The sequence below is a fragment of the Equus przewalskii genome, chromosome 24 (genome assembly GCF_037783145.1).
Source record: "Equus przewalskii isolate Varuska chromosome 24, EquPr2, whole genome shotgun sequence".
Taxonomy (NCBI): domain Eukaryota; kingdom Metazoa; phylum Chordata; class Mammalia; order Perissodactyla; family Equidae; genus Equus; species Equus przewalskii.
Window position 1 is genome coordinate 26,526,047 of NC_091854.1, and position 108,010 is coordinate 26,634,056.

At 36.3% G+C, this 108,010-nt stretch overlaps 1 protein-coding gene across 4 annotated transcripts; it reads left to right on the forward strand.

The window, feature by feature from the left end:
* Positions 1–15,884: 15,884 nt before the first annotated feature.
* ANKRD13C (ankyrin repeat domain 13C) lies at positions 15,885–103,574 on the forward strand. 4 transcript variants are annotated; one of them, XM_070592310.1, is made up of 15 exons: positions 16,187–16,974; positions 40,649–40,690; positions 48,708–48,812; positions 58,452–58,537; positions 59,734–59,779; positions 64,275–64,341; positions 68,620–68,764; positions 74,157–74,288; positions 76,117–76,170; positions 76,648–76,809; positions 89,522–89,601; positions 90,834–90,932; positions 93,378–93,478; positions 100,273–100,334; positions 101,311–103,574. In XM_070592310.1, exons 1-15 carry the CDS (start codon positions 16,527–16,529, stop codon positions 101,344–101,346), a joined length of 1,665 nt encoding a protein of 554 aa, XP_070448411.1. In that variant the 5' UTR covers positions 16,187–16,526; the 3' UTR covers positions 101,347–103,574. The 4 variants fall into 4 exon arrangements, with proteins under 4 accessions (XP_070448412.1, XP_008533807.2, XP_070448411.1 ...); XM_008535585.2 differs by lacking the exon at positions 100,273–100,334 and having other exon boundaries at positions 15,920–16,974; XM_070592312.1 differs by lacking the exon at positions 76,117–76,170.
* The last annotated feature ends 4,436 nt before the right edge of the window (positions 103,575–108,010 follow it).

The window sequence follows — 108,010 nt, forward strand, 5'->3', positions numbered from 1 at the left end:
TAAGCACAGTGCGCTGGTGAGGAGTGGGCCGGTCCGCTTCAGCTTTTGTGAGTCTCCATCTGCCTCACAGATAGAAATTTCACTCCTGTGGAACGGAGCACATCAGCCTCTTAAAACGCAATACCGTTAAACGTTAGAATCAAATAACTTGACCCCTCTTATTCTTTTCCATGCTCACCAAGAAGCCTTCTGCTTATTTGGCTTTGTTATGCAGTTTGCTGACAGGGGAATATCCTGATGAATAATCTAGTCCACTTCATCATTAATTTTAGATCGCAATTCAGACACGTTAGTCTTTTATCCTTGGTCATCTCAAGTTCATCCCTGGAAAATGGATTCATTCTCAGGGAGCTGACAAAATTAGATTTCTTTATTTGGCATGGACCAGCTCACCCACTATGGTGAATCCATCGTAGTAATTCCCACTACAGAAGGCACTTAACTGTCGCCAACATTCTCTCAACAATAAGTCTTTGCATTCCCTGGGCCAAATGTTCATAAGAGTTAAGGAACCACAGTAAGTTTAGATTTTAGCAATAGGAGGTCCTCAATAATTATATGATTGTTTGACTTATTTTTCTCTTGATATTGCCTCAAAATGACACAGATGATACTATTTTGGAAGCTGCAAAAGTAGAATGCAAGGTTAAGAATTACCTGAGAACTGGAATTAGAAAGTTTGGGAAGTGGAAATAAATAAAGAGATGCAGTTGGAGTAAAGACGGCATGCTCATAATGCCTGTTTCACATACTGTTTGTCTCCATGCCAACTGCTCTAGCCCACACTTTTCCGCATTATCTGTGTTTTCTTCTGTTAATGAGAATGAGGAAACACTGCGGAGCAAAGAGTCTAAGAATCGTCTTAAAATCACATAGAGGGGCCAGCCCCGTGACCGAGTGATTAAGTTCGCCTGCTCTGCTTCAGTGGCCCAGGGTTTCGCCGGTTCGGATCCTGGGCACAGACATGGCACTGCTCATCAGGCCATGCTGAGGCAGCATCCCACGTGCCACAACTAGAAGGACCCACAACTAAAAATACACAACTATGTACCGGGGGGCTTTGGGGAGAAAAAGCAAAAATAAAATCTTTAAAATTAACAATGGTGTCTAGAAATGGATAAATAGGAGAGCGAAAACTCAAGGAGGCAAACCTGGAGTAAAGGACAGTTGCATTCTTTTATGAAGGCAATAATGCATTGGTTTTTACATGTGAGATTAGGAGCTGTTTGTAAATCACAGTCTTTAGTTAGCAGTGCATGCACTTTAAGAGAAATGAAGGAAAAGGGCAGACTGAGAAAAATATATAGGTAACAATGAAATTTTTACTAGATTCCATAAATGCAAGTGGTAAGTAACAATGCATAATACCTACCACATAATAGAATAATACTTATTATATTTATCAAGATTGAATTCATAGATATACAAAGCAGTTTTCAGAAACTTACTACATATGCCTAAACGTGGTTTGCACAAGCTGAGGAACACTTACGATGTTCTGATCCTAAACGACAAAAGCAAGACCTAGTTTGGATGATGGATGATATTGAAACCAAACTTTGCAATATGAATGACAGAAAACAACTGTATTTCAAGTAATGGATTCTAATCCACATACTATGAGATGGTAACATTTGTGATTCTATCTAAACACTGATTATGAAACAAGGTTCATATTAAAAATAAAATCATATTAAAAGTAAATTCATAGTAAAATCAAAAAGATTAAATAAACCAGCCCATCATTAATTAACTAATTAATTCCTACAGCAAATATTTATTGAGGGTCCATTAGTGCCAAGCACTGGGCAGGGAACATGGATGTTAGGGTGAATACAACACAGTCTCTATACTTTTAGAGTTTATATTGCAATGGGAGATACAGAAAAGTAAGTTCACAATTACATTATAGTGCGAATCATTGATAAGTGATGGTGAAAGTGCTGAATGCTCTGGAAGTACATGGGAGACTACTTAACCCAGGCCTAGATAAAGCGCCAGAGAAGTTCTCCTGAAGATATTGATAACTGATTTGAGACTTAAGGACAAGAGGAAGGAGGGTGGGGGTAGGTTCTTGAGACAAGGAGTAGTATGGACAAAGGCTTGGAGATCTTTTGAGGACAATTGCTCAGCATGACCAGACTGTTGTATACAAACTGGAAATGTCAAGATTAGAGAGGTAGACAGGGTCACTGAAACCTTGAAGATGTTTGTAATCCATGTTTGGCTCTTTGGACTTTATCTAGAGGACTATCAAAGATTTTTAAATATTATAAATATTTGAGACACACAAAAAACATAGTAACATAAAAAAATCTGTGTATACACCACTAAGTTTAAGAAAGGAAACATAAATACCCTTTAAAAAAGGGAAAAACCCAAAAAGCAAAAATTAAAAATATGTGCTTAATACAAGCACACATACGATGGAATTTCCTGATGTGTCCCTAACTGATGGCACTTTTCTCCATCATGCTCCATAGAAACCACTATCCTGAACTTGGTACTATTCCTATACGTTTAGCTTTGTACTTTAACTACACATGTAACTCTAAATAACACAAGCAAATGGTTGAGGAGTAAGATTGCCAGATAAAATACAAGATGACTAGTTAACTTTGAATTTCAGATTAAAAATAAGTAGTTTTTTGTGTGTAAGTATGTCTCAAATATTGAGTGGATATTTACAAATACTTGCAAAATTGTCCCATGCAATATTTGGGACGTACTTATATTCAAAAATTGCTTATTTGAAATTCAAATTTAACTGGATGTCCTGTAATTTCATTTGAAAAATATGGCAATTCAAGAGGTGAATGGATATGGAGTTCTGCGTATGCACGCACAAGTGGGAAATGGGAGCCAGAGACACAGCAATTTGGAGGCGGTTTCAAGTGATAGTAGCCTGAATGTAAGTACAGTCAGTGTAAATGGCTCAATTTTAGACCTATTATGGGAGGTAGAAAGGTTAATATTTGGTGACTGGTTGAATGTGGGGCTAAGGGAGAAGAAGGAGATAAGGGTAATGAAAGTGATATACAGGTTTGGTCACTGGGATTGCTGATGGAGATAATTTCCATATTGGTCATGTTGAGTTGGATGTTTTCTTGAGGAATATTTAGGCTAATCAATACAGCAGATAGTTGGATGTATTCTGGGCAATAAAGTAGTTTAAAATAAAATAGAACCAGGAAGCTATGAACACAAGTACTGACCCTTATCCATCTATTCCATTTAATCTCTTACATATCTACCTATTGTGTCTTAACCTCTTCTGCTGCTGAAAAATCCATTCATATTCCTGTTCTACTTCTTGTTCTAAGCCTTTGTTGGTGATCTAAAAATAATTTCATTTATAAATGTTTCACTTGATCTTTTCCTTTTCATCTCACACTGCCTTGTCCTCTCATTATGCTCTTGGCATCTTTCTTCCCTCTCCCCCACATAAGTCTGTGTATTTTATGTGCCTCAGAGGAATTGCTTCCTTCTGGAACTTTCACAGCTATTGGCTCTGGTTTCCATGGCAACTCCTGCCACTCTGATTTTTTCTGATTACTGTAGAGAACTAAATCACTCATAATACTGATCAGAAATAGTAGAAGGGAAGGAAAGTGCCTAGCATTGCCTCTGGGAAAGGAAGTCATCAGATTTGGAGGAAACAGAAAACTACTGAGACCTAGAGAGATGCATGTAAAATGTGTAAAGAAGGAATTGATTTATATCATTTTTTATTCTCATTTGTCAGTCCACTGTTAGGAGTGTTGTCAGGGGATGTTCAAGGCAGTATCCTCACTAGCCAGGCAGCTGTGTAATCTATCCAACCAAAATTCTCTAGCCTATCTCAACCAATATGGAGTGTAGGAAATCATATTCTAGATTATTATGAGATATAAAATACAAACCTTCAGAGAAGGAGAAAAAAAGGTGTAGACTAAACTTGCTCTAATGTTTACATTAGAAATATATATAATGTAAGGAGTATTGAGTAAGATTACTAACTGCCAATCTTAATTGTAGGTCTGTTGATGCATTTATAAAATATAACCAGTGAGATTTTATTATTTTGTACAGTACAGTCTATATTTTATACTCTGTTACTATTGCTTTTATTAAACAAAGACCCCAGGAGGGGGATTAGGTGCTTTGTCTAAAACTAATACAGGTACATACATTTCTGCTAAAATTCAGAAATATTCATTCTTAGAATGAGGCTTAATCCTCTTGTCATTGTTGGATATTAGTGAACAATAAGGCATTTAATAAATTCCTCATTAGAAAAAGTTGAAAGACACCCACTTATCAGAAGGTACTTCTTTCTGCTATTCAAGGCAAATCCACCATTATTTGGATTCCTAGCTATGCTAGGAGGAAATTAAGAAGTGCTAGTCTGTAGGACCAGAGTATTATCTAGTAAATTCAATAGTTGAGTTATATAGTTGAGCTGTCAGATTGAATTCTATCTCAGTAACATTTGAATAAAAAGTAAATACATCATTTGATGGTGAAGTTATTCACTCATTACATGTTGACACAACTGATAATCACAACATATTTCATCATATTTAGTCCAAGACACTGTGATAACAGGTGTTAAAATTAATAAAGGAAACCTCAACTAAAATTGGAGTCAGTAAGACCTATAGAGGGAGCTCTCACGCCCTGCCCCTTGTCAATTACCCCCAACAGGAAGTCCTCAATTACAGACCCCAACAGGAAAAAGTCAGTTGCTGACTCCAACAGGAAGAGACATACTTTGCACTCCCAGACAAGAAGTGCAACTACTTTACTACTCCAGTAAGAGAAAGGAAGATTTCCTTCTTGCCTAGCAAGAAGCCCAGTCAGAAAATGCTGCAGCTCAGCCAATGAGAAGCCACCCTGATCTGAACTTTTGATTTCCTCCAATGAACTTTCATTTTTTTCCTTGCTATTGACTTCCTTTCCTTGTCTCACCCTCCTTAATTTAGAGGCTTCCATGTTGTGTAATACCTTGGAGTATCTCTCTGCTTACCAGAAGACATGCTGCTTGATTCATGAATCAATTAATAAAAACAATTAGATCTTCAAATTTACTCTGTTGAATTTTGTTTTTTAAGAGATTGGTGGCAGCGGTGTGATCCAAAGCGAACTTCCGACGACATTCAGGGACAAGAAGAAACACAGATATAGTGCCCGCAAACCCTTTGGAGTTCAGTGTCTTTTTCATTATTTCTGGATGCTGTTGATAAGTTCCTCTCTATTAGGGCTCTGCTCTCTCTTTGAGTTTGAACTCCAATCTAATTGGCTTTCCTTTATATGGCTTTCCCTTCAGATGGTACTTCCCAGTATGCAGTAAAATCTCCTGGTTACTTCTAACTTTTTTAATAGAAAACCCTGCCCATAATTATTTCCTCAGATTCTGTTTGGAATCAGCCCCCAGATTCCACACCAGGAACTGTTGGTAGCAGCTACAGTTCTCCATTTTGTTTAGAATAAATCTGCAGTCCCCATTCCTTGGGGTTGCTGGTTTAATCCTTATCTCCAGCCCAGGGTTCCACAGGAATTGTTGGTGGTATGCATAGGGCCTTCTTTTGGCCAGGATAGAGTAACATCTCTTGGTTACTGTTGATATATTAAGGTGCCAGGACATGGTAACATCTCTTGGTTACTGTCGATTTGTTAAGGTACCAGGGCATAGTAACATCTCTTGGTTAATGCCTATATATTAAGAAGCACAAGTTTGTTTGTCTTTTTTTTTGTGTGGATGAAGACTAGCTGAAGAAATGGGGTCCCTCATGTCCAAGGAATTGAACACACCATCTTCCTGCATACCTGCTTATTTTATGTTTCAGAACTATAGTCCCAGAAGCTGTAGGTATCTAGAAAGCTGGTAAAATTTTACTCAAACTGACCTAGAATTACAATGGCCATTATGGGGAATGTTCCAATTAGATAAAATTGCTCATTTAAGAAATGCATTTGAGGGGCCTGCCCGGTGGCGCAGTGGTTAAGTTTGCACGTTTTGCTTCTTGGAGGCCCGGGGTTCACCGGTTTGGATCCCGGGTGTGGACATGGCACCGCTTGGCATGCCATGCTGTGGCAGGCGTCCCACATATAAAGTAGAGGAAGATGGGCATGGATGTTAGCTCAGGGCCAGCCTTCCTCAGCAAAAAGAGGAGGATTGGCAGAAAGCAGTTAGCTCAGGGCTAATCTTCCTCAAAAAAATAGAAAAGAAAAGAAAAGAAATGCACTTGACAGTAAGGGATCCCAAGTAGAACAGACATAATGGAATCTTTAATTGGTAGGCAGAAGCTTACAAAAGCCTTCAAGATTCCAAAATAACTTCATGAAAAGACCCTTTACAAAAGGCTAATGAAAAATTAAAGAGACAAAAGTTACCTAATGATGCAGGGTCGGTGAGCCGAGGAGTCGAAAGAAAGATTTCTTGGACTCTCAAGGTCCGGCAGTAGTGCTCTTTTATTTAGAGAATAGTATGGAATAGCATGGGGACAGGACCCATGGGCAGTAAAGAGCTACTGCTGCTGCATGGGGACAGGACCCATGGGCAGACAGAGCTGCTGCGTGGGGACAGGACCCACCGACAGGAGGAGGTGCTGCTGCCTGGCCGCTGCTGCTGCAAACATGGGTGGAGAGCAAGGCTAAATTTAAGGCATAGGTATGGGAGTTATCTCTTTACAAGACAAAGGAAAGAATATGTAAAAAAGTTAAAATGGTATCAGTGCCGGTAGGGTCCAGCCATTGGGCTGTCCCACAACTTTTAGATAAGAATCAAACCGGATTGAGTAAATGGCAGAAGTCACCGCTTAAATATTATCCTCAGCTAAAGACAAAGGAGGATTTGAGGGGGGAGGTCAGTTACATGAGGTTGCCAGACAGTAAACAACTTAAGTTCTTGCCTTCCCCATTAAGAGTTTCCAGAGATAAGGCCATCCCCACTTCCTCCTGGCACAGAGAGGGAGGCATGGAGATTTCCTTCACAAATGCAACTGTCTCTCATCAAAGGGCAAGCAAATTCCACTCCTAGGAGCCTGCTTCTCATCGGCAGTTTTAAAATTAACCAGCCTAAAATCCTCATCACCTAACACAAAAGACAATAGGACAGACCTGACTACAGACATGATCCTACTGCTCCCCCTTGTCCTTTTTCACCAGAGTACTTATGTTTTACTAATTCTCTGCCTGAACTGCTTTTCTATTCTGAATAGACTGTTAAAGAATTACCATTTAAATTCTTTAGATGAGCCCCCTCAGGTGTCCTTCACCCCTTGGTCAAAGTCTGAACTAAGAGCTATAGTCAAAGAATTTCCTAAACCCAGGGAGGCCACAGGCCTGACTGAACTCATCATTATAGCTGAGTATTTTGAAAGAAACTTGGAGCAAGATCACAAACAGAAACCCACCAGTCTAATAGCTATATAGCTACAGCAGCTCCAAGGCCAAAGACCCAAAACAGCACCAAGGCCTCCCAAACTGAACCCCTCTAGGGGTCCATCTTCAAGAAGATGCTGGTGCAAAGACTGATGTCTCAACTGTGATCAACTGGGACAGTGGAAAAGACATTGCCCTCAAAGGTCCTTTGCAAATCCTTCTCCAATGCCCTCACGTCTACCTGTAGGAGACGGTTCCCACATGGGCTCCTCCAGAAGTTGGCAGACTCTGAGGGATTCCCTGGTAATTGCTACATTACTCCCTTAAACAGCCAAGAGGAAACTAGAATTAAAATTTATAGGGTTAGTTCATCAACCAGAAATATTTACCTATGGTCCTGGCTGAAACCTGACAAGATTTAAAAAGATTTAATAACTTTTGTGATCAGAAATTTGGCCAAATTGGAAACTAATATTCAGAGGAATTTTTTTTTTTTTTTTTGGCCTTCTCCCTTTGCTAAAATAAAACTATGTTCCCAGAGGGAAAGAAGCAAATTGGAGATAAGGTCATTGGAAGAGCAGACCAGCCACTTTATCATTCAGGCTGCCATCCAGTTCTTTGGGGAACCTGAAACAACTGTCTTTGTCTTGAAAATCTCTGCAGGGCCAAAAGGTGTGGTTCTAGAAGTTCAAAGTTTGCTCACTCTTTTGCATTTCCCATACCTCATCTCTTCCACTCAAAATGCTAAGGATCAGGACATTGGAAGTAGAATTGCCCTGCATTTAATCTGTGCCCTTGTGATGTAAATTTTATCTCTTCTCTAGGACCTAAAAACCATTCTTTGAAATGCAAATATTTCTCATCAGAAAGGGAGGAAGTATTTGGAAATTGGGCTAATAAAAAAAGTCTTAAATGTCCTCTCCATAAATACTAGCAAAAACAAAAGCTATGAGATCTCTGTTTGCATTTGTTCGTGTGTTTGTTCACATATATATGTGTGTGTTTGTGTGTGTGTGTGTGTGTTGTAAATATGAGATATTTTTATACCTCTGAATGGTATTGCTAAAATTGCTTTGTAAAAGGGTTTTATTTACTTGGTTTGAAGGCAAGCACTTGTAAGGACTGGGCATTCTAAACTTCTCAGGAATGTATATGTCAATGCAAATAACCAATAAGCATTGTGTTGATGAGACAGATAAGGTGAGTTTTACTTGAACCAGGCTGAGGACTACAATCCAGGAAGGCAGTCTCCACAAAGGAAGAAAGTGTCCTGGAGAAACATGATTTTCAGTACAGTTATATATCTTTTTAGAACAAAGAACATACATCAAACACGCCCAGGGTACATGTTCATCAAAGTTTCAAAGAGATATCCAGTGGCAGTTTAGCAGGTCAATATGACCCTGATACCTGGGAAAGGAAACTTATTTTCAGCTATCTTCAGGAGTACTGATACTGTCATAACCAACACTGGCATTGTAGGAAAGAAAGTATGCATCTTTATCTTCAAGGAGTGTATTTTTTTACTTTGAAATAATGTTTAATAAATTCTTCAATTTAATGGTTAAAGCAGATGTACAATGTATGTTTGACAGGCCATAAGTCAGACTCTTTTAGTTCAGGCCAAATAAAGTTTAAATGAGAATAGCTACCATATATACCTTAATACGTGAAAATTTTTATTATATATAAAAAAAATTAACCCAAATGTTCTCTCAAATTCACAGATTTAAGATAACCTTTTGTCATTTATAGTCACTCTGTGGTCTTTACAAAGATCTTCATCCTCAAGAAGACTCATAGAAAGGAAACTCATAAAATTGAACTGGGTCTCTGTCATCAAAATTGAGACTCACATGAAAAGGACTGATATCTGAGTATCAGGAAAATACCCTGGCTGACTTTCATGCAAAGACAGCAGCAATTGAACCTATAAAGATTGGAGCACATGTGGATGACGTCCTTTCTACTTTTGCAAAAAATGACCCCTTGTTGCCAGACTTTCACCATCTTGATCTCCTTGTAACATGGCAACAGTCTTCCCCTGAGTCAAAGAAATTAAGGTGAATAAACAATGGCTGTAAATTAAATAAACAGACGAGACCATAGGAAACCCAAGACAGCCACTTGGTTCTTCCCAGCTCCCTGGAAAACCCTATTTTTCAATTTTTGCATTCCTTCAACCCCTATAAAGCATTTAAGATGACTGAGATTATGAATTGACATTGGTAGGGAGATTTCTACAAAACTGAAAATACAGTCTGCCAGCAATATCTGACCTACGAGGTCCATAATCCAGGAAAAACTATTTTTGTCCCCAGAGGCCTCAGACCTACTCTTTTTGGGCCTTTTGAACATCTGCAACTGGACTTCATTCAACTGCCACTTAGCATAGGTTATCATTATGTTCTTGTTACTGTATGTACGTTTTCTGGATGGGTTGCAACCTATTGCAAGGCTGATGCCTACATGTTGGCAAAGGAACTGTTAGAAAATGTGTTTCCTCCTTGAGGTATACTTTCCACAATCTCCAGTGATCAAGGCACTCACTTCACCGGGCAAATTATACAAGCCTTAATGAAAGCTTTGCAAACTTTTTGGAATTATCACTGTTCTATCATCCTCAATCATCAGGCAAGGTTGAGGGAACTAATGGGATCCTCAAACTGAAAATTTCCAAACTTGTTGAAACCATGGGATTCCCCTGGCCTACGGTATTGCCTTTGGTTGTCTTGACTGTTTATAGTACCCTCCCTTGGGAAATATAAACTCACTCCACATGAGATAGTCACTGGCAGACCATTGTCTATGGGTATACAACCTTATGCTGATCCTTTGTTGTGTCATGCTAGTATTACCAGTTACTGAGGGTCTTAAATGTCCTATGGTCAAGCCTATTATCAACAGGTCAAAGAAGCTTTCCCAGATACCAGTTCAAAGGATCCTGTTGGTCACAGTTTAGTTCCTGGTGCCTGGGTATTTTTTTTTTTTTTGAGAAGGATTACCCCTGAGCTAATATCTGTTGCCAGTCCTCCTCTTTTTGCTGAGGAAGACTGGCCCTGAGCTAAAACCTGTGCCCATCTTCCTCCACTTTATATGTTGGATGCCTACGACAGCATGGCTTGATAAGCAGTACGTAGGTCCGCACCCCGGATCCGAACAGGTGAACCCTGGGCCGCCGAAGCAGAACATGCAAACTTACTTCATCGCTGCACCACTGGGCTGGCCCCTGGTGACTGGGTACTTTGGACACGTCATCAGAGAAAGAGAGCCCTTAAGCCCAATTGCAAGGGACCTCATCAAGTACTCCTGACCACTGACACTGCTGCAAAACTAGAAGGTTTTGAGCTTTGGATATACATCTCACAACAAAAGAAGGTTCCACCTGACATCTGGTCCTCTACAGACACTGGAAATCTCCAAATCAAATCAACAGGGATTAGAAGTAGCCAACATTGAGACAGATTGTTTCCACCCAAGACTAACTGAACATGGAACACTTTCTTCTTTTTTTTCTTTTCTGTACTCTGACTTTGGTCTGGAAAGATAATGCCCCCTCTTCACCCCTACATTTCATGGGTATGTAGATTGTAATAAGTTAATGCTATCTTGACACTTCAAGATAATCTCCAATGCTTACAACCTTGACAAAATACAGACTTTGAATAAGAGAAGCCTGCGAATTCATCCTACTATCCTTGTCACTCAAATGTGGCCTCAAGTGGTTCATGCACTTGCCCTCTGATGTGGGATGTGACATCGAGGAAAGATCCTTCCTGGCACTAAGGGAGAAAGGCTACTGAATTAAAAAAACCTGACTCTTGATCAGTGATCCTTTCAGAGAAAAATCTTGATCAAAAGGGGAGAACTGTTAAAATTAATAGAGGAAGGAGCTCTCATGCCCCACCATTTGTGGTCAATTACCCCAAACAGGAAGACATCAATTACAGACCCAAACAGGAAGATGTCAGTTAATGACCCCAAAAGGAAGAGACTGTCCCTTGTATTCCCAAACAGGAAGTGCAACTACTTTACGACTCCAACAGGAGAAAGGAGGATTTCCTTCCTCCCCAGCAACAAGTCCAGCCAATGGAAAGTGCTACAGCTCAGTCAATGAGAAGCAGTCATCACCCGAATGTTTACTTTCCTCCAATGAACTCTCACCTTTTCCTTGCTGATGATTTCCTTCCCCTCCTTAATATAAAAGCCTTCCATATTGTGTAACACCTCAGAGTATCTCTCTGCTTGCCAGAAGAGATGTTGCTTGATTCATGAATCATTTAATAAAGCAAATTAGATCTTCACATTTACTCAGTTGAATTTTAACACAGGAAAGTTTTTTTTCATGTAAAATTCCATTTTAAGTCTGGGTGTAGTACTTTTGCTAACTGCTTTTGTGTTTGTCTCCCTGTCATATTTATCATCTCATTCCCATTATGAAATAGTTTTGCAGTTTAGAGGGCTTGGCCCCAACTAGACAGGCTCAGAGATGAGTGCTGATGGGGCAAAATTGATCAGGGTAATCTCCTCTGCCGCAGGGATGAGTTCAGGTAGCCCAGGCCTGAGCCAATCAACATTCTCCTCCACACAGAGGTGGGACAGGGTCATTGTATGAATGTCAACCAGCAGAATTTCGTGGTCCCAAGCTCTCCTTCTGGACCTGAAGGAGGAAGCATATGGTCTCTATTACTGCTGGCAGCCATCTTGTGTCCTTGAGGGAAGCTGGTCTTCAAAGGATGCTCCAAAGAGGGAGAGGCAGGCTAAGAGTCTTGAGAAACTGACATGCAGTTTAGAGGGGGCCACTCTTGAAGATGTATCTCTGCACCTTTACATTATGTAAGTCAATAAATGCCTTTAATTCAAGCCAATTTCAATTGACTTTACCGTTATTTGTAAGTGAAAAATAATCCAAAATGATATATTTACTTTTGGACCTCACATAAGAATCCAAATTAATAGTAGTCAATGTTAGTGTAGTCAGATTGGGATTATTCAAGAAGTTTATTTAGCATCTCATCACTTAGTTTACAATTGACTTGATACACTGTAGATACTTTGGGTTTTATGTTCTAATTAATTGACTAATTCAACAACTGTTTATTAATATTAAGCATTCACTATTTCACTATCTGAAAGTCACTGTGCATATAGTAGTGATAAACATAGTTTCAGTACTCAGAGAGCTCAAAGGACTAGTTGAGGAGGCAGACAAGAATATCAAAGAGGCATGCAAAAGTTAAAATGCGAAATCAGAAAGAAGGCAAAGGAGGGATATCTAATTCAGTATGGTAGAGTGTTGGATAAGAGGGAAGGGGAGGGAAGGACAGGTGTCATTAAAGACTCCTAAGAAGGAGTTACTAGCTTTTGTTTTTGCGCCATGGACCTCTTGGCAGTATGGTGAAACCTAGGGGCCCAATTTCAGAACAAAGTTTTTAAATATATAAAATACTTGGCATTGTAAAGGAAATTTAGTATATTGAAATAGCTATCAAAATATTTTTTAAAACAAATCTGTGCTCTGGTAATATATGTGCTTCTTTATTAACTCATTGAAGAACAAGATCTAATAGTAGGTGTAATTACTAACTTAATTTTGAGGTAGTGATGAATGTAAATGATATTTTGAGTTATCTGCAGCAACTGCTATAGCTATTATTATTGTAATTATTATTATTACCTATAATATCTTTTTTCCTTTGCCTAATTGGCCAACTCCCACACATTCTTTAAAACCTAGTCCGGATATTACTTCCTCCAGAAAGATTTCCCGATCACTAGACTTTCATTTCCTCCAGACAGAATTAACTTCCTCTTGTATCTTATATTGGGATCGCATATAATTTCAATTCTTGTTTTTTTCACAATGTATTGTAATCTTATATTTCTAAATCATTTTTCCCTATTATCCTGTGGAGCCCTTAAAAAGTAAGGGTCGAATATTATTTTTGATGTCTATAGTGTTTGATTTTACTGGGGGGACACTTTGGAGTTTCCACATCTGTCTGTGGGTGGCAGCTACTAATCAGGGACTTTTAAACTCTGGATCCAGTAATAAGACACTTCACAGATACAATGGTAGACTATTTGGTGTAGGGTTTTTTTTTTTTTTTTTTTAAGGAAGAGGTGAACTCATGCCTCTATCTTTTTTATTTTTAGGGAAGATTAGCCCTAGGATAACATCTGTTGCCAACCTTCCTCTTTTTTTTTTTTCCCCTCCCCAAAGGCCCAGTGCATGGTTACTCTAGTCATAAGTCCTTCTAGTTCTTCTACATGAGCCATGCCACAGCATGGTAACTGACAGAGAGGTGGTGTGATTTGGCAACTGGTAAGTGAATGTGGGTCACCAAACCAGTGACGCGCCGAACTTTAACCACTAGGCCATCAAGGCTGGCTCTGGTGTAGGTTTTTGATAATAACAGAATGCTGGAAACTCTCCCTATACCCATCTTTTACATATGAGTGTTTTCAAAGTTTTGTTCCAGACTGCATCTTAATTTCTCACGCTATACACTCTTCCTTGAGGAACTCAACGACTTCTGTGGCATCAGTTACTGTGCAATGATAACTCCTGAATCTTGACCCAGATCTCTGTCTCCTAAGGTTCGCTTCCAAATATCCAAAACGTATACCATCTAACTCCTTCTGGCTGTGCAAAAAGAACATTTAGTATGCCAAAATTGAACTCCTTTTTTTTTTTTAACTCTTCAACCTTCCCCAAACTCACTCTTTTAACTTGGTTCATGCTCTCATAATCTCTCATCACCTGAATTACTGCATACTTCTTTTAAAAATTAATTCATTTTTTCTGATTAATAAAAAGTAATACTCTGTCTTTGTAAAGAGAAATTCAAATAATGCAGGGAATATATGATTTAGCAATCCCATCTTCCAGAGATAACCACTGTTCACCCCGAGTGATGTGTATACTCTACCAGAATTGCACATGCATGTATTAACATGCTATTATTTGATTTATGCAGTTGTTTCTCAGTTTTCTTATGTCTGGAGTTGCCCCCTTATAATCTTTTTGTTTGTTTGTTTGTTTTTGTGAGGAAGATTGGCCCTGAGCTAACATCTGTTGCCAATCTTCCTCTTTTTTGCTTCAGAAAAACTGTCCCTGAGCTAACATCTGTGCCAGTCTTCCTCCATTTTATGTGGGATGCTGCCACAGCATGGCTTGCTGATTGGTGCTAGGTCTGCACCTGGGATCCAAACCTGTCAACCTGGGCTGAACTCGGGGCTGCCAAAGCAGAGAGTATGAACCTAACCACTATGCCACTTGGCCAGCCCCTGTAATCTATTCTTGATACACACTTTTCTAAAGTATGAGTGAGTGAGGGACTTTTCTAAAAGGCAGATCTCATCACACTATTCCCCTGTTCAACATCCCTAAAAGGCTACCCATTTCTTGTAGGATAAAGTCAATTCGTGGAGCATGACATACAAAGGCCTTCACAATCTGGTCTCTTCCTATTTCTTTAGCTCTGGAGTCAGACCTGACTGTGCTACATTCCAGCTTTGAGGCATTGGGCAAAAACCCAATGTTTTTTTCAACTGTCAAATGATGATTAAAAATAATTCTTATCACAAGTAGATAATAGCATATAAAGTGCCAAGCATACGGCCTGGTTTAGAGTTAACAATAAATATTGGCTATTGTGAAAGAACAAAATGTTTTTGTATACACGTGTTCAGTCTCTCTTGCTTTCTGAGTAGGATCCTTGGAGGTGCTAATTGGGTAATGCTTGAACATAGCTGGAACCACCCCCACTCCCACAAAAACAGAAAGAAAAGGAAGAAGGGAAGAAAGGGATTGATTTGAATAAATTTGAAAGAAGATGGGAGGTGAAAACCTGAGTGGCAGGGGAGGGTAGAGAGAGGCCAGTTCCCACAGCTATTTTCTTGCTGGGGGATGGAGGTGGTAATAAAGTTTGTTTGAGAAAGAAGAGATTTGAGAGAAGCAGCTGTCAGAGTAAATGGAGAGATAAATGGATTAAGATCTTTAGGACGTTTTGCCATCTCCCCTCCCCTTTAGCTCCCCATAGGTTTAGTTATTTTGTCAAGGCTTTATGGATGTCAGATGTACATTTCTTTAGAATTTGACGCTGGGTCGAGGTTGGCCATGAACTAGTCCAGTTACACAATTATTTGCCATCCTTCCGCGTCCATTGCCACACTTTGACGCCTGCCCGAAATTAATTTATCCAACAAATATTTGACGGACCTGTGCTCTCCCAGTCTACTGAAGAGCTTGTTTTCCAAGGTCAGCCCCTAAACTTTTCTACGGTGACTTTTCCGACGCTCCAACACTAAAATTTGCTTCTTTTTTGTGCCACCAGCTCTCCGCATCCACTTCATTGTCGCAGTTAAATATTGTACCCAACTGTTTGACTCTCTTTCCTCCTCTACTGAGCTCCTTGGAGCCAAGAGTGGCGTTTCATAAACCTACCAGCTCGGCGTACGGCACGAAGTAGATGCTTAGTAAATGTTTATTGCACAAGCGTCCCGTGCATCTCAGTGACATCACATCCTGCGCGCGGCGGCGCTGGTCTGCACTCCTCTGCGGGGGGCCCAGAGGTCGGAGTGTTTAAGTCATTGTTTATACCGTGCATCGAATATCTCAAACGCAGGCTAAGGTTTCAGACCGCCCACAAGACGCGCGGTCACTGGCAGGCAGGATCTCGGTCTCCCAGCTCAGGGGCCGCCGCTTGGGGCGGACACACACAGCCTGCCTGGGAGGCGCCGGCCCTCGGCTTCTCTCCGGAACAGAAGGTGCGAGGGAGGGAGCGGGCAGCTCACTTATCGCGGTGTTTCCTTCCTCCTCCCTCCCGGGGCAGCTCTCGCGAGAGAAGCCAGGGGAAGATGGCCGTGCCCTGTTTTTCGGTGTGAGGTAGTGGGGGCTGCGGCGGCGGGCCAGGCATCCTGGTGTCGTGGGCGCCTGAGCTCTAGCTCCCCCAAGCGAGCGCGCGTCCCTTCGTGCCTAGGCGAGAGCCGGCTCCTCTTCCTCCGGGAGATGCGTTTGTCCCGGGCTCGGGGGCGCTCTGGGAGTTCATGCTGCGCCGGAGGCTCCCGGCCGCCGCTCTAATCGCCTTGTGCCGCCGCAGCGCCCGCTCCGTCGCCGGCGGTGAGCCTCCCGGACCCCGTCTCTGCCCCTGGCGGCGATGACCGGGGAGAAGATCCGCTCCCTGCGGAGGGACCACAAGCCCAGCAAAGAAGAAGGGGACCTGCTGGAGCCGGGGGATGAGGAAGCGGCGGCCACCCTCGGCGGCACCTTTACCGGAGGCAGGATCGGCACCGGCGGCGGCGGCGGCAAGGGCGGCAGAGCCTGTCATAAGATCTTCAGTAACCATCACCACCGGCTGCAGCTGAAGACAGCTCCGGCCGCCTCCCCTGCCCCCGGCGCCCCGGCCCTGCCGCTGCACAATTCCGCCCTGACTGCCGCCTCCCCGTCCCCGGCCCTCCTAGCGGGCACCGGCCCCCTCGCTGTCGTCGCAGATGGAGGCACTTGCCCCGCTCACTACCCGGTGCACGAGTGCGTCTTCAAGGGGGATGTGAGGAGACTGTCCTCTCTCATCCGTACGCACAATATCGGGCAGAAAGATAATCACGGTGAGGAGTGCTCGCCCCTCTCCGCCTCTCCTTCCCCGAGCCCAGGGTGTGCCTCCCGGGGCCTCGGGAATCCAACCTCCTTTCCAGCAGACCCTTCTTTCCCCTCCTTTGCCCATCATCCGGGCCAAGTGCCCGTAAATCATGACCAGCTCAGTAATAGCATGCCAGTGGTCAGGGGATTGGTGCTTGTGGGTGCAAAGGAATGTTTCTTCCTTGCCCACTTCAAAGTTTCCTTGAGGAGCTGTTTTGTTTATCTTTGAGACAGGCCTTCCATGTGTTGATTCTCGACTATAGGAAATTTTAGGTTGCCTCTCATCCAATCTGGGCTTCTGTCTTTGTTTATGGAACTATATTTGTTTTCTTTCTCTCCCCCTCTCTCACCTTAGGATCTTGAATTTTGAACGTATAAACTGCCCATCTCCCTTCATTAATTACCCAGGTATCGATCCCAACTTGACTGCAACTCGTTGTGATGTATCCCCGCGAGCGGGTTGTCTGTTTCTTTTTTTCTGCTTTGAGGAAACTTAGTTTGATACAAAGTGTCTACACTTTGCGTTTAAAATAGAATGTAGAAAGCTTTGATTTCTGAAAGCCACGCAGTACGAATTTGTTGGCATTTGGTACCTAGAGCAAGTAAAGTGACTTCTGAGTAGCTAAAATTTTGTTAGAGTTTTGAGTTTTTCGCTTGTTTTACATGGATAATTGCTAATGGTAATGTTTCATCTTGATGACTGTTACTAAAAATAGTACTATGATTTTTTCAAACGTCATTATAGCCTTATAACAAAATATTTATTGTTCAAGTACTGTATTTCTACTTTTTGCTTTATCAACTCATCAGCTGAATTTTTTTTCTGTCTTTAGTTCTCAAACGTAATGTGATTGAGTTGACTTTTAAGCAACAGTAAATTTATTAATGAAAACTAATGTAAACATTGACATTTTCAACATTTAATAGATTGGACACTTTAAACTGAATAGTTGGCACATGCTGTTGATAGCTCTGCTTTTAACCGAAAGTGACTATCGTATACCTTCAGTTAGGACACACTCAACTCTGTGCTCAAAATAATACGATGCATTAATGAAATACCTGTGGAATAAGCTCCCTTGACTTCCATTGGACTCTAGGCTTCTTATCTAAAATTAGGGCAAAAATTGATATAAAAAAAGAGTAAGATTTCTATTGATTGTATAATTATCCAACGACTGCACTTGTATTCTGAATTTACAATATTCTAACAATAACGCTACATGTCTTTTATCATAAATCCCCAAAAAAGTACCTGAAAGCTGCAACCAGTTTTTATTTCTACATCTAATTTATTTAATCATTTTACTGTTGTTGCAACAAGCATAATATTATATATTGATAGTAATTATATTCTAACCCTTTGGGAAATAGTTTTTAGTGGGAGATGTGTTGTAGCTTTGGGTTGTTAATCAATTATTAGGAGTTTTTCAGATTTGGCATTCATAGTAGCAATATATATGTTTCACTAATGGCCATTACCTTTAAAAATATAGTTACATTACCTTGAAATATCCCTGAAAAGAGATAAAAGATTCCTTTTGATGATTAATCCCCTTTGAAAGAAGAGAGAGATGAGTATGACTGACAAAGTGCCACAGTATAGTCTGTTAGAACTAATTTTCTTGGTTGATCACAGACGGTACTGAACTGTAGGATTATTGGGCTTCTGTGTTCTGTAATCCAACATTTAGGAGTTGGTTTGTTAAGTACAAATTCTGTTCAAAGTAATTAGAATCCTGAATACCATTAAACTCTTCTTTTTAGCCCACTGAAATTCACTTTTTAAATTGCCTTGATATAGCAAATGTTTTCATGTGCTTAGCTGCCCTTTTATTGTTGATATTTCTGATGAATGTAACCGGTGGTTCCCATACCTGTGGAAAATGTAGTTGCTTTTTCCCCTGAAATTTACATTCTCATCTCCTGCAGGGACATCTCCTGGGAAGAGTAGTGTCTGTTTAATGTGTTACTTCTTTAATCACTCCCCCCCCCCCCCCCCCCCCGTGTAGTTGTATAATTTCCCTGTTATATTACATTACTTTTACTCTTGATATTTTACTAACCTGGATACTTTGTTTACATTTTAAGAATATTTTTCCTTTCAAGTTAGAAAAAATAAGTGCTTTTTAAGTCACCCAAACTAAAACAGGCTATTACGTTTGGATTGTTATGACATAAGTGCATAGCAGAATTGTATACTCATACAGATGCATAGCAGAGCCATACAGTCATATAACATCATGTCCCATGGCTAGTTTTATATTCACTGTGGGGATTCCTTCCACACCTGTATGATTATGATGATGATCATCATAGATACAGTTTATTGAGGGTGTCAGTAATATGTTACGTGTTGACATACATTATCACATTTAATTCTCACAATAATCCTGCAAAGCAGTTAGTTTATCCTTATTTTAAAGATGAGAAAAATGAAGCCTAGAGACATAAGGAAACTTTTCTAAAGTTGCATACTTAGTATAAGTTCCAAACTGGGAATTTAGCTAATAGCTCGGATTCCAAAGCTCGTGATTAGCCTCTTTGTAAATATTTCTATTGATCAGGACCCACTACAGGCAAAGAAGTCAATTCTAATAATGCGTATGTGGCAGTTTACAGCAAAGTTCTTTAGAATATATTTTTTTATTTGGTCCTTCCAATACCCCTGTGGAGAGATTCTGCCATTGGACAGGTCTCAGAGTTTTCCTGTAGACCCCAAATCTCTGACTCGTTTGTGCTGTTCCCTTTTTATGTAATGACACAGATAAATGGGCTGCCTCATTCACATGATAGCCCTTTAGATACTTGACAAGAGCTGCCATGTTCTCCTTGCCTTCAGGTTAAACCTTCCTAACTTCTGTATCCATGCTTCAGATGACATGGTTTATGAAGTGCTTAGAATGGTCCCTGAAACATAGTAAATACTATGTAAGTGTATTAAATGAGTAAATGAAAATCTTCATCATCTTTTAGTGAAACTCTGGTTTGTTAATTCTTCCCTCTGAGGATGATGCCCAGAAACTTAGTGCTGGAGCTGTAGTAGCCTCATAAGCAAAGACAAAAAGGAGACTATTGCTCTAAGCAATACACATTTAGTAATGTGTCTTACTAAAAAACGCACGTTAAGTAATGCATTGCAAAAGTATGTTAATTTTTCAGTACTGTTTTTCTCAAGTGATTGGCTGGCTTTCTGTTCTGTCCCTTCTTCGGTTTATTTTCTTAACCTCAAAATGGGACTTTACATTTATTGAATTTTATCGTGTTAGATTTGATCCTTTATTCTACCCATCTGGAAAGTATTGAATCCTGATTTGGTCACTGTTTAGCTCACTATTCATTAGCTCTTTCAGTTTTCAGTGGTCTTTGATTTGATAAGCTTTTTTTGGTGTTGTGTGTGTGTGTATATATATATATGTATGTATTTACAAGTTATTGTCAAATTGAGTAGGAGCAAGGATAGAGCTTTTTGTTTTGTGGTAAAATGATGGTTGAGTGTGAATTGCTTTTTCTTGCCATCAATTATTTTAAGGAATATTGTATTTGGATCCAAACATATCTCTTGAAATATACGTTAAATACAGTAACAGCCATAACATCATATATATACTGTTTTCAAATATGCCAAATGACTGTGGCTCTTTGGATATTTTGGGTGAGGAAAAAGATACCCTAACCCTAACCCTAACCCTAATCAAACTTTATATCTTTAGTGTATCTCTGGTTATATAGTACCACTATTTTCTTTAGTATAGAGTTAAAGTTTAAGTCTAAGCCTTTGTTTTACGTTTAAAGTAAAGGATTTTTTTGAATTACTTTTTGCCATTGGTAGTTAAAGTATCATGGTGACATACTATTTTTTATAATTGATGCTGTTGATTTTTAGTTCTTCACCTTTAGAATTGAGAGTACTTATGAAGCATAGTGAAGACTTTCTTGATTTTTGACTTCACTTCCTATTTGTTAAACTTATAATTGAGTTAAATATCCTTAGAAGTTAAGTACCTTCTCTCGGATGTTAGTCAGAAGCTTTTAGGTGGCAGAATGATGAAAGTCCTTGATATATGAATTGCTCAAACCAGCCTTTCCTAGATGTGAAAAATTTCTGATCTATTCTGAGAGTTTTGGCAGTTTCTTCTGCCTTTAATTATTTTGCCTGGCATGTGACAAGCCATCTTGTCTATAGACAATTTTCATTTTTACTGAGTTGTAGTGTAATCTTGAAGCCTTTTCATACGGTGATTAGAGATTTCAAATTTAAGTTAAAATTCAATTGAGAGTATTCCTGCCAATGCAGGTAACTCAGCGAAGTGATAATGAAATGGTTAACATGTGTAACATCTCTGCTTGGTGGCTGGCAGATTTCTTTAGACAGGGATTTTAAAACATCTTAATTTCAGAAAGATTAAAAATGTATGTTTGAGAATTGAGGCAATAGCGTAATCTTTTTGTGCCCATTCTGTATGTTTATTTTGGCTTATTCTATATAAATCTTTGAACTTCCTTTTGATGTTATTTTCTCTGCTTTGTTTCTGTCACTAAAATCTTCATAATCAGTGATGTAAGAGAATAATGCATAATATGTCTCTGAGAAAAGGCAACTATAAAGCTAAACTTTGCATGGCAAAGAGTATCTTGAACTAAGCCTCAGGTGGACAGTTTTAGCCTGAAGTGTTAAAATGATGGCATGCCTTTAAAAGAACGTTAGTAGTTTTGTATCTGTTATCCTCATGTTTTGTAGTCTTTTCTGGACTTTATTTTTGAAGGGCAGGCCTCATTTTTCCTTAGGAAAAAAGTGGTTTCTGGAAACCCAAGGTAATCCATTAAAGTGTTAGGCACCTTCCCCAGGTGTGAGGGTGATTTGGTGGTAAAATCTGTCACTCCACTGATTTATTGGGTTGGTTCAGTTGATTTTCATGACTATATTCATATGACCTTCATCCTTTCACCTCTTACCCTGTGTGCACCTCCAACACAGTAGGACTGTCCTTGGGTTACGTGGCTGTGTTTCCTGATGGCATCATCGTTAGCACTATAGAATGTGACGTACCACTTACAATTGTATACGAACACATCTGCAGAGCTACTTCATAAGAGGGAGGGGGGAATCCTCTTCTCCCATTTCCTGCACTGAGCTATAGTAGGAGTAGGAATTTTGATCTTCCAACTGTGGCAAAAAGGAAGTGGAAATGAGGAGTTACTGATGATGTTGTGTCCTGGGCTTCCTAAGTGAGGCAGGAAAATTCTGGAGGACTCATTGGAGAACTGAGTTGTAGGCTTCCCCAAGGTTAATGCCATTCTTAAGTCATAGAAATCTAATGCAGAGTCCAAGCTAATTGTCAGGATGCTTTAAGTTTTAGAAAATGAGTGTACTTCCTCAAAAATCGCTTGGGGGCTGGGCAAACAAACTATATATGCCAGTTCATATACCATTTATTTCATTGGGGGAGAGAGGGAAGATCACTTTCAGAACAAGACTGAAGTGTGTAAAATGGGGGTAGGAAAAAGGGAAAAGGTCTTTTTTTCTAACTCTTTGAAGATTATGAATGATGTCAGTTATCAGGATATGTGAAGTTTAACTGTGTGATTTAGTTTGAATTTCATCTGTTCTTGAGCTGTTACTCTTGTTGAAATCCCAAACATTATCTGCAAAACTAGAAGGCCATCTCCATATTTGGAATTAGATCTGAGTTTGTGACCATGCTTCTCTACAGACTGGTTTTTATGAAATTATGCTACTTACTTAACTGCTGAAATAAGTAGATATAATAATATCTACCTCTTTAGGCTTTATATTCTCAAATGGGAGACTGCACTTGAAAATATTTTAACTCTGAAGGCTCATTTAAAAGTAATACCCATTAATATCAGTATCTTGCTGTCACTTTTGGTGGTAAGTACCTTTCAGCAGAAGACGTTCTTGTTTTTGAGGTTTAGATAGGACTTAATTGAGATTTTATCTGATACTCGAGTTTATGCTGCCTGTCAGTCTGCTAAAGGATTAGGTTTATTTGACTCTCCCAGAAGTCATCTTTAGTCTACTGCTGGTGTAAAGTGGTTTAGTGCGTTGGATTCTTGACTGTAAGTATGTATCAGACATGTTAATGCACGCTCTCTCTTACTCAGCACTGTACTGAATTCTGTAAAACCACCTGTGCTGTGTTGCATATCCTCTTGTGCAAAAAATCCTTTGGTTGGCTTTCATAGAGAATCATGTGGAGACCTGCATTGTCCTGGAGTAAAATGCCTTTTTGGAGAATAAAAACAGACTTTCACACTATTCTAATGGTTTTTTATCCCTTTTTTTTGTTCATTCACTCCTTCATTTAACAGAGCACCTAACGTGGTAGATAGTTTTAGGTGCTGGGAGTACAGCAGTGAGCAAAATGGACAGAGTTTCCTGCCCCATGGAGCTTACGTTCCAATGGGGGAAGGTAAATAATAAACAAACTAATAAATATGTGGTATGACTGATAATGATAAATATAGAGTAAACAGAGCAAGGTAAGGAGGATAGAGAGTGCTAGGAGTACAGGGGAGGGGAGGTAGTAATTATTTCACTGAGATCAGGGTCAGGGGAGACATCAGTGATAAGAGAAATTTAAGCAGTTACCTAAAAATCTAAAGAAAATTAGGGAACAGGTATCTGGCAAAACAGAATCTCAGGCAGAGAATAACAAATGCTAGGTACCACGTTGAAGGAATAGGAAGAAGGCCAGTGTGGCTGGAAAAAGGGAGAGAGTAGCACGAGATAGGACATTTGAGAGGTAGCAGGGGGTTTAAGCAGGAACTTTTGCAGACTATTGTTAAGGATTTCGGTTTTTACTCTGAGCAACATAGGAAGCAATTAAGGGTTTTGAGCAGAGGAGTAACATGATCTGATTTTAAAAGGCTCATTCTGGCTGCCATATGAAGCAGAAACTTGGGTGGGCAAGGGTCAGTTTAACGTGCTATTACAGTAAGTGGGGTGGCTGTGGAAATAATGAGAAGGGAGAGCTGGTTAGGAGTCGACAGTGGATTGGATAATATAGTATGTGTGTGTGTGAATTTTGATGGAATAGTACATTTATGAGAGAAAATACAAAAACTCTCCCTTTTTACTGCTTGCTGGGACTTGAAGGTGTCTGTAAAAGCTGGAGCTGTGTTGGTTCTAGTACTTGTGATTTCCTGCTTTGCTCCCTAGTTAGGGAGCACATGAAGTCAAAACTGTTTTTGTAATACAAAGTCATTACTTGCCTTTTTCACTGCGTTAACATTTGCACCAACGTACAAAAGCAGTGGTGGGTAAAATTGTTGAAACCTTAGCATGAATCAAGGCACCAGACTGCTAGTAGTCATTGTATTCTTCTCTGCCATGTACTTGCAGTAAAAAAAAAAAAAAAGCCAATTTCACTTGTCTTTGATGAAGCTTAGAAATGATTAATTTTATTAAGTCAATCTTGAGTAAATATCTTTTTGATATTCTTTGTGATGTAATACAGATTATGCATGGTGCTCTCCTGTTGCATACTGAAGGGATATATATATCTTTGTATATTTCAAACCAAAGGGAAACATTTGTGCACTTGTTGGAGTTGTAAGCCAGACTAGCTGCTTTTATCATGGAACACCATTTTTACTTGAAAGGGCAGCTTACAGACAAACTATAGTTATTCTGATTTGGATATTTGGCAGGCATTTTCTGGGAAATGAATGAAGAGACCCTGTGACTTAAAGGAAAACAATTGAAAGTACTTGTTGCCAATGAAAAAATTCAAGCTTTGAAATGAAAATTAAAATTTGTAAAACCTGTCTCTCTCTTTCTAAGCTTCCCAGTATTTAAAGACTATTCTGGTCATATTGGTGATATTACCAAATGTGATTTTTAAAATTTTGTATAGGAAAATGTGTTGACATTTGGAATGTCTGCATTACTCAGTCAACCAATATTTTCCAGATGATTAAATGCATGTTAGAAAATCATGCACCCATAAAAGATCCCTTCAAAGTGCAAGAGAAACCAATGGATTTCAGTGTAACACAGTACAGAAAGTTTATTGATAGAGTTTTAGATTTCAGCTTCCAACTCAACCTTTAAGAAATGACTATTTGTTGAGTTTTGGTGTAGTATCAAAGAATAGCCCAAATTATTTGAAAAGCCTATTAAAATATTCCTCTTTTTTCAACTGAGTATCTTCTGAATGTGGATTTTCTTCATATATTTCAAACCAAAACATTTACACTTGATTGAATGTAGAAACAGTTATAAAAATCCAGCTGTCTTCTATTAAGCCGGACATTAAAGATGTTTAATTTACTTTAATTTTTAATTAAAGAATTTAAAATAGCACTACTCTTGTTATTCATTTTTGTTTTGGAAAATGCAATTTTTTTCATGAATTTTATATTAACATTTAATGAGTTTATTGTAATTTTAAAATTAACATTTTAAAGCATTTAATTTTAACTTCTAATAAGATAAGTATCAATTTATCCATTTAAAAGAGTTTTGGAATCTTCAAGTTGGGATCTTCAGTAGTTCTTAAGAGTATAAAGGTGTCTTGACACCAAAAAGTTTGAAAACTTTTGGTATAATAAAAAGAATATGGATTTTAGACTCTTAACTCCCACAATTTCTAAATATGTAATTTTAGAAAACTTATTAACTTTACTTTTCCTGTGAAAGAGGAAGAATATTTATCTCACAGGGTTATGGAGTAAATTAAGTAAGATAAGATATATAAAGTATGCAGCATAGTGCTGGGCACATATAATAGATGCCCCGTAAATGCCACCCATTTGGTTGGTAATTTGTGTCCTTTAATGCTGTAGTGGTCTTAATGTTACTGGAATGTTTTTTACTCATTTGAAAAACAGAACTCACTTTTGTTTACCAAGGTAGAACCAAGGCATCCAACTTCAGATTTGAAAACTATGCTGTGAAAAGTTGACAGAGAAGGTTAAGTTTATAGTATCTTTTGTGTAACGTTAGCTTGAGCAGCAGGTTGAGAACTTAGAAAACTGAGGAGGTAGTAGATGAAGGTGACTGGGACGTTTGAACACTTAGTTTCGTGATACACTTGGTCAGTAAAGTAAATCCAGTCTTGGCTACATGATGATGATGATGATGATGTTGATGTTGATGAAGATTATTTTGCATTTAAAATATTGAAATCACAGCATGGTATTTGGCTTCCTTGATAGTAGTATGTGTTTCTGATTGTGTTCTTACTTGTAAAATGAGAAGGATTGGATTATTGAACTCAAAGTCATTTTTAGGTCATAAATCTTTTGAAAATGTGCTTAATTTGGACTTGTAATAGGAAGTTTCATTTGTGACTTCAGGAGTTACTGATACTTTTGCTCTTTCACCTATGTATTCTTGGAGGGTTTAAGAAAACAAAGAGTAATTGTCTAGGGGCATAAATGCCTTGATTTCTTCATCTATGTGCTCTGTCTAGACTCTGCTGGGTTCTCTTTGTGTATTTTTTTTAATAGTTATTACATTCACATGCTACAAAATTATAAGAAGATAGAAAAGGATACATTGTAACAGTAAAGTTTCCCTCCCACTCGTCTTTACCCATGCATTTACCTTCTTTGGCAGCAACTAGTGCTATCAGTTCCTTGTTTTCTTCTTCTGTTGCCATTTAGAGAACTGTACTTTTTTTTCATCCTCAAAGTTACAGAAGTGAAGAAAGAGAACTCTTACTATCTTTTCTATTATTAGGACAAAAAAATGGATATTCAGAAATTTATGTTTGATTTTAAATGTCTTTCTCGTTTTTTTACTGTCAAAGTTACATCTCCAGCTTAGACTTCTCCTTGGAGTTCCAGATTTTTGTCTCCATTTGAGACTCTCCATTTGGGAATCTCAGAGATATTTCAAAATTTATTTGTCCAAAATGGAGTTCTTATTTTCTACCTCGTTCCCTCCCACCTGGCCACCCAGTCTCTTAGTAAATCACATCCTTAACTATCCAGTTGCTCAAGTCTTAATCATTGGGATCATTCTTTGTGTCACCCCCTCCTCCTACCCATACACATCCATCAAGTTATTTTGAATATCAATCTACTTTCTGTCTCCACTGCCATCAATTTGAGACCAACCAATTTTTATCATCTTTTCCCTGGAATACTGTTCCAGACTCACAGCTAGTCTCCCTTTGTCTCCCTCCATTCCCTTCTTTGTATGGTCACAAAAGTGATCTTAATATGTACTTTTGTATCATGTCATGTCCCTGCTCAAGGTCCTTTAATGCCTTCTCCACTTAAAAGTAAGTTCATGTTTCTTACCATAGTTACAGAGCCGCACATGATCTGGCCCTTGCCTACAACTCTGATATCTTGTACAAGTCTCGCCCTTTTTCTATATTCTGGCTGTACTTGTTTTCTTTCAGTTCCTTGAATCTACCAGGTTATTTCTAGCCCCTGTCTGGAATGCTTTTCTTCTCATTCTTTGATTTCTTCTTTCCTGTTCATCTTTTAGATCTCATTTTGAACCTCATCTCTTTAGACATATGTTCCTGACTGAAGTATCAAAAAGTACATCTCCTTTTATTATTTTCAATATTAGCCTTTTATTATTCTTTTTAACACCTATCACAACCTATTTTGTTTCCTTTTATATTTCTTTTACTCTTTTTTATGAATATAAGATCCACGATGGCAGAAATTATTTCTGGTTTGCTAATGGTTGAATCTCTAGTGTCCAGTACTATGCCTGGTAATTCCGTGGTAAATATTTGTTGAGTGAAAATGAATAGATTTTACTTCTGGGTAAAATGTTGGAGAAATAACAGAATCTATGAACTTCTAACTTTACATTAAAATACAGTAATGACACTATGATCAAGTAGACTAGATTATGAAAGAAACTTTTAATAACTAATATGATGTGATTATATGTAGAAATTATATTGGTGGTTGACAGGTGTTCTATCCTGGAACCAATGCAATATGACATGATTAGACCCCTTACTGATTAGAGCAGGGGTCTACAAACATTTAATTAAAGGACAAGGTAGTAAATATTATAGCTTATGAGCCATACCATCTGTTGCATGAAAATAGCCATAAACAGTTCATAAACAATCAGCATGTGGCTGTGTTCCAGTAAAACTTTATGTCACGTCCCTGAATTAGAGGATGAGAAAGTTTCTAATATGAGAAACGTAGCAGGAGTAAGTTTGTGCCCTTCAGCAAGCCTACCCCTTCCTTTTGTCTTCATTTATTGCTATCAAAAAAGATAAAGCTATTTCTAGTACCTTGTTTTGAATAGAGAAATTCACACCAAAGAAGGAAGTGGGCAAGAAAACTTATTTTAGTCCAGAGCTGGACTACCCTGGGTGGTGGTGGTTAAGGCAAAATAAGAAGTCCAGTAAAAAGGCTTTATAAGGAAGACTTTTTGCTCTTAAAATTGCTAGGAGCATGAATAAATTTTTACTGCAATCCTAACAAGCTTACTTATCCCCCACTTCTCTTATCTTTTATTTATTTATTTTTTAAACAGCTTTATTGCAGTATAATTCATACGCCATACAACTGAACCATTTAAAGTATACGATTAAGTGGTTTTTGGTATATTCACAGTTGTGCAACCATCACCACAATCTATTTGAGAACATTTTCATCACTCTAAAAATAAACCCTCCACCCTTTAGCTTTCATTCCCTAGTCCCCCTATTTCCCCCAGCCCTAGACAACGACTACTCTATTTGCTCTCTTAGTAGATTTGATTATTCTAGGCATTTCATATAAATGGAATCATACAGTCTGTGTTTTTGTGCCTGGCTTCTTTCACTTAGCATTGTTTTCAAGGTGCATTCGTGTTGTAGCATGTATCAGTACTTCATTGTGTTTTGTTGCCAAATAATATTCCATGCGTGCGTGGGCTTACCTCATTTTATTTGTACATTCATCAATTAATGGGCATATGAGTTGTTTCTACTTTTTGGCTATTATGAATAATGCTGCTATGAACACTTGTATGTAAGTTTTTGTGTGGACATGTTTTCATTTTCTTGGGTATATATCTTTTGCTGGGTCATGTGGTACCTCTGTTTACCATTTTGAGGAACTGCTGAACTGTTTTCAGAGTGGCTGCACTATTTTACTTTCCCAACAGCAATGTTTGGGGATTCCAGTTTCTCCTTCTTGTCAATACTTGTTATTATCTGTTTTTTTGATTATACCAGTCCTAGTGAGTATAAAGTGGTGTCTCATTGTGGTGTTGATTTGTATTTCCTTTATGGCTAATGATTTTGAGCATCTTTTCATGTGCTTATTGGCCATTTGTATATCTTCATTGGAGAAATGGCTATTCAGATCCTTTCCATTTTTAAATTGGGTTGTCTTTTTAATATTTAATTGTATATTCTGGATACAAGACCCTTATCAAATATATGACTTGCAAAATATTTTCTTTCTCTGTGGGTTGTCTTTTCACTTTCTTGACGCCATCCTTTGCAGCACAAAATATTTTAATTTTGATGAAGTCCAATTTACTTTTGCTTTTTTTGCTGTGATGTTGGTATATCTGAGAAACCATTACCTAATCCAAGTTTGCAAAGATTTACTCCTTTGGTTTTTTTCTAAGAGTTTTCTAGTTTTAGCTCTTACGTTTAGGTCTATGATCTATTTTGAATTAATTTTTGTGTATGGTGTGTTTGGTCCATTGATAGATATGTCTATCCTGATGCAAATACATAGTGTATTGATTAATGTGGTTTTGTAGTAAGTTTTGAAATTGCGAAGTGTGAATCATCCAACTTTGTTCTTTTTCAAGATTGTTTTGGATATTCTGGGGCCTTTGAATTTTTACGTGAATTTTAGGATCACCTTGTCAATTTCTGTAAAAAAGCCAGCTGGGATTTTGATGGAGGTTGCATTGACTTTATAGACTAATTTGGGGAGTATTGTCATCTTAACAATATTTAATCCATAAATTTGGGATTTTTTTAGGTATTGTTTAATTTCTTTCAATAATGGTTTGTAGTTTTCAGAGTGTACGTCTTGCAGTGTTCTTCTTATCTTTGATTTCTCTGCAGCAACTCCTCAGTCCCTCAGCTCTTTGATTCTCTTTGTATTATCTAGAATATTAGAATAGAGTTTCATAGGAAAGTGCTTGAGTATCAGCTTGTTTGTTTAGCTTCAGAGTTTAGATAAGGTTTCTTTTATTCATCCTCTTTAATGAACTGAGAGGAAACTAAGGGCAATCTGCTTGTCCTTTCCCATACCAGATTGGAAAAAAATCTTCATTCCAGGATGAATGAGGAGGGAAAAAAAGTCCATCTGAGGATCTTTGAAAAAATTCATTATAAAAGAATCATAAGTATCTTGAAGATACCATTAAGAATACTGTAAAAAAGTAGAAGGAAAGTTTAGAAAATAATTGCTTTGTTTTTCAGTAAGAGATCAAAACAGTTTGCTCTCCAAACAACGGTTTTCTAAAACTGTTATATGATGATGTGAAGAAAACAGGCCAAAATAAGAAGATCCTATGGAATTTTAAAAAATGTAGTCAATTCATTGAAAATCTAAATTAAATGCAGTAAAGTCTTGGTATTATAGAAAATTGAATGCATGATGACAAAATTCATTTGAAAACCAAGACCGTAGAGGAAAAGGAGAAAAATTAAAAGAATTAAGGACAAGCTATAAGTATAGAGAATACCTCTATATATTTCATTTTATGAATAATATGTATTTACAGAGAATAAAACAAAATAAGTGGATCAGAGACAATACTCAAAGCTGTAAATGAAGAAGAAAATATTTTTGATCTAGAATTAGTTCTGATTCCAAAGTTAGAGAGAACTCATAATGTGTTCCAGGGAAAATTAATGGAAAGAGATTCTGCATATCTTGGTCATATTTTAAAATTTAATGAGGAATCCTACACATACACAAGTGAAAAGCACAGGTTACTATTGAACAAATGAATATCACTTTGGCTTCAGACCTCTCAAATGTTAGAACGTACTTGTTACACCGTCTTCCAACTGTAGACTTCCTTCTGGCCTGATAGTCATTTTTGAAAGCAATAGTCATTTTCTAGAAAATAGAACAATTGCCATGATATCATTCCTGAAAAATATTATTCAAAGAAGTATCACAGATCATAAGAGATGAATTTAAATGGCCAACCCAAGAAAGGAGAATTTATGTCAGAAAAGGACTGATAATGAACATTGAAACCAGTTAAATTTACCATTGATAAGTCTAATAATTATAGGAAATATGATTATGATCTTGTGAGCAAATTTCCAGAAAAACCTTTTGTTTCAAATTTTGAAAGACATGTGTTCTATAAAGGATGAGAAAAAGGTTAATAACTACTAATTAAATCAGTGAAACAAAAATGGAGATAGAGGAGAAATGTAAGTACAGGCTTCCTCATTTTTCGTAAAAGGGAATCAAAAGTGTGGTTTATTTTTTTACTTTGTTAGGTATATATGATTTTAAAAATGCTTTCTAAAAAGTGTTAGTTTGCTACAAATAGAATTTAAAATATATCTTTTTACAGTCTATGTTATTGCAGAAGATAAATTTTAAAAGACCAAATAAAAAAGACAGACTAGAAAAGCAAAGCAAAAGCACTTAAAAAATAGAAATCTCCCAAAGTATGATTATGGCAAATAAAGCTTTATATTCCCATATTGTATTGGTAGTGATTCTTGCAGTTATAATTGATAGAAACTCACTGCAAACTAACTTAAGCTGACAGGTATTTATTGTTTCATATAACTGAAAATGGTAGCCTGGGAGCCAATATTGGGCATGAGTGTATCTGGACCTCCTACAGTATTGTCAGAATATTTTTTTTCCTACAATCTCTTAGCTCTGCTGTTATGTAGAATTTCATTCTTTCTTATTGCAATTGGGCTTTATCTGTGTCAGAGTTTTTCAAACTCTGCACTTGACATTTTGTGTTGGATAATTCTTTCTGGTGGGAACCTGTCCTGTGCATTGTGAGATATTTAGCAGCATCCATGGGCTCTATCCTCTAGATGCCATTAGTACCCCTACCCCCAATTTTGACAACCAAATGGCCAAATCTTCCCTAGGGGATAAAATTGCCCCTGATTGAGAACTACTGATCTATGTGGTAGAGAATATACAGCCCCTTACTCAAAACCTTAAAGCATTGTGGTTCTAATGGCAATAAACAGTGTTTCCCACCAGCTCAAGTACAAAAAAAAAAAAAAAGAAAATTGCAGAAAAGAACCTTGACCAAAGTGGGAATTGTGCTCTTCCCTGAAGCAGTATTCTAGTTAGGTATCAGACTGGTTGGGGTTGGAGTCATGTGCCCTCCCTGGTTCATGTACTTAAGTTATGGGATTTGTTGCTAAGAGAAAGGAGCATGGAAAAAAATTCCAAAAATAACTATGACATCTACTAAAAGGGAAGGAAAGGACTTTCACAGACATACCTGAAAGAGAATGGTAAAAAATGGAAATTTTATTGTTGAGTTAATGGTAAAGAAAAATATGAATAGTAAGATTAATTGCTGATAAAATTGAATTGAGATAAAAATGATTTAAAAATGCTAAGAGAATAATTATATTTTGATAGGAGTTATGATCATTAGTGCTAATAAAATTTTTGCATCTTTTGCCTTAACAGTATCAAAGAATAAAAAGCAAAGTATTACAAATGTGGAGAAATTTAACAATAAAAATTGAAGTAGAATTTCTGCATCTAATAATGATGGACTAGATAATTAGGACTAATCTTCTTTAGTAACAAGCAAGAATAAAATACCTTAAGGGCATTGGAGATCTAACAAGGTAGGAAGGAATTACTGGGCCAAGATCTGGCAGAAGATGGAAATCCAAAGATATGAGCCTAACACTTTAGGTTGTTTTGCCCCAGTAGCTTTTGTGAACCCAGAAGAAGTAGTTAAGATGATGAGCTTTTGACAGCCTCACTGAACTAAGAGAACAAAAGATGGCAGTTTGGTCCTGCTGAGTATGGGCTATCTCTTAAACATGCTGCTTTTGGGGCTGAGATCTTTATGAGCTGCACCTTAGGAATAGGGTGAACCGAAAGTTAGTCAGCTCTGATACAGGCTGAAGCATAAGCTGTGAGTCATTTGTGAGGGCCAGAAGAAAATGTCATTCCCTGGATTAGTTGATCTTGGAGTCTAGTACTCTCAGACACATGTCAGAAGCACTTGAAAGTCTCTGGAGGATTTGTTTCTTAGGCTTCAAAATTTTTATGTAAAGAGTTAATTAAAGGGGCTGGCCCTGTGGCTGAGTGGTTAAGTTCATGTGCTCCACTTCAGCATCCCAGGGTTTCGCTGGTTTGGATCCTGGGTGCTGACATGGCATCGCTCATCAGGCCATGCTGAGGCAGTGTCCCACATGCCACAACTGGAGGGCCCCACAACTAAAAATACACAACTATGTACCAGGTGGCTTTGGGGAGAAAAAAGGAAAAGTAAAATCTTAAAAAAAAAAAATTAATTAAATACCATGTCCATGTCCATCATATAATTGAAGATGGACCAGCCTTATAAGGAAACTGGACAACATGAATGAGAATCAGGGAGAAATAATAAGAAAAACAGACCCATCAGAGGGTCATTTATTATAATTATTAGACAAAAACTTTAAATAACAATGTTTATTGTGTTCTTGGGGGATAAGAGACAAGGTTGAATATTTTAGCAGAGAACTGGAAACTATAAAAATTGAAATCACATATTTGAAAAAGAACTAAATAGAATTCTCAAGTGGAAAAATATAATAACATTAAAAACTAAATAAATGGGTTTAGTAACAATTGAAACTCCAAAGAAGACAGAACTCATGATCTTGGAAATAGATCAGAAGAAAATATACTGAAAAATGGAAACAGAAAGAAATAAAAAGTGTAAGAGAAGTTCTACATTAGTTGAACCCCAGAGAGAGGGCTAAAGCAATATTTGGAGAGAGAATTGCTGAGAGTTTTCCAAAATCGATGAAAAACACCAATTCAGAGATTTAAGAAGTCCAACCCAAGGAGAATAAAAAAAGGAACCTGCATTGGAGTGAATTGGCTGAAAAATAAAATCAAAAAAACTTAAATGCAGCCAGAAAAGAAAAGTCACATTACTTTCAAAGGAGCAGTAGAAAGTCCTATAGCTGACTTCTCAACAAAAAAGGAAACCATAAGACCACATAGAATGCTGAAGAAAATAACAGCCAATCAAGCATTATATACCCAGTACAATATCCTTCAAGACTGAAGTTGAATAGATATTTATAAACAAAAACCTGAGAGAATTCATTTATCAGATTGTCATTAAAAAATACTGAAGGATATGCTTCAGATAGAAGAAAAATGATTCTGATGGAAGGTTAGAAATGAAGACAGGGATGAAGAGCAACAAAAATGGTAAATAAACCTAAATGAATATTGACTCTGTAAGGTGAAAATAAAAAACTTACAGGACTAGATAACAGTAGCATGTAAGTCTGGATGAAGGGAGTGAAGTTAGTTTTCCAAGGTCATTGCATTTCTCTGAAGAGGGGTAGTGTACCATTTAACATTAGACTTTGATAAATCAAATATGTACATTGTGAACTCTAGAGCAGTGCTGTCTAATAGAAATAAAATGCAAGCCACAAATGTAACTGCAAATCTTCTAAGCCAAATAAAGAAAATAAAAAGAAGTAATTTAATTTTAATAATACATTTTATTTATACCTTCTATCCCACAAATGAAAAAACAAAATAGAATAATGAAAATAATTAGTCTAGAAGAAGGTAAGAAAGATGAGAAAAAGGAGCATAGAACCAGCAGGACAAATAGAAAACACAAAGCAGGATGGTAGCTTTAAACTCCAATATATCAGGAAGTATAACATATGAAACTAAATTAAGTGCTCCAGGGAAAAAACAAATACTGGTGTATTGTATGAAGTCACAGTCAGCTACATGCAGTTAGAAACACATCTAAAATGCAAAAATGTCTAAAAGTTGAAAGTGAAAGGATTGAAAAATATATTCCATGCAAATATCAATCCAAAAAAAGTTGGTATAGTTGTATGAACATCATAATAAGTTCTAAACCAGTAAACATTATCTGAGATAAAGAGAGATGCCTCATAATGAAAAATTCAATGAATCAAGAAAATATAAAGATTTGATTTGTTACCACCTCTTTTATAATTTTTCCTGAGTTACAACATTCCATCAGAATTCATTTTCTCCCCTCTGAGCTTCTGTAGAATTGTGTGACTTTATAATGAAACTTAATAATGTACCCTAGTCATCTGCATCTGTTATACAGAGTTGTAGGCCCCTAAAGAGCAAAGATAGTTTTATTCATTTTTGTATTACTCCTGGTGCATAAAAAATTCTTCAATAGGGGTCTAATGAATAGCTGAATTACATTGAACCAGTTCCTCAATAAAAGTTTATACATTAAAAAAAAATTTGATTTGTACTTAATATCACAGCCAGAAAATATGTCAAGGAAAAACTGCTAGACCTACAAGAAGATATTAAAAAAACTCCAATTATAGTGGTAAATTTTGCAATTCCTCTTTCTGTAACAAGAATCTGACCAAAAAACCCAGTAAGGATATAAAAGACAGGAACAGCACAACAAACCAGATCTAGTAAATTTATGTGAAATGGTACATACAACAACTTCAGGATACATGCTCTTTCAAAGATATGGAAAGCATTTACAAAAACTGACCAGACTTGATCATAAGGCAAATGAATCTGAACATATTTCAGAGGATTGAAATTATGCTGAGTTTGTTCTCAGATCACAATGTAATTAAGCTAGAAATTATTAATAAAGAGATAAAGATTGTGGTCGGCCCCATGGCATAGTGGTTAAAGTTCAGTGCACTCCACTTTGGTGACCCAGGTTCGCAGTTTCGGATCCAGGGTGCAGACCTACACCACTCATCACTCATGCTGTGGTGGCGACCCACATACAAAATAGAGGAAGATTGGCACAGATGTTAGCTCAGGGCCAGTCCTCCTCAGCAAAATAAATAATAAATAAATAAATAAATAAAGATGTATCAGGAAAAAGATTGAAAAATCATCTAACAATCCATTTCAAGAAATTAGAAAAAGAACAACTTAATTTGCTTAATTTCCCAATTTGAGTGTATTTTATCCAAATAAATATAAGGAGATAATGAAAGAGCAAGAGTTACCGAATTGGAAAAACAAACGTTAAGTAGCAACATGCGAAAACTTTGTTCTTTAAAAAGATGCATAAGATTAATAAACCTCTGACTGATAAAAAGAAAAAGAGGAAACATAGATAATAAATATGGATGAAAAGCGGGGCATCTCTGTAAATTCTAATATCATTAATAAATTATTAAAGGCTATTGTGAACAAAATGTATGCCAATAAATGACAATTTATATAATGACAGAGTCCTAGAAAAATTCAGTTTGTCAAAATGAACACAAAAAGGAATTAGAAAACATAACTGTTCTTGGCATTATTTAAAGGCAGTATATCCATAATGAAAATGTTCACTCAAAAGAAACTCCAGGGTTAGATAGTTTTACAAGTGTATTATTCGAAATGTTTAGGAACAGTAACACCAAAACCTTTCCAATTGCATTTACCTGATGATAAAACATTTGAGTTTGCAACCCTTGCCTAAGGTAATTCCTGTTGCATTTTAATTATCAGGTTTTGGTAACTGTTGATATTATTAAGGTTTTGAATCTCTCCGCCCATTTCATCCATCCCCCACCTATCATCTCTGGCAACCACCAGTGTGTTCCCTTATCTCTGACCTTGGTTTTGGTTTTTTTTTTGGGATTCCTCATGTTAGCAAGATCCTATGGTATTTGTCTTTGTCTGTCTGACTTATTTTACTTAGTGCAGTGCTCTCAAAGTCCATCCATGTTGTTGCAAATGGCAAGATTTCATTTTTTTATGGCCGTATAATTTTCCATTGTATATATACTACATTTTCTTTATCCATTCATCCATTGATGGACATTTGGGTGGTGTTCCTATCTTGGCTATTGTAACACTGTAGTGAACATGGGGGTGCATATATCTTTTCTAGTTAGTATTTTTGTTTTCTTTGGATAAATACCCAGAAGTGGAATTGCTGGATCATATGGCAGTTTTATTTTTAATTATTTTTGTTGTGTGTGGGGAAGCTTGGCCCTAAGCTAACATCTGTGCCAATCTTCCTGTATTTTATGTGCGATGCCGCCACAGCGTGGCTTGGCCAGTGGTGCTAGGTCTGAGCCCTGGATCTGAGCCTGCAAACCTGGGCTGCGGAAGCAAAGTGCGCGAATTTAACCGCTCCACCACCATGCCGGCCCCCTATTTTTAACTTTTTGAGTAACCTCCATACTGTTTTCCATAGTGGCTGCATCACTTTGCATTCCCACCAACAGTGCGCAAGGGTTCCCTTTTCTCCACATCCTCACCAGCATTTGTTATCGCATGTCCTTTTGATAATAGCCATTCTAACAGGTGTGAGGTGATATCTCATTGTCGTTTTAGTTTGCATTTGTCTGATGATTAGTGATGTCGAGCATCTTTGGATGTACCTCTTGGCCATCTGTATGTCTTCTTTGGAAATAGATCTATTCTGATCCTCTGCCCATCTTTTAATTGGATTGCTTGTTTTTTTTCTATTTAGTTATGTGAGTTCTTTATATATTTTGGATATTAAGCTTTTGTAAGATATATTATTTGCAAATACTTTCTCCCGTTCTGTAGGTTGCCTTTTCATTTTGTTGATGGTTTCCTTTGCTGTGCAGAAGCTTTTAGTTTGATGTAGTCCCACTTGTTTATTTTTGCTTTTGGTGTCAGATTCAAAAATCATTGACAAGACTGATATCTAGGAGCCTATGTTTTCTTCTAAGACTTTTATGGTTTCTGGTCTTATGTTCAAGTCTTTAATCCATTTTGAGTTAATTTTTGTGTATAGTGTAAGAGACTGGTCCAGTTTCATTCTTTTTTGTGTGGCTGTCCGTTTTCCCAACACCATTTAGTGAAGAGACTGTCATTTCCCTGTTGTATATTCTTGGCTCCGTTTTCATAAATTAATTGATGATATATACATGGGTTTATTTCTGAGCTCTCTATTCTATTCCATTTATTTATATTTTTATGCCAATACCGTACTGTTCTGATTACTATAGCTTTGTAATACAATTTGAAATCAGGAAGTGTGATGCCTCCGTCTTTGTTCTTTCTCAAGATTGCTTTGGCTACTTGAGGTCTTACAAGTGGATTTCTTTTACCTTGTATTAAGCTGAAGACTTTGAAGGCACTGAATAGTGTATTAACCTGACCCACAGATGGTTCCAAATCTGATATCAGTGGATGACTAAGTTTAAAATTGTTCTTAAGCATTTTCATGTAGTGTTTGACCTAAACATGGTGTTAGTCAATAGTAGAAAAATTGTGCCTTACTGAGATTTCCTTATCCAGAAAAGTCAGTTGAAAGTCCCTAACCTTATAGTATTTTTTTGTGTGTGTATGTTGGGGGGGAAATAGAAAAATCACTGATGTAGTTTTGTTTTTTAGAGTTTTTCTTTTGTTTCTTTATGAAGTAGGTTTATGATCTCAACATGAGAAGATAGAGAAATCAGTTTTACTAACTTCATATTTTTATATATTTGCAGTGAAAAATACTTTCCTTCACTGCATGTTCCGTATTGAACTAGCAGTCAACAATGCTTTTCTAAAACCAAAATACTTTTTTCATTTGCCTTGTCATTTTTATTCTTACCCATGTAAATTTTTTTTAACATTATGACATAATATTTTGAGAAGATAGCTCACTGAAAGGTGTGAAATTTGGGGAAGATCGAAGTCTGTCTTTTTGGAAAATAGCTTATACTGATAACTTGGCAACTATTGAAACTTCTTAAGTAGTATTGTGAGCATAGCCTCTTTTCTGGGGACATGCTTCAATGTATGATTATTATCAGTGTATTATAGTGGTTTCCGTATTTTAATTAGGATGAGTTCTGAGGTGTGAAAACCAGGGAGTATATTGCTTAGTCACTAATGGAAATTTGTCCTTCAAATTGTTATTTCTGAAAAACATAATGTGAATTATGTCCGCAAATCTGTTTTTTTTTTTTGATTCCTAATGGTTAACACCAAGAGATTTACTGTAATCCAGGATTTTTTTGGTAAAATTACTTACAGAGAAAATTTAAACTTAGTGAATTTATTTGTCTTCAAAATTTTGCACAAAATATCATTTTGCTCTCTGCCAACAATTCCGGTTCTATTCTGCCTATTGAGCAAAAGATGTGTGCATGTATGTTTTAATCATCTTGGCAGGTTTTGTCAAACTAAGAGTTTGGGGTAGATCTTACACAAATTTCTTAGAAAAAGTAATCATCTTATTTTATCCTGTATATTATTTCTTGATAAGTGTGTAGCTCATTTTATTGGCAAAAATTGTTCATATGGTGACTTCTGTAAAAATGCTAATATCTGAAAAACAGTATACATAAATTTTATTTAGTAATTTTACTTTCAAATAGTACTATAGGTTTGCTTTCTTTTCTAATAAGAGGTTTATAGGCTATAAATGTGGCTTGGGGTATCATTTTGAAGTTAAATTAATCCTTCTATAACATTAGCTGTAGGATATAGTCCAAACTCATTAGCACAGCCTACAGATCCTCGTTAATTTGTCTTTTGCTCATCTGTCCAATTTCATTATTTGCTGTTGTCCTACAAGCTAAACTTTACCCCCACTAGTCATAAGCATTTTTGTTTGTTTGTTTCCCAAGTATAAATTGTTCTTACATTTGATGTAATTCGGGGGAGTTTTTTTTTTTTTAATAATATATATATTTTTTTAAAGATTTAACTTTTTCCTTTTTTCTCCCCAAACCCCCTGGTACATAGTTGTGTATTCTTCCTTGTGGGTCCTTCTAGTTGTGGCATGTGGGATGCTGCCTCACCGTGGTTTGATGAGTGGTGCCATGTCCGTGCCCAGGATTCGAACCAATGAAACCCTGGGCCGCCTGCAGCGGAGCGTGTGAACTTAACCACTTGGCCACGGGGCCAGCCCCGGGGGGGAGTTTTTTTTTTAACATGAAATACTAGTCAGCTTTACTTTGTTTGACTACAGATTTCTAACCCATTCTTCAAGACTCATTTCAGTGTGATCTGTCTTCAATATTTAACTCTCTGCACAGGCAAAATGAGGTGTTCTGCCTTGTGTGCCCTTCTGTACTATCTGTACTCCCTGCTATTCTGATAAATAATAATAACAATTATTTATTTTCACCTCAGTCTCCAGCAGAAGACTTCTGAACAATTTGAGGACTGGTATTGAGTCTTATTGATATTTATCCTTAAGGATCAGTCCATAGTAGGTGTTTAAATTGTTTGTTGAATGAATGAAGAATGATATGATAGAGAAGTTAACAGCACAGGAATCTGTGAAGTCTGTTTGGAGAAGAAATCCCAAAAGCAAACTGGGTATCTTTTTCTTTGCGGGGGTGGGGAGGCGTAGGATACATTGTGTTTAGAAACCATGGCATCCTCTGACTTTGAATTTGCTGTATAAGCAGGATCATTTGCATTCACGTTATTTTTGCTTAAAATCTATCAGTGAAATTTCTAAAGGAGCTAAAACCACTTTTGAATAAGTTTTCCTATGTTTTCCACTAATTTAATTTTTTTCTATTTTAGGAAACACTCCTTTACATCTTGCTGTGATGTTAGGAAATAAAGGTTAGTAAATTTTTTTTTGTTGTTTAACTTCACGAATGTATTGTCTGCTTAAAAATTTTAAGATGAATTTTGTCTTTTGAGTTTTTAAAAATTGACCTTTTTTTTAATTTTCTAACTGAGCTTAGGATTCAGTATATTAAAAATAACAAATATTTTCTGATTTCCATAGCACTTTTTTCAAAGAGATAATGGAAATCCTGTACTAACCTTTGTGTCTTTTGAAACTGTTTCTTTTCCTCACTTGGTTATTTTATCAGGCAAGTATTTATAATTTCAGGAGACTCTTATTTCCAAATATTAAAGTTTATTAATTATTGTAATACTTTTAATATTCAAAGAATTTTATAAGATTCTTTAATATGGGCTATTTTGAATATCTAAACTCATAAGTCTAGCTTTTTGTATGGTAGATTGTAACAATGTGGTACTTTTTTTTCCTTTAATTTAAAAAGAAGCAACTCATAGACAGGTGATGTAAAGGATCTACTTTTTAAGGCTATCCCTAGATGCAATAAAATCTTAGTTATGTGGATTCCTGGTAATCCTGGAAGTGAAGATTCCAGACAGCTGATTGGCAACTTTTTAAGCCTCTAGACTTTAAATTTTAGATGTGTTTGATAAAAATATTTTAAAAACGTATACTCCTGAATTTTTAAACAGGCTAATGAATTTTTGTTAATACTTTTCTTTCTGATCATCTGGAAGTATGATTATGTACATCCGTTATTGTCATATAGTGTAATGTAGCTGTTTGTATAAACATTTGATCTGAATGGTTAAGTGAAGCATATGATCTGCATGATAATTTAATTTTGATTTTAATTCTGTATAAATTGGTGACTCAAATCTTTCTTTGTTTAGTTATGCTATTTTTTTCCTTCTTGTAAGGAACACACTCAAATAACCTCTAAATAAAGAGAGATTTATTAAGAACCTACACTGTAGAAACTCAAGATATGGGGACAAACTGCATCTCAGGAAGAGCAGTAACCAAGACAATTTGGGGGATCAGCCATTCTCCTTCTTTCCTTCCCTTCTCCTTCCCACTTTCCCTCCCTCCGTCTATCTGTCTGTCTGTCTATCTATCTATCTATCTATCTGTCATCTGTTTATCTCTTATGGTGTGTCTGCTGTTCTTTATATATATGTAATGTTCTCCCATTTCTTGATTGATTTTTCTCTGTTTACTGAAATTGAGCATGACCCCAAATAACTGTTCTAGGGTCCTAAATCTTCATGACTTTTGGTTTGAGTCATCACCACCAGCTAGTTGAGTTTCTTAGGTTCCTAGATTTCTGAGCAAAAAGTTTGATTGGTCTAGTTCGTCTCAAGCCAAGCCACAGTGATGAGTGACTGGCGAGCTCATGAATTATCTTTGGGATGCGTATTTACTTCTGTGAAATTATCTTTAGCCAGGGTGGCTTGGGGTGAGAGCTGGCAGTAGGAGAGGGAATCAGGTATACAGAGGAAGAATGTTTAGTTCAGCAGGACTATGGATAGGGCAAGCCATGATAGTTGTCTCTAGTTTAGTTACCTTGGTGAAAATATATCAGATGTAGCTGGCTAAATTTGACCAATAAAAACTTATGCTTTTTGTCAAAGAACATTGGATCAGAACTTTAGAAAATAACTGAAATGTATCGATCATTTACAATGTGCTAGATGCTTTTTTTAGTGCTTTATACATATATACTCATTTAACACAGCAACCATGTAATGAAGATATGATTATCCCCATTTTACAGATGAAAAAGGCTCTGAGAAGTTAAGCAATTTTCCTAGAGTACAGTAGCAGAGTTTTACTTGAGTTTAGAGTATCTGGCTCTGTCGCCTGGATTCCTAACCATTATGCTGAACTGCCTTGCTCTCTTTTCACTGAGAACCATTCAAAAAGGATATGGTCTATATCAAAGTTAGCTATCATGCAGTATGGTTCCCTCCTGTTTTCATGGCAGACATTGTTAATTTGATGCCAAGTCTGATTGCTGTTTTAAATTTAGCACTTTAATAGTAAATATGGATTTACAGGATTTGAATATGAGATGAAATATATCTACCATCCCAAGTCTAGGTGTTCTAATTTTAATTGGAGGTGTTGTGTATTGTTATGCTTCATCACAGGCTTATATCAGCTTGTCCAAAATGTGTTTCACAGAACATTAGTTTCATGGGACATTGATAAGTATTTAGAGGAAAATAGTTTCCTTTTTCCAGGTCACATAGATTTGGAGAATAGGGAGTTAATACATATTAAGCAGTTTTCTTTATTGTGCACCTTCTTAGAACTTCCATATGCTAATATGCATGGTGACCTTCTGAGCTGGGACAAGGGTTGGATATAGAGTTACTGTTCCCCACAGTTATTTGGTGTTTGCTCTTTTTTCACAAGTATCTTGAGAGACTAGAGTTCTGTGGAACATATTTTGGGAAACACTTGGTTAGATGATTCAGAATCTGCAAATAATGTCAATATTTGCTCTTTCTGAGTCTTTTTCATGTAGAGTAGGTACAGCCATTAATATACTGATGCATTTCCATTTTTCCAGTTGTTTACTCTGTTTTGCTTTTTTCTTTATGGCCTTTTAATATTTTTGATGTTTGGTTGCACAAGAGTGAGATTAAAATGTGTAGTGGAATATAAAACATCTACTTTATACTTAATTCTGTAAATTAATTTTACATTATACCATTGTTCAGTCCGTGCCTCTCTATTCTCTTTTATCTCCTCCTTTAGAGACATACTATACCTTTAGTAATTTTATTGTAGAAGTGCACTTTCTGTGTGTATACTTGTTTGTAAACATAGTAAAAATTCCCAGGGCATTCAAATAATATTTGTAGATTGAGTTAAAGAGAGATACCCTAGGACTTTCACACTTTTATTTACTTCTTTTCTCTAACTCATCTTAACCTACTGAATAACCTTATTTTTTTACTTTTGAAGTCTGATTTTTTTCTGAATTTCTGGATCCATTGACCATCTTGGCCATGTTGGCTGGGAAGTTTTTGGACTATGGATTTGAGTTGAAATGGAAAAGAAGATTATACTTAAAAAACGTTCAGGAATCTTTAGGAGATGAAATGGAAAACTAGTCTTTAATTCTTATCCTTTTAGTAAGACATCAGAGAAAGGTTCTTCAGACCAGTTGCTGAACCTTTTAATTTATTCTTGGTCTTTTCTAGATCTACAAGTTTTTATTTTTCCCACGAAATAACTCTAGGATTAGTAAGATTTTTCACTTTCATAAAGGTCTCTCTGGATGTTCTGTTTTGTTCCCAACTGTCCTGTTTATCCCATCCACTCTCTTTACCTTTTATCACTTTTATAGCTCTTGCTTATTTGTATGTGATTTCTGTTTCTCATGATTTCATTTTGTCCAGACTCTTCAAGTCCTAACTTCTTTGTGGCACATTTATACATTCTTTAAGCCTTCGTGCCTGGTTGTTAACTCCGTGGTTTTTTTATTATTCATTATTGAAATCACTGAGAGAAGGCCTTTGATTGATCTGGTTCTTTTTTTTTTTTTTAACACATATGAAAATATGTCATAGGTCATTGGCATATCTATGATAATCTGACTTTTTGTTGGTTGCTCATTTCTACATCAGTTGAGTTGTGATTGGTGAGTGAAAGATTCAGCAGAGTCTGTGGATTAGAAAACAGTTGACATGTCTAGCATGTATATAAATTATACCAATCCTATACCTTAGTTTACACAATTGTGATATTGCTTTTGATACTGTTGTGCAATGTGTTTTTTATTTTTGTTTTTTTGGGTTTTTTGCTGAAGAAGATTCACCCTGAGCTAAGATCTGTTGCCAGTCTTGCTCTTCTTTTTGTTTGAGGAAGAGTAACACTGAACTAACGTCTGTGCCAGTCTTCCTCTATTTTGTATTTGGGTTGCCACCAAAGCATGGCTGCCGATGAGTCCTGTAGGTCTGTGCCCTGGAACTGAACCTGGGCCAGTGAAGCAGAACACACCAAACTTAACCACTACACCATGGGACTGGCACTGCAACTTGCTTTTTAACATTTTAAATTAAAATGTTTTCTTTAATGATTTTTAGATTATTAATGCATGCTTGTTGAAACAATTGAAATAACACAGTACAAACATGTATAAAAGCGTCATCTGTCCTACTTCTTTTTCTGATATAATTAACATTAATAGCCTAGTGGGTATCCTTGGACACCTTCCTCCTTACTTATAACACAGGGCCTTAGTTTGTTTTTACTGATGTTGAGGACTACGTACAGTACTTTGCCATATTTTTCTTTTCACCTGAAAGTTTATCGTGAAATACTTTTGCAAGTCTGTAGATACATATCCATGTTTATGTTACCCTAACTTCTTTCTGTATGTATACATACACACATATTTACATAAAACCCCATGGTAGGTTTCTTGAGGGGAGGGTGCAATATGTTTTTCTTTCTTTCTTTCATTCTTTTTTTAAGATTTTATTCTTTTCCTTTTTCTCCCCCAAAGCCCCCCGGTACATAGTTGTATATTCTTCGTTGTGGGTCCTTCTAGTTGTGGCATGTGGGACGCTGCCTCAGCGTGGTTTGATGAGCAGTGCATGTTCGCGCCCAGGATTTGAACCAACGAAACAACTGGGCTGCCTGCAGTGGAGTGCACGAACTTAACCACTCGGTCACGGGGTCAGCCCCTTTCTTTTTTTTTTAAATTCTTTTTAGCTGATCTCTCTGTCATCTTCTCTCCTTATTAACCCCTTCTCCCGATAAACATGGTAACCCATGTTAATAACCTCCTGGATATTCTTCCATACTTTTCTCCATGCTTATTATTATAGTATACAGATATGTGTATATGTATCTAAACACACACTCATCTATGTAGTTTTTTAGTTCTTCTTAAAAAATGAGATCATAATACACTTCTATGTTGAGCAGATATATTATATCATTTTGCAGTACAATGTGGACATCCATTAAGTCTATTGAGATGGCTTAAATTCATTCCTTTTTTTTTAAATTGATTTTTTCATTCTTTTTTTTCTTTCAGCACTTTATTATGAAAAGTTTGAAAGTTTCAAATATAGGAAAACTGAAAGATTGTCACAATCAATATTCAAAAACTCTCCACCTAGGTTCAATAATTGTTAACATTTTATCATATTTGCTTTATCTTTATCTTAGCGTTTTACATATATTTTTTATGTACCATTTGAAAATTAGAAATAGATGTTGTGACATTTTACCACCAAATACTTCAGCATGCATCTCCAAGAATAAGGACATTCTCCTTCTTAACCACAATATGATTATCACACCTAAGAAAATTAATAATATTGTTATAATAGCTGATATCTAATCCATATTTAATTTTTTCCAGGTGTTCCAAAAATATTTTTTATATGTCTTTCATATATAACCAAGACCCAATTGAGGTTCACTGATTTATTTTGGTTGTCATGTCTCTTTATTATAACTTAGAAAAGTTTGCCCACCTTTTTTTCGTTCCTTTGTACCTGACTTTTTTTATTTTTATTGTTATTTTTTTTTTTTTGAGGAAGATTAGCCCTGAGCTAACTCCTGCCAATCCTCCTCTTTTTGCTGAGGAAGACTGGCCCTAAGCTAACATCCATGCCCATCTTCCTCTACTTTATATGTGGGATGCCTACCACAGCATGGCGTACCAAGTTGTGCCATGTCTGCACCCGGGATCCGAACCGGCGAACCCCAGGCTGCCAAAGCAGAACGTGCGAACTTAACTGCTGCGCCACCAGGCTGGCCCCTGTACCTGACTTTTTGAAGAGTCTTGCCCAGTTAACTTGTAGAATGTCCCTCATCTTGGATTTGCCTGATTATTTTCTCATGATGTCATTTAACTTGTTCCTTATCCTCTGTCTTTTCTGTGAGTTGAAAATTACCTATAGATGCTTGATCAGATTCAGGTTAAACATTTCTGGAAAGAATACTGCATAGGTGATGTTATGAACTTTATATTGCATTACATTAGGAAGTACAATGTTAAGTTACCCCAGTATTAATGCTGCTAAGTTTGATGACTTGTTTAAGATGATGATCTCCATGTATCTCCACTGTAAAGGAACATTTTTCTCTTTATAATTAGTAAGTAATCTTGGGATGATCCTTTGCGTTCATGTGAATATTCTCTTTTGCAGCACATAGCCTTTTACCTGTCGGCTTTAGCATTCATTGAGGACCTTTGCCTAAATCAGTTATTACATTGGGGTGGTACTATGCTGATTTTCTAATTTTATCCTTCTATATTTCTTCTGTCATTCTTCTACGTCTACATTCTTCTCCATTTCTTAACTGGTTTTCTTCTGTAAAAAAGAAATCATTGCCCTCTTTTATTTTTGGATTGTCATCATGGGCGTATCTATTATTTTTTGTTTAATGTGTTATAGCTAGTCATTATTCTTTCTGATGCTCAGTTTCCCATGTTTGGCCATGGCTGACCATTTAAACTGGCTCCTTTATCTTTTTAATATGACTCTTTTCTTAAAAAATGGTTGCATATTACTCCAGTGATGTAGATGTATCATTCTTTAGTCAGTCATTCCCTTATGAAGGATATCCGCGTAGTTTCCAGTATATTTGCCATTATTAAACAATGCTAAAATAAACATTCTTGTACATATATTTTTATATGCTGCCAGCAGACTTTCTTAAACACCTCTGTGAAACTTCTTCTGTATTTATTTTACTTTATTCTGAAAATTTCCTGCTAGTGTAGGTAGATATTCCTTCTATTACTAGAAATAGTGCTAAAGAAGGGCCATCCTTCCTCGACCTCAGCTCACCTGCATTACACTGTCATAACACCCTTATTTCCTTCAGAGCACTTACCAGCATTATCTGATTTTTTTTTACTTATTAGTTTACTTATTATCTTCTAACAAAGGATGTAAGCTCTCTGATAGCAATACCTTAACTTTCTTCTTACTGCTTATTTCTAAGTACTACATAGTATAAACGTAGTAAGATTATATCTTATTACATTTCTAAGTACCAGGATCTAGTACTTAGAAATGGCATATAATAAGCACTTGGTCAATATTTGGTGAATGATTGAATGAATGATGAGTCTCAGTTTTGAATATTTTTTGCCTGTTAATATATTTTTTATTTTGAATTTAAAAAAAAATTTCCTTAAGGGGCCAGCCCAGTGGTGCAGAGGTTAAGTTCGCATGTTCTGCTTCGGCAGCCCAGGGTTCACTGTTTTGGATCTTGGGGGCAGACCCAGGCACTGCTTGTCAAGCCATGCTGTAGCAGGCGTCCCACATATAAAGAAGAGGAAGATGGGCACAGATGTTAGCTCAGGGCCAGTCTTCCTCAGCAAAAAAGAAGAAGATTGGCAGCAGCTCAGGGCTAATCTTCCTTAAAAAAAAAAAGAAAAAAGAAAAAATATTTCCTCAACTTATAGAAGGGTCTATACCTTAGACTTCTTTCAGTTACTAGAAAGACTGTCCAGATTTTTCCTTGTAATCGTAAACAGGTTTTTGACCCTTTTGGGTGTTTTTCTGAACTAAAGGAGTTGTAAAATTTGAAAAATAAGGGTTTATGGAACCCTTACTGATACTTTTTGGAAACGCATTTTTTTTTTCTGAAATAAATAATGAACTCTCCATTTGCCATTACAGACATACAAATCTTCTTTTGGGTCTTATTAGACAGTAGATATTTTGATGTAAACTACCCTTGAGGTTTTGGGTTATCTTTTAGAATATGGAGACATTCTCAAAATCCTCTTAGGGTGGATTATTAGGGAAGATGATGCTTTCTTTGCAGAGAGACCCAGTTTATTCTTTGGTAATAGAATGTATACTTCTTGAATCTGAGGATCTGAAATAACATGGCTTAGATACATAGGAATTTAAAAAATTATTTAATTCTCCATAGTACAGTATTTATTTCATAGATCTGTTTACATTAATTTGGTTTTTTGAATTTCTACATGATTTTTATATTTAGAGATTCTAAAAACTGCATGATGTTTCATATTATTACCACTTTATGTTTCAGAATGTGCCCATTTACTTTTGGCTCACAATGCTCCAGTAAAGGTGAAAAATGCTCAGGGATGGAGCCCGCTGGCGGAAGCCATCAGCTATGGAGATAGACAGATGAGTAAGCAATATAAACACTGTTGTTGAGATATATTCTAAAAGTATGAAATGATGCATTTGAAATATTTTTCATTTAGTGTAACTTTCCGTACTTTGAAGTTTGCAGCTATTTATAAATTTATGAATTACTCATGACATAGGAACTTGAATATTGGGTAGTACGCAAAAAGAATTGAGGTATCATGTTTAAAAGTGTGTTGTTTATTATTTTTTCTCCTTTTACAGCATTCTGCCCTGCTGATGTTCTTCAATTGTTTTAAACATTCAGAATGAAGGACTTTCTAAACATGTTGAGACCTAACTGTCCTTTCTGACAACTGCTTAATTATTTGGCACATTAATTGAAACTGAAAATAATCAGTGTTATAAGTTATCTATCTGATTTAATTGCTAGATATAGGCTTTGCTGGAAGCGAGGAACAAGTCTGTCTCTATTTTGTTTTAGTCTTTAAATGAGAATTTCCAAAAGATGTCACATGCTTTTTCACAATATCAGAGTGTTCAGTTATTCCAGTCTCCCTCCTCCTACCCTGAATTTTTCTTTTTCAACTTCATATACGGGTCTTATTTTTGTTAAGCACATCTCAATAGTTAAAAAATTTATAAAACTTAAATCTGGATGAATGAGAATATTATCTTTCTGGTAATAGTATCTTTTTAAAATTTGAAACTGAAAGTTATCAATTAAATCTAGTTTTGTAGAAGGAACAATAAAAATTTTTGGCAGTTTTATTAAAGAAATGTATAATGTTGAAGACTGCCAGGATGTTACATGGATTTAGTCTTACTTGTTTGTTAATTTTTTGGTGAGGAAGGTTGTCCCTGAGCTAACATCTGTTGCCAGTCTTCCTCTTTTTGCTTGAGGAAGATTGTCACTGAGCTAATGTCTGTGCCCGTCTTCCTTTAGTTTGTATGTGGGATGCCACCACAGCATGGCTTGATGAGTCCACACCAGGATCTGAACTGGAGAACCCTGGGCTGCTGAAGCGTAGCGTGTGAACTTAACCACTATGCTACTGGGCTGGCCCCAGATTTAGTCTTATTTTGATGCTAAGTTTTGGGCTCTTATGGGCTCTTTCTTATGTTTTAGCTTTGTATGTAATCTACATGTTACATCTTTGTGGACTTTCTGAATACCTTGGGTAACTTTTAATGGTGAAGTTACATTTGAGCTTAAGTTTAATGTGAGATGAAATTGTGATATTTTCACAACTATATGAGTAGTTATAGTTTTTGTTATTGAGAGTTGTTCCTAACGGACAAACATCAAGAGACCCTTATGAGAAAAGAAACCATACTTTCTAGAATTATTTCAAGGAAAAGATAAAAATATACAGATCTAGGAAACTGAGAAAGGATTAAAATTTAGTTTCAGCAACTGGTCTGAAGGAACTTTCTCTGATGTTTCTAACCTATTAGTAGAGTGGAGAGATCAGGTGGGCTGCTCGGTTTCTGACCCACACTAAAATTTATATGACTTTCAAGTATTATTTTATTTAGAATTGGTGAATATTTACTGTGTCCTTACTATAAAGCATATGTATATAGTAAGATGTGGAGAATGAAGACATGGGCTCTGCCATTTAGGAATTCATAATGTATTGGAAAGACCAAGAAACAGAGTTTTCTTGAAAAATCCATTACTGGATATTTAGCAATAAATTTTAATGTACAAGAGTGAGGCCCATAGTAGTTGAGATCTGTTTTTAAAGTGATTTTCTTCTATAGAGTGATGTCTTAAATGCACATTCTGAATAGTATCCCATTGCCAATCGTTACATAATTATTTATCATAATTGCTCAGTGCTTATATTTTTACTACTTCGTATCACATGAAACAGAAATATTTAACTACTAACTTAAAGGATAATTATTTCAACAACTCTTATGGTATATACTTAGAAATATTAATGTGAATGTATTTATAATGGTGTTAAACATGTCTACACTTTGAAATTATTTTCAGTACTATGATTTAAGTTTTTGATTGTTTAACTCGTGTTACATTACAATTTTCTGGGCGTAGAAAATTACTTTTTTTGAAAACTCAGAGATAATCTAATATTATAAATTATTAGTGAAAACTTTGACCTGTTTCTCATCTTTGGTCTGATTTCTGCTGATGTTTTTGTGCTACAGAACCACGAGAGTCTGCTAAACTACTTGTCAGACTATTTAGAATTATTTCACTTTAAAATTAATAGATTTCAAGATTATGTTGCTTCTCTGCCTTACAGTGATCACCTGGTGAACAGTGATCAGTCTATGCCAGTATCGGGGGAGATATGGGTATAACATAAAAGCTTTTCCCAACTCATCCCTCTCACCCTGGTCCCCAGCTTTCCTCTGATCTGGATGGCTCTAGTTTCTTATCCACACTGAGACCTAGCTCTCTTTTGTCTTTCCAGCAGTTGCTCATAGTTTGTAGAGATTTACGTTAAGAATATTTACATTATGCTAGTTCTAGAAATTCTATCAGCCTCTATCTAATTTTTGTAGCATATCAAAAGTTAGTTTGGTGGGAAAGAGATGGCAGTCCATGTTGGTATGCAGTGTTATCAGGAGCTGGCAGTCTTCTTCATTTGGGTTTCAACTTTCTATTTCTTTCTGAGAGAAGCCTTTCCTCAACTCCTGGAGTTGATTAAATTTCCTTCTTATGCATTTTCAAAGCAGTCCACTTGTTTCCTTTGCAGTACTCAGCACACTTCTAATTAATTGTTCAATGTCTGTTCCCTACTCTGTATCCTGATGATATAAGCTTTGTGAGAACTCAAGTCATGTACAGGTTATCTTATTCATCCTTTTATCTCTGGCTCCTACAACAGTGCCTGGTACATACGTTTGCTCGATGAATTAATGAAGATATGAATAAAACTGCAAAGAAAATTTGAGACTAAGCAAGAACTAAAATTTTTCTGAGAAGTATTGTATTAGGATTTTTATTTATCATAGCTCTTTTGAGTTGCTGAAAACTTAGAATATTTTTTCTTATAAAAAAGTATGACTGGGGCCGGCCCGGTGGTCTAGTGGTTAAGTTCACGTACTCCACTTTGGTGGTCTGGGGTTCACTGGTTCGGATCCTGGATGTGGACCTACACACTGCTCATTAAGCCGTGCTGAGGTGGCGTCCCACATAGAGGAACTCAAAGGACCTGCAACTAGGATATACAACTATGTACTGGGGCTTTGGGGAGAAAAAAAAAAGAGGAAGATTTGCAACAGATGTTAGCTCAGGGCCAGCCTTCCTCACACACATACACACAAAAAGAATTAAAAAAAAAAAGAAGAAAGTATGACATTCATTGTAGAAAATTGGGAAATTATTGAGAAAAAATAAGAAAATAATTTCACTTAGAGATAGTCACTGTTAATATTTTGTTATATTTTCTTTTAGTTTCCTTTTTGGTTATATTACTGTCCTATTTAAACCCTTTAAAAAATTCCTATTCTTCGAATGAAGACCAAAATCTTTAGCTTGGTTTATAAAGACCCAGTATGATATTGTAACTTTTTCCATCTCCATTCTTACCTTGTTCTTTCCACGTCTTTCTGTGTGTCACTCTGCCTGCCTCTCAGTTTCTCATACTCACACACCCTACCCCTTCTGCTCCAGCTCCTAATAATTCTTCAGCTCAAGGACGAGAAGGCCTTCTCTGCCCATATGCTATGTCAGAACTCTACCTGTTACTCCCTTTAGGCAGGAAGCTTCTTTAGGACAGGGATTGTCTGTTTGTCTTCTAAATACTTACCAGATGCATCAGAAACATAGTAGGGAATGTGCCATTAGCTCTGACATTGAGGAACTCAACCTGGTTTGGGGAGAGAGACCAATGAATTCTGCAGCATTCCAGAGTGTTTACAAAATACTTGAATGAAACAGATGAGGGAGAAAATAATTCTGTTTTTGGTGAGGTGTTTGGTTTTTTGAGCTGAGTCTCAAAGGATTTTAGGAGTTAATAAAGTAGGTAAAAACATTCTAGCTTATGGGAGCAGGATGTGTGGAAATGTGAAAAACAACAAAGCATATTTTAGAGAAGAATGTACATTTCATTGTGCTCCCTAAATGCGACTATGTGGCAAACATGTGCGAAGGTGTGAAGAGTAGTTTTGGGAGATGAAATTGTAATGGTAAAGGGGCCACACTGAGATCTGCTTTATGTGCTATTCAAGGTTTTAATCTCAATCTCCAGTCATTGCAAAACCCCAGAAGACTTCAAAGCAGGGATTGACATTATTAGGTAAGCCTGAAGACTTAATTGAATAGGTAGGCAAGAAATTTTTAGGAAAAAAATCTTTAGAACAAATGTGGTAAGCTTGACTTACCGAAAAGATAATGTGTTTAGAGAAGTAAGGGATAGATTAGAAAGATAAAGAATTGACGGTGGTTGATTATCTTTTAGATATGGGTACTCATAGAAGGATTCAGAGTAACTCCAAGGTCTCTATCCTGGATTGATGGTGATCTCATTAATTAATTTATGGACAGACTGTAGGCAGAAGAACAGTACAAGATTTAATTAATTTGGTGTTACACATTTGAGTTTATCTGTGGTATATTCAGGGAGAACTGTCCAAGGAAAAAGGGGGAAATAATTAGACTGAAGCATGGGAAGGAAGTGGAGGGCAGAAGATACAGATTAAGTAATATTTGGAGCAATAGAGTGTGGTTCCAAAAGCTTTAGGCACGACACACTGAAAACTTTAAAAGTACTTTATATGGGGGCGGGCCCAGTAGCGTAGTAATTAAGTTTGTGTGCTCTGCTTCAGTGGCCTAGAGTTTGCAGGTTCGGATCCAGGGTGTGGACCGATGCACCACTCATCAAGCCATGTTGTGGGGGCATCCCACATACAAACTAGAGGAAGATTGCCACAGATGTTAGCTCAGGGCCAAACTTCCTCACCAGAAAAAAAAAAAACATGCTTTATATGGGAGAAGAAGGAAAGAGAAAGTTTAAATGAGTTGTGGTTAATTGGAGTTCTTCGTTTGAGTTTTTGTATGAATTCTAATAGCATCCAAATCCTCTAAAGCTAATTTTATCTTCATTATCAATCAGTGTTAATGAGATTCTTATGACATGGGAGTACAAATACTGATCCCCCCAAAACATACTTGTAATTTTGTATAATTGCATTCTGAATGTTTGTTTCTACTTCCATAAGAAAGTTTGAGTTGATGTTATTTTTAGTGTGACATCTCATAGAACAAGAATCTCTTTGCATATATTACTATACTATATATATAGTTGTTGTCACTACCCATTTAATAATGTTTGGTCATTTTAACATAATTTTCTGTTATTTACTGAATGCCTTCCATCAGTTACAGAATATTTAGTTGGTGAAAAAATGTATGGCTTCTACTTTTTATTAAGATACTTTTTTTATCTAGGAAATGAGTTCTTTCTATTCTTTATATTCAGCAGAGGTCTGTTTCAATTTGAAGGCAAGGTAGATTAAATAAAGATTTATTAAAGTATTTGAGCTTGGAGTGGAGAAGAATTATAAAAAGAATTCTACTACATTTGGGTAAAGTAGCTTTGATATTAAAGTTAAATTATAACAAACATGAAGGTAAGCTAGATTCATATAAATTTGAATCCATAAAGAACCTTAATGATTATTGGTTATTGATTCTCAGACTGTTTGAATTTCACAGACCAGAAAAATATTTTATTTGAGGATTGATGTAGAGTAGCTAACTTTTTCATTTTAACATATAAGAACTTCAAAAAAAGATAACTGCTTTCTTCTGCACTCACCATTTCATTAAAAAAAGACATTTTCAACCCAAAATAGTAGGAAGAGTAGTCCTTAAATTGAAAAAAAAGTATATAATTTAAAAGAAAAAACCTGGAGCCAGCCCAGTGGCGCAGCGGTTAAGTGCGCACGTTCCGCTTCGGTGGCCCGGGGTTCACTGGCTCGGGTCCTGGGTGCGGACATGGCACAGCTTGGCACACCATGCTGTGGTAGGCGTCCCACATATAAAGTAGAGGAAGGTGGGCATGGATGTTAGCTCAGGGCCAGGCTTCCTCAACAAAAAGAGGAGGATTGGTGGCAGCAGTTAGCTCAGGGCTAATCTTCCTCAAAAAAAAAAAAAAAAGAAAGAAAGAAAAGAAAAAACTTCACCCTAGTTCCCAGTTTTTTTATTTTGCTGCATATCACCGGACTTGAACAATTGAGCACTGAAATGTAGACTTTTATATTTGGGAACTACTGACCTGGGTCACAGAGCTAGAGTGTAATTGAGACTAGGTCCCGTGTTCCCTGACTTCTGTGTCCCAGCCTCTTCTATTCCAAAAGACTTCTAGTAATTTAAACACTGCTCTTTGACTTTTGGCTTTTTAAAATATATTGGGGCTTTAGTTAGACCTGTGGTTAAAACTAAGAATAGGTCCTGCTGTTTTTCATATTCTTCCCTGGGCTTTTCCTAATTTGGCCTATGTGGACAAAACAAATCTGATCCAAGCTTTTGCTACTGTCGTCTTTTCTGTCTTTTTTTCACTTTCTGCTTCTGTATTCCACGTAAGGCTTTAAGTAGTTTATAAGAATGCATACTGTAAAATAGTAAAAATAATAGTACTTTTATGTATATGTACATGAAGCGTGTCAGGACCAGGAGGAAATCAGTGTGTATTGATATATGCATTTTTTCCCTTAATGCACATTTTTCCATTTTCTTATCTTTTGCTAGGTTAATTTCATTCAGTTCTAATATTTTCCCTTATTTCAATAAATGTTAGGCATTGACTGATTTTTGCTAGTCCGTTTTAAACCTTCATTCTAATAAAGAACAATTACATTTACCTAATTGCAGGCATAGTAGTAAGCAATTTATATTGAGCTTTTACAGTAGCTCTCTCTATATAAAACTCTGTAGATAGTAGATTTTTCTTTATTCTTACTTGAAAAATGAAAAAAAGAGACTGAAGTTTAGGGAAATAAAGTGACTTGTCCACACTTACACACAGCTAATAAACAGTAAAGTTGGGGTTTACACTTAGGCCATGTGTGTAACTTGAGAAAACGCTGCAAGGGCTTCAGGTTTTCTTAGATTCAGAAGTTCTTTTCATAGACAATAGGATTCATTTTTGTATTTCTCATGCGATGTTGGTGGTATGTGAGAGTACAACCTCTACTGAAAAAAGAACAGACACACCTGGTAAGAATTGCAGATAATTACATTTTTAGTACAGTAGTATCCAATGGGATTTTTGAGATCTGCTGTCTTTGGGATCTTGTAGGTCAGTGTTAAAGCATCTGACTGAGGTTCATAGATCTCGGCTCAGTCAGGTAAATCCTTACTGATAATTAAAAAGCAGCAAAACCAGTGTGAATATGTTATAAGCTGATGTTGAGGTATCTCTTCCCAGTTTTCCTTGGGGATCATAGCAGTTTTACTAAAAATTTTTACTAACTTATTCACAATACCTATATCTATATATATCACTGTATCATAAGCCAGTGGTGTTTTCTAAGGGTGGTGAAATACAATAATAGGGAATTATTGGGAATATAATAATTAAAATAACAATGAGTAGGCCCATTATTGTTGGGGTAGTGAAAGAGTGGAACAGATTTTTGTTCACTTTTTATTCTCAAGGGGTGGTGTGTTTTGATGATTTGTTTTTTATTTCTGGGTTTGATGGGTAGGAGTGTTTTGAAATTTTTAATTGAAATACAATGAATAGTGTTATGATTATTGATTTAATATTAATAAATCATGTTGATGCATCCAATTGTGGCATATCACTAAGGAGAGATTCAGACTCTCAGTCTTTAACTTAAAAGGTTAATGCTGTTTAGCTTCTTAGTGATTTTATAGCACTGATGCAGATCATTTTTCGAAACATTTTGGTGGGACTAATTCAGTGACAATGGGCATAAAGCTATGTTTGACCCACAAATTTCTGAGCATTGACCAGAGTACAGTCCTGGTTGTGAGGCTACGATGGTTGTTTGGTTTAGGTGCCCTAAGATGGCATCTGTTTTTAGGCCTAAGGAGGGAACATCTCATGAGTGTAGGACGTCTTCAGATGAGACTAACATTCGGATAGTTATTTCTATAGGCAGGACTACTCGGTTGTCGACTTCTAGAAGTCAAAGTTCTCCTGGTTTTAGGTCTGACGTAGGGATTATGTAAGAGTCAAAGCTTAGGTCTCCGTAGTCTGCATACTCATAGTTTCAGTATCATTGGTGGCCTATTGTTTTAATGGTTAAAGTTGGATTATTGATTTCATCTATTATGTAGAGGATTCCTAATGATGGCAGGGCAATTAGAATTAGAATAGCTGGCAGGATAGTTCAAGTGGTTTCTACTTTTTGGGCCTCCATAGTGCTTGTATGGGTTAATTTAGTTGTTAGTATTGATGAAATAATGTACAATACTAGAGAGCTAATTAAGAATACAATTATTAGTGTATGGTCGTGGAAGTGGAGGAGTTCTTCTATGATAGGGGATGTTGCGTCTTGAAATCCTAGTTGGAAGGGGTAAGCCATAGAGGTATATAGGGGTTTAACCTATAACTTAACTTTGACAAAGTTGTGTAATTTTTACTAGTACCTAGTTTTATTGAAAAGACATAATGGTTATGATATTGGCTTGAAACCAGTTAGAGGGGATTCGATTCCTTCCTTTCTTACTTTAGATTCACATAGGTAGGTTCTTTGAATGTATGCTATGGTGGAGGGCATCCGTGTAATCATTCGAGGTTAGTAGTAGTTAATTCTACTGTTGACACCTCTTGTTTAGATGCAAATGCTTCTCAAATTATGAAGAGTGTTAGTATCGCTGCTGTGGGTGAGATGAAAGATCCTGTAGATGAGATAGTATTTCCTGTTGTGTATGCGTCTGGATAGTCCGAGTAGCGTCGTGGTATTCCTGAGAGACCGAGAAAGTGTTGTGGGAAGAAAGTTTTGTTGACGCCTATGAATATAATTGTGAAATGAATTTTTGCTCAGTTTGGGTTGAGTGTATAACCTGAGAATAAAGGGAATCAGTGGACAAATCCCCCTATGATAGCGAAGTCTGCTCCTATCGATAAAACCTAGTGAAAATGTGCTGTACTACATAGTAAATATCGTGAAGTACAATATCTAGGGATGAATTGGCGATATGATTCCTGTTAGGCCTCCTACTGTGAATAAGAAAATGAAGCCCAGGGCTCATAATATTGCTGGTGATCATTTAATATTTCCTCCATGAAGAGTTGCTAGTCAGCTGAATACTTTTACGCCAGAGGGGATAGCAATAATTATAGTGGCTGATGTAAAATATGCTAAAGAATAGGATCCCCTCCTCCTGCAGGGTCAAAGAAAGCAGTGTTTAGGTTACGATCTGTAAGTAGCATGGTAATATCTGCTGCTAAGACTGGGATTGCCAGTAGGAGAAGTACTTCTGTGATAAGAACAGATCAAACGAACAATGGTGTTTGCTATTGGGACTGGCGGTTTCACGTTAATGATTGTGGTAATGAAATTGATGGCGCCTGAGATTGAAGCTACACCAGCTAGATGGAGAGAGAAAATGGTTAAGTCAACAGAAGCTCCTTAGTTCTTATATACATTTTTTATTGAGGTGTAATGGACAATTAGCACAGTGAAATTTATTTTAAATTAAAATTTTTTTTTATTTAAACTTTAGTTACAGCTCTTTTAAGGAAGCTTAAGCAGCAGTCCAGGGAAAGTGTTGAAGAAAAACGACCTCGATTATTAAAAGCCCTGAAAGAGGTAAGCCATATTTCCTTGCTGATTTTGCAACTAAAGAGTAATTGTATGTGTACTTTTAAGAATTTTTTTAATAGAGTATAATTTCTTACTGATTATTAAGAGTCAAGAAATGATAAAATTTCTGCTTGAATTAAGCAATAATGACCTAAGAAAATTCTCTGATTATAATGTATAAATGTAATCTTATGGGAAGTGCCATTTAGTTTGAACTAGGAAGGTAGATAAAGAATTATTGCTTTCAATCAGTAAGAGCTCTAAGAAAAAAGGAGATAAATCATAATTAATGGCAATAGTTTTCCTTTGTCCTTTGGATTGGATGGAAGATTCTCTAAGAGCTGAAGCCGCTGCTGCTAGCAGGAACGGTTTGCATTTTCTTTATATAACAAAACTCTTTTTGTCTGTCTTGCTTCATAATGGTAAGAACTGGGTGTGCTGGTACAGAAAGGGAGAGAGGTTTGTTTTTGTTATTTCTTCCTCTGTACTTTTGATGCCTGAAAGAACTGTGGGAGAAAAACAGACCTATCATGACGAATATGTCTTCTTTTAGATGTGCTTTTGTTTTTCACTTGTGAGATCTCAAGAGATAAATTTTTTTTGAGAATATTTGATCGTAATTCCCTTAACAGTTACAGTCTTTGGTGTGTAGCTTCTAATTTATGAAATAAAAATTTTCTCTATAGATCTCATATGATAGCATATTATTCCAGATTTAGTAAATTTATGTTATCACTTTATAGAAAAAAAGTTTTTATTGCAGTGGGTGATTTTTTTAGACCATTATGAGACTACACAAATAATTATTTTGGATGTCATTTTTTATGACACTTCTAAAGTTAACTATTTTTACAAGAATACTTATTTTGGTTATGGTGAGAAATGGAATATTTATTGATGCAAATCTAAAGATTGTCAGTTTCAGATATGTTCCTGTGTGATTAAAATGTTCTTATAAAATATATAGTGGTGTGTTTTTTCCCTTGGAGACAAGTGTAGTAATGTGTGCTACTGTAATGTTTTATTTTAAGTAATAACCATATTTTTTTCTTTCTCCAACTCCAAACATTGAATTATTCCCTATTCCTGGCATTAGACCTTTAATGATAACAGATTCTTTTTTTAAAAAAGCAAAATATTACGTAGATATAAGAGCTGTTAACGAGGGTGCATTCAGTAATTATTTATATTTCATTTCTCAGCTAGGTGACTTTTATCTAGAACTTCACTGGGATTTTCAAAGCTGGGGTAAGAATGTGCTATGTTTTGCTATAAAATATGTGTGCATACAGAAATACCAGTGCAAAAATTACTGTTATCCAGAAGTGTTATCCCAAATTTGATACTTGCCCTCAGCAAAATTAAATAGTTTTCATCATGTTGTACATAAGGGTTATAAAGCTCTGTAGTAATACTTAATTATCCTAACGTGATTAGTAACTTTCATAATTCTTATTTTTAAGATTGAAAATTGTCTTAAGGTTTTTTAAAACATAATGCAGGTTTAAATATGATTACAATTTAATATAAGGAATTTTCAGAGAGAAGAGAAGAATAATTATGGAATTATTAGATTAGTGAATTTAAGGAACTTCAAAATACAGTGCTTAGAACCCTGAATGTGAAGAATTTTGTTAACATTATTTACTTTTGTATATTTTATCTTCTTTCAATCATTTTTGCCAATTTTATTGCATACTTTATAGCCACTGTCTTAACATACTGTTTGGTTGCACACTGTTCCAGTTATTTATGAAGCACCTTAATTGCTAGATATTTTACAGTCATTTATTGATTTACCTTAGCAAGCTAAGTTTTTTCCCTCCCCGTTTTAAACATGAGTCCACTTAAGGAGAAAACCTTCATGTCCAAATTGGAAGTTTGATCCTAATGACCTTTGCTTTACTAACTAAACAACTACAAAAACAACCAAATTTTGTTTTTTTTTAAAAAAATTTTTGTTCAAATATAATCTATATCTAGGTTTGCATATAATGAGTTTACATGTGTTTTTCAAAGCATCTGAATTATTTCTTACGATGTAATGATATTTGAATGCTAAGTGATATTTATCCCCCAAATAATCATAAAAATAAATCATAAAATAATTATAAAAATAAATCAGATATTTACAACTATAGAAACTATTGTATATGTTTCATGTGAATACTTTCAAACCCTTTTGAGTGCTTACAAAAGTGTGTGTGTGTATGTACACACAAATACATATATATAGCCTCAGCATTAGTTTTTTTTTTTAAATGGGATCATACTATTATGTAATTATACAGTTTGTCATTATTACTTTGTGTATCTTAAGTATCTTACCATATTTGTTCATGAGGAAATACTTTATTTTTTTAACAGCTGCAGAATACTGTACAGCATGGATGATTAAGATTTTCTGAATATAAAGTTTTAATCCCTAAATGTAATCAGTTCTTTCCAACATTGTTACAGCTCTAACTCATAAGGCTAGTTTTGGCTCCATCAAAATCACACATGAGTTTGTTACTCTGATAGGCCTACTTTGCCTTTATGTTTTATATATCTTTCAGAAGTCCCGGGGTCCTAGAACACTGAGAGAAAAAGAGTTTTGTAGTAGCTTTGTGTAATAAAATAGCTCCAACTCAGATTGGTCTGAAGCCTGAATACTAGTTTTTCATCTCATTTTTTTCCATCTGTAGAGACACCAAGTCCTACTTGGTGATCTTAAACTGAGGTTGTCCCTTGAGTATATTGGCTCTTTAACTGATTCTCTTAGTAATTGTTAGTGGTTTGAATTCTAAAATAGTCAATTTATCTTGCTGAGCAAAATGTTTTAAAATATTTTAAAAGTGACATTTCAGTAATATGAAGTAATAGAAATGGACATTAATCACTCCTGAAATTGTGCATATGTCTATAAACACATTATAAATGTTGCATAATCAAATTTGTGATGCAACCACTCAGGTACTTGTTGAAAGTATCGCTTCTTTGAAAACTTGACTTTGATACAAAACGTAAGCCATGTGTTTTATTGTTGATAAAGGATTTTACTGATTTCATGTCAAAACTATTAACATCTCATGGTTAGAAGTCATGCAATTCTAAAAACTAAAACTCATTGACTAGATTTAGCTTAGACACTTTGGATTTAAAAACACTGGATAATCTCTATTATTAGATTCGATTATCAAGGTTTTTTTCTAGAGTAGGCATGTTTCTTTCCCTTGTCAAAACCCCTAATTTAAAAACAAAAAAAGCAACCCAGAAATAAGGGGAGGCTAAGAAATATTGAGAATCCAGGGTTCAGTTTAATCTAGGAGTAGTGGAGCATGCACACTCTTCTCTTCCCTATTCTGCTTCATTCAGCGTTTGGCTGAAAGTAGCCTCAGACCTGGTTAATGGCAAGTCTGAAGGCAACTAACCTATTCCTGCTTGGGTTTTTATGTATCAAAAAGCTTTGAGTTGGAATCAGAAGTCCTGGTTCATAACTATTAGACATGGCAAATCACACAACTTTTCAGAGCTTCAATATATTCGTTTTTAAAATGGGGACGATAATAACTGCTCTGTCTGTTGCAGACTTTGGTTTTGGTGTGGATGAAGTGAAATGTTTTTTAAGGAAGCCCTTTATACACTGTAAAGTGTTAAATAATTTATAGTATCATACTGACTACTTCAAATTTAGTGTTGTGCATATGACACATTTCAGCAGAAAAACTAATTGCTTTTTATTTCTTTATCTCATAATCTACAGAATATCCATCCTGTATTTGGGACTGTTATTTGCATATCATAGATGCAAAACATTAGGCCTAGAAACTCTTCTTAAAATCAGGGAGTAAGTGATAGCAAACCCAAAATTAAAATTGAGAAACTCTTCATTTTTAAGCTCAGTGAATTATGCTATCTTTGGAGTACTGTGTTAGACTCTCAGATTATGCTGAGATAAGATATAGAGAGCTTAATTGTTCAATTTACATGGGGGAGGTAAAAGTCGTCACAGAATTGGGACAATGCAAATTGCTCTATTTTTGGAATGCATTAGAATCTAGCAGAAATCTTTTTTTGCTCGATACTTCTTCTTTCTTTTTTTTCTTAACTTTTGCTTCTCAATCTCCAAGCTTCTTTTTTTTCATATCCTGTTTATTGTTTTACATAGACAAGGTTAACATCTTTAAATGTTCTTCAGAAACATTATTTTCAATTACTACAAACATATTCTACAATTCTCCTTGTTTTATTTCTAAGTGGCTTTTTTTTCTACTGCATTCGATTATTTTCTTGGGATTTATTTGTGAAATAATTTTTGAAATGATTTATGAAAAATTACTTCCAAGCTTCTTATTTTCTCTCTGCTTTCCTCTCTTCCTCCTTTTCTGATTTTTGATAATCAGATTCAGATTTTGATATGATTCTAAATTTTGTTTTTGTAGGTTACCATAGTAATTCAAAAGATGTAATAAATTAAGCTAAATGAAATTAACTTAGAGTTCTGTCTTCTTCTGATCATCTTTTTCATGGTATACCAAATATTTCAGGACAGGAAAACTCGGTCTCAATTAATGAGCATGAAAGAAGAGCTTTGATCATTTACATCTATACTATTACTGTTCCTCTCAACTTCCAGTGTTTCATATAAGGAAACATTTTATCAGAAAATGATTTTTTTATATTTTTTGACTAGGGTTAACTCTTAGTTGGTATTCCCTCTGTGCAGTAAAATTTCTTATTTTTGTGCAATAAAATGTCTAGAAAACTATCTTCAATGCTAGAAATCATTTTGAATTAAATGACCTTGAAGGAGTTAAAAAAGGCATTGATATAGTAGGTGTACCTTTAATGTTACATAGAAAATATTGATGCTTTTGAAAAAGTTAACTGAAAAACTAGGCTTTAATTTTCTCAAAAGTCTTTGTTTCTTTCTAACCTAGTTTGATTTATCACCTATTTTTAAAACACTGGATATTGTAAAATATACATGTAATATATCTTATACACACACACACTTATCATACGCATGTACATGTGATATGATCTTAATTTCAAGAATTTTGAGTTTGACATTTTTTTGTGTGTGTGGTAGTTTATTATAGCCTGTTATACAGATTTATTCATCCATAAGATGACTTGTATTTCCCTAAAATATAGCAGATAGTAAATAATAAAAAACAATCAGAATATAGCTTATGATATGAATAAGAGCAACACTGGAATGTAGAAAACTATAGGTAAATAGTATGATTCCATTTTATAGATTTTGAAACTGAGGTTCAGTGAGCTTAAGTAGCCAAAGTTACATATTTGGGATTTAAACTCATATTCAACTGCTTAGCTTTAAAGTGCCTCTTTCTACTATACACATTACTTTCCTGCTATTTAATCATATTATATTTAAAGGATCAGATGGGATCCAGGTCCATCTGGTTACCACCATAGGGCACTGTTTTCTTATCTGTAATAATATCCTGCAACATGTACCTAAGAGTGGCATCATATCAACTCTGCTACTCTTGTATGTGTTTATGGGTGGGTGGGTAGGGGTCCAGTGTGGTGGGTGATTACAATTAAATAGTAGACATTTGAAGTTGCTCAGAATTGCTTTATATATTAAGTGGAAAAGTACAATTTTAAAGGAAATTATTACAATTTTCGTGAATTAGTAAAATGTTTACATTATTCTTCTAATTTAAAAATTTGTAACACCTTAGAACTTTAGGTGGTTATTTTTTACCTTTTCTTTTTAAAAATACAGTGCCTTTGCTTTCCCGAATTCTGCCTTCTGATGCATGTAAAATATACAAACAAGGTATCAATATCAGGTAAGGTGATTTGATTTTTTTCTGAGTAACAGAAAATTGAGATTTAGAGGAAGCTTTTCTTTCTGTAGTAATATCCTACATTTAGATGTAGTATTTTATAACTTAAACATGCTTTAAAATATTCACAATATTTTATCTCATTTGAGACCTACTACAGATCAGCAACCAAAGGCATATTGTTTTGACAAAAACAAAGGTATTATTCTTATTCAACTACAGACGATCTAGAAGGCAGACTGTGAAGGTCATGATATAATGCTGAGAAGATTTAGGATGGTCATCTGCCTAATCCTGGCTTTTTAAGGAATAATGGACACATAAGGAAGACCCAACTCTTGTCCTTTTCTTCTCCATCCCCCTTCTACCCTTCCCCATCTAATTACCCATCCATGCCTCTGTCCATTCGTCTATTCACTTATCTATCCATTCTAGTGGAACACTTTAAGGCTAATTTTAATTTTCTTCTATTCCCTTTTAAAACTAAGATTGATGTTTGGGTCTGATGGAAAATCTGTTTTTACTGATTTCAGAATTTTACTTCTATCATTCCTTAGATCTTTAGCTTTATATTAATATAGGTATGTTTATAAGTTAAATGTATGAAGGCCATATATAATGCTAGTAAATATGCCAACTAACATAGATATACGTATGTATTACTACATTTATAAATTATATATCTATAAAATTTTTTATATCTATGTCTTTATATATTTCCAGAATATTAATTTGGATATGTAAGGGTCTAGAACTAGAAATAATCTTGAGAGATTATCTCATATAATCTCTTCATTTTATAGATGATAAAGTTCAGAGAAGTGAAGTGATTTTTACAAGAGCATATTGCAAATTAGTGGCTGAGCCAGGACCTCTGACTTCCAGTCAGTTCTTACCATGTCACAAGGCAGGAATTTAAAAAAATCAACCTCTTTATGAGATTTATTATGCAATATGTTGAATTACAGTGAAGAGGTAACCTTTAGTTGGAAGTGAGTTCTAGGGTAGTTATTCTCAAGCAATAGAATTTGATTAAGATAGAAGTTTCTGGGTTTTGTTTTTAAAAAATAACCACCTCAGATGTTTCTAATTGTGAAAGTGCTCATGCACATTAAATTCATGATCATTATAGAAACGTTGGAAAATATAGAAAAATGTAGAAGAAAAACTAGGAAAGGATTTAATAATGGTGTAGATTTAATTTAGCAGCCTATTGTTAGCAATATACTACGGTTTCATCAAAGAATTATCAACTTAAAAATGTTTAATGTGAGTGCTTGCCAAAGGTGGTAGTTAATGTAGGAGAATAGTATTATCTTCCATGTGCTACTTTAAAAAATGGTTGGTTTTAGTTCTGTTTGATTCTTAGATTTAGGAAAAAAGGAACTTCTTTCTTTTAAAAAATTGTTTCACATTAATATATGACTTTTAAAAGTAAATGATATGATGCATATTTCATAACAAATATAGATAATAAAACCACAAAATGGTTAAAATAGAGACATGAGAATAAAAGCCTGAAGGAGAATAGTTGTGTCAGAGAATGTAGGTTGAGGGGAAGCTACTGTAATTTAGCAAGACACTCAGACCTGGGGCTTACCAGCAGCTGAAGATGAGGAGAAAGGTGATAGGTTCTAAAGCTCTCTTCCCAAGGAGGCTTTACCAGATTAATGGAGAGGCTAGCTTTTAGGATGGATGGCAAAGGTTTTTTTACATAGATGACAAGAATCTATTTAAGGAAAAAAAACCTGTTAACATTAAATAAAAACTTTCAAATTTGAACATCATGAGATGATTAGTTTTTTTAAAAATCACTTCAAATGAAGTTGAATTTTAAATTATGTCCAAGGAAATCTTTAAAGTTTGCTTGTATCTCGTGACAGCCATGTGATCATTTAAAATATCTTCTCTGATCTCAAGGAGAAATTAATACTTTAGTAGAAATTGGAAAATATGAGCAACTTTATTGTTGAGAATACTAACAAATACTTTCACTATTAATATTAGTAATGATGAGGTAATGTGTAACTACTGAGTGAAATGATCATGCAAACTTTGCCTCGTTTCAGGCTTTTGTCTCAAGGGAAGGCTCTGTTTCCTTTTTCTGTGTTACTTGGCATTTTTCAAGTTTTTATCTCAAAAAGAATATTTTTCTATTCAAATTTTTGCATTGGTATAAAGAAGTTTTTGTTCTTCTTGGATAACTACATAGCAAAAATAGAAAATATTACATGGAAAATAAAAAATATTTAGGCTCATAGGCTTAAAGTCAAGGACTAGTTAATACCTTAAAAAAGCATCATGATAAATTATATCATTATAAGTATTGTGATACAGCTTAGTAGGCCATCTAATATGTCAGGGATATTGCAGAAGATGTATTAGATAGTTCTCTTTCAGCTGCAAATTATAAAAACACAAGTGAAATAAAAATTGACTTTATTACAGATTTTAGGTGTGACTAGATCTAAGAACTCAAATGTCACCATGTCAGTCTGTCTTTGTCTCTCTGTCTCTTTGTGCATCTCTTCCCTCACTATTCCCACCCCCACCCCTTGCAGCCCACTACCATCCACCCAGAATGGGCAAGAAGGGAAGGAGGCAGAAGACTGTACTGGCCCATTTCTTCTTTTATGTGGGGTGTAGAGTTCCTTGGTAGCTGAAGCTTGGAGTCCAAATAGGCCACTTATATCAAATGATCTGTTCCTTTTTGACACTGTCAGTAGCCTGCACTTTATAGAGGTAAGGGACGAGCCCCTTTTATTAGCATTATTTTCTCTTATCCCACATGTACAAGCAATAGCAGGATGTGTTTAGTGTATAGTAGTAGGCACTAGAATTGGACCAGGAGCTAGAATTCAGCTATAAGGTAGCAGGCAGGGTTCTCTCCTATGGGAGTTGGTGACTTGCTCTTTTTGGCACTTCTTGATTTCATTCTGAGGGATGTGTATATTTTACATGGCTCAGCAAAGAGCCCCTTATATGTCAGGTAACGTACTTCCCTGTTTGCTCTGGGTCATTTCTGTTGTCCTGGTAAAACTATTAATAGTATCACCTTCACTTTTAAAAGTTATTAGTTTTGGTGATAAATTATATGTAACCCTAGTTATTCTTTTGATAACAGCATGTGAGATATGTTTCATTTCTCAGCTTTTTCTGTGTAGGAAAACCAAGAATGCCCACTTACTTTGCCTTGTCTGGTATGAGAACTGAAAAACCTACAAAGTAATGAATACGTATAGTTGTCTTAGAAACTCAGTAGCCAGGGTGGGTCTCTCACAAAGAGTTAAAGCACTTCCCTTTGGTGTGATCAGCATTTCTTAACAGCTGGGTCAACCCATTTCTTAGATTAAGGACTGTGTTTTCAGCTGCCAGTCAGAGAGATCCCGATGTGGTGATCTCCTATGAAGCCTTGTGCGAGATTGAAGCACTTCAGGGTACTTGGAAACTTTTCCATTCCAGTATTCTTCCTAATTTCAGCAAGTAGTGATTTGTGGAATTTATGTGAGACCAACACATTGGGCTAGACCATGACAGATCTTGGTTACCAAAGAGCACAATAAACCCAAAAGTGTATGAATCCGTGAGTATTTGACATAGGAATGATCCATAATCCACAATGATCTCAGGCTGCGGGGATCTTGGAAAGGAGAATTCTGGGAAAGAGAATGCTAATCGGAATCTGGGAAGTAAAACAGAAAGGCCAAGAATTTGGATTAAGTTAAATGGTTTGTCAAGTTGAAGGATGAAGTGAGTTTTGGTACTGGATGGCATAGATGTAGATCAAAAAGGCGAGACTGTAGACACATAGTCCTTAGTTCAATAATGTGGTCCACCCTTTGCTGTACCCCTCTTAGGCACTCTGCTGAGCTAGCAACATGGTCTTAAGGGATTGAAGAATGTTAGACAGGTCTGCTTTCCTTGTCTGCCCTTACCAGTTGAAGTAACTTTTATGCAGTTGGTACAGTAAGGGAAATGGTAGGGAATAAGGGTACAGTTAGGTAAATGCTTCAACGATGAGGAAGCAGGCTTTTTCTTGCTGGATTAATGAAGTATGTATTCAGAAAAATGAAATATAGGTAAAATGGAATATATATTTAAATATTCTTTTGATGTTTTTTAATAAGATATTTTAAATTTAGCTTTTATCTCTAAATTTGACTTTGAAATATGGTATTATTATCTTGGTTTGAGTTTAGAAGGAATAAAGCTTGTTTAATTATTGTAGAGTTTTATCGAAATTGTATTTGTCAGAATTTCTCATCTACCCATCTTTCACAGGCTTGACACTACTCTCATAGACTTTACTGACATGAAGTGCCAACGAGGGGATTTAAGCTTCATTTTCAATGGGGATGCGGCACCCTCTGAATCTTTTGTAGTATTAGACAATGAACAAAAAGTTTATCAGCGAATACATCATGAGGTGAGCATGTTGTCTTATCAGTATTCCTCTAAGTGGTTTTAAAAAAAGCCTACGTATGCAACCAAGCCTCAGTGTAATTGTTTTAAAAGGCAAGTATAATTGAGGTGGTTCATTACCAAAGCTTTCATTTCCTTACCACTGGCTTTTTAAAAAAATTTTATCGTCTGGTCTCAATCCTGACCAATCCATTGAGTCTGTTTGCTTAAAATTCACTCTAGTTAAATGAACTCCAACTTCTCTTAGTTCTTGTTTATTGAACCTGTGCTGGCCCTTTCACCATTTGTTACCTTGCGACCTTAGTTTCTTTTAATGTTGCTGACCATCTCTATCTCAGTAATATGAACAACTTTGTTAGCTCTCTCTGTACTCTTCTGCTTTTCCTAACTCTATGGGTACCTTTCTTTTTTCTGTCTTCTCCCTCTTAGAGTACAAAATATTCTTCTTTCTGTCACATCGTATCTGCATGTTGGTGTTGCCTCGACAAACACCATTGAAAAACCATATGCACCATTATCGTTATCCTTTGTTCCCTGAATGTCCTTTCCCTGCTATAAACCAAAGAAAAAGCTTTTCCAGAATCTATATATTGATAGTCCTACAAAGTCAGCGTTTTGTTTTGTCACTGTTGCATTTATTTTGTTTTTATTATTTCCCCACCTTGTCATTCACCGCGTCTTGTGGCTCCTTCCTCAACATCTCTTAGATTAGACCTTCCTGCTATCATATCTGTTGATGAGATGTATGTGTACTATTGAAGTAAATAGTTTTCTAACTGGCACTGAGCAACGAAGATTTAGATTGGAGGAGGAAAAGAATCAAAGTCATTCCTTGTGGAGGAAACAGGATGAATAAAATGAGGGAAGTAGGAATGAGAATGGTTGGTTTAGGAAACAGAAAAGAGGCCTGACTGCAGTGAAGGTTTCTCTTATTGAGCCTGGGAACATGGTTTCTGGAAGGCCTTAAAAGCCAGATAGGGGCCAGCCCACTGGTGTAGCGGTTAAGTTCGCATGTTCCGCTTTGGTGGCTTGGGGTTTGCCGGTTTGAATCCCGGGTACAGACCTACCCACTGCTTGTCATGCCATGCTGTGGTAGGTGTTCCACATATAAAGTAGAGAAAGATGGGCATGGATGTTAGCTCAGGGCCAGTCTTCCTCAGCAAAAAGAGGAGGATTGGTGGCAGATGCTAGCTCGGGGCTAATCTTCCTCAAAAAAAAAAAAAAAAAGCCAGCTAACATAACTTATGGTCTGCTGTAGGTGGCAACAGAGAGTCATAGATTCTTAAACAAGGTATTGATATGATCCAAAAGTAATTTAAGTGAATTAATCTTATATATTTCTTGCACTTTCCCTCCTTCCCTCCCTTCCTCTCTCAAACATTTATCAAGGATGTAATAAACGCTAGACACTGCTAGGTTCTATAGACAGTGATATTGTATTAATAGTGTATATCAATTACTATCATAGTTAAGCATTAATTGCCAGCATTTTGGGACTAGAATTTAAGTGCTTTACAGCTCTTCTCATTAACTCCTTAAAATAACCTGTCAAAGTAAGTAGTTTTATTGTCTCTGTTTTACAGATGAGAAAATTGAGGCTTAATAGATGTTAAATGACGTCTCCAAGATCGCACAGTTAGTGTGCAAGATGGACTGGGAAAGGGACAGGTCGGAGGCGGGGAAATTATGTGAGAAGTTTTCACAGTTCTACAGTTGAGAGGTGATGAGGATCTTTACGAGGATGATGTAGTGAATAATTAAGAAAGAGAACGTATGATTTACATTCCCAAGAATGAAATAAAAGGACTTGCTAATAGTTTGTAGTGAATTAGGAATTGGAAAGATTTAAGGATGAGTGTAGTGGAGTGATGGTGGCACCACTGATAGAATTGGGACATTGGAAGATGGAATAGGTTTGGGTTTTCGATGACGTTCATTTTGAGTCCAGTGCTAAAATCAATATACTTGTTTCAACCCTCTGTTTATTAGACTTCTCTGAAGTATTTGCTATTGTTGGTAACTCAGTTTTTAACATTTCGTTCCTTTGTGATTTGACCTTGGTCAGTTGTTCTTTTCTCCTCTCTCCTTCTTATTCTCCTTTGCCTTTTTCTTTTTCTCTGCTCACCTCTTGAATATTCATATGCCCTTGATGTGGTTCTCATTTTTACAAACTGTCAGAATAATCCCTTCCTTTCCCACAGCTCTACCTCTCTCCTATAGATTGGTGATTCACAAGCAGGTATTTGTATCCCAGACAGATTTTCTGAGTAGAGACCTATATATTTGCCTAATAGATAGCATATATGTCTTCCAGGTACCTCAAAATTCAGCTCATCTAAGACTAACTCATATTTTCCCTCCAAAATTGCCCTTTTCCCCATCTTTTCTTGTACTCCGTGCTTCCTAATTAGAGAACACATGTGGTCATTTCTGTCCCCCTAATGTCTTATCATTATCCCTTTTTTATTCATGGTTACTGCCATAATTTAAATATTCATTTTCTCTCAACTGGACTATTGCAAAAAGCCTCATAAATGATCTTCCTGGCCCCCTTCTTGTCTGCTTCTAAATTATCCTGCATATTGGAGATTGAACATTAGAAACAAATTTATGAAATCTACCTTCGTTAAAGACACTTTAAAAGATCTCTGTTCCTTAAAGAGTGAAATCCAAACTTCTTAGCACAGCGTGGTTCCTTCTGTGACCTGGCTTTTGCTTGCTTTTCCAGCCTTTTTATTACCTTGCTATCTTTGATACTGATATCTTAGATACTTAGAGCTTAGATCATATTGAGCTCTTTGCAATTTTTCAGATGAGTCACGGTATTTAGTGTTTTGTTTCTTTGTTCATGTTGTTTCTGCTTCTGGAATACCCTTCTTGTACCCTCATACCCCTGGGGCACCTGCTTAGTGTTACTTCCTCCCCTGTGAGATGACTATTGTTTTATGTTCCCACTAAATCTGGTACCATGGAGCCTCTAATGCTGTGTTTGTTTATAATCACTTTCTTCCTCTATTGGGCTAAACTCCTGATGGTTATGGGGTTTTTTAGTTGTATTCTCTGGTACCTAATAAAGCATCAGTACATTCTAGGCCAGAGTTTAGCAAACTCTTTCTGTAAAGGGAGAGAGAGTCAATATTTTAGATATTTAGATATGTTTGTGGGCCATATGGTCTCTGTCACAACTGCTCAACTCCTCTGTTACTAGCATAAAATCTATTTATAAAAACAGTGGATGGACTGGATTTGTCCTGCTGGCTATAGTTTGCCGACCTTTATTCCAGACACTTGGATATTTATTAAATAATTTGACCCCTTGCGTATTAAATGACAACAGGATAGCTAACTAGGCAACAGATGTCTTGGAAATATGGTACTTAAAGAGAAGACAGAGATTAAGGCTAGTGGTGTATTAACTGATGTTATAGTATTGATGAAATCACCAAAGGACTGGTATTTAGGGTATATGGGTGTGTATATTTTATGTCTAAGAAAATACGTAAAAGCTAGATTTTGAGCAATAATCCTCAAGGCAGGGAATACTTGTTACTTATGCTAATATGCATATATAAGTAGTAACTGTTCAATAAATGTTTGTTGAATGAATGTAATTAACAATAGGTCTTTTACAATGATGTCTGTAGGAGATGGGCCGACTATGATTTGTAGAAGATTTCTGTTCCAAAAGTTTATTTGGAAATATGGTGTTTGAGACTTAAGGCAAATTTCTTTCTCTTTTTTTTTGAGGAAGATTAGCCCTGAGCTAACATCTGCCACCAATCCTCCTCTTTTTTTGCTGAGGAAGACTGGCCCTGAGCTAATGTCCATGCCCATCTCCCTCTACTTTATATGTGGGTCACCTGCCGCAGCATGGCTTGACAGGTGGTGCATAGGTCCATGCCTGGGATCCTAACCAGCGAACCCCTGGCCGCCAAAGCGGAACATGCGAACTTAAGTGCTGTGCCACTGGGCTCATCCCAAAGCAAATTTCTTCATAGACAGTGTTATATATAATGTTGTTCTCAGCTAATACATAAAATCCTAGTTGATTTGTATGTTTGAAGCATAATCTTTAACAATTCTGTATAATCCTTTTATATCCCTTTTTTCTTAGGACCTTGTGGTCCTAAGTATCAGAGAATCTCTCATGGTCTGTTACAGAATAGAATCTCATATGCCTACTCCCCTGCTCTCTGTACCTGATCACTTAGACTTCTGTCCTTGAAGCAAGCACAGAGCTTTCTTTTTTTCTCATTTAAAAAACAATTATTATTGGGACCAGCCTAGTGGCATAGCAGTTAAGTTTATGCACTCCACTTTGGCAGCCTGGGGTTCACTGATTTGGATCCCGGGCGCAGAACTATGCACTGCTTATCAAGCCATGCTGTGGCAGGCATCCCATATATAAAATAGAGGAAGATGGCCATGGATATTAGCTCGGGGTTGATCTTCGTCAAACAAAACCAAAAGCAAAAAACCAACAACAACAAAATTAATAATTATTGGAGGCTGACCCCATGGCGTAGTGGTTCAGTGGACTCTGCTTCAGTGGCCTAGGTTCATGGGTTTGGATTCTGGGTGTGGACCTACACCACTCATCAGCCATGCTGTGGCAGTGACCCACATATAAAGTGGAGGAAGATTGGCAAAGATGTTAGCTCAGGGCTAATCTTCCTCAAGCAAAAAATATTATAATAATTATTGGTCAAGTTTTATATGCCAGCACTGGGAAATATGTAGAGAATAAAACCTGAACCAAGGGTACTTACTTAGTTTGGAAATCATGGGTTGATATTTGTGGATTCCTTTTCTTTCTTTAAGGAATATAGAGAAGATCCCTTCTGGCCTCCTTTCCTTTCTTTCCTCCTTCCTCTTTTCCTTCCCTCATTCGCTCTTTCCTTCTCTCCCTTCCTTCCTTCCTTCCACTTAGAACTACTGGGAAGCAAAGGCTCAAATGGTAGCTGTGGGTCTTTGGATTAAAAATAACTAAAGTAAGAGTCATCTGAATGTAAAGAAAACAGACGTTCCTGTGGGCGTTTTGTCTCAGACCTGTTAACTTAATTCTTAAAGTAATCTTTACCATTGCTCTGCGTATTCTGTCTTTCTGTAATGGGTGGTCTAGCATTGTTTCCATTACACGTCTGTAGCAGTGTAAGAGTACTGTATTTCATGTGTCCTGTATTTGTAGGTTCATAGTTAATCATAGTTGTAACTTATTTAGATATATGAAGTTTAAAATCTGTATTTGTTTTTAGAATAAGTAGCACTTCACATTTTTTAGAATCTTTTTTGTTTTTTTAAAATTCATAACATTTTAATTGTTGATATTTTCATATATAGTACTAATAACCTTTGAAAACCTAGACTCTTATATTTAACTTTTGCCCCCACGCCAGGAATCAGAAATGGAAACGGAAGAAGAGGTTGATATTTTGATGAGTAGTGATATTTACTCTGCAACTTTATCAACCAAATCGATTTCTTTTACACGTGCCCAAACAGGATGGCTTTTTCGGGAAGATAAAACAGTATGTGAAATCTAGATTTTTCAACTTTAAAAATTGTTTAGTATTTAATGTTGCAAAATAATGTGATGGAAATTCAGGAAGAAGTAGCTTACTGAATTGTTTTCAAGTGGTTTATTCTCTCCTCCTTGAATTCAGACAGGGAATTATAATGGATGGTTACAGAGTTGGAAGATATTCTTACGGAAGCCGGGAGAGAAAGTTCAGTTCGTTTGAATTCTTTGTTGGGAAAGATTCTTGTTGTCAGCTGCCTTCTTATTATACAGGGAGCAGTGTCTTCACTTGATTCCATTACATTTCTAATGTTTTGTTCCTTCAGAAGAGCACAAAGAGGGATACACTTTTGAATTTATTTCCCTGGACAGTTTTTCCTTTCTGCTTTTAGACTTCTAAACTATTTACTTACCAGTATCTGTTTCTTAGTATTCCATATATGTGACTAAAATTAAATAAGCTTACATTTCTACAACACTGTCATTAAATCTCAATGGAGGTTTCCCCATTAGTGAATTGTAAATTCTTTCCGTAATTTCCATTTCATCTGTAAGCAAAAGTTTATGTAAGGCTGTTCAAAATATATTAAAAAAAATTCAATTAGATGTATAAAGAAGCATTTTAAACAACTGTAAAGTTAAGAATAAGTAACCAGGGGCCCGCCTGGTGGCGCAGTGGTTAAGTTTGTGTGCTCTGCTTTGGGGGCCCGGGGTTTACCAATTCGGATCCTGGGTGCAGACCTATGCACTGCTTATCAAGCCATGCTGTGGCAGGTGACCCACATATAAAATAGAGGAAGATGGGCATAGATGTTAGCTCAGGGCCAATCTTCCTCAGAAAAAAAAAAAGAATAAGTAACCCTATCAGATAAGGGCCAGAATTTATTGATTTTAAAAATTATATTTATCTTTTATTACACGCAGTAGAAATGACTATATTTTCACTGGAAAAACAAAAACAGCCTGGATTAGTCAGGGTTCTCTGAGAAACAAAATCAATAGGAGATCTCTCTCTCTTTCTCTTTGTATGTATCTACATATAGATATGTCCACACATATAGATATAGCTATGTAGATAAGATTTCAAGAACTGATAAATCACCTGAGTATTTCCCAACCACAGAAAAATTCTCACTATGAAATCTAGGCTCATCAACTTTGTTCTCTAACCCTATTTGGCAACAAATAGCATTATAGAATTCCCAATTGTAAGATCCTACACAGTAATCCATTTGTTGCTTCAAAGTCTTATTTGTTTGTACTCTGTTCTTCTGGACAGCATTAGAAGGATCACTTCAAGAGAAGATAAAAATTGAAGCTGCTTTTCATCTATTGCTACTGCTAAGCAGCTCAAAGCTCTTGAACAGTGTCTAGGTGATCTTCTTAAATCTTTGACAGGTAAGGAGGGAGTCAGTAATGCTTATGGTTCCCATTTTGTAGGTAGAAACAGGTACAAAATGCTTTGCTTTCTGGTGACCGGTAAGGAGGCCATGGAAAGCGAGGTGGACATGGTCACAACTCTATACGCATAGTTTTGGAATGCCAGAAAACAGCAACAAGATGGAGACCAAGTGATTTGCATACAGTAGAAATGGGAAGCTTGTTTTCAGTAAGTTGTTGATCGTTTTTTTTGAAGTAAAGTATTTCAAACTCTGACCATCTGTGAGTGAAAAAGGTGAAGGTTAGTGTTGAAGGAGGACTTCACTGAAAGGAAATAGCTCTTTTCTTGCTGTCCTGTATACCACTTGAGTTTCCCTCTCCCCAGTCTATAATGTAAACACTTCATTGTATTGGTGAGCAAGACTACTCTGTTGTTCTCTCTTCTTTATTGAAAGCAGCAAGCAACTGTAACTGGAAGTTTGATCCTGTTAGAGAATAGAGTATTGGAACAGGTAATTAATTCTAGTTGTACTAGAGATTATTATGTGACTTAGACTATTTCTTTTACTCCACTTTTTTTTCTATCTATAAAATGGGAACAGTAATTATCCCTGACCCCTCCTTGTTACTCATGATGTTTGACTATCAGCTAAATAAAGTTTTCAGATAGCTTTGTGCTCCTTGGGAGTAGATTCTAAAGTAATACTATGTGGTATTTTCATTAGGTTTAATTCGTTTGCAGATTAACTACCATACATCTTGTGTGTTTTAAATTTTCCTTTACAAATTTGAAATATGTAATTTTATATATTTTTTAACTTAATAGAATGTATAAGATATTTTGATTATTTCAAGTACTAAAGGAATATTTATTATCACCTAAATGTTACATTTATGGAAAAAACTTGTATATTACTTCAAAACTTTTCTTTTAATATAAGGCAAACTTAATTTGTTTTATTATTTTGAAATATTTGATTTTGTTTTAGGAAAGAGTAGGAAACTTTCTGGCAGACTTTTATCTGGTGAATGGACTTGTTTTAGAATCAAGAAAAAGAAGAGAACATCTCAGTGAAGAAGATATTCTTCGAAATAAGGCCATTATGGAGAGTTTGAGTAAAGGTGGAAACATAATGGAACAGAATTTTGAGGTATAATTTTTACTTCTCTTAATTTATAATGTTCTAAGGAGAGAGGGGTAGCCTTCATTCCTGGCATTCAGTGAGTTTATGTAAGTATACTTAACAGACTTTTCTTTTTTTACTATGTATCACCTTTTATTTTTTTGTGTTATGGTCTTTGGTGATTTTTTGTGAATCTGTTCTTGGTCTTTGAATCTTCATGAACACATAGATTAAAATCATTTTATAAACATGAAACCCAGTGTTAATTTTTAATCCATGTCCCTTTACGTAGATTCTTTTTCCTGCTTCACCAACTGAAATCTGCTGCTGCTTTGCAGGCCCAGCTAAAGATCCATCTACTTTCTGAAGTCATTTCTAGCCTGTACCATCCTATAAATTTTTTATTCAGCAAGTGTTTATTGAAAGCATACTATATGCAAAGAATTGTATGACAGGAGGGAGAGGGGAGGGGAAATTAGGAAATAGAAAGGGATACGAAAAATCATATGATGCATCACCCATGTTCTGCCAGTAAGATTTGTCTTAAATATAAACCTGATTGTGATGCTCTGTTTCTAACCTCCTTCCATGACTTCTTCAGACCTTCAGGGTAAGGTCTGGCATCGAGCATGGCATGTGAGGACATTCATGTTCTTCCAAGCCCTTCCCACCCTTGTCTCTTACCACTTGTATGCACACCAGCCATGACACACTTGTGCCTTTCAGTACGCCATGTTGTATCTTACTTCCATGCTTTTAAACTTTTTATTCCTTCTGTCCGAAATGCTCTCCCTCTCCTTGTCTATTTGACTCCTGCTCATCCTTCAAAACCTGTCTCAAGTATGCATGGCCACCTTTCCAGATAAACTCAGAGTTAACCTTCTTCTGTGTCGTCATACCTGATATATGCTTTTATTGTTGCACCTCTTAGAGTCATGTTATTGTTTATTTACGTTTGTTTTCTCCACTAGACTATGAGCTCCCCAAATAGTACAGTATGTCTATTCTTCACCCCTTGATGTCTCTTTATAGCACAAGATCACTCTCCTCTTTTCTGCCTGACTTTTAAGAGAGAAAGTCCCCATTTTAGTATTTAACCCATTTCCTCCTCTCCAGAGTACATATATTCACTTTTCCTCTTTGAAGGCATTGAAGATTGCAGGAGAATACTCATTCACCTATCCTACCTACTCCTCCAGTTAATTCTATAAAAAGGGAAAAATAAGCAGAAGTTGTTCAGTAGGGATCATAATAGTGTTATGAGTGGCAAAACTGAATTGGAATCTAGAGAAGAGCCTTCTGTCTCTCACTTTGTTTCATATTTACTCATATCCAGTCATAAGCAGTTGGAGGGTGCGGGCCCCCCCCCCCCCCCACGTAGGGGACTTCCCCCAATGGGTGTAATACAAAGAAGAGGACGTGGAGGAGGCTGAGGTGCTCTGCAATCTTAGTCCCTGGTAAGATGAATTGGATGGATTCTTAAATTTATTTTTTATTTTGACAATTTTAGACTTAGGAAAAGGTGCTAAAGTAGTACAAAGAATTCCTGGATACCCTTCATCAAGATTCCCCAAATGTTAACATTCCAGATGTTAACTATCCAGAATAGTATGCCAGGTTCCAACTAAATCATGGTAATACCGGATGTGCCAGGAAAATATTTTAATGTTTAGAAAGTTCAGGTATTGAGTGAATCAGCCATAGTTTAGTTAAATAAGTACAGGATGTAAAGTGTTTAGAATCCCCATTAAATGTTTAAGTTAAAATTGTGATTATGCCAGTTTAGTATGATCTTATCCCCTTCCTGCCAGATCCTCTCTGCACCCCTCATTTTTCTTCTGGCCTTGGGATAGAGCCTCACTAGACTTCACTGTCTGCGTAGGCCTCCTGGCATTTACTGATCTCTTGATCAGTGGGAGACAGAGGGCGTGCTGTGCTCGGGAAATGGAAATGGAGATGATGAGACAGGGAGTGCTGGTCTTCCTCTTTGATAAAAGCTGCTCTCCTCTCCATTGTTGAACAGACAAAAAGCCCGTTTCTTTGGACTTGTATTGTGATTTAAATTTTATTAGAGTTCTTTTTAAAACATGATTTTGTTGTGGTGGTAGATATTGCTACCTTTGTTTAATTTTGGCAGCAAACTATTTTGGGATGAGTACATAGAAACAAAACTTTACAGAATAGCCTTTCATGGACCATTTGCCAGTTGTCTCCGATTGTCTGAATAATCTATATTTAAACTTACAGTATACAACTTGGTTTGCTTTAGGGCACAGACTGTAACCCGATTCACTTGAACTGTTAGTGGGATGTTTAAATGGCATTTTAATCAGCTATAGTTTTGCATATTGCAATTAAAACATAGAAAAATCGTAGATAGCTATATAATAGAACAAGATAATATGAATTAAATTAAATAATTAAGCTTTAGACTTCTGATCAGAAATCAGAGGAAACAGTTCCTGTGTGAATCATGGCCCTTTGAACTTTATAGTCCTTGATGAATGTTTAAATTCAACTTGTCGATTTCTATGAAAGATAAAAACTTGGTAGGATTTTGATTAGAATGGTATTGAATCTATAGATCAGATAATTACTGCGTAAAAGCCTGCTTGATCTTTTTTTAATTCACCTTTTTATTTTGAGATAATTGTAGGTTCACATACAAGTTGTGAGAAATAATACATAGAGATTCCATGTACGCCTCACCCACTTTCCTCAAATGGAAACATCTTGTAAAACGGTGGTGTAATATTACAATCAGAATATTGACATTTATAGTCAAGCTATAGAACATCACCATCACTGTTCCCCTTTTATGAGCACAACTATTGCCCTTTTGTCCTCTCCCTGTCCCTTAACCCTAGCAACCACTAATATGTTCCTGTTTCTTTAATTTTGTCATTTTGAGGATATTGTATGCAACCTTTTAGCTTGACTTTTTTTCACTCAGCTTAATTCCATGGTAATTTATCCAAGTTGTTGTATACATCAATAGTTTGTTCTTTTTATTGCTGAGTAGTATTCCGTGGTAAGAATGTACCATAGTTTGCTTAACCATTCACCTGTTGAAGGACCTTTGGATTATTTCCAGTTTGGGGCCATTATGAATAAAGCTGCCATAAACATTCATGTTAAGTTTTTTTTTGGAAAATAAGTCTTTATTCTTTGGGATAAATGCTGTCTTTGGAAATGCGTGAAGCTGGCTGCTTGAGGGGGTGCATGGGCAGGGGGCACTTTCTGGGGCTGGGTCCTGGGACTGTGTGTGTTCCACCACTCTGGTGATTGGGGAGGATAGCCCATGTCCCCTCTGTGTACTTACTGTCCATAGTTGTCTCTGGAAGGCTCACCCCCAGATCCTGGTGCATTCAGAGCTCCCTCCCTAATAAAGATTTCACATCCTCAAGAAAAAAAAAAGATGTTGCACTTGGCTGGGTCTGAGTGCAACTAAGAGTGCAGTTGCTGGGTTGAATAGTAGTTAAATGTTTAGTTTTATAAGAAACTGCCAAAATATTGTCCATTTTACATTCCCAGCAGTGTATGAGTGTTTCTCTGCATCCTTGCCAGCACTTGGTATGGTCACAATTTTTTATTTTACCCATTCTGGTAGTATGTTAGTCAGCCCAGAATGCTGTAACAAAATACCATAGATTGGATGGCTTAAACAGTAGGAGATTTATTTCTTACGGTTCTGGAGGCTGGGAAGCTGAAGGTCATTGTGTCAGCCTGTTGCTTCCCAGATGAGGGCTTTCTTACTGCCTTGCACATGGCTGTCTTTTTGTTCTGCCCTCATGTAGGGGAGAGCGTTCTGGTGTCTCTTTCTCTTCTTATAAGGACACTGACCCTATCAAGGGTACCCCACCTTAATGACTTCTTCTAAACCTAATTACCTCCCAAAGGCCCCTCCTCCAAATACCATCACACTGGGGGGGTTAGGGCTTCGACACATTAATTTTGGAGGGACACAAACATTCAGTCCATAAACAGATAGTGTATAGTGCTGTATCATTGTGGTTTTGTTGCATTTTCCTAATGTCTCTTGGTTTCTTTTGCCCATTTTCTAATTGGATTAGTTTTTGCTATTGAGTTCAAAGGTCTTTATATATTCTAGATACTAGTTCTTTGTCACATATATGTTTTGCAAAAATTTTTCTCCCACTCTGTAGCTTGTCTTTTCAACCTATTAAACAGGTCTTTGGCAGAGAAAAGTTTTTGTTTTTGATTAGGTTTAATTTATTGATCTTTGTTTTATGGCTCATGCCAAGTCTAAGAACTCTTTGCTAGCTCCAGTCCCTAAGATTTTCTCCTATGTTTTTTTCCTAAAAGTCTTATACCTTTACATTTTACATTTAATTCTATGAACCAGTTAATTTTGTATAAGATGTGATTTTAAGTCAAGGTTTATTTTTTTGCCTTGGATGTCCAGTTGATCTAGCACCATTTTTTTGAAAGGGCCATCATTCCTCCATGGCACTGCCTGCGGGAATTTTTTTGAGATAGTGTTGAATGTATAGATTAATGTGGGGAGAATTGATATCTTAAAAGTATTGAATCTTCTGTTTTGTGAACATGGTCTATCTCTCCATTTATTTAGATCTTTTACAATTTCTCTCAGAGTGTTTTGTAGTTTTCAGTGTACAAGTCTTACACATATTTTGTTAAATTTATCTCAAGTATTTTGCATTTTTTAATGCTATCATAAATGAGAATATTTTGAAATTTTATTTTCTAATCATTTCTTGCTAACATATAGAAATACATATGATTTTTTCATATTGCTAAATTTATATATTAGTTATATAATTTCTTGTAGATTCATTAGGATTTTCTATAGATGATCATGTCATCAGGTAATAAAGATAGTTTTTACTTTTCCTTGCCAATCTCTGTGCCTTTTATTTGTTTTTCTTGCCTTATTGCACTGGGAAGTAACCAGTGTAATGTTGACTAAAAGTGCTAAGAGCAGGTACTGGATCTTAGAAGGGATTTTTTAACACCAGGGTTAATTTTTTAAAATCATTATATTATCTTTTAGTCTGGCATAAGTAATTTATTAAGAATTACTAAAAGAGCCAGCCCTGATGGCCTAGTGGTTAAAGTTCAGCACTCTTACTGCTTTGGCAGCCCGGGTTCATTTCCGGGTGTGGAACACACCACCCATCCGTCAGTTGCCATGCTGTGGCAGCAGCTCACATAGAAGAGCTAGAAGGACTTACAGCTAGGATATACAACCATGCACTGGGGCATTGGGGAGAAAAGGAAAAAAAAGAGGAAGAGTGGCATCAGATGTTAGCTCAGGGCAAATCTTTCCCTGCAAAGAAAAAAAAAAGACTTACTAAGAGCCATGGCTGTATTGCTATTTGTTAGCTCTGTCATTCTTTTAAGATTATGTTTTTAACTGTTTTAGAATAAAGAAAATATGTATCTCATTATATATTGTTTGGACTTTTGATAGGGAAGCATTGAAGAATTACATTCGAGAATCTTTTTGGTGTTCAATTATAAAGCTTTAGAAGAAATTTAAAGAAAATAGTAATTCTATCAGATATTCATCTATACATATAATTTGACTTGGTTGAATCAAATAAAGGCAGCATATGAACATAGTAGAATTGATAAGTCTAATTATAAAAAAGATAGAAATAGGGGCCGGCCCCATGGCCGAGTGGTTAAGTTCGCGCACTCCACTTCAGCGGCCCAGGGTTTCTCTGGTTCAGTTCCTGGGCGCGGACATGGCACTGCTCATCAGGTCACACTGAGGCGGCATCCCACATGCCACAACTAGAAGGACCCACAACTAAAAATACACAACTATGTACCGGGGGGGCTTCGGGGAGAAAAAGGGAAAAATAAAATCTTAAAAAAAAAAAAAAGATAGAAATAGCTGCCTATTGTTTGTTTTTTTTCCTCCTAGACACAGAATTTACTAACACATGGAACTGATACCTGTTTAGTTATATTCAACAGTGGTCATTAAAGGAGAAAAGAAATATTGGTATGCATTTTGTAGATAATTTTAGGAATAGTTCTTTTAAACCTACATAATAAGCTTTTGAGGAAAGGTATTATAAATTAGCATGCAAAGTTGAGAAACAGGAGGTCAAAAAGAGTAAAGGGAGGGATCTATCAAATTCAAGAAGTTTCCCATATTAATGGTGAGCTGTATTTAAAATCTTAACAGAGTTTTAAGAAACATATGATATACTAGTATTGAAAATTAGTAGCTACTAGGTTATAGCTGATAATATAAAAACGAATCAAGTGTGGAAATTGATATACGCTATGTTAACTTTCAAGTCAGGGTGAAATATAGGTTGCTTACTCAAATGTATGTATTCTAATCAGTGACCACTATATATAAAGCATTATATTATATTGGGGAATAACAAAGGACTCTCCAGTGGCCTAATCTGAATGGAGTGCCATAACCTTAAATTCAGCTTCTACAGGTTAAAAACTGAATCCATATTCACCTCAATGAATTTTTCTTTCTTATTTATGTTGGCGTAAAACATTGAAGTTGTTGTTAGCATAGGCACTGTATTAAGTATTTCCCATATATTATCTCTTTTATTCCAATGACCTAATAAGACAAGTATTATTGCCCCACTTATAGAGAAATTGAGGTTTAAAGAAATGAATCTCCCTGCAATCACAAAGCTAGAAGGAGCAAAGGTAGTCCTGATTCTGGGACTCTGACCCCGAGCTGTTCTTGCTCTAAGTGTATTGCCTCCCAGTCTGCCTTTGTGATAGTCTCTCCTTTCTGTAGATCCAGATGTTTAACATGTCTTAGCAACTCTTCCAAAATGTTGCAAAGTTGAAGCTAGAAAAGGAGTGGGGGAATCTTAAGATACAATCCTGGAAAGATGCTATTGGTAAATGTAGTAAAAATCAGTATTGTCGTGTTTTTTCGATGATGTGCATAGAATACATATTAGTAAAAAATACATTTTTGGCTTTAGAGCATTATTGAAAATTTCAAGAACCTAGAAAATACACATGAGTATTCTGATTGTTTTCAAAAGACATGAAAATATTGTATTTTTAAGCCACATTTTGATAGAATTTCAGTCTTTAAAAATAAATGTCTAGGGGCCGGCCCAGTGGTGCAGCAGTTAAGTGCTCACGTCCGGCTTTGGTGGCCAAGGGTTCGCTGGTTCGGATCCCAGGTGCATACATGGCACCGCTTGGCAAGCCATGCTGTGGTAGATGTCCCACATATAAAGGAGAGGAAGATGGGCATGTGTGTTAGCTCAGGGCTGGTCTTCTTCAGCAAAAAAGAGGAGGACTGGCAGCAGTTAGTACAGGGCCAATCTTACTCAAAAAAAAAAAAAAGTCTAGTCCTTTTCAGAATGAATTTATATCATTTATTGTAACTGAGTAGCTTTTTGAGTTTCTTTTCTTTTTTTCTAGTCAAATATTTGTTTTAATTTCTGTAAGAAATAACTTACAAGTAGCATTTAGGAGGAATTATTTGCCATTTAATAGTTTTGCCATGCCTCCTCTTCTTTTTTCCCCCTCTGTTCCAGACATGTTTCTAATAATTAAGTATTTATTTTTGACAATATTTTTATAGTAAAATTTATGTGCTCAGAAATTTTTAAGTCATGAGTACTTGCTCCTATATTTTTGGTACTTTTTTCCTCTTTGTTTTAACCAATTATTGTTGGAAGAGGGAGCAATGCCTCATTTATACCTTCAACATAGAGTCGTTCATAAAAGCATTTATTGTGTGCCAACTATGTATACAGAATATTGAGTTAAGCTCTCTTAGTGATTATGTATGTTATTTCTAATATATAAAAATCTAAATAGGAATACACAGATGTAAAATACATGAATATCTTAAACTTCCAGAAACCTTGCATATAAAATATTAGAATAGTAGCAAATCTAGAAATAAATAAAAAATATTTCTTATATGTTTCAAGGAAAACAGGCATTAGAAGTTTTGCATTTAATTATGAAGGAAAAGTTTGATGGCATTTCAGTTACGGAGCCTATGACTTGGGGAAATAACTTTAGAAAGCCATCTGGTATCCCGTGGCAGCCTTCGTGTCTTCCTGTTTCATTAGATAGCTAAGGCAGCAGCACAGAGAGAGAAGGAGTCAGCTACAAGGGTCGGTATATAACAAAGGGTCCGTTAGAATACACATAAACTAGGAAAGACTTTATTGAAATATAATGATCGACATGTATAACAATGAGGTAAAGTCCTCAAAAAAAGGTTAAATTAGAGTCATTACAGTCTCTTTACTAAGATGGGGAATGCATAATGTACAGTTTAGAAAGATTCTATTGGAAACAGTAGAAACTGCTTAGGGATGTTTATTCCCTGAAAAAATATACTTATGTGACATACCACATTATCTAATCATGCCTGGCAAATGAGTCTTTACTATGAGAATATATATGTATACATATATATACATATGTGTGTGTATATATACACACACGTGTATGTATACACACACACACACACACACACCAGCAGTGATAGCCAAATATATGCCAGTATCAGACTGGAAGCACGAGTAGACAAATTTTCGGAAGCGTTCTGAAAGAGAAGTTGATCATGGTCTGCTCAGTCAGATAGAGACTTGGGTGGAGACGTGGTTAGCCTTTGCTACGGTTCTGGGTTGGAGCAGCAGTCTTAAATTTTTCCACCCGTTTCCCTTAAAATTACAGCTTCTGTTAGCATGTATCTCTCCGCCTTCTGCAGTATCACAAGATACTGTTCTACCTGATGTTTTGCCACAATATTTATAAGGACCTCTAACTACCTTTTAAGTGCCTTTGTCATTCTACTGATAAGCCATTGCCACATGCCATGGTATTATGTATAGTATTCCACTTTATGTATTAAATTGGGTATTGGTTATGATAGAAATTTGGCTGCTTATAAGAGATTCCAAAATAACAGTAACATAAACAAGAGAAGTTTACTTTTCTCATGTAAAAGTCTGAGTGTGTGTGCTTTCTCTGCTCCATGGGTTAATCTCAGACCTGGCCTTTTTTGTCTGTTTCTCTGCCATTCCTAGGATATGGCCCTCATCCACATGGTATAAGATTGTTGATTACCTGTTTAGTATTCCAGCCAGCATGAATAGTAATTCCTAATAGTAATTAGGAAGGAGAGGACGTGCCTGTTCTGTTTAAGAACCCGATCAGCAGTTTGACACATCACTCTGCTCACATCCCATTGGTTAGAATTTCATCACATGTTAATACTTAGCTAGCTGCAAGGATAGCTAGAAAAGAAGTCTTTAATCTATGAAGTCATGTGTCCAGCCAAAAATTTGTAAGGGAGCTTCTTTCACAACAAAGAACAGGAGAATACACATTGGGTAGACAACTAGCAGTCCCTAACGTCTCGGGGGTGGATACATACCTGAGGCTTCAGTTACCACGTAAGTACTGTAACTCTCCCTCAGTATACACCCTCAAGTCTGACCTTTCTCCTCATCTCCAGAGCTATAGTGCTTTTGCCTACTCCACTTGGATAAACATAGGTATCTAAAATTTAGTATATTTAAATCTGATCAAACAATTTCTTTCCTTCTTCTTCTGTCTTCTCTGTCTTGAGTGGTAGCACCATTCTCTACTACCATTACCTAAGCCAGCAACCTGAAATTTGTTCTTAGGCTTCTTAGCTTTCCTTACGTCTATGTCTGATCAATCACAAAATCCTAAAGATCTCTTGAATCTGTTTCTCTCCTTCCATTTTGAAGCAGCATGCCCTCATCATGTCTCATTTGGATTAGTGAGATAGCTTCTGTCAATTTAGGGAAAGGAAGCAACTGCAAAACAAAAGGAAAGCAGTTATTTGGGTCTTAAAATTGCAACTTGGGGGCTTGGGGGACGCAGCTTCCTGCAGCAACCTGGAAAGTGTCCCCCCGAGGAGTGAAAGTCAGGAGTTTTTATTAGCAACAAGGAGAGCGGATGCAGTCACCTCAGTTGTTTGTAAGGGAGGGTAAACTTATGTTACAGTTTATTGGCTTACTCAAGGACATCTTCTTGCTACCAGAAAAAGTATACTTTTGCAGTCTTTCAGAAAGTCCTTTCTCAGCAAATAACTCCCTTTTAGCAGGTCAGTAAGGTCAGTACAGTTTCTTTTGTGTGTGTGAGAGAGGAAGATTGGCCCTCGCTAACACCTGTTGCCAATCTTCCTCTTTTTGCTTGAAGAAGATTGTCGCTGAGCTAATGTCTGTGCCAGTCTTCCTCTATTTTATATGGGACGCCCCATAATGTGGCTTGATGAGTGGTGCTAGGTCTGCGCCCTGCACCTGAACCCGCGAACCCTGGGCTGCCGAAGCACAGCATGCGAACTGAACCACTGTGCCAGCAGGCCAGCCCACAGTTTCGTATTTTTAACACGATGGACTCCTGGGTACAAATGGAGTCACTGTTGTCAACTCATTTTACACTTCCTAACTTACACGTTGCTGCCAGAATGATCTCCCAGAAATAGATTGAACTATGTGATACCTATGCTCAATAACTACAATGTATAGAGTATTTACTGTGTGTGAGGCTCTGTTTAGGTACTTTATATTTAACAAACTATTTTTATCCTCACGACAACCCTGTGAGGTTATAGAGTTGACTAAACTGAGACAAAAGAGGTTGAATAATTTGTCCAAAGTTAGCTAGTAATTGGCGAAGCCAGGGTTTGGTCAGTCTGGCTCCAAAGTTTGTGTTTTATAAACTATATTATATTGCTCAAAATATTTATGCCTTGCTTCCTGAGTAAAATATAATCTGTTTAGTGCACAAAACCCTTTCAAACTACTTTTTCTCTTCTGTGTCTTGCCCACTTACTCTCAGGTCTTGCTACTTTCTCTTCACGTATTCTCCTCATACGATCTAGTCACGCTACACTTGGCGCTTGCCCAGGGCAGCATGCTTTTTCTCATCATTGTGCCTTCCTCAGTCTCGCTCAGCTGGTTCTTTTGTTCTCTTTCTTTTAGACTCCTCCACTCAGGAACCACCACTGCTGGCACGTCTTTTTGGCTACCCTAGTCTGGGTCAGAAACCCCTTTCCTATACTTTTCTGTCACCCTCTAGATTCCTCTGTCATGGTCCCCATCAATCTGGATTATAGTTATTTTCCTTCTGTGTCTCTTTGAAAGCTTCTCAAGGACAGAACATCATCTTTCGTATTGCCTGATGCTCAAAAGCTTAGTTTCCTTTCTTCTCACATTCTTCTGCTGCTACTCAAAGATGATCAATGACTTCTAACCAACAAAATCTATGGCCTTTTTTCATGCTTCTTTCTTTTTAAAGTTTTTGTATTATGATATTGAAACAATCTTTTCTTTTGTCCTCCATGACACTTTGATACTCTGATTTTTCCTTTTTCCCTTCTTGATTAATAGCTGGCTCCTTTCTGTCCTCTTTTTTTCCCCCTAATGTATGTGGTTTTTAGGACTCAGTCGCCAGCACTCTGCTGTCTTTCTTATTTGACATCTAGTCAGAGAATTCCTGAGTTTTTATCTCTAACTCTGATTTCCTTCCTTTTCTTTTGGTAACTGCCCTCTAGAAACTTCTTAGTACGTAATAGTTACTGTTATTTATTGAATCCTTTATTCTGTGCCAACCAGTGTTCCCTTTCCTTATGTTATCTCCTTGAATTCTTAACTATGAGGTAGGTGGTGAGATTCCCATTTTGCAGGTGAGTTAAATTGACATAATGGAAGTAACTTGCCCAAATTCACGCATCTACCCAACCAACCAAATCCAAGGTAGTGGAACTGGGATTCCAACTCAGTTTTGTATCTTCGAAATCCTTGATTTTAGCAGCTCTAATATAGTACCTGTTAACGTCTTATACTCGTTATATCCAAAAATGTACTTCTCTGAATGGGACCCTTTCCCAGTGTTATTATTTATCTTGTTATTTGTATCCTTTCATGTATTGCCCCTTTGCTCCACAGTTTGTCTTATTAGTTTTTCCTTAGCACTTTTCAGTTCCTACTGCCGCTCCCTTAGTTCCTTATTGCCACTTCATTCTAGGGTGATCCAGATTCGTAGTTAACAAGGACAAGGTGTAAGTTTTAAAATCTGACATGACCTTTACCACTATCGTTGGTCTCCCTTTTGAACTTCCTTCCCTAGTTCAAATAAATCACTCTACTTATGTTTTTCACCATTAATTTTTCCTGTCTCAAATGCTCTTTTTATTTTGTTTTCATTTAAATCTGAGCCCCAATCCCCTTGTCTCAGTTTATTCCCCATAGAAGATTGCTCTCTTTTCTGAACTCCTATACTACTCATTTTTTTGTAAGCTCATTTGGCCTTTAATCATATAATATTTTGTAATTCTGGTTAACTGTTCATGTCTGTGTGTTATTTTTCTTTCCAACTCTGAATTGTAAATTCCTTGAAATCAGGGTTCGTTGTTCTCTTTCTCTGTAGTCCCCATGTTCAGCATCAAAGCATAGTGCCAGGAGCATTTTAGATGATTAGAAGGTTGAATGAATAGATTTTATTACTTTGATACTTGTCTTATTTGAGATTTAGAAAGAAATTGATAATAAATATTACCGACAAAGCTTAAATCGCTGTAGAACTATCTCGCAAGTAACTCTTAAAGCATTATATTAAGTAGATTAGTAGTTTGAATAGTTTATTGTAAATTTTTATTTTATATTTTAAAAAACACGACATTTTTCCTTCCTTCCTACCTGTCTGTCTTTCTCTCTCTCTCCCTCTTTATATCTGTTTTATGTTTTGGCAGCCGGTTCGAAGACAGTCCCTTACCCCTCCTCCTCAGAACACTATTACGTGGGAAGAGTATATATCTGCTGAAAATGGAAAGTAAGTGTTTTTGTGTTTTATTTTGTTTGGTTTATGTATTCTTTGGTTTTTAGATAGAACGATTTCTAAAAATACCTGCAAATATTTAGGTGTTAAATTATTTTAACAGAATTACTAGTATAGTTTTATCTGAAGCAGTTCTGTTACCTTTTAAAAAATGTGGATTAAGCATGATGAGAGAGTAGTAGTCCCAACTACATGCACTCTTTGAATAAGTTTTAGAGCCTTCTTTTCACATCCCTGCTGCCAGTTTACACACACCAAAAATCCTATAGGACCTTGTTCTAAGGAAATAGAATGGGGGGAATTGCCCAATTGCTTATTTGAGTTTTTCCAATGTGTGAATAACTTGTGTATGCTGTTACTATCCTGAGTCTTCAGCATGGCATGCAGGGCCATTCACTCACTATCTGCTTTTTGTCTTTCCAAGCTCATTTCCTGTCATTTTCCCTTTGTTTCAGCCTATACTCAATGACTTCTCACCATTCTTACACAAGACATTTGCTTAATGTTGTGTTATTAATACTTAGTAGAGTTCCTAGCACATAACTTGCATTCAGTAAATATTTATTGAATAAAAGCATGATGAATGAATAAATAATTTATTTTTAATGAGTAAATAAAAAGTTTTTTTCTGCCCAGTGGTGTCAGAGAAAGTACAGTCCTTTGTAGAAAATAGTATTTTCTTTTGGTGGAGAATAAAATATTACCTACCCCCATGCTTAGGAAGAAGTTATCATTTTTTATTTTTCTATTGAAAGGTTTATGATACTTTTCTAACTTCTCCAAAATGTTTCCCTCTTATAATATTCTATAGTTAATATAGAATTCTTTATTCTTCATGTCTTTTTATTGCTCAGTGCTGAGAACTGTAGATAGTAAAATCAAAATGAATGAGGAAGTTTGAAGGTATATAATGATATTTTTAAAATGTGGTTTTTTTAGTGATTTGTTTTGTTCCTAAAAATAGTGATCATTAAAATTATATTCAGTGTGAAATTTGTTGTTTCGATCATTTTTTCTGAACTTTTACACTTTGCTATTTTCTTTTGTTTATTACCCTTGGCTCATTCTTTATATATATCTTATTCCTTTTTAGCATAATTTTAATTTATATACTCAAAGTAAGAAAAATTGAAATATTAATGAATGTCTTTGGAAGATGGCAGATTCTTAGGAAGATCACAGCATATGGAAAAAATTGCCTAATTTTTTTTTTTCCCCCATTTTAGAGCTCCTCATCTGGGTAGAGAACTGGTGTGCAAAGAGAGTAAGAAAACATTTAAAGCCACGATAGCCATGAGTCAGGAATTTCCCTTGGGAATTGAGTCGTAAGTTTGTTACTAACTATACAAGTTTATGAAAGAAGTTATTAAACCCTAAAGGCTGTAATAATATTTGCATCTGAGTGGTGCAATTGAGGCCTTTCAAATGTAAAAGCAAATAGCTTTTGCTTTGACAGTGTGTGCACCTTTCTAGAAATTTTCCGGTTCACAAAATATTAACATTTTTATTTTAACCAGGTAAATTTTTGAATATTTTCTTTTTAATTATAAAAGTAATACATGAATACAAGCTCATTATAAAAAAATCTAACAGTATGGAAGTTTATAGAATAAAATGACAGTTTACTTTCACCTCACTAATAGTTAATAATAACTGGTGTATTTTTGTCTAGATTTTTCTCTGTGTTTTTGCATTTTTTTATAAAAATGGCAGAATGGTTTACATTTTGTTCTGAGTTCCTTCTTTTTCTTTTAAAAGTGAGTATAGGGGGCCCACCCCATGGCTGAGTGGTTGAGTTCATGCGCTCTGCTTCCACAACCCAGGGTTTCACTGGTTCAGATCCTGGGCACAGACATGGCACCTCTTATCAGGCCATGCTTAGGCGGCATCCCACATAGCACAACCAGAAGGACCTACAACCAGAATATACAACTGTGAACTGAGGGGCTTTGGGGAGAAGAAGAAGAAGGAGAAAAAAAAAGATTGGCCACATGTTAGCTCAGGTGCCAATCTTTAAAAAAAAAATTCTCGTACAAGAGAGTAGGATCAATATTTTTCGACAAAGTTTATACATGTCTCATACTCCCCAATAGCCAAACTTTAGAAAATAGATAGAATACACTATAGAGCCCTCAAGCTATAGATCAGAGAGGGAGCGAGATAGACAGTTCTCAGAAGATGTAAGAAGGGAGTTAGCCATACATACAAATATGCATAGTTCATCATATCTTGGATCCAATTGACTCAAAGATGTGGCAGTTTTATATTCTAATAAAGAAAAACAATGTGGCTAATTACAAGATGCTATCAATTTTAGGAGTTATCCCAATTTCAGAGATGCTATACGAAAAAACAGGTATACTGGAATTTATAAAATGTGCCAATTATAACCATCCTGCCTGAAAAAACAGTAAAATAAGGAACATAGCATGTAAAAGCCAGATAAAGACTTCATTCCCGAATAAAACAAAGGTCAAAGAACAGAAGAAATTTCTTTGTAAATATTATAGAAAAACATAAAAAGAACTTGAAATCAGTAAACTAGATCACTCTAAGATGAGATAAGACAATAGACTGAAAAGGAGATTGTGAAGCTAAGGAAATAAATTAAGCACTAAATAGCACTACTGCAAAACAAATACATTACAAAGCATAATTAACGGAATAGATGTGGCTAACATTTAAATTTTGATAGCTCATGGTGAATTCAGTGAAAGAAGAAGTTAAAAGAATTAGAGAAGTAATGTTTATGGAGGACAAAGATGGTTCAACATAAGGATCATTGGTGTTCCACTCTTAAAGAAAGCCTGCAAAATGTAATCAAAATAGTATTCAAAATATAATAGAAGAAAATTCCTTGTAGGGAAGAACTGAATCTGTAGTATAACATTAGGCTCCAAGAAAAATTGATAGAGAATGATTAGTAACAATGATTATGTTGATTTAAACTAATTGGACTTCAGTTGTTAATAAGGAAATCTAAAGGAATTTGGGCAGAAAAGGGGTGAAAAACAGCTTGGTCTTATATTTTTTCACATCTTGACATTTCTGAGGCAAAGAAAGTGTGATCTGATAGTATGTCTAGCTAAGATGTCATTTATATATCAAGGCAATTGAAGAGGACATAGAAGAATTCAAGAAATATAGCAGCCATGGGCCCTTTTTGAAAGAAAAATACTACTACTTGCAAATGAAATCCATCCAACCAAAGGACGAAAGGAGAAGTTATAGTGTAGTGACTAGTGTAATACCGAATGCTAGGAGACGTTATGAAATTGTGGCTCAGAGGTAAGGAGTATAAACTGAAATTTTACGCCAGCCAAATTTTCCTTTAAGTATGCAAAAAAGAAACACTTCATTTATCAAATCTGCGGGAAATCAAGGACTATTAAGCACGTTAAGAGCCCTTCCCACACAAAAAAATTGACAGTGAAATTCAGTCACCCAAACAGTGAGGCTAAAGAACTCAGGAACGTGTACACTTTAGGAAGAAGATGGTGTCAGTCTTGGATCCATTTAAATATAGACCTAAAATCAAAGAACTGTGGAAATTATGGCTGCCCAATCAAATGTAAAAGTTACAGACTTTGACACAGTAGAAAGAACAGTAAAAAAATCAGGAGGAAGAAGGACGGGCGATTTCCTCATCTTTGCTATTTAGAAGTTAGTGCTGCTGTCTAAGTGTGAAGTGAGTAGTTATGAAACAACATAGGGACACAAAGAAATCGATCTGAAAAATGAAAACATTTTTTTCTCCTTCCGTTTTTCAGATTATTGAATGTTTTGGAAGTAATAGCTCCCTTTAAGCACTTTAACAAGCTTAGAGAGTTTGTCCAGATGAAGCTCCCTCCAGGCTTTCCTGTAAAACTAGGTAAGAGAAAACTTACTAATTTCAGGGTCTGTTAGAAATACGGAGCTGTTTATTAACATTTAATGAGAAATCTGCTTTGAAGGAAAATGAGTTTCCTAGCTGCTTACATTTTTATAAAGTTTTTCGGTAATTATATGCATTGATGTTCAAGTTTATCAAATATATAAAGTGCCTGATGAGAGTTCTAGTTCTACTTGATTTAAATTAAATGTAAAGCTTCTGCAAGTATTTCATACAAGAGGGTGTGGGTGTACTTGTGATGCACTGTGATAATGTTTTTAATGTGAAAAATGGAGACTGAATTTTAGCCCAAATTTTCAGCAGACTTTGAGTTTCTGGATAGTGGGAATGTTTCTGGAGTAACAGTCACTATTCATGGAGAAAGTTATACTCATACATTTTATTTTTCAGTCTTAAATGTTTAAGCTTAAGCAATTATCTTTAGAAACAGTACACTCTCATTTTTATACATACTTAAACTCCTAACTATATCAGAAAATTGGGAACAAGAGACTATTAAAAGGTTCTTTAGGAGTTTAGGTAGATTTAGCATTAAGTTTCAAGACAGCCTTCAATGCTTTCCATTGATCCAGCCACCCAGTATTTAATCAGTGCTTGCTCTGTGCTAGAAGCTTTTCTAGGGGTGAATGACAGCAAAAGTTCCTGCCGTCTTGGTGTTTACATTCTAGTGGGGTAGAAAAATAAATAAATGGTAAATATAACCTTTATATAATTCCTCAGATATGTTTTATCTTGTTTCATTCAATATTACTGAAACCACATCTTAGAATAATTAGGCCAAAATGATTTACTCCCAGAAATAATACTTTCATTGCTAAAAATTAAACCTGACCTTCTCAATTTTCCAAACTTAGAAATAAGCGTTTCGCACTTTAAGATGGATTTTAAAACATCTTTTCAGAATGTCACTCTCAATTTCCTTTGTGATGAAAAATCAGTGGAAACCCAGTGTCTACTTGAAGAAACCAGTGATGAGATCTTAGGCAGAAATGGTTGGAAAACGAAAGCAATCAAGAGCTGTGTGTTTGAGATATGGATAGAGATCATTATGTGAGCATTTTTGCAGAATCTTCTATAGCCAGAAAATAGATCAAGCATTGGACTCTCTTCTAGGTACTGTATTTAAGAGGCACAGGGACAAACTAGATCAGAGGGCAGGGATTGAATACGTGAGAATTCCGAACCAACTGTATTTACATCTAAGTCCCAAATCCAAATCAAATCCCACAATATAAATAGATTTTTATGTAAAAGAAATATTTTGATTATATGTAGAAAGGAAAAAAGTCTACAGTACTTCTGTGCAGGCTTTTCTCTAATGTAGAACCACATTCTTAGCAGGGGATTAATAGTTTCTTGCTTGTATGCTTACAGTTATTGGGCATTTGCTTACCTATCCAGCTCTTGTCTCTTATCCTGCTTTCAGACTGATCCTACAGAACTCCAGTCCTGGGTCAGTTTAATCTTCCACCATTTCCATTGCTGTATTCAGGCTGAAAGATACAACTGAGGGGAAAAATTATAAAAATTTAGAAATTCTTGTTAAGGTAATGACATATTTTTAAAATCAACCAGAGCTCTAAATGCCGATTGTGAATGATCTTTTCTCTAATTTGCTTCTCCCATTCTGCTCAAAGGCCTATTTGAACCTCTTTCACCAATCCCCATCCTCCCCTTAACTTTCTTCCACAATCTAAGCAGACGATTTTTGCTCTCTGAGTTACAAAAAAGACTATCAGAAGTGAGACCTCCCTCATTACTCCCAACCCCCCATACAGACTTTTCTGCCCCAAGCCCTGTCTTTTACTCCATCTTTCCTATCTCAGTGGAAGTGGTGCCCTCTTTTTACCTTGACTAATCTCTCCATTTGTACTGTGGATCTGTTCTCCTCCCAGCTCCTTGAAAAAGCTCGCTCTGTCAGTTTCCCCATATTTCTCCTCTACCTTCCAACTCCATTCTCTGTTGCCTTTTTCCTCTTAGCTCTTAGGCTTTGTTCAGGTTTGTTGCCTTTTAAAATTCAACTAACTAAATAAAATAATTCCTTTAACTCCATCCTACCGAGGCTTGCCTTTAATCTTTGTTTTTCTTAGCCAAGCTACGTGAAAGTCTACTTTTATCTCTCCATTCTTACTTTCTTTTACAATTATATTATAAATAGGGTAAGGTGAAGGGACAAAAAGAGAGGCACGGTTTTTCTGCTTCACTTGAACTGCTAAAAAGGTGACACCAGGAGACTATAATAGTTATATATAATGTATACCCAGAGCAACTGCTGAAGAAACTAGAGAGAGATACTCAAAAACACTATAGATAAATAAAAATGAAATTATAAAAAATAGTTGAGTCACCTACAGGAAATCAAGAAAAGTAATGAAAAAAAGAGATGACAAACAAAAAATAAAATGGCAGACTTACGTCTTAATATATAAATAATTCCATTAAATGTGAGGAGTCTAAGTAGACCCTTAAAAGATAGAAATTGGCAAAAGGGATTAAAAGACATGACCCAACTGTATACTATCTTCAGCAAACTCCCTTCAAATATAGTGATACAGGCAGGTTGAAAGTGAGAGGATGGAAGAAGATATACTGTGCAGATATTAATCAAAGAATAACAGGGCTAGCTATATTAATATTAGATAAAGTAGATTTCAAAGCAAAGAAAATTACCAGAGACAGAGAGAGACATTATATAATGATAAAAGGGTCAATCCATAAAGAAGAATAGCAATTCTGAATGTATATACACGAAACACCAGAGCTGCAAGACAGGCGAAGCGAAACCTAGAAGAAATGAAAGGAAAAATAGATCTACTATTATGGTCGGGGACTTCAGCGCCCTTCTCTCAATAGCTGATATAACAAGTAGATCTACTATTATGGTCGGGGACTTCAGCGCCCTTCTCTCAATAGCTGATATAACAAGCAGACAGAAAATCAGCAAGGATGTAAAGTAACTCCACAACACCATGAACCAAAGCACCTATGTGGCATTTCTAGAACAGTCCGCCCAACATCAGCAGGATGTGCATTCCCTTCAAGTTCTTGTGGAACATGTACCAAGATAGGTCACATCCTGGGCCATAAAACAAACCTCAATAATTGTGAAAGACTAGAAAATCACAATGAAATTAAACTAGAAATTAGTAATAGAAAGATAACAGAAGATTCTTCAAACACTTGGAAACTAAAGAACACTCTTCTAAATAATTTATAGGTCAGAGGTGAAGTCTCAAGAGAAATGAAAGATTATATTGAATTGAATGAAAATGAAGTTAGAACATATCAAAACTTGTGGAGTATAGCTAAAGTAGTGCTGAGAGGGAAATGGATAGCACAAAATGCATACATCAAGAAAAGAGAAAAAGTCTCAAATCAATAACTTAAGCTTCTACCTCAGGAACTTAGAGAAAGAAGAGCAAAATAAATCCAAAGCAAGCAGAAGGAAGGAAATAATAAAAAGTAGAAATCAATGAAAGAGAAAACAGAGAATAGAGAAAGTCAATGAAGCAAAGAGCTGGTTCTTTGAAAAGATGGATGGAATCAACAAATTTCTAGCAAGACTGATAAAAAAGAGAGAAAACACAAATCACCAATGTTAGGAATGAAATGGGATAGCACTACAGACTCTGCAGAAATCAAAAGGCTAATAAATGCAATAGGAATGAAAGGGAAAAAAGGCATTCAGAAGCAGAAAGGAAGAAATAAAACTTTCCCTGGGGCCGGCCCGGTGGCGCAGCGGTTAAGTGCACACGTTCCGCTTCACTGGCCCGGGGTTCGCTGGTTCAGATCCCGGGTGCGGACATGGCACTGCTTGGCAAGCCATGCTGTGGTAGGCATCCCACATATAAAGTAGAGAAAGATGGGCACGGATGTTAGCTCAGGGCCAGCCTTCCTCAGTAAAAAGAGGAGGGTTGGCAGCAGTTAGCTCAGGGTTCATCTTCCTCAAAAAAAAAAAAAAATCCCTATTTGCAAATGACATGATTCTATAAGTAGAAGTTCTAAAGATTCTATAAAAAAACTAGAATTAATAAGTGAGTTCTACAAGATGGCAGGATTTAAGTTAAACATACAAGAATCAATGGTATTTCTATATATTAACATTGAACGTATAGAGACCAAAATTAAAAATTAAATACTATTTACAGCTGCTGAAAAAAAGGGAAATGTTTAGGTGTAAATTTAACAAAACATGTACAGTACCTGTATCCTGAAAATTACACAATGCCAATGAAAGAAATTAAAGAAGATCTAAACAAATGGAGAGATGTACCATGCTTGTGAATTGGAAGACTCAACATAGGAATGATGTTCATCTTCCCCAAATTGATATATGAGTATCACAATTCTTATCACAATCCCAGCAATATTTTTTGGTAGATATATACAAGATTATTTTAGAATTTCCATGGGAAGGCAGAGGAACTAGAATATCCGTATTAGTTTTCTAGAGGTGCTGTAACGGAATACCACAAACTGAGTGGCTTGAGCAACAGAAATGGATTGCCTCACAGTTCTGGAGGCTAGAAATCCTTCTGGGGGCTCCTTCTGAGGGCTGTGAGAAAGAGTCTGTTCTGTGCCTCTCCCCTAGCTCCTGGTGATTTTCCTTGGCTCATAGAAGCATCACTCCAATTGCCTTCATCTTCACACGATGTTCTTCTTGTGTCTCTGTCTCCAAATTTCCTCTTTTTGTAAGGACACTAGCCATATTGGGTTAGGGACCACTCTGATGACTCTTAACTTGATTACTTCTGCAAAGACTCTCCCTAAAAGGTCACATTCTGAGGTACTGGGGGTTAGGACTGGAACATGCATTTTTTGGAGGGGAAAGAATTCAACCCAGAACAATAGCCAAAACAATTTTGAAAAAGAAGAAATAAAGTGTGAGTAATCAGTCTACTCAATTTCAGTATTTATTATATAGCTATAGGAATTAAGACAGTGTGGTATTGGCTGAAATGTAAATGTAAATCAATATGACACAACAGAGAATCCAGAAATAGACCCTCATAAATATGCTCAACTGATTTTTGATAAAGGTGCAAAAGAAGTTCAATGTAGGAAAAAGAGCCTTTTCAACAAATGATGTTAGAACAATTGGACATGCAAAAACAAAAAAAACCCTCTACTTAGTCCTACAGTTTATACGAAACCTAACTGAAATAGATCGTGGACTTAAATTTAAATGTAAAACATAAAACTATCAAACTTTTAGGAAATAAACATGAAAAAATTCTTAGGGATCTAGGTTTATGCAAAAAGTTTTTAGATTTCATACCACAAGCATGATCCATAAAAGGAAAAAAATCAATGAATTGGACTTGATCAAAATTAAAAACTCTGGTCTGTGAAAGACCCAGTTAAGAGTAAGAAAACACAAGAACTCTTAAAACTCATCACTAACAATTCAAATGAGCCAGTTAGAAAAGGGCAAAGACGTGAAGAGACATTTCATGAAAGGGGATATGTAAGTGGAAAATAAGCACATGAACAACGTTCAGTATCATTAGCCGTTAGGGAAATGCAAATTAAAACCACAGTGAGATATCAGCGTACACATCTAACAGAAGGGCTGAAATCAAACACTGTGACAGTGCCAAATTCCAGACAGTTAGGCAGTTGCCCTTCTAGGCATTTATCCCGGAAAAATAAGCTGATGCTCACACAAAAACCTGTGCACAAGTGTTCATTCATAGCAGCTTTATTTGTAATAGCCTCAGACTAGAAACAACCCAGCTTCTCTTTGCAAATTATCTTTCTCTTTCACTCCTACTGTGTTCATTGTTGATATTCATATTGTTAAATCTGCTGGACACTTTTCTGTTATCCTTGTTAATTTCTCCAAAATTTGTCTCTATTTTTGTGGAGTCCTTGTCCGAATGAATTACAGTTCTTCAAATTCCCTCTGACTTCTTTGACATAGAATTCTCCCTCCATTTTCTCCGTCTCTCTAGAGCACCTCTCCCCTTTCTTTCACTGTTGTCGCCCTACATCATATTCTCTTTACAGCTGCTAAAACTTTAGCCAGAACGTGTTCCTGCTCTGCCTACAATCATCCATTGGCTTCCCAGTTCACCCAGAGTAAAAGCTGAAGACTTTTCCTTGACCTAAACCCCCATTGATCTAGCTGCCTCTTTCAACTGACTTCATCAGTCTTCCCCTTGCTCCCTTGGCTGCAGCCGCAGTGGTCTCCTGGCTGGTCCCAGAATAAGCCAGATGCTTTCTTTTTAGGGCTTTGATAGTTATTCCTTCTACTTGGACTTTTCTCCCTCCAGGCAACTGTATGGTTTGTTCTTTCTCAGGTCTTTGATGGAAGGTCGCTGTGGTGAGGTTTTCCTTGCCCGCTCCTTTCAAGACCTCTTACTCCCAACACTGGGACTCCCTGGCCCCCAGCAGGCTTTCTTTTTGTCTGGATACTTAGTCACAGTTACTTTTTACTTCTTTGTTCTCTGTATTTCCCAATCAGAATGTAATCTTCATAAATGCGTGATTTTTTTCTCGTTTGCTTGTGTATATCCATCGTTTAAAACAGGGGTCATCAAGCTTTTTCTGAAAGATAGTATTTTAGGCTTTCTGGGCCATATGGTTTCTGTCACAAGTACTCGCTTGCTGGAGAAGGAAAGCAGCCGTATACAATAAGTGAACCACATCCTGTGTTCTAATAAAACTTTACTTATGGACACTGAAGTTTGAATTTCACGTAATTTTACTGGCACAAAATATTATTCTTCCGTGTTTTTTTACCTATTAAAAAATGTGTCGTCTTTCCTTAGTTCACAGGCCTTGTAGCGCCAGGCCAAGGCGAAGCCGTAGTGTGCCCACCCCTGACCACTTGGTAGGCACCAATGAAGGATTTTTTCCCCCGGAAATAACTGGAAACTGTAATGCTTCTGTTGATTTCTGTGTTTAAATGTTTTTTAATATTACTTTATGCAATGAATTACTAGCCTTGTAACAGTCAAATAAACTTAATTTACTATATGCCTTTATTCTGGACAGACATTCCACTTAGCTTTCATAGAAGCATTTCAGAGTTTTAAGGAAGCTTTAGAGTTTATTTATTTTGTAGATAAAATCCCTGAGGACCATAAGTTAAATGATTTGTAGGAATCAGAACCCAAGTGTTATGATTTGTGTTTTTTCCAGTAAATAACATATTAGGCATAAAACTAAGCAGAGTGATTAAAGTATTTGGCCATTTTTAATGTCAGGTTTCACCCATAATTTCAGCCAGAAATGTATTTTATTTAGAAGAATATTAGGCTGTATGATGTGGTATGTATGGTTAGGTGGTATGATATTACTCCAGTTACTCCAATTCTGATGAGACTATTTTTATCCCATGTTCTCAAGTTATGGGTTGTTTTTGGTGTTTTTAAAACAAAAAAGGATTAATGTATTTCATTTGTGTTACAATGAAAATAAATCAGCTCAGAGTAATATATACACTAGAATCTGAAGGAAAAATGTCAGAATGCAAAAAGTACAAATGTAGCTGTCCTTTTGCCCCAAGAAAAAGGAAACAAAACCCAGTGGGATCTGGCGTTATATTTTTAACTATAACTGAGAAGCCATGGGGACTTAAATTTTTGATGTCACTCCTGATGCCTTGGTGTCTTTCTCTCCTTACCAGTAACCAAACCTTCCCCTAAACACACACACTCAGCATTGGACACATATGAGGATTTTTCTGGTCCTCAGATAATGCTTTTTTATAATTTAAGGAGTATGGATATTTCAAGTAGTATTTTATGGTCCATAAATAGATTAACATTTCATTTTACAATGTTATCATTGATTTTTCTCTCTAGATATACCTGTGTTTCCTACGATCACAGCCACTGTGACTTTTCAGGAGTTTCGATATGATGAATTTGATGGCTCCATCTTTACTATACCTGATGACTACAAGGAAGACCCAAGCCGTTTTCCTGATCTTTAGCTGACACAGAAAATGATGCCATGTAACCAAGGAAAGCAAGAGAATGCAGAGACCTCAGAAGTGAATCCAAATAGAAGGGACAAATGCTTTCAGTGAAGAAAAGGGAATTTCATTGAATCGACACATCAGTAATATGGGCCTCTAATAAGAATTTTAGCAAGTTTTCTGATGTGCCATTTTCAATCTTTTTAAAAATATACGTACTATAAGCATAATAGTTTGACACCTTAATGACCCTAAGTACTTCTTATGTAAACAGCTATGAGTGCTGTGATTTGTTTTTAAAAATTTTTACACTTCTTGTTGAAATATATATGCATATAAATATATCTATATCTATATCTATATCTAAAACACTCTTGGACCATTAACATAAATTAAATGTCTTAAGAGAGATGAAGCCCTTTTAAACTTGTCATCTTATATTCAAGGTGACATTTATAAATATTCCTTCAAGCTTTGTTTTCATAAAATGTAAACTATGTAACATTATGTATAGTTCAGTAATTCGAATGTTCGCTCAGTGTAATGAACTAGAAGGAAGGCAGTTTTCTGTAGATGAATGAGCCAAGCGGTAACCATTCAACAGTTGCGTTTCTATGTTGCGATACATTTCAGAAGCAGCGTTCACTCTGCAGGGAATAAGGTACCTCCTTTAGCACCTTAGTGCAATTCATCGTGGTGCTATTTGTTTTTACCTGAATTCTTTCTTCAATGGAAAATGTTTGTTACTAATCTTCCTTTCCTAGAACCTCTATTTTTTTTTCCTAAACTTGAGTTTAAAAGTCGTTTTTGTGTTGATGATAAGGTATGGTTAGCATGCTTAAAGATATTCCTCTTCCAAATATCAGCACTTTAAAACAAATCCAAATTTTTAAACTTGCTTCCTAACAAGTGCACATCATTCTGATTATTTTGTTTTTAGTGGAATATGGATGCAACCGTATCTGTTTTAAAAAACAACTCACGTATTTTGGACATCCCTACATATTTAGTGCTTTCAAAGTAAGGTAAAAACATTTTATATGCTAACAGAATATATTTGTTACAAGTTAACTTCCAGAAACGTACACAAGACTGACAATTCCTACTGTTTATTTTTTTAAATCACAAGAAAATATTTATTGATTTTAATTATCTCCAAAGTGTTAAAATCATGCATTACTCATTTTTGCACTTAAAAATTTTCATATTTATTCCAAGATGGTTTGAAGGTCCAAGAATGAAAATAAATTAGGGAGAAAAATGTATAATGGTCATAAAATATTATGTTTTATTAAAGAGCTTAGCTAAAAAAATGTTTTTTAAATGTATCCTGATAAATGCATCTGTCAAGTTTTTTAGAGTGACCAGTAGTTTAAACTTTTTCCAGGATTTTAAATAATTTCAATGAGTTTAGAAACCTTTATTGAAGAGATGATTTATTTAAAAATCCAAAGCATCAACCATAAGAAATTTTATAATAAACATCTTTAAAGCTGCATCTTCCATGCTGATACATACTACATTGCATATGTTGACATTTTTTAAAATACATTTTATAATGAAGAAAAATAATCATAGGTAAAAATTCAAAGGCCAGTTACTACTTTATGTGGGTCTGTTGAATTTTGTGGAAAGAGTTGGTAAACCCAGACTAGGTTTACTGACCAGAAGTTGATCCCTATTATTTTGGGAAAGCCTGTAGATGAAGTGACTTAAAGATTGAATTATCCTGACAGTGATTTTCTGAGGTTTGAGACACTGAACGGCACTGATCACTGCTGCTTTTCGGCTCCTCTACTTTGTGGGGATACAGTATACTTTCAGGAATATACTGTAGATTTTTTCTAAGTACAGGTAACTTAGTGGGGAAAAAATATGGTAAATTGCAGCTTGGGATTTATCAGTTTCCTAAAAGCTGTGAATATTTGCTGGGGTACACTGGAGGTAGGAAGACTACTGAAAACTTTTGCACTTGGATCTTGTTTTTAATTCTTATCTTTTCTTTCATAAGGAATAGTAGAAAGAGATTATCCATTCCAAAATGTCTTTGATCACAAAGGCCAAGCAAATGTCAGTATCTCTTATGATGGTGAAAACAAGGAGTTAATTAATGCAAATAAACTTTTCACAATATTAGACTTTTCAAAATGTGCCTTTTAATCCAATTAATGAATGAAGCTTTGTGCTGTGTTTCAGGTAGGTAGATCCAGACATCATATATTTTGATAATCTCACGTGAAAATCTGGATTTTGTAATGTTGGGCCACAAAGTTCTATATGCCTTCCATTTGTGATTGAAGAAACTGTTTAAACTTGGGGACTATAAGATGGCCACCTTAAATGGCCATTTAGAAATGTTCAGTATTCCTGCCACTAGTATGGTTTTAAAGGAAGATATGATTTTGTCTTCATGAAAATTATCCCCTGGAGACAGTTTGCCTCTGTCTGTAGACATTCATCTACAGAGAATTGTCAGACTGTAAAAGGGAAGCACAGAGCAGATGCTCTGATTATCGTGAGTGGAGGTGCATGGTCAGAGCAGCTATCGCCAACAGAAGCTGAAACACTACTTCATTTCTTTCTCCTGCTTGAACTGGTGTTGAGCCCCACTCACACTAATGAACCTTGGTTTCCAGTGGCATTTATGTGCAGGTTATTACTCTCTCCTTGGGGAAGGGTGGTAACGATCGTGTGGTGAAGCCTTCCCCCCGTTTCCACTAAGTCTGCAGCAGACAAAGATCCTGTTTCAAGACCACGAAAGGGCTGGAGTAAATATTTTCAGTAAATACTGAATTAAGGGGTGCTTCCTTTTGCTCATTTGTTACTTTTATTTGCAAACATCATGGCTGAGAAAAAGTTGTAATAGAAAACTAGGACAATTCCAAGTCCTGCCTGCAGTGCGCTAGCCTAGAAAATGGGTGAGAGGACTGCTGGTTAGTGTGGGACACACACAGCTCTTCCTGTTAACTGCAGCCAACGGTATCTTAACCCGTTTCCTAAAGTGAACAAAATGGGTGCTTACCAAAGTTGCTGTATTTGCAAACCTTAAGACAGGGAAACTTGCCCCAGAGATAAATGGACAGGAGGTAGTAAATCCTTTGTAAAGACAGTAAAACTAAACTTAGTAAAAGCCCGTCATTTGTCTACTAGGAATTAGCAAAAACTACTTTTGCAAAGCATTTTATGTCAGAAATCTGGGGCAATAAGTATTTTAGGTCACTGTCAAAAAACGTCATCTCAAGTATTATCACATTTTTTAGGTCATGTGACCATCCTTATAGTTCTGCCCGGTGATGAGCTTTTCTAATTGTCGTAGCTCACTTGAGACTAGTCCTTGTAGCCACATGGCATCTCCGGCACAGAGGATTACAAACGCGCGTTTGCCACAGCGCCTACAAATACGGAAGCAAAATCTCCGAAGGATTTTCAAGAAAGGTACTTGGCAGTCATTCCTGAATTTGATATTTTGCAAATGAAAATAATTAGCCTAAAGTAGAAACTTTGTGTATTAGAGGAACCCCCCCCCCTCCCCCCCCCACTACTTACTTATCCGTACTTCTCACAGAGTTCTTGGTCACCAAAGAAGGCTGACAGGGACTGGCTGGCATGTTTTAAATAATGAGTGTGGTGGTGGTGGTTGAGTTTGGGAGGGCAGACGTGAAGCAGAACTTTTGTAGTTTATGTACATTGTGGCCCCTTTGGGATGAGCAGCAGCTGGGCCTACAATTGCTTCCCCTTCCCCGGGACCCCCCTTTAGCTTCACAGACTTAGGGGTTAGCTGTGTGTGTTCAGCTTCATGATGAAGGGTCCTGGCTTTTGCTGGACATCTGTGCCACCAAGACCTGACCCGAGTTTTAGCCAATTATTGTGGGTTCCAGCTCAGGCTTGTGGTTCCAATTTCTTCTTCTCTCTCCAACTGTCCATCTTCCCTTCCCAGCTGCCCCTGGGCTTCAGTCTCCAGCATCAGATGCAGAGACAAACCGCTTTCAGACTACTTAACCAGCTCCCACAAGTAAGGTCAAATCCCTGGAACAAACCGCCTTTCTCTTGGTTCTGCTCCTTTGATTGAATGCTGAGTGATAAGAAAAACGTTTTTAATCTACATGATACTTGCCCTCCAAAAGTTGATAAGGAACAAAATGAAAGAAGGCAGTTTTTACATTTAGCATACAGTGCGCCCGCCCTATCCGCGGATGTGGAACCCATGGATGTGGAGGGCTGACTAAGGCACTTGGGCATCTGTGGATTTTGGTGTCTGTGGGTGTCCTGACACTAATCCCTCATGGACACCCCGGGAGGACTCTATCGATAAAATTACATCTTGAGGTAATTGAACAGTAAATATTAAACATCATTTGGGACATTCTATTCTTCGTGACTCTAAACCTTCAATGTTTTATGCACAAATCATACTTTAGCTAAAAATAATGTTAGTGACTGCACTAAAAACTTTCAGAAAGTTTTTAAAGTTATTTTTGTACATAACTTTTACAAAGTGAGACTTTTGAAAAAAGAATGTAAACATGTCGCTTCCCCGATTATTTTTCTAAGGACATCATTTAAAAAATATTGGTTCTCTCAAATCCTTTCTCTGAATTCTCTTAGATTGCTAGTAACACCTGCTATACACTAAGTATATTCTTTAGTATTTCCACTAGTAAAGAATTAGCATGGTTCACAAGTGTTATTTCGCTAAAGAACGTCTAAATGAATTTCACACATACTTTGGCATTATAAAATGGAAACGGCAACAAAAATAAAACTGAGTAAAATACACTCAAAAATCAACAAGTCCAGAGTTAGTCTCATTTAGAAAACTACTTCTGCTAATAAAGCCTTAGAAATAGACATATTCTGGATGCTCTTAAAACAAAAGTACCAGTAGCATTTTCATTACGTCCATAGTTAAAGTAACCACAACTACATGTACTTGATAGAGAAATGTCTTAGATAGCACAGAGGTGAAACGCATCACGTAGATTTGAGACAAAAGGAACGGGAATCTCAATTCCAGTTTCAAAGATGTCTGTCAACCTTCAAACAGCATGGACACTAAGCACTTAATCTGGTGCCCAACTGAAGAAAGTGATGGCGTTTTGCTAGAGGAAAAGTGGGCTTGTGTAGGTCACCGTTATGACACCCACGCCAGAACCTGACTCGGTTTTAAGATGCACCCCAAGGTTAAAGTAAAATTAGTTTTACTGTTCTAGAAGCCGTTCGTTTTTCTAAGTATATAAATAACATTTTGCTACCTTCCACGTATGTACAGATGGCCCCCAACTGAGAATGGTTCGACTTGACTTTTTGACTTCATGATGGTTTGAAAGCGATAGACAGGCATTCAGTAGAAAGCGTACTTCAAATTTTGAATTTTGATGCTTTCCCACGTTAGTAATACGCAGCTCCCTCGTGATGCTGGGCAGCAGCAGGCCCCACGACTCCATCAGCCACATGATCATGAGGGTAAACCACTGACACAACATTTTGTGCCCAGACCTCCGTTCTGCTTCACTTTCAGTACTCAATCAGGTATGAACTGCTCAACCCTTCCTCATAAACTAGGCTTCGTTACACGATTTCGCACAACTGCAGGCTAGTCTAAGTGTTCTGCGTGCGTTTAAGGTAGACGAGGCTAAGCTATGATGTTTGGTAGGTTAGATGTATCAGCTCCATTTTTAAGATATTTTCACCTTACGATGGGTTTATCAGGGTGTAAACCCCACTGTTAAGTCGAGGAGCATCTGTATAATCACTACCAGGAAGCATATTACCCAAAAGCCATTTTCACAAAAAACGAAGAGAGCAATATGACCTTCTTCTCAAAGCTTTATCTGCGTGCAATTTATCTCAGTGCTTTTGCTGAAACGTTATTCCAAACTAAATTACTGAAGCTTTGGAAAGCTCTATAACCAAACAGCAGGTACCATTTGCTGACCCAGACACACAAGGCTACATTTTTTTCCTAACTATCAACTACATTGCAAGGTAAGTATCACTCCGTTTACAGACAGGAAAATGGAAAAAAGAAAAAAGTGTACATCTCTCCAGCTGTGAATGAAGCTGAAATTCACGACTGGACTCTCACATAGCCACTGTACCTCTCGCTCACTCCTGAGGAAGTTAGGCAAATAAATAGGACAAACGTTTTTCTAACAAAACCACTTTTATTTTTTAATCATTTTTACTACCAAATACAGAACAAAACTCAGCGTGGAGCAGTGTGCACTTGACTTCAACTGGTGATCCATGTTAAAGGCCCGTGTCCAGTGCGACTCTGCCTTCGTGCATAAAGCGTTCACTGGAAAGCGACCTCAGGATGGATTCCCTTCACTGGAGCGTTGGAAGTCAGTGGCACTATTTTAAAGTCCAAAATTTCTTAATCCTTTTTGGAAAGTTAGTATGTTTGCATTCACAGATTACAAGTGAGGGAACAGACTTTGAGTAATATTAGGTTTAACCATGTGAAACAGCCAGTATTTTACTTGTTTTTGACTTACAAAATTGGCCATGTCATATGGTTCAACCATTATCTACTAAAAAAGGTTTTAAAATTTAAACAAATGTCGTTTGCGTTCAACTTTTGT

Bases quoted from the DNA above. Each gene is read 5' to 3' on its own strand.
- ANKRD13C (XM_008535585.2), top strand. From the start codon at position 16,527: ATGACCGGGGAGAAGATCCGCTCCCTGCGGAGGGACCACAAGCCCAGC. The intron at 16,975-40,648 runs GTGAGGAGTGCT...TTTCTATTTTAG, and splicing joins CGGGCAGAAAGATAATCACG to GAAACACTCCTTTACATCTT. The intron at 89,602-90,833 runs GTAAGTGTTTTT...CCCCCATTTTAG, and splicing joins ATATCTGCTGAAAATGGAAA to AGCTCCTCATCTGGGTAGAG.